Here is a 128086-nt window from a genome sequence, read left to right on the forward strand (position 1 = left end):
TGCTCACTACAAACACATAGCAGAGGGTGGTAGAAACAGCGAGTGCTGGTCCCATGGTCTCCAGGTGTTTCAGCAGTGAGAGGGAAAGGGAAGGAAATGCTGAGAGTCTATATCTGCAAACTTTCCACTGAAAAACCTGAATTCAAACACTCTTCACTATCTGAAGATTATTTCCCTTCTAAGGACTCCATTTGGTCCTCATCTGGACCTTACTTCTCAGGTGCTGATAACTCTGGCCTTACCACGTGAGGAAAGCATTCAACTCCCTCTCCCACCCCAGTTATATTATAAAACATCCTCAATGGGCTCCTCTGAAAAGCATCACTCTTATTCCTGGATCTCCCTTCACACCTTTCACTTCCATGGTTTTGATGTCCCCACTTCAGGAAACAAAACCACTATCCATTTATTTGCCCAAGCCCGAGATTTAGAAACATTCTTTGGTTTCCCTCTTTCTTTCCATTACCTCTACATTCAATCCATCAGTAACCCAGCGCCCCTATACACATCCCCCTGCTCTACACCTACATCATTTCTCACCTGTGCTGCTGTGATAGTCCCCACCTCTACCCTTCCCCTCTATAATCCCTTCCCTGGATACTACCAAGACAAGTTTTTTTTAATTTTTTTAGTAAATGAAATTGTATCACTCCTTTGCTTAAAACCCCCAAAGGCTTCTAAATGCCTCACATGGACCTACATGATCTAACCCCTGCCTACCCCTCTGTCCTCATCCTGGATCCCTCTCCCTCATCCCATCATGCTGGCCTTCTTTTATTCCCACAATGCCACTCTTCTCTTCCAGAGACTGCCTGTTCACTCAACGCAGAGCATGCTCTGCCTCCAGCTCATCACATGGCTGTCTCCTCCTGCCATTCAGGCCACCTCCCAGAGGCTCCCCTCTCTGAGTGGAGGCAACAGAGCATTATGGTCAACAGCACAGACCCTGGAGCCACACCGCTTGGATTTAATTTTTTTAGTTTTGTATTGATTTTAGAGAGAGAAACATTGAATTGTTGTTCCATTTATTTATGCATTCATTGGTTGATTCTTGTATGTACCTTGACTAGGGATCAAACCTACAACATTGGCCTATCAAAACATGCTTCAACAAAACTAGCTACCTGGCCAAGGCAGCCTATATATTCTTTTTCAAAAAAATATATTTTATTGATTATGCTATCACAGTTCTAACTTTTCCTCCTTTGTCCCCCTCCACCCAGCAGCCCCATTCACTCAAGCAATCACCACACCTTTGTTCATGTCCATGGGTCATGCAGATAAGTTCTTTGGCTACTCCATTTCCTATCCTGTACTTTACATCCCTGTGGCTATTCTGTAATTACCAACTTGTACTTATTCATCCTCTCACCTCTTCACCCATCCCCCCCACCCCACACCTGCTTCCCATCTGGCAACCATCAAAACACTCTCTGTATCCATGATTCTGCCTCTGTTCTTCTTGTTTGCTTAGTTTGTTTTTTTAGATGCAATTGTTGATAGATATGTATCTATTGCCATTTTGTTGTTCATGGTTTTGATCTTCTTCTTTTTCTTAAGTGAGTCCCTTTAACATTTTATATAATAATGGTTTGGTGATAATGAACTCCTTTAGTTTTTCCTTGTCTGGGAAGCTCTTTATCTGCCCTTCTATTCTAAATGATAGCTCTGCTGGGTAGAGCAATCTTGGCTGTATGTAGGTCCCTCCTTCTCATGACTTTGAATATTTCTTGCCAATCCCTTCTAGCCTGCAGTTTCTTCCAAGAAGTCAGCTGACAGTCATATGGGAACTCCCCTGTAGATAAATAACTCCTTTTCTCTTGCTCCTTTCAAGGTTCTCTCTTTATCTTTAACCTTTAGCCTTTTAATTATGATGCGTCTTTTGTGGATCTCTTTGCATCCATCTTGTTTGGGACTCTCTGTGTTTGCTGGACTTGCATGTCTATTTCCTTCACCAAATTAGGGAATTTTTCTTTCATTATTTTTTCAAATAGATTTCCAATTCCTTGCTCTTCCTCTTCTCCTTCTGGCACCCTTATGATGCAAATGTTGTAATGCTTGAAGTTGTCCCAGAGGCTGCTTACACTATCCTTGGTGTTTTGTTTTTTTTTTATTCTTTTTACTTCTTGTTGTTCTGGTTGGTTGTTTTTGTTTCCTTATGTTCCATATCATTGATTTGATTCTCAGCTTCATCCACTCTACCGTTTTTTCCCTGTAAATGGTTTTTTAATTTCAATTAGTGTATCCTTCATTTCTGACTGGATCTTTTTTGTGCTGTTGAAGTCCTCATTAAGTTCCTTGAGCACCCTTATAAATAGCGTTTTGAACTATGCATCTGATATATTGCTATCTCCATTATGTTTAGTCCTTTTTCTGGAGTTTTGATCGGCTCTTTCATTTGGGCCATGTTTCTTCGTCTCCTCATTTTGGCAGTCTTCCTGTGTTTGTGTCTATGTATTAGGGAGAGCTGCTTTGACTCCGTGTCTTGATAGTGTGGCCTAATGTAGTAGGTGTCCTGTAGGGTCCAGTGGTACAGCCTCCCCCATCACCCAAGCTGGGTACTCTAGGTGTGTCCTTTGTGTGGGCTGAGTACACCCTCCTCTTGTAGTTGAGCCTTGATTGCTGTTGACAAGTCAAGGGGAGGGATTTACCCAGGCTAGTCAGCTGTAGGACTGGCTGTGACAACTGACCACCAACCTCTACCCTCTGTGGAGGATCAGCTGTGCAGGGGCAGGGTGTCAGTGCTCTGAAGTGGTCTGTAACTGTCCACTGGGTGTGCAGGCTATGGGGTTGCCCAGATGGTATAGACCAAGGTCAATCCCAACCTGTGTTTTTCCCAGGGCCACCCTGCATGAGCTATAAAGCAATCTGAGATGGCTTCTACTTGTACTGGACTAGGAGATTCCCAGGCAAAGCCAAGCTGTGAATCTAGCCATTAGTTCCAGGCCTGGGGCCACTTAGCAAGAGGTACGGGGGCAGGGGGGTAGAGCAGAGGCCTGGGGCTTACTAAGGTGGGTTGTTCTTCCTTTGATAGCATTTAGGAACTTGTGAAGCATGAGCCAAGACCAGCCATTCACATACTTTGGGTGGGATGGAGTCTTAGGGGATATCCAGAGTGGGGGCAAACATTGTTAGCCAGGTTGATGGAGCCTCAGATATGGCATCCGCCTGCCAGCTCTGTGGCTCTGTGATGGAAGGGCTCAGAAAAGGGACAATGGCCTCTGCCCACCTTTCTGTCTGGGAGAAAGCTGTTCCCCAGCTCTCCCCTTGATGCCAGATACTTCAGTTCCACCCTGTATGCCACTGGTGCCTTTTAAGCTGCTACCCCAGTACTGGAATTCAGAGGGAGGGAGTCTGAGTAAGTTCATGTGTGTGTGTTCTTTAAGGACAACTACTTGGGACTCTAGAAGCTTATTCTACTGACTCAATCCCCACTGGTTTTTGCAGCCAGAAGTGATGGGGACTTATCTTCCTGACACTGGAATCCTAGGTTGGGCAGCCTGGTGTAGGGCTGGGACTCCTCACTCCTGAGACATCCCTCCCAAATTTCTTTAATAAATTTTTATTTTATTTTATTTTTTTAAAAAAGATTTTTATTTAGCCCTAGCTGGTGTAGCTCAGTTGATTGAGCATGGGCCTGCAAACCAAAGGTCACTGGTTTGACTCCCAGTCAGGGCACATGCCTAGTTTGTGGGCCAGCTCCCAGTAAGGGTCGCGTGAAAGGCAAACACACATTGCTGTTTCTCTACCTCTCTTTCTCGCTCCCTTGCCCTCTCTAAAAATAAATAAATAAAATATTTTTTAAAAATATTTTATTTATTTACTTTTAGACAGAGGGGAAGGGAGGGAGAAAGAAAGGGAGAGAAACATTGTGTGGTTGTCTCTCATGCATCTCCCTATTGGGAGCCTGGCCTGCAACCCAGGCATGTGCCCTGAGTGGGAATCAAACGAGCGACCCTTTGGTTCATAGGCCGATGCTCAATCCACTGAGCCACACCAGCCAGGGCTGTCCCAAATTTTTACACACGACACATGGATATGGGACCAGCCCATTCTGTGTCTCCACCCCTCCTACCAGTCTGGATAGATGTGGTTTCTTTAATTCCGTAGTTGTCAGACTTCCATTCAACTCAATTTCTGACAGTTCTGAGTGATGGTTGTTTGATATTTTAGTTGTAATTTTGATGTGGTTGTGTGAAGAGGCAAGCTGTGTTTACTTTTGCCACCACCTTGACCAGAAGTCCCCTTTTCTTTCTTAAAAGTGCTCTGCTCCTACTTCCAGGAGAGTTCTACTGAAAACCTTCCTGAGAATTCCTTTTAAATCCTACAGTAAATAATTCTCAAGAGTTCTGTTTCTTTCTTCCAGCCTTCAGGATGACATGCCTCTCCCTTTATTTTTAGAAAAATTTTAGAATCCCTATATTTTTAATATTATTACCATTATTTCACACATACAGAACTGTATAAAATATAATATAGTGAATACCTGTGGACCACCCCCCCACTCACAACTTTTATTTTTTCCTCCCTTATCCTGAAAAGCAGTACCATCTCTCAGATTCTGTACTGATGAACTTGTAGACAAAAATGTGGCTTGTTTTTGGCTCCACTCTCTATCCATTGGGATGATGGCTGCATGCCTTCTCTAGGTTCAACACTACTTCCGCTAACTCAGCAGAACCTCTTGTCGTCTGCCTTACCCTGCATCCAGATTCTCCACTTTTACTCTTCAAGCCTTATGCTTCTTCCTCCTGCACTGCTTCACTGCTTTCTACACAATTCTCCTCTTATGATTTCAGCTTGTTTATGGTTTTAATCGCCTCGTGGCTTTTGCTCATTCCATGCTTTCATATTTTCCTGGATTTTGTGCCACCTTTTCCTCTGATGACTCAGGTTATCTTACAGTCAAGTTTCCCAAGAATAAAGATCCAATTTGTTTATCAGTCACCATTAAGTGAGGTATCTCTGCTGGGCAGAGCTCTTCTCAAGCTACCTCATAGGTCTCTGGCTATGGGTCAGCTACTCATTCCTAGATTGATCATCTATGGACTAGATAATGGGTTCTGTGTCAGTCAGCTATTACTGTGGAACAACAACAACAACAACAACAAAACCCTACAAAGCCTTAGTGACATATAAATATTTCTCAAGAGTTCTGAGCACTTTTTTCACTCATACATGTATGGGTTGGTTAGAGGTCCACAACACAGGTTGGGATCTGATCTGGGCCTTTCCCTTGTATCTCTCACCTTCCTTTTACCAGTGGGCTAACTTGGGCATGGTCCTTCCATGGCAGTAATAGGGCACAAGATGTCAAGTAGCAATACACAATGCCCCTTAAGGCCTAGTCTTAGAACTGGGATATTGTTGCTTCTGCCATGTTCCATTGTGCCCTTATGGTTGGAGGTACAGTCTACCTCTAGTGTGAGAGACAAAACAAAATGTCATAGTAAAGGGCATGAAGGATTGAAGAACTGAAGCAAATAGTTCAATTTTTACCACAAGATCACATGGTCATATAGTCAAAAGCTATAAAGCTAATAAGAATGGCAAACCATCATTACAGACCCCCACAAAGGAAGTTGCAGGAATGATGATAATCTAAGGCTTCTCAGAGAGAGGCAAGGTAACAAGTGAAAAGTTGTTTTTGCAACACTTACAAGTATTCTCTACCAGGATTTAAAATATGCCTCTGCCCTGGTTGGTGTGGCTCAGTGGGTTGAGTGCCAGCCTATGAACCAAAGATCGCAAGTTCAATTCCCATTCGGGGCACATGCCTGGATTGTGAGCCAGGTCCCCAGTTGGGGGTGTGCAAAAGGCAACCGGTTGATGTATCTCATATACCGATGTTTCTCTTTGTCTCCCTCTCTTTCTCCCTCCCTTCCCATCTCTCTAAAAATAAATAAATAAAATCTTTAAAATATGCCTTCTAAAACACATGAGAATGTAAAAAAAAAAAACTCATGATAAGAGACAGAAAATTTAATGAAATGAGACATCAGAAACAATATGGAGCCCTGGCCACTGTGGAGCCCTGGCCAGTGTTGTTAGAACATCATCCTGCACAGGGAAAGGCGGCAGATTCAATTCTTGGTCAGGGCGGTTTCTCTCTCACATCTCTCTCTCTCTCTCTCTCTCTCTCTCTCTCTCTCTCTCTCTCTCTCACTCCCCCCCCCCCCAATCTTTACTATTTCTCTAAAAGCAATGAAGAAATGTCTTTGGGTAAGGATTAAAAAAAAAACATGGAGCTCCTACCTGGGGCTACTGCACAGATCACGTGGAGCAGAGCCCAGCTGCTCAGGATAATTACAGATGTGCAGCTCACCATCTTTGCCAACATGCTGGGAGTGTTTCTCTTCCTGCTTGTCTTCCTCATCTGTCACTACCTGGTCATCAACAGCCCCAAGAAGCAGGAATGAAAGTGGCAATTTCTCCACCCCAGGGTTCCAGGACATAGCCTGAGGCAAAATGGAGGGTGTGAGGGGCCTTCACACTTCACTTCATCCCTTCTACCCATCAAACGTATAAAACAACTACACCTAGATTTAAAAAAAAAAAACAAACTTATTTCCTCAGAGTCTTCCTTAACCTTTAGGAACAAGAAGCTGCCACCAAGTAGGGCCCTATATAGGAGCTGCTTTCTTTTCTACTCCCTCTCCCAGATATAAAAAGACAGATTTTTAGTGGACCCCCAAAATGGAATTTTTTTTAGAACACATTAAACAATCCAACAAAAACAAACAAAATATCACTTATTACAATAGCTGTCTGAAAATCAGAGGCAGATAGCTGGGAGAGGTTCGACAAGGTTTTTTTTTCCAGGTATCCTCTGATTCACAAATGAGACAGAGGAACAGCTCCTCTCTCTCTTATAAATAGTAAAAATTCTTCTAAGGTTCTGGTATTCATTTTAAGGGGTATGCATTCCCCATTCTCCATGTCTCTGTACTGTAATGGCTTGAGTGCGCTGCTTGGACAGGCTGCAGCAGAGGCCGCTGGCTGGATACCACTTTCTGTGTGTCACTGTCATCGCATGCCTTCTGAAGTCCTGCAGCACTTCCTGCCGCCCTCACCTCTTCCGTGGTACTACCACATCCTATGTGGGCCTTCACTCTCCTTTGTGCTCCCAAGACCCATATCTGGGCTTCATCTGTACCACTTGGAATCCCCGCAGTCTCCAGAGAAAGGCCTTGTCCACTGCAAGGGCTTAATGAATTAATCTGTTTCAAAATAAACTCTATGTTGTAGTTAACAAAACACAATTCAAACTGGTTCTCATAATCAAAACTTTCCAAGACTTCAGGCATAGCTGAATCTGCACGTTCAATTCATGTCATCAAGACTTAGTGTCTTTCCATCCTTTGATTGTTCTTTCTTCTGGATCGACTTCACTTTCCAATAGGCAATATGCTACCAGCAAATTCAGGCTTGCAACAAAAACAGAACTTCTCTTACCTCAGATTGCCAACAACGAAAACCAGAAAGTGACTCTCAGGGGGGTGGCTTGGATCATGCGGCCATTGCTGAGGCAAACACTGTGGCCAGAGGATGGAATGCTCTATTAATCAGGCTTTACTAGAGAGCCCACACTGAGAGACAGGTGGTGACTTCAATAGGAGGAGGGTTTGATAAACAAATATGGAGAAGAAATGAAAGAACAATGAATATCTACTACCATCTTCTTAGTTTCTTTCCAGGAAACCTCCCTGTAGGACTAACAGAAATGATGACTCCACCATACATCTGCTTAGTACACCCTAGTTTACAAAGTACAATACTTCTCACATTGTCTTATTTAATCCTCACAACAAGCCCATAAGCCAAGTGCCCCACTATATCCTTGATATAGATGTGGCAACTGAGACTTAGAGAACTTAGTGAGGCCTTCAACAGCATAAAAAAGATCCAGTCAGAAATGAAGGATACACTAATTGAAATAAAAAACCATTTACAGGGAAACAACAGCAGAATGGATGAAGCTGAGAATCAAATCAATGATATGGAACATAAGGAAGCAAAAACAACCAACCAGAACAACAAGAAGTAAAAAGAATAAAAAAAAAAAAAAAAAAAAAAACACCAAGGATAGTGTAAGCAGCCTCTGGGACAACTTCAAGCATTACAACATTTGCATCATAAGGGTGCCAGAAGGAGAAGAGGAAGAGCAAGGAATTGGAAATCTATTTGAAAAAATAATGAAAGAAAAATTCCCTAATTTGGTGAAGGAAATAGACATGCAAGTCCAGCAAACACAGAGAGTCCCAAACAAGATGGATGCAAAGAGATCCACAAAAGACGCATCATAATTAAAAGGCTAAAGGTTAAAGATAAAGAGAGAACCTTGAAAGGAGCAAGAGAAAAGGAGTTATTTATCTACAGGGGAGTTCCCATATGACTGTCAGCTGACTTCTTGGAAGAAACTGCAGGCTAGAAGGGATTGGCAAGAAATATTCAAAGTCATGAGAAGGAGGGACCTACATACAGCCAAGATTGCTCTACCCAGCAGAGCTATCATTTAGAATAGAAGGGCAGATAAAGAGCTTCCCAGACAAGGAAAAACTAAAGGAGTTCATTATCACCAAACCATTATTATATAAAATGTTAAAGGGACTCACTTAAGAAAAAGAAGAAGATCAAAACCATGAACAACAAAATGGCAATAGATACATATCTATCAACAATTGCATCTAAAAAAACAAACTAAGCAAACAAGAAGAACAGAGGCAGAATCATGGATACAGAGAGTGTTTTGATGGTTGCCAGATGGGAGGCAGGTGTGGGGTGGGGGGGATGGGTGAAGAGGCGAGAGGATTAAGAAGTACAAATAGGTAGTTATAGAATAACCATGGGGATGTAAAGTATAGTGCAGGAAATGGAGTAGCCAAAGAACTTATCTGCATGACCCATGGACATGAACAAAGGTGTGGTGATTGCCTGAGTGAATGGGGCTGCTGGGTAGAGGGGGGCAAAGGGGGAAAAATTGGGACAACTGTAGTAGCATAATCAATAAAATAAAATTTTTTAAAAAATTAAGAGGCTTGATTAAGTCACAAAACAGGTAAGCAGCCACCAGATAGGCTGAGGAGAGTGTGTGCAGAAAAAAGAGGAAGAACACAGTGACCCATGGCAACTTCCTCTGTGTCAAGCTCCCCAACCTTTTCCACCACATCCTCCTCTTCATCTCACGGACAACAAGCAGCCCCTCCACCTCCACCTCCTCTTTGCCTGTGTCTCCTGCGTATCTCCCTCATCATCATCGATCTTGCCAGTCTGGTTTCTGCCACACCTCTTTCCCGACCTTTGCTCCTTGCTCCAGGCTTGTTTTCCTGTCCACCTAGCCTGAGGCTCACTTTCACTCACTGCCTGTCACCATGTGCACAGGGAAGTGTGCCCGCTTTGTGGGGCTCACCCTCATCTCCCTCTCCCTGATCTGCATCTTGGCCAACACCCTTCTGCTGGTGCCTAATGGGGAGACCACTTGGACCAACGTCGACAACCTCAGCTTGCAAGTCTGGCTCATGGCTGGCTTCATCGGCGGGGGACTGATGGTGAGAAGGGTAGCAAGGGAGCATAGGCCAGAGGGCTGGGCACCACTGTAGGTGGTTCTGAACAACAGGGAGAGGGAGAGAGGGAAAAGGACAGCTGCCTGGGAAGGGGTGGTGTGGTGCAGTGGAGACCTGCAGTCCCCTGAATCTGCTTCTGAACACTGATCACTGTGTGGACATGCTGGAAGGGCCCCAGAGTCCTGAGCTGAATGTCTAAGGGGAACAACAAGGAAGGGAGTCTCACTGCTCTAAGCAGCTTCCCTCCTGGGAAGGGAGAATGTCCTACCTGCCCCTCTCCATCCCCATGGCTGAGCAGATGCTGGGAACACCTCCATACAAGGGGTGAGGAAACAGAACAGCTGATTGTGTGGGAGGTTATCAGGGCAAGATAAGAATGAGTGTGGAGGGTGGGTGTTTCCACAATGTCTGGAGCCAGGGAGCAGTCACGGATCAGTGATTCTACTTCCCAGCTTGGTGTCACCCTCTCCAGCCTCCCTTCACTCTCAGCGCACATTTTTGGATGCTCCCCCCAGTGTGCAGAGCTAAAAAATAAACTCAAACCTAGGTCAGAATAGTGGAGAAGGTGCTCCCATGTCTTCCTGGCGACTAGAATCTATCAGGAAAAGTGGGAGACCCAGAGGCACCAATTACCTGGACTTCCTAACTCCATCCTCCACCTGCCTCTCCATTTAGAGAAGCTTATGGAAGGTCAAGCTTAAGATCTTCATGGAATGAAGACAAAAGATCTACCCAGCACAGTTCCACACTTCTCAGGAGAGCTGACTGATAAAATTCTCTGAAAGAGGTCTCCCCTTCATCTCTTTCATAGGTCCTGCCTCCTCTCCTTTATCCAACAATCTCCTCTTATCCTCTGGGATCTTTTCTCCTACTCTCTTCCCACATGGATTCATAGCTATTGGACTCTACTCCATCCCTCCAACCTCAACTCTCCCTGATTGTCATGCTCATCCCAGGTCTACACACTCACCTAATGTCACATCATGCCTTTCTCCAGCCTAAACCACCCCCACCTCCCCACAATCTAACCAGGCTGCTTCAGGGAGATCCCTGAAGATGTCCTCTCGGCATGCTCATTCCCAGCTGCCTTCCTCCCGTCTCCATGCCATGAGTCACTCTTGAGAAGGCTTTTTTCAAATCTATTCACGTGGTTTGAGGTATGCCACAGGGACCCAGACGAATTTCCTGCTTTCCCTGAAGCTGGTGTTCCTGCTGGGGAGACACACAATACCAAAGAAACAAGAATGGCAGCCTCATTACATTAGGTACATTACATTTCCCTGGCTGTTGTGTGTTGGTGCCTAGACCAGTGCCTTGTACTTAAGAGGCACTTGAACAAAGTAAATAAATGATCAAGATGATTTCATATGGAAGTAGGTATCATTGATAAAACAAAGCAGTGACCTGGCTGGGGAGCTCAGTTGGTTAGAGCATCCTCCCAATACGCCAAGGTTGTGGGTTGAATCCCTAGTCAGGGCACATACAAAAATCAACCAATGAATGTATATATAAGTGGAATAACAAATCAATGTTTCTTTCTTTTCCTCTCTGTCTCTAAAAGCAATAAATAAGAAAAATAAAAAATAATTGAAAAAGTAGGGTGCTGTCATTCAAAGCTGCTAGGGCAAGGTTGGGGGCCACTTATTACAGTGTTCTCAAGGAAGTCCTCAATGAGGCAATGTCTGAACTGAGACCCCCACACACCCCCCCAGGAAAAAAGCATCAGCATTGCAGACAAGGTGACTGATCAATACAAAGCCTAAGGCAGGAAGAGGCTTGCATATCAGAGGACCACATGGTGTTAGTGCAGCTGAGGTTTAATGAGATGAGATCTTGGGTAGGTAGAGGCCAGAGCATGTACACTCTTGAAAGCCACAGGAGAAATGTGACTTTTTAAATAAGTACAACAAGCTATTGAATGACTTGTTACTTTTCTCATGAACTTTTGAAACTTGTTTTTGAACTTTTTAAAAATTTAAACATGTTTTAATATATTTACTGATTATGGTATTACAGTTGTCCCATTTCCCCCCCTTCACTCAACTCCATCCTGCCCACCCCCTCCCTCCCACATTCCCCCCTATAGTTCATGTCCATGGGTCATACTTATAAGTTCTTTGGCTTCTACATTTCCTATACTATTCTTAGCCTCCCCCTGTCTATTTTCTACCTACCATTTAGGCTACTTATTCTCTGTACCTTTCCCCCCTCTCTCCCCCTCCTACTCCCCTATTGATAACCCTTCATGTGATCTCCATTTCTGTGGTTCTGTTCCTGTTCTAGTTGTTTGCTTAGTTTGCTCTTGTTTTTGTTTTAGGGTGTGGTTGTTAATAACTGTGAGTTTGCTGTCATTTTTACTGTTCATATTTTTTATCTTCTTTTTCTTAGATAAATCCCTTTAACATTTCATATAATAAGGGCTTGGTGATGATGAACTCCTTTCACTTGACCTTATCTGAGAAGCACTTTATCTGCCCTTCCATTCTAAATGATAGCTTTGCTGGATACAGTAATCTTGGATGTAGGTCCTTGCCTTTCATGACTTGGAATATTTCTTGCCAGCCCCTTCTTGCCTGCAAGTTTTCTTTTGAGAAATCAGCTGACAGTCTTATGGGAAGTCCTTTGTAGGTAACTGTGTCCTTTTCTCTTGCTGCTTCTAAGATTCGCTCCTTCTCTTTAATCTTGGCTAATGTAATTATGATGTGCCTTGGTGTGTTCCTCCTTGGGTCCAGCTTCTTTGGGACTCTCTGAGCTTCCTGGACTTCCTGGAAGTCTATTTCCTTTTCCAGATTAGGGAAGTTCTGCTTCATTATTTGTTCAAATAAGTTTTCAATTGTTTGTTCTTTCTCTTCTCCTTCTGGCACTCCTATAATTCGGATGTTGGAACATTTCAAGATGTCCTGGAGATTCCTAAGCCTCTCCTCATTTTTCTGCATTCTTGCTTCTTCATTCTTTTCTGGTTGGAGGTTTCTTTCTTCCTTCTGGTCCACACCGTTGATCTGAGTCCCAGTTTCCTTCCCATCACTATTGGTTCCCTGTACATTTTCCTTTGTTTCTCTTAGCGTAGCCTTCATTTTTTCATCTAATTTGTGACCAAATTCAACCAATTCTGTGAGCATCCTGATTACCAGTGTTTTGAACTGTGCATCTGATAGGTTAGCTATCTCTTTGTTGCTTAGTTGTATTTTTTCTGGAACTTTGATCTGTTCTTTCATTTGGGTCATTTTTTTTTTGTCTTGGTGCACCTGTTACATAAAGGGGCAGAGCCTTAGGTGTTCACTGGGGCGGGGTAATGCTGGTCGCTGCACTGTGACATTGTGCGTGGGGTGGGGCCGAGAGGGAAGAATGGTGCCTGCTCCACTCTCTGCCGGACTGCAGTCACTCCCCCCATTACCCACAATCAAATTGGGCCTTTCTGGTGCTGCTTCCTGAGTGGGTGGCTTGTGCACACTCTAGGCCCCTGTGGGTCTCTCCAACGAGCTCTTCTGTGAGGCTGGGAATTTCTCCTGCTGCCACCTCAACCCCCATGGGTGTTTTCAAGCAGAGGTTTGAGGCTTTATTTCCCTGCACTGGAGCCCTGGGTTGTGTGGTCTGTTTCGCTCTCACCGTTCCTCCCAGTTTATCTATGCGCGAATGTGGGGCCTCGGGGTCTGCTAGCTATTGCACTGCCTGCCCCATTCCACAATCCGCCACCTCACTGGGTCCTCCAGCCGCCACCTTGCAGCGAGTCCTCTCCACCCCGGCTGCCGTCTCCACCCCACCTACCGGTCTGGATGAATGTTTGTTCTTTATCTCCTTGGTTGTCAGACTTCCATACAGTTTGATTTTCTGTCAGTTCTGGTTGTTCTTGTTTTAAAATTGTTGTTGTCCGTCTTTCGGTTGTGTGAGGAGGCGCAGTGTGTCTACCTACGCCTCCATCTTGGCCAGAAGCCTGTTTTTGAACTTTTATTTAAGTCATACAGATCATAAATGCCCAGATCCTTAGTGTACAGCTCAGTGAATTTTTACAAAGTGAACATACCCACATACTCAATACTCAGACCAAAATACAGGTCATTACCAGAATCCCAGATGTGCTTCCCACCAGATACCACCTGCCGCTAACAAGAGTCCCAACTCTCCTGGTTTCTACCCCATAGATTAGGATTGCCTGTTTGGTACTTTATATAAATGAAATCATACAGTACAGGCGTGTTTGTGTCTGGCTTCTTGGATTCAACATTATGTTTGCTAGGTTCATCTGTATTATTACATGTAGTCCATCATGTGAATATACCACAGTTTAAACACTCTACTGTTGATGGACATTTGGATAGTTCCCAACTTGGGTTTATTGCAAATAATGCTGCTATAAACATTCCTGTAGTCGTCCTTAGGTGAATAAATGTTTGCATTTCTGTTGGATGTATACTTAGGAGTAAAACTGCTGGTTCTTAAGGTGTGCAAATATTCGGTGCTACTAGATATTACCAGTTTCCTGAAGCTCTCATACTAAATCTATTTCCATTAGCAAAATATGAGAATTCCAATTGCTCAATACCCCTTTGGATTTAAAAAGATCCCTCCAGTAGCTATGTGGGGAATCGATAGTAGGTGGTCAACAGTGTATTCAGAAAGACCAGATGGAGGTCACTGCAGTTGTCCAGGAGAAATGATAATGGCTTGAACTAGGCCAGTGGTCAGACAGATGGAGAAAAGTAAGCAGATTTGAGCTATAAACTCAGTGTTTCCTCCTGCATTTACAATTACCCATCTCTTTTCATTAAATGAGTTTATAGAGAGGGAAACAGAGAAGCTCAGATAACAAAAAGAAAGAAACACTTTGACTGAAAAAAACAAAACCCTGAAATAGGTAGTTCATTCAAAATTGGTAAATCCAAAAGGCAGTCTAGGTGTCTTTGGATCTAGGAGCTTCCCAGTAAGTGAACTAACCAGAGAAGCAAAGCCAGAGGGTGAGAACTCGCCCCAGACCTGCCATGAAACGTGGAGGGGAGAGTATCTGCTGAAAAGTCTGTTCAACTCTCCAGGTGTTTCTGTGAGACTGCTGTGGGTGATATAACCGAACTAAAACTTTCAGCCCCTCCCCTGGAGAAAAACAAAATGCTGCTTTGCGTGTTGTGGGTCAGAAAAGGTGCACAGGGAGGCAAAGATCAAGACAGCTGTGGAATTCCAGAGATGGGAAGGTAGGCAAAGAACTTGGCATAGTGCAACAAAGATAAGGCTGGAGCCAAGGTGAGGAGCCTCGAATGCCTTGCCAGAGTTGAGTTTTGATGGACTACTCTTTGAGGAAATTCTAAAGGATGTGAACATACAAAAGACTATTTGAAAGTTAAATTTAATATGGGTGGTGGCATGTAGGATGGAATGTAGGGTGGCCTGGGGCAAGAGATACTACAGGAATCTAGTAGGGAGTCTGAAAACATCATCCTCATGGGAGGTGACTAGGGATTGACTGCAAAAGAAAAATAAAGAACTGACAGATTCAAGAGCCACTGAAGAAAAAGCCAAGAGGACTTGAGGTCTGGCTGGGTATAAAGGATTCAAGTTTTCCAGGCTGGGTGAATATCTAGGAGGATATCTCCAGTGATGGAGACCAGAAAGTCAAAGGGAGATGATTTGGGGGAATAAATTGTGAGGGCAGGATGAGGCTGGCTGAATTTGAGCAAAAACCAAGACATTCAAGTGAACATATCCTTCGGGCAGTTAGATTTGAATCTGGAGGCGTGACTTAGGAGATGGCTATTGGCAGAGGGAGAAGCTGATGCCCTGGAGGGCATGGCTCTGTGAAGAAAGAAAGACAAAGAGGACCAGGTCTGTGTCTTGGGGATTCTCACACTTCCCACCAGAGCCTCCACCAACATGCTCCTCCACCCTCCACCATGACCCCAGACATTCCAACACCACTATTCCTTCCTGCTGCTGAGGGAATAGCTATTGAGCATGAACTCTGAGTTAGTCTTGACATCAAGTCAACCTGTTATTTTGTTAAATCGTGGGATCAGCCCTGGGAGGTAGGTCATGCAGACCCATTTTACAGAGGACAAAACAGACCCTGAGAGATGAATCGCTTCATGGACTGTGCAGTACACAGGGGTTGACATTAAACCCAGGCCTCCTGACTCCCATTCAGCTGGGCACCTGACATGTATCAAGATTTATTGGGAATACAATATTAGGCCCTACCCTCCTGGAGGCTACAATCCTGTCAGAGATAAGTGGGCACAAAAACTATGATTAATCGAGAAAGGGCTCCAGGAGACATACTCGTAAGGTCTTCCTACAGCCTCACAGGCAGGTTCCAGGAGGAGGTAAGCACTGAGGCAAATAAGGTCTTGAGGATCTGGAGGAAATGCCGTCACACTGATTCTTGTTCCACAGGTACTGTGTCCGGGAATTGCAGCCGTTCGGGCGGGGGGCAAGGGCTGTTGCGGTGCAGGCTGCTGTGGAAATCGCTGCAGGGTAAGATCCAAATTAAGACGGCATTCAGGAATGGTCTTTGAACAGAACTGTGAAGAGCCAACCTAAAGCCACGGCTCCCTCTTCCCAGCTAACCTAGCTCCTCTGCAGAATCCTAGGATCCACCTCTGCCCCTCCACCCCCGTGTCCCCCACCCCCACCGCGTCCTGCCCCGCCAATCTCGGGCCTCAGTGGGCCTGACCAGAGGGGACTACAAGCCCCATGAACCTCTGCAGCCCCTGGCTCTCAGGGTTATCCTAACTCCAAGCAGCGGGGTTTGACGGGGAGTGTGTCTTAGCGTGACTAGAGGGAGTGGTAGTGGGGGGAAGAGGGGAGGCGCGGCCGGCGGGCCCACGAAAGGGAAATGGCGACCCTACTCGCCTCTCCTTCCACTCTGCGTCCAGATGCTGCGCTCGGTCTTCTCCTCTGTGTTCGGGGTGCTTGGTGCCATCTACTGTCTCTCAGTATCGGGAACCGGGCTCCAAATTGGGCCCAAATGCTTAATGGACGACAACGAATGGAACTACCCCTTCCAGGATACCGGGTAAGGCTTGGCCTGTTTGCGCGCCCTCCCCATCCATTCTGTGCCTCTCCAGACGCGGACGGGAAACCTGGGCGGGACTCGCCTTCGCGAGATCTTCCTCCACGTGGTCCAAACGAGTCGTTTGCAAATCCCTCTCGGCGCGTGCAAGGGATGGGGAACAGGGAGGGGGGCTCTCCGAGGTGACCTCTGTCTCTCACGTGACCTTATTTGGCCCACAGAGGTTCTTACTTGCTCAACTATACGCAGTGGAGTTTGTGCAAGGAACCGCCTAATGTGGTCACCTGGCATGTGACGCTCTTCTCGCTGCTGGTGGCCGCCTCGTGCCTGGAGCTCCTGCTGTGTGGGATACAGGTGGTGAACGCGACCATTGGTGTCATCTGTGGCGACTGCAGGAAGAAGGAGGTGGGACAGAGTGCGGAGGAGCTTTAGAGGGAAACTACTTGCTCCCTGGCTGCATTCTCACGTTCTCTTTTCCGCAGGGCGCCCCTCGCTGAGGCTCCACTGACCCCCCTGCTCACTGATGGACGCCCACCTGAACGCCCGCCCAGGAATAAACTGTTTTGAGCTCTCCTGAGCGTCTCAGATTGTGCCCTATACCAGGAGCGTCCCAAGGCCTCCAGACACGTTGGGGCTTGGGGCTCTCTTGTGTGGGACCCCTGCACCCCGCTTATTTTCTTAGCAAATAGTTATTGAGCTATTGGCATACGCTGGAAATAAAAGGTTAGTAAGACAGGCAGCTTCTGTGTTTTCAAATAATTTAAAATTCTGGGGTGGAAGATGGGCAATTTTAAGAGGCAAAAGATCAATTGGTGATAAACAGTATTTTTTTAATTTTATTTATTTACTTTTAGAGAGAGGGAGAGAAATATCAATGTGTGGTTGACTCCCACATGGCCCCCCCTGGGGACCTGGTCAGCGACCCAGGCATGTGCCCTGATTGGGAATTGAACTGGCAACCCTTTCATTCACAGCCCACACTCACTCCAATGTGCTACACCAGCCAGGGCGATGAACAGTTTTTAAAAACACGTTGATAATGGGGTAGATATTGACTGGTGGAGGGTCTTTTTTAAATAAGATAAATCCGAGAAAGTGAAATTGGAGCTGACATCTGGTGATGGACTAACCATCTGGATAGCTGAGGGATTCCAGGCACAGAACAGCAAGGACAAAGATCCTAAACGGGAATCAGTATATAGAAAAGCCAGTGTTTGAGTTTTGTACCGTTTGGGGGGGGGGGGTGGAGGGGGACAACTATGGAAAAGACATATTAACCAATTAAGCTCTAGGAAAATGAAGCCTGAAGGTGCTGTCACATGTCACCTCTTACCCTATTTTTCGGACTATATGACCCACCGGACCATAAGACGTACCTAGGTTTTAGAGGAAAATAGGAAAAAAAAATTTGAAGCAAAAAATGTTGTCCTGCTGCTGCCTCCTGTGACCCTGCTCCATCCCCGCCAACATCCCCCCACCCCCACCCCTGCAAGCCAGGTAAGCTACATTCGGACTATAAGACGCATTCCCATTTCCCAAATTGGGGGGAGTGCGTCTTATAGTCCGAAAAATACGGTAATTTTTTAGCAGTTCTTTAATCTGACTGAGGTCACTGGTGGTTCGGAAGAGAAACAACCGAGGCTTTTAATGGGGATGGGGTGACTGCAAACGCCCTCAGAAAGCCATGCTGACGTCCTTAACTTGTACGCAAAATTGTGTTTAAGAGCGCTTTTCTGTACTGTTTCGTAACTTTGGGTGGCTGCCATGGACTCCTGAGCAGAAACCTGAATTTCAGCCTGGCGCAAGGCTAGGTTAGGAGGAAGACTAGGAGACACAGTTTCCTGCCCCTAAAACGCGTGAGACCAAAGCCAAGACAGAGAAGCTTCAGTAGCGGGTGGTGGGATAAGCCAGAGTGGCGCCGGGCAGAAGGCAGCGAAGGTGTCAGGGCGGACAGCGAAAAAACGCACGTCATTAACTGCGGTGTCATCGCGGAGGCCTCTAGGCAGCTCGATCTTGATCTGCAAGACGCATTTGCCTTTGGGACACAGCTCACTCCAGTTTCCAAAGTCTCCCCAGACCAGGCCCTTCCAGCTCCGCGCCATCCGAGCAGCGGAAACGCGCGTTATTTGCAGCCATGCTGTCCCCAGGGGTCATGGGTGCCTCCGCGAGAAAGGAGGAAGCCACGATGAAGTCGCCTTTGGGACGCCACAGGGGCTCGCTCCATGCGCCCCACCTACGAGGGAAAGGGAGACGCACTGGCTCTGCGGGCGCCCCTTACCCTCCTCCCTCCCGACCCAGCCCGTGGGACTACCAGCCAGGCGCTACACAACCCCGATGGGTTGGGTCTAATAACCTGACATCCACCGAGGTGCGGATGGGAGGTCTACCATCTCCTCCCAGGTCTAAAGGGCCCCACAGCTCTGGAGGAGACTGCCGGCTGGGACAGGGGTGTTTGTAACAGAGGATAAGGACACACCCCCACCCCAGGGGATCATTGGCCCCTGCCCCCCCCCCACCTTCCAGACTGGGACTCCACCACTAAGTGTTGCTCCGCTTTCCCACGGGTGCAGTGAAGCCTGATCCCATTCATTCCTGTGTAGTTGCCAGGAATGCCTTGTGGTAGGAGTGGCGGGGGCTCCACCTAGGGAGGGAGAAAAGGGGTAAAGACGAGTCAGAAGACTACCAAACGATTCTATTTTTTAAATAAATAAACATTGAATACATTCTTTTTCATTTATAACTGAATGAAATTAGTTGGTTTTTTAAAAAAATAAACTTGGTGAGCCCTGGCAGGATAGCTGAGTTGGTTAGAGTCTTCCCGATATGCCAAAGCTGCATGTTGATCCCCTTTCAGGGCACATTCAAGAAGCAACCAACGAATGAACAGTAAGTGGAACGACAAATCAGTGTCTCCCTCTCTTAGTCTTCCCTTCCCTCCTTCACTCTCCCTCCCTCCCTGCATCTCCTTCCCTTTCCCTCATTCCCTTTCTCCTTTTAAAATTAGTAAATAAAAATAAAATAAACTTGGGAGGCCAAAGCCTCTACCTTGTGGAGCTGAATGCCTTTAATAAACATCTAAAATATTAAGTAACTCATTTAAGAATGGGCCCTGGCTGATGTGGCTCAGGGGATTGAGCACTGCCCTGAGAACCAAAGGGTCCCGGGTTGATTCCCAGTCAGAGCACTTGCCTGGGTTGCGGGGCAGGCCCCCAGTGGTGGGCGCATGAGAGGCAACCACATTGACGTTTCTCTCCCTCTCTTTCTCCCTCCCTTCCCCTTTGTCTAAAAATAAATAAAATCTTTGTTTTAAAAAGAAGAAAACTACCACTCTCTTTTCTGGGGTCTCGTCCATCTCTGCCTTCTTGAGACCTAAGTCTGAGCCCTTATCTTGATCAAGAGCCCTCTGGTGAAGAATCCATCAAGACACATCTCGTGCCAGGCCTAGTCACCCCTGGGGCCCCTGTTGGTCACCTAGATGACTTGAGTGTAGCTGGTGGAACTGTCTGCTTGGTCACGTCCGCAGCATGTCGCCCACTGCAGCAGCAGCTTGGCGCCCTCACCTGGCTCCATGCTGCAGCCTCTGTCAGCCGTAGCCCCTTACGCAGGTTTATAGCACCTCTGCCCCTTCAAGGGTTCCGATTACAGAAGAGCCACTAGGATTAAGTGACACCATAAATGAAGCTGCTCCCAGAACCCAGAAGACCCGACTCTCTGCTCAGGGAGATGTAGGCTCCCGGCACCAGAGGAGGAGGGGCACCAGGGGCTGACAGATTGGAATAACCACCACCTACTGAACATTTACTTATGGGCCACAAATTGTGACTAGCATTGTGCGATCCCGTTCTATTTAATCCTTACAAATTTAGGAGGTGGGAATTACCCTTCCTACTTTGCAGATTAGGGAGCTGGGGTTTGGAGATGGCAAGCAATTTATCTAAGGTCGCAGTCAGCAAGCTGGGAAACATTCCAACACTGGGAAATGGGGAGCCCAAGGCTAGGGGTGGAAGTGGAGGCTCCAGAATCCCAATGGACAGGATTGGTCTGAGGCAAACTCAAGGACCTCCAAGGTGCGAGGGAGCATCAGAGTGAGATAGGGCAAGAATCCATGAACTGTGGGGGCCAGGGTCTCCTTAGAAATTGCGGTCCTGACTCCTTGAGAATCTGGGGTACTCCTCCTCATCCCAGAAGAAAATATGCACAGAGCCAGGAACAATTCTAAGAAGTTTAGGTACAGGTTACTAAGAACAGGCGATGGTGTTTGTTTTTATTGCATCCTGTATCATTTCCCTGAATGTTTCCCCTCCCACGGCCATGAGGTAGACTTCTAATTTGCAAAAACCAAAACCAAACAAAAAAGTTGGCTCAAATTTGTCATGGGGACCACCATCCCTGATCTGCCTGCCCCTCATACACATTCCTTTGTTTACTCAACATATATTTACTTAGCAATAATGTGTTTATGCCTAGGCAATATTCTAAGTGCTGTGAACAGAGCTGCAACCAAGAAAAACAAGGCCCCTGCCACCAGAGTTCACGATCCAGGGGGGGATCAAGCTGTAAACTCTCCAATGAACCCTGAGCTGCAGGAAGGCACTTTTTTGCCTTCTTTTTTTTAATTTTTTTTACTTTTTTGTCTTCTTGAGGCCTAATTGGGGCCTGGCATGTGGGAGTCGTTAATAAAAGTTGGTTTGATAAATAATTGAGGACCAACCTGGAGTTTAAAAAATTAAACCACAAAAGATGGAAGACCATAAAGCCCAAAGTATATAATCGAGATGTCATGCATCCAGATCAAGACGAGGTCCTCTGGGATACGCTAGAGAATTTAGAAATGGGTGTTCCCTGGATCCCAGGTGCCCCATGCTTGAACTTAATGGGTAAGATTTATGGAGCAATTGCGGTAAGCTTTTCCATTTAGTGTTTGCACATACATTGTCATTTAATCCTCACAAAGTACCTATTATTATCCTCAATTTACAGTGGAAAGAACTCAAGCCCAGAGTTAATGTAGGACCCACACCATTGCTCAGTGGGAGTACTGGTTTTCACCCCAGCCTCCCTTCTCAATATCTAAGCTGCCTCTTACTGCAACCTGGTCCTGCATGAAGGAAAACAGAGAGGTGTCATTGCCACCAAATTTCCCAAACCCTCTTAATTTGGTTTCTCATCCTTGGGATGTCGCCCTCTGGGGCAAAGGGCAAAGGGGAGGGGGCCTTAGATTAATTATTAACCTTTGCCCCTCAGTGCACTTCGGGCTTCTCTTCCTTCTCGGAGGCGGAGGAAGTAGGACTGGGTAGGAGCACGTGAGGGGGTGGTGGTCCCAGGCAGCTATGGGGGTCGCGCTGCCTCCACAGGTCCCCCGGCGCTGGTTCCGCCATACAATTCCTCTTGCCATCTTCACGCTGCTACTTTTTTATCTCTGTGCTCGGAGCCTACGTGAGTGGCCTCTTCCCCCACCTCCCCGGGGAGGAAGCCAGAAATCCCGGTCCTTGGGACCTAAGCTCCCTCTTCGAGCCCTCACCGCTCCGCCGTGTCTCTCCCTAGGTGCCCTCTCGGGCTGCCGATTCGGGACACTGTCCTGCATCGTCGAGGGACCGCCGCCTTTACAGGTATGCTCAGGGCAGGGCTGGGACCGGGAGTTCCAAATAGGACCCTGAACAAGGGGAACTGCAGTCAGCCTGACTTTGGTGAAAAGTAGCTCCTCCTTCCAGTACCCTCTCTCCCGACAGAAGCTCAGAGTGTGGCAGGAGGGACACCAGCTACACCTAAGGAATAATTTCTTCAGAGCCGGAGTGGGCTGCTTGGCGAAGGAGGCCCAACAGTCTAGGGGTTCTACTCCCTCCCCCCAATATCCACTCTCCCAGGTGCGGCAAAAGTCGGGATCCCTGGAGGCCACGGAGCGAGAAGAGCCTCAGTGTCTGGGCCCCCAGGGGATGCTGGGCCGCATAATGAGGCCGTTCCGCGCTAGTCTGAACCCCGAAGGGGACGTGGAGTTGTCGCAGTACCTGGCGGGATGGAGGGAGTTAATCAAGTGAGTGGTCCCCCTTCCCCAAAACCAGCCCCCGCCTCCAGGGGCTCCATCGCCCTCTAACCATTCCACTCTTCCCACCACCCAAACTCAGGTTCCTAACTCCCTTCGGCTCCATCTTCGCCTTCGCCACAAGCGAGGCCTTCACCAAAGTAACAGCCCTGGAGGCTCGGGTGCACGGCCCGGAAGCCGCGCACTACACGTCGCTGGCGGCCATGGCGGCGTGGGAGCGGCGGGCGGGACTGCTGGAGCGGCCCGGGATCGGCCCTGCAGACTCGGCCAGCTTCCCCGGCTCACGAACGACGCTCCTGCTGCACCGTGCGCTACGCTGGTCCCAGCTCTGCCTCCACCGGGTGGCGACCGGCACGCTCGGAGGCCCGGGTGCGGGCGAGCAGTGCAGCGACGCCTACAACGCAGTGCTGGCCCCGCACCACCCCTGGCTGGTGCGTCAGGCCGTCCGCCTCGCATTCCTCTCCTTCCCCGGGCGTAGCCACCTGCTGGAGGTGGCTTGTCCGGGAACCAGAGAGGCGGCGGCGCGCGCCGCCGTGGTCCGCGCCGCGGGCACCCTGGAGGACGTCTACAACCGGACCCAGTGCTTGCTGGCCGAGGCCGGCCTGCTCCAGCTAGCGTAAGGCCCGCGGCGGCCGCGACCCGCTAGGCGGAGAGCGCCCGGGGGCGGGGTCTGCGCTTTCATCGCCCGGCTCCCGGCCAGGGGGGCGGGACCTGACAGCCGCCTCTTCGGTGACGTCACTCGCTTGAAGGCGCAGCGCGGGGGCGGGGTGGGGCGGGTTAGCTCCTCCTTCTATCTGTAGTCCCCAGAAGAAAGGAGGAGCTGTGGGGAATAAAAAGAATTCTCTGGTGGCGTGCATTAAGGGCGTTTTCTGTGATGCCAGCAGGCGCTTAAGGACATAGAAATAAGTGGTTGTGGGAAGATGTGTCATCCCTGTTCCCGGCAGCCGAGAGACTCACTCTCCCCGTGGCTATCTCAGCCACTTCTATGGCTTCCCTTGCCAACTACATGCCAAGTCTCCAGCTCAGGCCTGTCTCCTGAGCTCCAGCCCCATAAAGCCAAATATATCCTGGACACCTCCACAGACACCGCAAATGCAACACGTCCAACTGGGATCCAATCGCATCTCTTATTGTGTTCTTTGTCTCTATGAATAAATGGCACCCTCTTCTGTCAACCACCGAAGTCCAAAACCAGCGCATCATGCCTCACACCAAGCAGAAGCTCAGCTCAGTAATGTATCTTTATTAAATTACTTTTTGGCCGCTCCTACGATAGTGAACATGAAAGAGCTTAGCCATTTCATACACTGATAACTCCCAAATTATAACTCCAACCACTTTCCCCTGGACTCCAGAATCCTATCTATACACCTCCTCATTCGACATCTCCCCTTGGATTCCAGCTAGAGATAGCAAACTCAACATGCCCAAAACTTCTAATACCCTCTCCTCCCAAAGTCCTCCCTTTGTCTTTGCTGAGTAAATGACAATTCCATTCTTCCAGGTCCTCATGCCAAAACCTTGTAGTCATCTTGACTTTTTGTTTCTCTTTCATCGCACCCACGTCCAATCCGTCAGAATCTGACCATTTCCCACTATCTCTACTGCTACCACACTTGTAACGCCAACTTTATCACCTAGACAATTGCAAGAGCCTCCTAATTGTCTCTCAGTCCCATGCTTTGCCTCCCTATGGTGTATGTTCAATAGAACACCTAAAATGATTCTTTAAAATGTAGTTTACATTATGTCACTTCCCTGCTCAAAACCTTCCAACAGCTTCCTATTGCACTCAGATGAAAAACATTTTTATTTAAGCAGGAAATTTTCTGGATCATGTTTTCAGTTGAGAATGATGAAAAGCTTCATATGCGACCTACCTGATCTGACTCTGCACTAGCCAAATTGACCTTCCTCAATATTCATTAAACAAGTCAGATTTGATTCTGCCTCAGAACTTTTGCACCTGCTCTCCCCTCTGTCCATAATGCTTCTCCCGCCCCCAAATAAACAAATGACTTCCCTCCTTGTTAGCTTCTGGTCTTTATTCAAATGTCCCCTCACTGAGACCTTTCCTGATTATTCTTTCTAACATGTCAACACGCACACACACACACACATTCCCTATCTCCCTTCCTTGCTTTATTGTTCTTTTTATACAGTTCACTATTGTAACTATTTGTTTTGTTGTCTCACCCAATATATGTAAGTTCCACGGGGCTAGAAGTTTCTATTTTGTTTCCTGATGTACCTCAAATGCCTCAAACAGTGCTTGGTATCTAGTAGACAGTAGTTTCTGGTACAATGAATGTATGAACACTAAAAACAGTTCAGATGGCTGGAGCCAAGAGAATCAAAAAGAAAAGAGGGTTGCACAACACTGTAAATGTACTTGGTGTTACTAGATTGTATACCAAAAATGGTTAAATGCTAAATTTTATGTTATGCTATTTACATTTTACTGCAATAAAAATTTACAAAGTAAAAAGGAGGCTTGATTCTGGTCACAATGGACAGGAGCAAGTTCACAAAGGGCCTTATAAACCATTTTACAGAGATGGGATTTTATCTCAAGCATAAATTTTAAGCAGAGTATTGTGTGGATTATAGGCTCAGTTCAAAAAATCAGCTCCAGCTGGAGTACGTAGGAAGAGTATGGCAGACTCACAGCAGAACCACTCCACAAAATAACAGCAAAGTACACGTTCTTCTTAACTACCCCTGTGACATTCTCCAGGACTGACCATATGTCAGGCCATGATGAAGTCCCAATAAATTTAACAAGGCTGAAATCACTAAAATATTCTGCAACTAAAAAAAATGAAATCAGAAATCAATAACAAATGGGATTTTGGAAATTCACAAGTATGTGGACATTAAATAACACACTCCTAAACAAGCAATGTGTCAAAAGAGAATTCAGGGAAAATATTTTGAGATTAGTGAAAATGAAAACAACACATATTAAAACTTATGATGCAGCCTAAGCAGTGTTCAGAGGAAAAATTTTTAGTGGAAATGCTTATATTAAAATTTTTGAAAAGAGCCCTGGCTGGTGTGGTTCAGAGGACTGAGTGCTGGCCTATGAACCAAAGGGTCTCCAGTTTGAATCCCAGTCAGGGCACATGCCTGGGTTGCAGGGTCCCCATTGGGGGGCATGCAAGAGGCAACTGCACATTGATGTTTCTCTCCCTCTTTCTCCCTCCATTCCCCTCTCTCTGAAAATAAATAAATACAATCTTTAAAGAAAATAAAAATTTTGAAAAGATATTTCAAATCAATAGCTTAACCTTCCACCATAAGAAACTAGAAAAAGAAAAGCAAATCAAACCTAAAGATAAACAGAGGGAAGAAGACAATAAACAATAGAGTGGAAATAAATGAAACAGAAAATAGACAATCAACTAATACAAAATTTCACTCTTTGAAAAGACCACAAAATTGACAAACCTTTAGCTAGACTGACCAAGAAAAAAGATGGAAGACAAATTATTGAAATCAAGAATGAAAGGGGACATTAGTGTGACTCTTACAGAAATAAAAGGGATTATAAGGGAATACTATAAACAACTGTACGCTAGTAAATTAGATAACCTAAAAGAAATGAACAAATTTGTAGAAAGACATAAAACACTAAAACTGACTCAAGAATAAATAGACAATCTGACAAGACCTATAACAAAGAGGTCGAGTTAGTAATTAAAAAAAAAAAAAAGTCCCACAAAGGAAAGCCCAGGACCAGAGATTTTCACCAATAAACTCTACTAAATGTTCTTTAAATTAATGCCAATCCTTCACAAACTCTCATAAAAATAGAAGAGGAGGGAACATTCCCCTACTTATTCTCCAAGGCCAGTATTACCCTCATACCAAAGATACTTTTTTAAAAAAAACTACAGACCAATATATTGATATATTGTATGAATACAGATGCAAAACGTCTTCAACAAAATATTAGCAAACCATATATAAAAAGTATTACACACATGTTTGCCTTGGCCAGGTAGCTCAGTTGGTTAGAGCATCCTCTTGATCCCCAGTGAGGACACATACAAGAAACAACTAATGAGCCCTGACTGGTGTGACTCAGTGTGTTGGGCCTTGTCCTGCACACCAAAAGGTTGCTTGTATGATTCCCAGTCAGGGGACATGCCTGGGTTGCAGGCCAGGTGCCTGATTGAGGGTATGTGAGAGGCAACGGATCAATGTTTCTCTCACACATCAATGTTTCTCTTTCTCCCTCCCTTCCCTTCTCTCTAAAAATAACTAAGTAAAATATTTTTTTAAAAATTAGCTGGCTGGTATGGCTCAGTAGATTGAGCACTGGCCTGCAGACCAAAAGGTTGCCAGTTCGATTCCCAGTCAGGGCACATGCAGGGCCAGGTCCCCCGTTGGGGGTGAGCAAGATGCAGCCAATAGATATTTCTCTCACACATCAATGTTTCTCTCCCTCTCTTTCTCCCTCCTGTCCCCTCTCTCTAAAAATAAATAAATAAAATATTTTTTAAAGAATCAACTACTGAATGCATAAACAAGTGAAACAATAAATTGATTTCTCTCCCTCCCTTCTCTCTCTCTAAAAAAAGTCAATAAATTAAAAAGTCAATATAAAAAACAACTCTTACAAACTCAACAGAAGATAACCCAATTTTATTTTTTTTTAATTTTATTCATTTACTTTTGAGAGAGAGGGAAAGAAAGGGAGAGAAACATCAAGTGTGAGAGATACATCGATTGCCTCTCGCATGCCCTCAACCAGAGACTAGGCCTGCAACCCAGGCATATGCCCTGACTGGGAATAGAACCAGCAACCTTTTGATTTGAAGGTGGGCACACAGTCAACTGAGCCACACCTGCCAGGGAGAGATAACCGAATTTTAAAATGGGCAAAGGACTTCCATTGACATTTCTCCAAGGAAGATATACAAGATATACATAGGGACAATTAGCATATGAAAATAGGATCAACAACACTAATCATTAGGGAAATGCCAAAAACAAACAAACAAAATAAACAAACCGACAACATACCAATTCACACCCTCCAGAACGGCTAAAGTAAAAATACACAATAATGCCCTGACCAGTGTGGCTCATTTGGGCATCCTCCTTAAACTGAAATGTTGCCAGTTGGATTCCTGGTCAGTGCACATGCCTGGGTTGTGGGCCAGGTTCCCAGTTGGGAGCAAGTGAGTGGCAACGGATAGATGTTTCTCCCGCACATAGATGTTTCTCTCGGTTTTTCTACCCCCACTCTAAAAATAAATAAATAACATCTTTAATGAAGAAAAAAATACACAATAACAATTAGTGAGGATACGGAGAAGTTGGAATCCTCATGCATGGCTGGTGGGGTTGTAAAATGGGACAGCTGCTGTGGAAAACAGTTGCCAGTTCCTCAAATGTTAAACAGTTACTATATGACCCACCAATTCCACTCCTGGGACAGTATATACTCCTAGATATACACCTCAGAGAAATTAAAACAGTATGCACACCGTAAGTCAGAGGCTCAAACCCGTCTTGAAGACTTTTTGAATTGCAACTCGGATCAAATATAGCAGTACTGCACAATCCAGTAGGAAACAGTGCTTGCAGACTATTTGGGGGGTATTGTCGTTTGCTTATTTGCCTGCCATGCTGCCATCAAGCTCTCACTGTCGCAAAAGAAACTTCTTTACAACCTTGGCCTAGCTTCGCCTCCTGAAGGCCTCGGAGCACTACTAAAGGGAGTGACAGAGCGCTTTACGACAGTTGCTTTGTGGCAGTACCGGAGGAGAAAGATGGCGGCCACCTTAGTAGCTGCTAGAGGAGTGGGCCCAGCCCCAGCGTGGGGGCCCGAGGCCCTTACCCCCGACTGGGAAAACGGAGAAGTTTCCACAGGGGTGAGGAAGGACTCTGGGTTCGGGAGATGTGCACAAGTCTTAGTGCGATGAAAGGATAGGCCTGAGTGCGCTGGGATAACTGGGGCGGGGGCGGGCGGAAGGTGGTCTGTGCTGTTCTGGAGGCATGGGAGAGGTACCCTGAGGCTGCCGCGTGGTAATTTCGTGATTGGATGTGGAAGATAGGCGGAAGCGTGAAATTTTGGAATCTTGTGGGATAGCAGGCTTGAGGCTGGGATGGACTCGGGGGTCTGAGGATTGGAATTCTAGTATTTTGCGGGGTTTTGAGGCCCTTCTGAGATTTGACAATGGGTCAGTGGTGCATGACTTTCGTACCCTAGGGACTGAATAGAGGGATCATTGAGATTTATGTATGTTGGAGAATGTGTACAGGCCCAGACTCACCCCTTTCTCCTTTTTCCCAGACCACTATCATGGCCGTGCAATTTGACGGGGGCGTGGTTCTGGGGGCCGATTCCAGAACGACCACCGGGTGAGCTCAGGACACACTTGTGAAAGGTCTTCCCGTCTTTCTCTTCCTTCCCTGCCTGCCAAGCCCATCCCTACTCTGGACAGACAGCTGTGGCAGGGAGGTTTCTTCCCTCTCTGGAGATAAAGATTTGTGCCAGACTCTACGACTTCTCTGTTCCCCTCACCCTTAGGTGAAATTTTTGTGAAACTCAATTCTCCAGCCTGCTTCAGTTTGGATGAGAACTAATAGCAAATAGAGGAATTCATATTCCTGAGCCCTGAGAGAGTAGATAGTAATGGAGTGGAGGTGGGAGACAAGAAGGATCCTTTCCCTCACTATTCTGCCATTGTTACTGTTCTGCCAGGTCCTACATCGCCAATCGAGTGACTGACAAGCTGACCCCTATTCATGATCGTATTTTCTGCTGCCGCTCAGGCTCCGCAGCTGATACCCAAGCTGTAGCTGATGCTGTTACCTATCAGCTTGGTTTCCACAGGTGCTTGTGGGCTGGGGAGAAACGAGTATCTGAAGGGAGTTGGGACCTGAGGAGCCAAATGGTCTGACTCCCAGATCCTGACACTGCCTTCTCTTTTACTCCCTTCATCCTCTAGTATTGAGCTGAATGAGCCTCCGCTGGTACACACGGCAGCCAGCCTCTTCAAGGAGATGTGTTACCGATACCGGGAAGACCTGATGGCAGGAATCATCATTGCGGGCTGGGACCCCCAAGAAGGAGGGCAGGTCAGATATTCCCCACGGCCAGAGCACTGGAGCCATGCCTTTGATTCTCTCCCCACCCCATCCATTTTCTCTGTCCAGCCTCCACGTCACTGTTAACTTTTCCCAGATCAGTCCCACAATGGAGAGGTGAATGTACATGTGTTGTGGGGAGGGTACAATTGATGACTCCTTGTCCTCCCTCCACCTGGCAGGTGTACTCAGTGCCGATGGGGGGTATGATGGTAAGACAGTCCTTTGCCATTGGAGGCTCCGGGAGTTCCTATATTTATGGCTATGTTGATGCTACCTACCGGGAAGGCATGGCCAAAGAGGAGTGTCTGCAATTCACTGCTAATGGTGAGAACTTGGGTTTCTGGGCCTGAGCCTCGACTCCCACACCCAAGGCATGCCATTTTCATCATTCTTTGCAGTGATCCCAGCATCTGACTCTGACCCACAACTGTCTTTTATCCACAGCTCTCGCTTTGGCCATGGAGAGGGATGGCTCCAGTGGAGGGGTGATCCGCCTGGCATCCATAGAAGAATCGGGGGTAGAGCGGCAAGTACTTTTGGGAGACCAGATTCCCAAATTCACCATTGCCACTTTACCACCTCCCTGAATCCTGGGATTCTGAGATACAATAAGAAACATCCCATACTGACGCAAAATTCAATAAACAGTTTGTGAAAGAGAGCCTGTGTGCTTTGGGTTCTTTTTTCAACATCAAGCCCAAACTAGTCTGGCCAATTTTGTACAGGGCATTGAAGAGGAACCTTTACAAGGGTGGTTTTCAAACCTCTTTCTTTAGGCCACCATCCCCCACATTGCCTTTCCTCTGCTATATATCTAGGTCCTTGTGACACCAGAGCCTGCTTGATATGGGAACTACCAACAAATGACCCTCTCCATACCCTTGTTCAAGCCGGAGGTAGAACTCAGAATTCTGACTAAAAGTGAGGTCACCTCCCCTTAGCCTGCCTCCTCTCTGTCATTATGGGTGGCTACTGGCTCTAAGGCCAGAAGGACTCCAGATTTCTGACTCAGGCTCATGGCCCCCTCTGTCCATACTCATCTCTGTCATCTCATTGTTAGGAGCAGCAGTGTGACTTCCTTGGCTTTTGGGAGAGAGATGGGCATTGTTTACAGTTGGAGTTTAAGATGGACATTGTGTGGGAGAGGGCAGCCACTGGGAGTTCTGTGGGCCAGTTCCTGAGCCACCATTCCTGTGCAGGGTGTAATGATAACTCAGTCTTTAGCCTCTGGGATGGGAGGAGGAGAGTGGACTCTGGCCCCTCCAAGGCTGTCCCCACTCAAGTCAGAGACCTAAGAGAACTCAGTGGTGTTCATTGACAGTAACCAACATTCTTAGCCTTGCCTCAGTCTTTTCTCCCCAATATGAATCAGGGAACTGTGTAAGTCACACTTGAAAACTGTTGTTCTAGAATATAACCTTGCCCAATAGGATTTTGGAGGTGGCGGCGGGTGGGGCCCTGATTAAGTAAAGAAGTGCAGAGAAGGATCTCGGTCCCCAAACACAAACCTCAAACTTAAAATAGGCAATAGAGAGCTTAGATTTTCCTGCGAAACCTGTTCTCCTGGTTCTCCCTATCTCAGGGCATCTTGGAGTCCTCTCTTTCTCTTGTGCTCCACATTCAGTCTAACAGTAAGTCCTGAAAACTCTTCAAAAATGCACCTAGAATACACCTGCCTCTCAGCACCTCCACGGCACTCTCTTGAGCTAGCCACCATCATCTCTTGCCTGGAAGATGGCAACTCCCTCTGCTACACGGCCTTACTGCTTCTATACATGATCTTCTACAATCTTTCCACACACAGCAACCAAAGTGATCTTTCCATGGAAGTGAAATCATGTTTAACATTCTGCTTAACATTCTTTGGTGTCTTCCCATTCTGTCTAGAGTAATATTTTAGCCCCTTACCAGGGCCTAGAAGACCCAGCAGTTCCCCTCAATCTTGACACTCCAGTCACTGGCTTTTTTTCCTAGAACCTAAGAAGTTTTGTACTTAATACTTGCTCATTTTGTTTGTTGCCTGGAGCTGCTCTTCCCTGATTAAAAAAATTATTTTTTAGAGCAATTAAGTCCACAACCAAGTTGCCCAGAAGGCACAGAGATTTCCCATATACCTTCTTGCGCTCACGTTCACAGCCTCTCCCACTATCAGCACCCCGCACCAGAACTGTACGCTTGTTTCCATCAGTGAACTGGCACTGACATCATTCAGCTCAGCTCTGAATGGCACCTCATCAGAAAGGCCTGCCCTGACCACCTGAAATTTGAGAAACACCACCCCCTCCACCCGGCTCTCATATTACCCTGTTCAGTTTTCTTCATAGCCGCAGCTATTACTCTCGTATTATACTTATTTGTTTATTGTCTATCTCTACTAGAAAGTAAAGTCAGTGAGAAGAGAGAATTCTTTCTGCTTGGTTCACTGGTGTATCCTCAGTGCCTGGTAGAGAGTGGACACCTGATACGCATTGAATGAATGTGACAACCCTATCTGCTGTCCTGCTTAGCCCTCAGCCTCTCCAAACTGTTCCCACCACACTCAACTCTGAAGCTTGATTTCAGCGCACTTTCCACTAGTCACGACTGGGCTCTGCATTAGATCAGCTGCATCACATTCACCACGCGTGTGTCCACACTCCGAATGCTGCACTTCCCACCTCAGCCCCGTAACCAAGCCTAGTGCCTTGGCCCCATCTACTCTCTCACCCCAACACACATGCACGTACAAACAGCACTTGGCAACTCTGAATATATTTAATGAGAAGATCATGAGGCACTTGGGGGAACCAGAGTCTGGGATCACTAAGAAGTAGGGGGAAGGGAGGTTGCCAAGGCTTCCCAGAAGTTCAGCCCCTGGTTGTCCCGTTTAAATGGTGGAGTCATTGGCTGATGCTATGTCATGCAGCTGGTGGCGGAAGGAGAGTCGGGCTTTCCTGCTGAAGTAAGCACCAGACCCTAGGGAGGGTACCCCTCCCTCAGTCCCTCCCTCAGTCATAATGGGGGCCATAACTGGGCTGGGATCTGGATCTGGAGGGGCAGCTGGATCCAGACCTAAAAGGGAGATTGGAAAAAGAAGAGTTGTGAGTCTGGGTCTGCCTTTCCTCTCCCTAACACTCCCACCCCCGGTGAGGAGGAAAGAGGCCCGGGAAGACATCTGGAGGTGATGGGAGAGTCTTGGTGGCCTCAGCAGGGAGAGAAAAGGGGTATGGTGACAGAGCAGGGCTGGCTTCACTGGCCTGCGACCTGTGCAGTAGCAAAGGGCCCCACACTCAGAAGAGCCCCCATGCTGGGTGTACTGCTCGGCTGTCATCATCTTGAAATTCTTTTTTTTAAATAAGATTTTTAAAAAGATGTTATTTATTTTCTTTCAGAGAGAGGGAAGGGAGGGAGAAAGACAGGGAGAGAAACATCCATCGGTTGCCTCTTACACACCCCCATCAGGGACCTGGCCTGCAACCCAGGCATGTGCCCTGACTGGGAATTGAACTGGTGACCCTTCGGGGTCACAGGCCGGTGCTCAATCCACTGAGCCACACCAGCCAGAGCATCAGCCAGGGCATCATCTTGAAATTCTTAATCATTTTTTGCTATGGGGTTCCACTTCTTCATTTTGTATTGGGCCCTGCGAAGTATTTAGCCAGCTCTATGGGGAAGTGACAGACCCACCTCCCATCCAGGGAGTCAGGCTATCCTTTTCCCTTCACTGGTGTAAGAATTTACCTTTCTCCCAGTGCAGTTTACGTTTGCCTGACAGCCCCCCTTTTTCCTCAGTCTCCCCCATACCTGCTCTTCTTTCGGTCACTCGCTGTCTCCGGCACTGACACCATGGGAAACACCATGCCCTCTTGAGACCCATCTCAACAGTGGAGGAGACCAGGGTGCTGGGAATGGCCAGGAGGGCCTCAGGAGAAGGGGTGTGGTTTCCAAGCCCCCCCACTGTGGGCAAAACTACCACTTAGCCTCAGACCGCCTGGTGATTATAGGCGCCAGGAGATGGAAGGGGGAGAAGAGGGTGGAGGGATACTACTCTCAAACACCTATCCTTTTGTGCCCTCTTAATTTGGGGGCACTCTTTTCAGTCCGCAGGCTGGTGCTCAATCCACTGAGCCACACCAGCCAGGGCTGGGGGCACTCTCGAACCTCATGGAATGGCTGGCAGGGCAGAGACAGACACAGAGGTGCTGGGACAGACAGGTACAGTGAAAATTCGCTACAGCAACGCCGGACTTGGTGGCAGCCTACCACTGCTGGGGGTTCATTCGTATTTTCAAAGGAGAGTTTAGAATTCCCAAGATGTAAAATTTTGAGGAGTAGTTTATTTTTTTTAGAAGAAGAAACTTTACTAGTCAGGGAAATATTATGTTCTCACTAAATGGCCTGCCGGCTAGCTCTTGTCTCCTTCTATGAAGATAATTGTAATTGATTAATTACCTTGTGCCAGGCAGATTCCAGGGACTTGTACATGGTATCTCATCTCATTTCATCATGGCAATGATCCTTTGAGGCAAGTGCTATTACTATCCTAATTTCACAGATGAGGAATCAGAGGCCCTGAGAGATTAGGTAACTTGCCCAGAGTCACACAGGCAGTTATCAGCAGGGCAGGAACTCACACGCATTCCCAACAATCTGACCCCAGAGTCCACTCTGCCACCACACTGAGCTTCCCCAGCATGTCCCAGCCAGGCACTGGTGCCCTCAGCCAGGTCTGGGGAGGTGGCCAGAGCCTGCCTGGGCTGGGAGCCTCAGGTCCAGAGCACCCTCACCAAGGACTGTAGATGCCCTCTAGGAGAGCTGTGCGCTACCATTCCCTGAGGGTGCACTGATGTGCGGGAGAAAGTTGGGAAGCACTGCCGACTACACTGCCTTAGACAGAAATGTTGTTGTTTTTTAAGATTTTATTTATTTTCAGAGAGAGGGGAAAGGAGGGAGAAAGACAGGGAGAGGAACATCAATGTGTGGTTGCCTCTGGTTCATCCCCAACTGGGGACCTGGCCCGAAACCCAGGCATGTGCCCTGACAGGGAATTGAACTGATCACCTTTTGGTTCACCGGCCAGCGCTCAGTCCACTAAGCCATGCCAGTAAAAATTTACATATAATTTAATGCATGCATCCTAGTGTACAGTTCTATGAGTTTTGACAAGTGTATACATCCATGTGATCACCACCCTAATCAAGATATAGGACGTTTCCATCACCAAGTCCCCATTCGTGCCCCTTCACAGTCAATCTCTTCCCCACCCCCTGCCACAGGCAACTACCGATCGGATTTCCAGCACTCTAGATTGATTTTCCCTGTTTCAGAACTTAATATAAATGGAACCATATAGTATTACTCTTTTGTGTCTGGCTTCTTTCAGTATAATGGTTTTTAAATTCACCCATGTTGTGTATATTAACAGGTTTTTTTTGTACTAACAGCTTTATAAAGAGATAATTATCACATCATAAAATTCACACTTTTAACCTTCTGTCCAACATCTTTACAAGGCTGTGGAGGCAGCAGCTGCTCTGGAGCTTCCCTATAGCGCTAAAGAGGACAAGAAGAAGAAAGATACCTGAAAGTCAGCCAAGAAGGACAAAGACCCAGTGAACAAATCTGGGGACAAGGCCAAAAAGAAGTGGTCCAAAGGCAAAGCTGGGGACAAGCTCAATAACCTAGTCTTATTTAACAAAGCAGCATATGGCAAACTCTGTAAGGAATTTCCCAACTATTAACATAAGCTTATAAGCCCAGCTGTTATCTCAGAAACTGAAGATCCATGGTTCCTTGGCCATGGCAGCCCTTCAGGAGCTCCTTAGTAAACGGCTTATTCAACCAGTTTCAAAGCACAGAGCTCAAGTAATTTATACCAGAAACCCCAAGGGGGGAGGCCCCAGCTGCTGATGCAGATGCATGAACAGCACATCCCACCAGTTGTACATTTTGAAAAATAAAACTTTATTAAATAAAAAAATCACCATTTTAAAGTATATAATTCAACTGTTTTTACTGTATTCACAGAGCTGTGCGACCATCACAACCAATTCATAACATTTTCAGACCCTCAAAAGAAAGTCTGTACCCATTAGCAGTCCCTCCCTTGTCCTCCTCTGCTACTGGCAACCACTGATCTACTTCCTGTCTCTATGGATTTACTTATTCTGGACATCTCATGTAAATGGAATCACAGATAATGTGGTCCTTTGTGTCTGGCTTCTTTAACTTAGCATGTTTTCAAGGCTCATCCACATTTCAGCGTATCAGTACATCATTCTTTTTCATGGCTGAATAATATTCTATTGTTGAGCTTAAACTATATTTTGTGTATCTATTCATCAGTCGATAGACATTTGGGTGTTTCTACTTTTTGGCTAATTGAATAATGCTACTATGGACATTCCTGCACAAGTCTTTGCATTGACATGTTTTCAATTCTCTTGGGTATGCGCCTAGAAGTGGAATTACTGAGCCATATGATAACTCTATGCTTTACATTTTAAGGAACTGTTTTCCAAGGTAACTGCACCATTTTATATTTTATTCACTTTTACTGCTGGGTAATATAACCTATATACCATAAATTAATCAAAATCAAAAGCTTCTGCTCTTCAAAAAGCACCATTATTTTAAAACGACAAACCACATTCTGGAAGAAAATATTTGCAATACATATATCTGATAAAGGATTTGTATCCAAATATATATAAAGACCCCTTACAATTCAATAAGACAAATAACATGGTTTTTAAAAACTTAGCAAAAAGATTTGAACACTTTACAAAAGATCTATAAATGGCCAAATAAGCACATGAAACATACTCAACATCATCAAGAATCAGTGAAATACAAATAAAACTACAGTGATGGACGGTTTTACTTATTAGAATGGCTAGCGCTGTAAAGATCAGATGACAGTAGCAAATGTTGGCCGTTCGCGGAGCAACTGAAAATGAAAGATGAAATAACTGTTTTGGAACAGTTTGGCAGTTTGTTACAAAGATAAAGCACAGTTACTATATGACCCAGCAACTCCAATCCTAGCTATTTACTCCAGAGAAATGAAAACATATAACCACACAAAGACTTATACAGGAATGTTAGAAGAGTTTCATATTCACAATAGACAAAAACTAGAAACAGCCCAAATATCCATCCAAAGAAGAGAGAAAGAAATATGCTTTACTTCTTTTTTTTTTTTTTTTTTTTTTTGAAATATATTGCCCTTTACAACCTGAAAATGTTCCCGTTTCCCTCTAGACTGAGTTTCAGGACAGCGGGTTCCGTGACTGTCTTGTTCAGTACAGCTCTCTTCAGGTCTGGCACGGAGCAAGCGCGCAGTGCATGGTGAATGAATGAAAGAATGTAAGCGTGCGTGCGTTCATGAATTTATGGCCACCATCCCTCCGAACTTTCACCATTCCTTCCACCTAAAAACGCTGGCCACAGCAAGCCCAGTGTGGTTCACCGCCTGCTCTGGAAGGAAGCACCCGCGGGTCCCCGCCACAGAGGTGCGTCTCGATAGGGGCCGGAAAGGGCCCGGGACTGCGCCAAGGCGGGGTAAAGTGCGCAGCGTCGAGCGCCCACAGGGAGGCAGCAGGGCACAACTGGACCGATGGCGCGGGACCGACAGACAAACTGGCTGACGGCCCCCGCCGGACCTCGCGGAGCTGGCTGCGCGATCGCGCAGACCCACCACGGAGAAGGAGACCCCTGGGGCAAGAGCGGCGCGCCTGGCGGCCGAGCCCGCGGGACTGAGGGCGGCGGGGGCGGGCCAGAACGGACGAGAATCCCGCGGAGGGGAGGCGGGGGCCGTCCCGCCCCCGAGGGCAGGACTTCAGCGCTGCTCCGCCCCGGTTCGCTGGGGTGTGGGCTCCAGCTCCAGCTCTGCTGCGATCCCTCTGCAGGCTACCCAGCGCAGAAGCTGGCTCGGGCTGCTAGGGTGAGGGGACCAGGAAGGGGGCGCCGCGCAGGACCCGGGCCCAGGAAGTCGGGCGGGGTCTGGAAGGAGCCAGGGCTGCGGGGCCTCCTGACTCAGCTGCAAGCTCTGATTTGGGGTTTTCCTCCCAGGCGGGGAGCGCGTAACTTCCTCTTTTCCGCATGGACCACCTTTCCCAGCAGGCCTGGCCTAGTTTGAGTCCCGGTTGTTCCCAGCCCCTTGCTATCCCGGGCCCCTTTTCCTGGGCTTCTGCTCTGCCCCAGTTCAGAGACATCCGGACTGGCTGGGTGTTCCTGGCTGCGTGCCCCTGATTAGGGGACGAGAGGCGGGGTTCAGGGGTTCTGGATGAAGGAGCGAGGTAGGGGATGGAGGTTAGAGGCGGGTTGGCGGGGCGTTGCAGATGCTGGGGCCGTAATCCGAGAGAAATTGGGAGTTATCAGGAGCTAGGTCGGTGGGTAAGAGGGGGAACTGAGGGCAGTGGAGAAGCGTGGGGGTGGGATAGAGAGCAGACAGAGTTCTGCAGGGCAGATCGTTTCTCTGAGGCATTCCCATATTCCTAGGATGACGGCTAACCCACAGAGCCTCTTCCTTTCTGGGGGCGACCTGGACTCCAGCCAGTTACAGATGGAGCCAGATGAGGTGGACACTCTGAGAGAGGGAGAGGACCCAGGTACGCGGGGAGGATGACCCTCAGGGAGAGGAGGAGGAGGGGTCCCAGACCTCCTGGAGTCTACACTCTTTCACTTTCTTTCCTTCTAGCTGACCGAATGCACCCCTTCCTGGCCATCTATGACCTTCAGCCTCTGAAAATGCACCCGTTGGTGTTTGCTCCTGGGGTTCCTGTGACAGCCCAGGTGGTGGGCACTGAAAGATATACCAGTGGATCCAAGGTAGCTGGGCTGGCACCAAGGGGCAGGCGTTAAGGGAGGACTGGCTAGAGTTGGGGGCTGTGACCCAACCAGGGAACATCCATTCAGTTCCTCAAACCCCCAGGTGGGAACCTGCACTCTGTATTCCGTCCGCTTGACTCATGGTGACTTTACCTGGACAACCAAGAAAAAGTTTCGTCATTTCCAGGAGCTACATCGGGACCTCCTGAGACACAAAGTCTTGATGAGCTTGCTCCCTCTGGCTCGGTGAGGGAGAACCAGATTGCTTCCTGTGAAGGGCAGGTGCAGCTCACCCTTTGGTAGCAAGAGTTGTTACTGCCCCAGCCCCCATCAGGTCTTTCTGCCTGTCTCACCCCCGGACCCCAACCTTGCCTCCCCAAGGTACTTTCCTCCCACAGCTCTGGCCACTGGGCTCCTGCCTCTGATCCCGGTTACCAGGAAACGTTCCCTGCTTAGCTCTCTCTGTCCATGGTTCTGTGCCAGTATCCTAGCCAGGCTGGATGCCCAAAATGCCCTTGGTAGCCTCCCCCATTTCTTGTCTCTGTTCTTAGCATAGGGGGCCTTCCTTCTTCCAGCCTCCAGGTCTCCTCCCTTTCTCCAAGGCCCCATCTCCAGTGCTTCAGGAATCCAGGCCCTGAGCTGCCCAGCTCTTTCTTGACCCTCAACCCGTCCTTTCCACAGCTTTGCCATTCCCTATTCTCCGGCCCGAGAGGCAGCGGACAGAGAGATGCCCTCTCTACCCCGAGCAGGTCCTGAGGGCTCCACCAGACATGCATCCAGCAAACAGGTGCGACCAGACACCTATTGGGAAGGCATTGGTGTGCAAATCGTTCTGGTCCTATCTGTCTCTGTCTCCTATTTCTACTTCAGAAATACTTGGAGAATTACCTCAACCGTCTCCTGACCATGTCTTTCTACCGCAACTACCGCGCCATGGTGAGATTCAGGGGCTGGATGCCCAGGTATTCTTAGATGGGGCAGGATAATCAGACCCCAAGGAGCAGAGGACTGGGGTCGGTCGGGTCTGAGGGGCTGAAAGCCAGAGTCTGTTGTCTGAGCCTTTGTTTTCTTCTGCAGACAGAGTTCCTGGAAGTCAGTCAGCTGTCCTTTATCCCAGACCTTGGATCCAAAGGACTGTAAGTGTCTGACACTCCTCACCTAGCTACCTGTAAACTACCGAATCTCTCCCTGCTGGAGAAGGGGGAGTACAGTGAAGAGTGGGCTAGGGGGTCTGGATTCCCCATCCAGCATCTGTTCCTGATTTTTCCCACAGGGAAGGGGTGATCCGGAAGCGCTCTGGTGGCCACCGTGTTCCTGGCCTTACCTGCTGTGGCCGAGACCAAGTTTGCTATCGCTGGTCCAAGAGGTGAGGCCTGGAGTGGGGCAGCTGGGCCTTGAGTGGTGATGGAAGGAGATCCCAAGGGCAGGGAGGAACAGATGGAGACCTTCTGCTCCAGGTGGCTGGTGGTAAAGGACTCCTTCCTGCTGTACATGTGCCCCGAGACTGGTGCCATCTCCTTTGTTCAGCTCTTTGACCCTGGCTTTGAGGTGCAGGTGGGGAAAAGAAGCACAGAGACACGGTACGGCGTCCGGATTGACACCTCCCACAGGTAAGACCTCCCTTGTGTGGACAGACACCTGGCAAATAAATTGCCAGCCCCAGGCCCTGAGGGGAGGTTCGTGGAAGAACCCATGGAAGGAGGGAAGGCATTTCCATGATTTAGCCATGATTTTGAATTGGCCATGATTTGGAACCGGGGTGCTGTTCTTGCCAGGTGCTTGGGATTGTTCTTAGAATCCGAGCCCAGAGAAAGGGGGCTGAGTAGAAGCATGGGGGAGGGACCCTTGATGGAAAAGAAATGCATTCCATTCATTCATTTATTCATTTAACAAACCTGAGTGCCTGCCACAACACTAGGTGAGAAGAGCCTGGCTGTGAAGAAGACAGTTACATACCCTGTCCCTATGGAGTCGTGATGTAGGGACTAAGGGAGGAAGTGGGGAGGAGGTGATAGCTAAAGTGGGGAGGTTTCTGGGCCAGGCCAGAGGTACCAAATGTGAGGCCTGTGGTTCATTTCATCATGCCTGTCTAGGTCGCTGATTCTCAAGTGCAGCAGCTACCGGCAGGCAAGGTGGTGGGGCCAGGAAATCACTGAGCTGGCCCAGGGCCCAGGCAGAGATTTCCTGCAGCTGCACCGGCATGACAGCTATGCTCCGCCCCGGCCTGGGACTTTGGCACGGTGGTAAGACACTGACGTCCCTTCTGAGCTTGTCTGTGGCCTTCTCGACCCCCTTGGTGTTTACTGAGTCCTTGATCCTCTTTTATCTCCTTTGAGCTCGATAACCTTCCCCTTTGATTTCTCCAATCTCACTGATCCCCTGGCCTCTTTCACCACACTGTTCTCTCTGATTCTTCTCTGATGTTTCTCACCCTCAAACTTGATAATCTTCTCTGATTCCTGAACAATCTGACCTCCTGTGATCTTTTGAACCCCCTTTTACCACACTGACCAGACTTTGTGTCCTCTATGATCTCCTCAAATCTCTCCAATTTGTTTGTTTCATTTAATAAGCATTTCCTAAGCATGACTCTATGCCATATCCAGTGGCAGGAATAAGACACAGTCCAGTAAATGATTCAGTCACGAAACAATGGGAGCGCGCCATGCTGCTGGTAGATACAGGTGCAAGCACAGAGGAGCAGCATCTGCCCCGTTGTGGGAATGTCAGGACTGGGCTTCCAGAGGGCAAGATAAAGAAAATGGAAAAGGGCGCGTCCATGCAGAGAAGCTAGAAATAGCCTGGTGTGTTTGGGAACCACAGGTCCGACTGTTGTTGCAGAGTGAGGAGTGGCCAGTGAAGAGTCTGGGAGTCAGCAGCGCCTGATCTGTCCCCTCATAGGAAGCTGAGGAGGTTGACCTTTATGATAGGCAGGGGGAGTCATGGAAGGTGATGTTGAGATGTTTTTAACATAGGAATAGTAATAGTTAATATGTACTTAAAGAGCACTTACCATGTGCCAGGAACTATTCTTAGTGTTTTATGTGTATTAACTTATTGAATCTTCCCAACAACACTACAAGGCAGGTATAGTTATCCGCATTTTACAGATGAGGAAACGGAGGCAAGGAGAAGTTAAGTCACTTGCCCAGGGTCACACACCTTGTAAACAGTGGAACCAGGATTCAAACCCAGGTAGTCTGGGTTAAGACCCTGCTCTTAACCATCATCCTAGAAGGTTATTAAAAAGTCAAACAACATGGAAACAAAGTCGTACTCATTGCACAATCCTTTATTCCCTTTATCCCCAGCCCTTACTTCTTCCCTGTAGTCCCTCCCAACAATCCGTTTTCTCACCTCAGGAGTAACCCTGGCAACAGTTGGAAATTTATCCTCCCAGATTTTTTCCAGCCTATATGTTACTTTTTGTTTTAACGTCAATGAGGTCCTGTGCTCTCTTCTGTGGAATATTTTTTCACTTAATACATGTATTAGAGATTAGGCATTTAAGTTAGTTCCCATTTTTTTACTTTTTTTCCCCATTTTTCACTCTTGTTTTTTTTAAGATTTTATTTATTTATTTTCAGAGAGAGGGGAAGGGAGAAAGAAAGAGAGGGAGGAAAACATCGATGTGCGAGAGAAACATTAATTGGCTGCCTCACATGCCCCCAGCTGGAGCCCTGGCCCACAACCCAGGCATGTGCCCTGACTGGGAATCGAACCCTCGATCTTGCAGTTCACAGGCCTGCACTCAACCCACTGAACACACCAGCCAGGGCCCATTTTTCACTCTTATAAACAATGCGGAAATGAACATAATCTTTGCCTAAGCATTTAATAGGACATATTCCTAGAAGTGGAATTACTTTGTGTATTTAATGGTATTAAAGGGTATGTACATTTAATATTCCGATTGATACTGCCAAATTGTCATCTGAAAGGGTCATAGACAATGTACCCATAGTCTATGAGAATACCCACTTCCTAATATGCTAACATTGAATGTTACCAATGATTTTAATTTTTGACAATCTAGTCAATTAAAGTTATTTAATTTTATATCAATTTTTTGTTTACTAGTGAAATTGAACCTCTTTCCTTATGATTGACCATTTTAATTTCCTCTTTGAACTGTAAGTTCTTATTCTTTGTTCACTTTCCAGTTGGTTTATATGATGTGTTGGAAGTCTTTATATGTGATGTATTAATCTTCCCAATCTTTAGTCCTTTTCTTAGTTTGTTGTCTTTTCTAATTTTTAATTTTATTTAGCTCATACTAGCAAATTTACCCCACTTTGATACATTTTATACCATCTGACTTCTCTGGTCACTCTTGAGCTTTGACCCTGCTGTCACCTGTGACCCATGACTATCCTCTGGTCTTCACTCTCCAGAGCTTTCTGACTTCTGACTTCCCTGACCTCCTTGGCTTGGCCTCCCCCCAGGTTTGTGAATGGGGCAGGCTACTTTGCTGCTGTGGCAGATGCCATCCTGCGAGCTCAGGAGGAGATTTTCATCACAGACTGGTGGTAAGTGGGGGGAAAGCCCAAGCAAGAAGGGGTGGGAAGGGCCTATGGCACATCAACTTATGGGTTACAGGTGGGAGTCAAGAGGGAGGAGTGGCTGGTTGTCTGGGGCTTAGCTTACCCTCCTCACCCCCCGAATCCCAGGTTGAGTCCTGAGATTTACCTGAAGCGTCCAGCCTATTCAGATGACTGGAGATTAGACATCATGCTCAAGAAGAAGGCGGTGAGGAGAGTGGTCAGGCTGGAAGGGAGGTGTGGCGGGGGTTGCCTGTGGGTAGAGGTTAGTTAGAAGAAACCAAATCATGGAGGAACATAGGAATCTGAGGCTTCAGGGGGAGGAAACATGCCCATCCTGGCTCAGTGTCCAGCAAAGTATCACCTCCTCCTCTTCCCTAAGGAGACACCTCCTTCTTTATGCTCCTTTTCTACCTGGTATGGACTTCCCTCTCAGTACCCATTGCACTTTATTGTGTTACCTGGGGGTGTAATGTCTATTTCTCACTGGATTGGTTAATATCACTAGTTCCAGGCCAAGGCACAGTGCCTGCCATGTTGGAGGCATCCATAAATGTTGATGGATGGGAGGAAAGATAAGGGGATGATGGAGAGTGGATAAGTGAAAGGATGGGTAGACGATGGAGAGGGAGATATGTGGAAGGATATGAGTTTAGAAAGGTGGACCAATAGGAGGGTGGGTGGGTAGTTGGATGAATGATAGGCGTAGGTAAGGGGATGAGTAAATGGGAAGACGGATGGATAGATAATGACAGGTAGGTGGGTAGATATGTGGATGGATGAGCGAGTGAGTGGATTGCTCACCCACTGCTAGGTGACAAAACACAAAGCAGGGTGTAAGTGGCAGAGCACCAAGAGTCTCCAGGCTGGGTGGAGGGACACCCAGGAATCCTGAGCAAGGGGAAGGGTTTGGCAAGGTGGAAATGGGCCGCTCTGAGAGGGGCATTAGGATCTGATACCCTGCCCACCACCAGGAGGAGGGTGTCCGTGTGTCCATACTGCTGTTTAAGGAAGTGGAGTTGGCCTTGAGCATCAACAGTGGCTATAGCAAGAGGGCACTGATGCTGCTGCACCCCAATATAAAGGTAACTCATGCCTCAGAGACCCCTCCTACACTACAGCCCTCCTCACCACACTTCCCCGTCCTCTTCATCCCCCCTTTCCTTAGACATATTATCCTTCTAGCTTTCCATTTTCCTACCAACATCGCCTCTTGTCTATCTCTCACCAAATCCCACCCTCATGAGCTCTTCCATGCCTGCTCCAGGTGATGCGCCACCCAGACCATGTGACACTGTGGGCCCATCATGAGAAGCTCCTGGTGGTGGACCAAGTAGTGGCCTTTTTGGGAGGGCTGGATCTTGCCTATGGCCGTTGGGATGACATGCACTACCGACTGACTGACCTTGGAGACTCCTCTGAATCAGCTGCCCCAGAGGTAACCCCCAAGGCCTTGCTGAACTCCCCCAAACTCAGCTAACTGAAATCCATAGCCCTTCACAGATCTCCCTTTCCCCTCCAGTCATTCCAAGCGCTGCCCACACTCAGTGGTCCTTGGCCCTCCTGGAACCACTTTGAAGATAAAATGACCCAGTCCCTTTCCCATTTCCACTAACCACGCTTCCCCGACACACCAATTTCTTTAGGAAGTGCAGCTGAAGGGAAGGGCTGGGAAATCAGACTGTTTCATTCTTACTGTCTGTGTCTCTGTCTCTCTGTCTCACACCCTTTCAGTGTTCCTATCTTCTCTTTGGCCCTGGCTCTCTATGGCCCCATGACCTCTCCTTGCCCACGGCTTGGGTGTGTTCCCCTCACAGCCTCCCACCCCGTGCTCAGACTCTCCAGCCATCCCAGACCACCCTCACAGCCAGTTCTTCTGGCTGGGCAAGGACTACAGCAATCTTAACACTAAGGACTGGGTGCAGCTGGACCGGCCTTTTGAGGGTGAGGATCCCCGAGGGCTGGGAGCACGGGGCAGAAGTCAGAGCTGGGACTGAGAAAGGGGCAAGCTGGGTCAAGGATAATGCAGTCTCCCCTCTGGTTAGCTCCTCCTCCCTGCCTCACATGTCCCCAAGAGGCCATCCCTGACCTCTCTTCTGACTCTTCTGGGACCCCCAGATTTCATTGACAGAAAGACCACACCCCGCATGCCGTGGCGGGATGTTGGGGTGGTTGTCCATGGCCCACCTGCCCGGGACCTGGCCCGACACTTCATCCAGCGCTGGAACTTCACCAAGGTGCTCACTCCCTCCTGCGCTGGTGCTCGAGGTTGGGAGGGAGCCAGTGGCAGCTTGCCACCTCACACTGACTCTGCTGGTCCTCCACCTCAGACTACCAAGGCCAAGTACAAGACACCCATGTACCCTTACCTGCTGCCCAAGTCCAGCAGCACTGCAAACCAGCTCCCCTTCACACTTCCAGGGGGGCAGTGCACCACTGTGCAGGTGAGACCCCAACTTCAGCCTGCCTCCACTGCTCTCTCCCTTTAGTCTACTCTCCCTGACCTTAGAGCCCTCCAGACTCCTGCCCTCCTGGGGTCAGGAGCCACATTGCATTTACTGTCCCCCCAGGTCTTGCGGTCAGTGGACCGCTGGTCAGCAGGGACTTCGGAGAACTCCATCCTCAATGCCTACCTGCACGCCATCAGAGAGAGCCAGCACTTCCTCTACATTGAGGTCTGACTGGGGGAGGAGGGAAGGAAATGGAGGAGATGTCCCAGGAGAGAGACTTAGAATGTCAGCGGGATCAGTGTTGTGGGCTGGGGTGGCTGGGCCTAGAGAGAGCAGAAGCCTGGGATGGGCACCGGGACTGCAGATGAGGATGGCAGCTGAGAGCTGAGGGCAGGGGCAGGGACCAAGCGCTGATGTCTCCCTTTGGTCCCTGCCCCAGAATCAGTTCTTCATTAGCTGCTCAGATGGACGGACGGTTCTGAACAAGGTGGGCGATGAGATTGTGGACAGAATCCTGAAGGCCCACAAGTAAGGTGGACTAGCAGGAGGTGGGAGATCGTGGGTGTCATTTAAGCCCACATGGGGGGTGGGGCTTTGGGGAGAAATCACACCTCTGACTACCCCTTCCCCAGACAGGGGCAGTGCTTCCGAGTCTACGTGCTTCTGCCCCTGCTCCCAGGTTTTGAGGGCGACATCTCCACAGGGGGTGGTAACTCCATCCAAGCCATTCTGCACTTCACTTACAGGTGACCTATGGGGTCTCCATGGCCCCATTCACCCATTCCTCCTTCCTGGTTTTATCCTGACCCCTTCCCACTAGACTTTTGAGGTCTACCTCTCTCCTGACATCCCCCGTCCCCTCCTCCAACCTTTGTTTCTCTCACCCATTCTTTTCCCTCAGGACCCTGTGTCGAGGGGAATATTCAATCCTACATCGCCTCAAAGCGGCCAGTGAGTTCTGGGGCCTGGGGGCTCAAGCCCTGGACTCCTGGGGAAGGGAGATCAGGGACCTGGAGACCCAGGTGAAGGGAAGGAGTCTCTCATGCCTGGGTGCTTCTGGGGCTACTGCCCTGAGACCACAGGTGGTCTGTCACTGGAGGGAGAAGTATTTAGACCAGGCCCTAAAGGACTTCTGAAGTGAGGAGGTGGATGGGACAGGGCTCCCTCTGCACTGTGGGGCACCTCTCACCTCACTCCCCCTCCCCATCTCTTACACTTCCAGTGGGTACAGCATGGCAGGACTATATGTCTATCTGTGGGCTCCGCACACACGGAGAGCTGGGTGAGCACCCAGTCTCAGAGCTCATCTATATCCACAGCAAGATGCTCATTGCAGATGACCGGACAGTCATCATTGGTCAGTGCTGGATCTGGGTCCCTGGCAGCAAGAGCGGGGTGGGAGAGGTGGAGCAGGACCCAGTCAGGGGCGATGGGATGAGGGGAGGTGACTGCCATTGAGGCCCAGTTGGGGAGGGAGGCCAAAGAAGGCGTGTTGCTCACAGGCACGTGCTCTGGTAGAGGTGATGGGGTGGAGGGGTCCCCTGGGCTCAGGCAGACACAATGTATTCTGTACCAACCCCAGGCTCTGCGAACATCAATGACCGGAGCCTTCTGGGAAAGCGGGACAGTGAGCTGGCCGTGCTGATTGAGGACACAGAGATGGAGCCATCCCTCATGGATGGCGTGGAATATCAGGCGGGCAGGTTTGCCTTGAGTTTGCGGAAGCACTGCTTCAGGTAGAGGCCTGGTTGGGTGCCAGATAGTGTGGCGGGAGGTGTAGGGGGGTCTGCCTAATAAGCAGGTGGGACAATTGCTTAGACGTAATACTGGATTTCTCAATAGGCAGACTACTCAAGTTTGAGGTGCCGGCAAAGTAGAGACACCCAGAAAATGAGAAAAAATACTTTTAAAATAATTTGGTATATTTTTTAAAGCATCACAGTAGTTGTGGAAGTAGAGACAAATGAAGGCTCTGCTGGACTCGTTGACACTACTTTATTGTTTAGCACGGCATCCATTTTGAATGACCTGGGTGGGCACAGCATTGCTTCCCTGGTATTCAGGCTCTCTAAGGATGCTAATCGGCCCTTCTTGGACCCCTTTCTCCTGTAGCGTGGTTCTCGGGGCAGATGCCCGACCAGATCTGGATCTCCGAGACCCTGTCTGTGATGACTTCTTTCAGTTGTGGCAAGATATAGCTGAGAGCAATGCTAATATCTATGAGCAGGTGGGTGTCGAGGGGAGTGGGCCGGAGGGCATTTCATGGATTATCCTGTTCAGGGTGGGATGGAGAGAAACCACACCACACCACCATCCTCAGAGGGGGCATGAGAGTCTGGGGTCATATCATAGGATTCAGTGGCTCAGGGGCGGTGTGCGGGGAGATGGTGTCAGGATGGGGGTGTTCAGCTCAGCTGGGCTTGGGGTCTTGGTAAAGTCTCCCCAAACCTTACTGGCTTCCATGCCTCCTCCCCACCAGATCTTCCGCTGCCTGCCATCCAATGCCATACGTTCTCTGCGGGCACTTCGGGAATACGTGGCCGTGGAGCCCCTAGCCATGGTCAGCCCTCCCTTGGCCCGGTCTGAGCTCACCCAGGTCCAGGGCCATCTAGTTCACTTTCCCCTCAAGTTCCTGGAGGATGAGTCTTTGTTGCCCCCGCTGGGTAGCAAGGAGGGCATGATACCCCTAGAAGTATGGACATAGCTGCACCTCCAGCCAGAAGAGGTCACCAGCTACTGGGCTCCAAGTCTGGCTCCCTGCCCCCTGACCTTGAGGACTGAGGGCAGCACCCTTTGAGACCTGTGGGAGGCAGCATCTCTGAAGGGGATGAGAGAAGTGACAGAGGACCCTTTTTTGAGAAGCAGCCAAAGAGGACACTCCCACCTCTGGGCTGGTGAGACAGGAGGAGGTCCCAGAGAAGTTCATCCTCCCTGCTGCCCAATTCAAACCACTGCTATAGCGGAGAAGTAAAACTCCTGCCAGGAAGCCTGGGGCAAGACTTCCCATCCTTCCCTTCCTCTGCCCCAGGGCCTCTCCCAGCCCATTGCTGCAAGGTGGGGGGAAGGATGAAGCCACTCCTGGCTTCAGCCCCCACAGTGAGGAGGGGTAGAGGGTGCACACTGACTCCCTCCACCAACCTGCTGACAGACACTAACTTTATATCGGTTTAATAATCATTTCATAAATAAACCAGTAGAAAACATCCATGCCTCTTCCTCAGTCAAACTGGGTACTTGTCTCAGCCCCCCCCCCCCCCCCCCCCCCCCCGCCGCCTACACATAGCACCAGGCTTCTTCATCTTCTTGCCACCTCATTCCTTTCTTCCTGCTGTCTCCATCTCCCTTGTACTTGTCTGTGGCTTTAGGAGCTCGATCACCTAGCTGCTGGGAGGAGAAGTTCACACAGTACTGCCCAGGTAGAAGGAAACTAGGACACCTGGAGAACAGGGGGCTGATGTTGCAGCTGCAGGTGAGGGCGGTGCACAGAGAAGATCCTGGAGGAGCTGCCTTCTGTTCCTCAAGTGACAGCACAGGGAGAGGCTCAGGGAAGGCCCTTGTGAAGCAGCTAAGGGCATAGACTTAAGGTCAGGAAGAACAGGGCCCAAATGCTGGAGTTATCACTTATAGCCAAGGTGCCTTGTCAAGTCATATCACTTCTGGGCCTCAGTGATCCCAACTGGGAAATGGGAATGATACTTACATAACTGGCTTGCTGTAAGATTCAGTTGTTGCCGTAAATATTTACTGAGCACCTGCAATTTGCCAGACACTGTTCTAGACTCATGGGAGTGAGTACAACCAAGTCCCCACCCTCATGGGGCCTCTTAGGCACCTATGTCCTGAAGCCTCACTGTCCAGTACAACAGCCACTGGCCACATTTGGCTATTTATATTTAAATTAATTAAAACTATAATTAAAGGTTTAGTTTATCATTTGTACTAGCCACATTTGAATTCAAGTGTTCACTTGTTGCTAATGGCTAGCATATTGGACCGTGCAGGTAGAAATCGATCATTTCCATCCCTACACAAAGTTCTCTTGGATGGTGCTGCTCCAGAGGGGGGAAGAGAGAAAATAAAGGGGACAGGAGGGTATATAGCGCACACCAGATTGAGAAGGGTTATCTCCCAGGGTGGGTGGAGGAAAATGGTAACAGACGGGTATACAGAGAGCACTTCAAGTGAATCAGTGACTTATTTCTTAATCTGAGTGGTGGGTATATGAGCTTTTATTATGTAAAAACATATCTTTTTATATATCTGAAATATTTTGCAGGTAGAAAAAGTTTAGTACAGGTCCTGACTCTTGCCCTTCATTCCCCCAAGCCTCATTCCACAGTCTCGAATTGACCACAGGGGAGTAGAGTGAGGAGTTTAGGAAGCCTTCCTGGAAGAGGGGTATGCTGGTAGATGATGTGGAGAGAGGAAATGCTGTTGTCTTGTTACCATCCTTTCAAGCCCAGTCCTCCCTTCCTCTGAAGAAGCCATTTCCATACATGAAATCCCCCCTCCCACGTTTAGCGGTCCCCTGGTACTAATTGGCATTCTGCTAATTAGCCTCATTGTTAGCACTAAGTGCCTCTTTCCCTAGGGTACTATTACCTCATTAACTGTGGAGTGGGGTGGAGGCAGCGCTGCTGGGGCTGGGCCAGGGGCTGGGGCTTGGTGGGCTTCTGTTTCACACTGTCCGTCTGTCTTCTCCTCCCTCCACACATCAGTCCTGGAGTTTCTTAAATTGAGGCCACCCAGTGCAGGGAAAAGAGTAGTGGGCTTGGAATTGGAAGAGTTGGCTCTAGACCAGCGATTTTCAACCTTTTTTATCTCATGGCACATATAAACTAATTACTAAAATTCTGCAGCACACCAAAAAAAAAAATTTTTGGCATTCTGAAAAAAAAAAAAAGGTATAATTTTGATCTCATTCACCCAGACAGCTATTGTGTTGGCTGTTGTCATTTTTTTTATTTGACAGTCTAAGGGTTTTCCCTTAGTGCCCCTGACTAAATAATCAGGTATTGCATGTTGTAAAACTTCTTGTGGCACACCGGTTGAAAATCGCAGCTCTAGACCCAGGTTGAAGAAAGTGAATTCAGCCTCCCAAGGTGGATGGGAGGCACCAAGGGTGACTGGGCCTGCGTAAAATGTTCATTCTTTGCCCAGGGGTACTACAATTTGTCTTATTTTTAATATATTAACTTTTCTTCATGTCTGATCTCTCAAGTTTTTATTAAGGACACATGCACACACACAAAGTGGCAAAAGTAGGTTAATAATAATAATACAATAATAAATAAATAAATAATGCTCCTTGGGTGGGTAGCTCAGTTGGTTTGAGTGTCGTCTCAACATGCCAAGGTTGTGGGTTTGATCCCCGGCCAGGACATATGCAGAAGTCAAGCAATGAATGCGTGAATGGGTGGAACACCAAATCGATGTTTTTTCCCTCTCTTTCATCAATAAAAATAAATAATACAAGAATATGCCCTGGCTGGTGTGGCCCAGTGGATTGAGTGCTGGCCTGTGAACCAAAGGGTCATTAGTTTGATTCCCAGTGAGGGCACACGCCTGGGTTGCAGGCCAGGCCCCCAGTAGGGGGCACGTGAGAGGCAACCACACATTGATGTTTCTCTCCCTCTCTTTCTCCCTCTTTTCCCCTCTGCCTAAAAATAAATAAATAAAATATTTTTAAAAAAGGACAAGAATAAACTCTGTGTTTCATATACTCACAACTGTAAACCCACATTTGCCAACCCCTGTATATATAAAAGTAGAGAATTAAGATAATGAAGCCTCACATATCTGCAAATCCGTACTCCAGCTTTGGTAATTATCAGCAGGGGGCCAATCTTGTTTTCCTCTCCCCGAGATTAACTGCCTCTTGAGGTTTGGATGGCCATTTATCCATCCACTGTGATCTTCATTTGCTCATTCAACGATTCTGTCTCTCTTAATTGAACACTGCCTCTGAGTCAGGCATTAGTAAGTTTATTGAGGACATAGTATATGCCAAGTGCTTTTCATACCTAATTTTATTTTATACTACCCTCCCTGTTACTGTCTCTATTTTATCTCTATTTTACAGATGATAGACTTGAGCCTTATAAAAATGTAATGACTTGCCAAAGCACTACCTTCAAATTCTTTGTTTTTCCCTACTATCCCATGGTCTTGACCTTGAATTGCCATATATCACAGTACCTACCGAGACAACAGAGGCCTTCATGCCTTCAATCACTTATGTGTTACGGAACCACTAGTAGGGGCCAGGCCCTGTGCAGAACACAACTGACATAATTCCTGTCTTTAAGGAGATTCAATAGACATCTACAACTCTGAGTTAAGTGTTACCATGAGTTTTAAGCCAGGCAAAAACAGAAGAGTCAAAGATTGATTCACTCAATCTTAGTGAATCAAGGAAGGCTTCATGGAGAAGGTTTAGGACAAAACATGTAGGGCATGTAGGACAAAACAAGTAGAACAAAACAAAGGGTAGGGGGCATGCTTAGAATATTCCAGGGAGAATAAACAGAAGTGCAAAGGCTAGAGGAGGGTCTGCTGAGTTCTGAGAACTAATTTTAGTATGGCTAGACTACGTGGGGTTCAATGATGGAATACTGAAAAAGAAGGCAGGAGAAGCAGGCAGAATCTTGAAGCATCTTTGATGTCACACTTTAGACCCTACTCAAAAGACAGTAGGGAGACAGTGAAGGGTCTTAAATAGGAGAGTGATACCAGATTTGAGTTTTAGAAAAATCACTATGGGTATGGAGAATTGATCTAAGGGGGTTGGACAGGGAGACTGAGTAGGAGGCTGATAAGAATAATGGAGGTGAGTAGGGATTGTGGCTTGGACAAAGACAATGGCAAGGTAAATAGGCAGGCAGGGGAGCAAGACTGGATGTGCATCTGAAAGTACTAAGGAGAAGGATCCAGAAGGGAGGGTGTTAGCCCCTTTCCAAGGACTTTTCATTCAAACTCTCCTAATTGATGTTTTCATTAAGGCTGGTGGTGGGGTCTTGCAGAGATAGTATTTTTTTTGGAAGTGATCTTGAGGATCAGCCTTCACCCTCAACATCACAGTGAAAGAAAGGCCCAGAGAAGCAAAGCAACTTGCTCGAGGTCACACAGCATGTCAGTGGCAGAACATGACTCCTTACCTTCATCTGGCATTACCTGGCCTCCAGGGAGGCTAATGGCTGGGGGTGCTATGCCAACATGGCTAGACCTAAGGTGACCCAAGCAAGATGTGAAGGGGTTAGACAGATTCCTTCTCCTCTCCACCTCTTCCTGCCACCCTTTCCCCAACATGTGGCTCCAGTGATCAGTCAAGGAATAATTGTTGAAACAATTCCTTTGTGCAGCACAAGCGGTTTCAGAGATTAAGGTCTTTGGTAGGAGTATCTATCTGGAGATCTAAGATTCCCTCCTCAACACTCACCTCTCCAGCTACGGAAGGGGTTAAAGGGCATTCCTGAGGCAGTGAGTCCCACCCACTGCACTCCCCAACTCCTTTGTGGCTTCTCCAGCCAAGTTCTCACTGAGAGGCCCCTCCTTCAGCGGCTCCACTGTTGCCATGGCAATTAGGTGGGTGGACAGCCCGTCCTATCTAGAGGCCACCCAACCCTCGCGTGGGGAGTTACCATAACAACCCCCCCTAGTAATAGAGGGGGTTGGGTTCCTCCTCCTTCTTCTGCAAATAGAGAGGTGGGTGGTTTGATTGGCAGCTGGGCACACGAAAGAGGAGGTAAAGGGAAGGAAAGGCGTCAAAGGAAAGCTAAGAAGAAATGGGGGGAGAAAGAGTATAAAATAGGGGAAGGGAAGGAAACGCATGTGCGCACGCGCAACAGCTGGTGGGCGCGCTCCACGGCCTCCTCGGCCGACGCCCACTTCTTTCGAGCCAGGCTCGCGCGGTCGCTCAGTCCTCACGCGCGCCTTTCTTTATCTCTTTTGCGCTTGCGCGCAGGTGCCGGTGCCTAGGGGGAGGGGGAACCCAACGCGTTCGCGTCACGTTCTCTCGTCTACCCTCCCGGCGCGCCGCCACTCTGCGCCTGCGCAGGAGAGTCGGGAGGCTCGGGTTGCAGGCTCCCGGGCTATAGCTGCTGTCAGCCCGTGGGTCGGTCTTCCTGCCGGCCCTCCCCCTCCCCCGTGGTGTCCGCCCCTAGGATCCCCCGATGGGGGAGAAGTGGCGACGGCGGCAGCGGAATAGCCGAGCAGGAGCGTGAGCGGCCCCGGGGCCCCATTCCCCGCGGAGGCCATGGGCGACCCAGCCCCCGCCCGCAGCCTAGACGACATCGACCTGTCCGCCCTGCGGGTGAGCGCGCCGCCCCCAGCTTCGCCCTGGTTCTTGTTCTCGCCGCAGGGGAGCGGGTTGGCTGCACGCCTCATGTGCTCCCCGGGGCCCCCTCGAGCAGCCCGCCGGGTCCCTCGGCGACCCCCGCCCCTTCCCTGGGTGCCCACCGCGGCTGGGCCCTTGCCTTCTGCTATTCTCTTTCCACTTGCTGCAGATTCTGGGAGCCAGTTCAGTCCCCACCCTTGGGTGCCCCGCCCCCACACTTCCCTGCCACCTCTACCTTTGGCTAAGGTTCCGGACCCCCTTCTCCAAGATGTTTGATGGTCACCCTCTAGTTCCCCTAAACCTAAGTCCATCACCTGCAGAATCTTTATTATGGTGCCCCCGTCCCCCCACTCCCTTGTCCTTACTTAGGTCTTTTTCCTCCCCCTCCTTTCTCTTGTTTCCAGAATTTTGACTTTGCAACTGTCTTGACAAGCTTCCCCCTCATCAACCTTTCTCCTTCTCGGCTACCCCTGAATTGCATCTCTACCTGATCGGAATTTCAGCCTCCCATCTCCACCCCACACCTTCTTCCGTCGCCCTCATCCCCCTGTTCAGCGCTCCCTAGCCCTTCTCTTGTGTTTCAAGTGCAGCAGTCCAGAGCCAGGCATTTCCGGTCTCAGGGTCCCTGAATATTATATTACCAACTCTGCAGCAGTGTGGGGCTGGGAGGAAAGACAAGTGCACTGGGGGAGGAGGGAAAGCATTTATTCTCTTCAGAAACTCGAGCATGGGCTGGGAAGAGGATGTTTATGTATGCACACACACAAAACACATGTGTATGTGGTCAGTCAGGAGGTGCGGAAAACCTGCTGGAGGGTGGGGGAGGTAATGGAGATCTCTTACCGAAGGGGCTAATTAGAAAAGGGATAAGATGAAACTACTGCGGCAGGAATTTCTTCGAAATACCTATTTATTGTTCCTCTTGGGGCGCTTGCATGCCCTCATTTGGGAGCTTTCAGCAGCTTTCATGTGCTTTTCTTCAGGAAGGAGCTCTGACTTAAGGGGTAGTTTAGTGATTTCAAGGTGAACACTCCAGACTGTCACCCAAGTGGTGTTTTGTCCTGTGTCCTTCCGGTTTTTCAACAGGCCTAGATGGAGAGCAGGATTTCCCATCTCTGGGTTAGCTTCTCCTGAGGCCCCGCATAAATTGTCTTCTGGCTTTGGAGTTAGCCAGGGAACGTGGCCAGTATCAGGAAAAGGCGGTCAGCCACACAGGTGCCCCGGATATGCCTGGAGGGGAGAGGGGAATTGAAGAGAGCAGAGTCATGTTGTTAATTGGGTTTCTCTAGGTGACACAGTTTTTCTCGCCATTCAGGTCATAATTTGTTCGGTGCAGTGTTGGGCTAGGAGACCTGACTTGTTGAAGATAAGGTTGCTGAGAAGGGAGACTGAGTATTGAATTACTGTGTGTGTGTCTGTGTGTGTTGGTGGGGAGAGCGTGGAAAGGCTTTCAGAGGGAGATTCGTAAGGTCAGTTTAAACTTCGATTTCCAAGTGAAGCCATTGGAGTTTAAGATGGTAATTCAGGCTCCCCTTGACGTGCTCCTCTCTAGGATGAACCCCCACCTTTCCTTCCCACCGTGGTTGTTAAGTAACTGGCTACAGGTTCTGTGGCTGTGGTGATTGTAACACAAGGAAAAAGGGGTGCGACCAAACCATGACCTTTGATTTAAACCTTGTGGGACTCTGCTTGGGCTTCTGTTTCCCTTCAGCCTCCTCTGCTAGTTTGGCCTGGATCCTTAGCCTGGGATTTCCAGCAATTCTGCAAACACCCTTTGACCTTGGTTGTGGTATTTCCCTTCTGGACTTCTCTGTTTGAAGCAATATTAGCCTCCTTCCTCAGTTGCCTCCTGTCTCCTACTCCCGAGAGGCCGCAGACCTGCTCCCTAGCGCTTGTCTTTCGTGCTTCAGGCTTCTTAAGAAAACATTCTTCCCCGCGGCACCCCCCCCCCCCAAGTACCACCCCAGTACTCCAGGGCTTGAGGGAAAGTTTTGCTTTCTTTGAAATGGGGCTGGAGAGGGCTTGCTTCCGCTTTGCTGCTGACCTTTTCTTAGTGCCCGGCCACTCTGCTCCACCCCAGAGAGCTGCTGTGGCATTGTGCAGCAGCTAGCTCAGTCATCTCGTGTTCTATTCCTGTCTGTTTTCCAGTGAGAAATTGGTGACCTGGAGAATTAACAGCAAAGACGTTTCCCTTTACACCATCTTGTGTTGGGGGTCTGGTGCAGGGGATGGGAGGGGAATATATAAAGCATTTATTAGCTGGTCTTGAAGAGCCCAAATTGTCGTTCTCCTCTTGTTTCAAGATAAGGCTTGATTTTCAACTGGTGATGAGAGCAATAGTCTGCTATTAGGGAAGATTGAATTGCACTAATCTCTTAGTCGTGTGTGGGGAGGCCACTTTGTGACCACAGGCATACTTGACCTCTTCGAGGCTTCATTTCACCGTCAGCATAGCAGAATGGGGTTGCATTCCTGAGTTCAAGCCCTGGCTTTCTCACTGTAACTTTGGCCTTGCTCCTCCTCCTTTCCTTACTTGCTACAGATTTTGCAAAGAGCCTTACCCTCTCGAAGGCTCCGTTTTCTCATCTGTATAAGTGAGGCTAGTATAGTACTGAGCTCGGAGTTGCTGAGGGTTAATGAAATACTGTATGCTAAGTACTTAGTCCAGTTTCTGGCACACAGTGACCATATGCTAGTCCTTATTGTTGTTAATTGTTATCAAATGGCAATCAGAGAAGCCTTCTAGGACAACCGTATCTAAAATAGCACAACCTCCCCTGCATAATATTTACATAAAATTTTATGTAGCATTCCCTTAGTCTGCTTTATTTTACTTCATAGTATTTATCACTAGCTGACATATATATTTATTTTCATCAACCCTGACTGAAATGTAAGTTCAGTGAAAGTTCCATGACCGTCTTATCCATTTTTACATCCCCAGTGCCTATAGCAGTGTTTTGCACTTAATGGGGGCTCAAGCATTTGTTGAATAAATACATGTTATAAGTGAGAGCTCTTAGCACAATGCTTGCTTAGAGAAAGCATCAACAAATGACACACTTGTTAGGCTTCCTCTTGCTCTTTTATGTACACACAATTAAGAATATTTCTTTTCTGAGTTGTTTTTGGAATCAGACCTTGTCTGGTGGTAAACAGAGTTCTGGAAGCCTCCTTCTGAGCAGTGCCCTTCAAGTAAAGTTAGGCTCATTCAAGAGAAAATTTGGGCCTCTTGTTTGAAACCTCCTCTGTGTCCAGGCTTGGTTATATTCCAGAAGAACCTTCTGACTTGGAACTCTTGGCTTCTCACAAAGGACAAGTATCAGTGGAAGTGGACGGGACAAGGAGGGAGCAGACCCGAGGCTGGCCTCTTTCCTTTGCATTGCTCCCTTTGGTTGACCCACTTCGTAAATCAAACAGCTTCTCTTTACTGTCCAACCAGCTCGAAGTTTTAGACTGCAGTGTCCTTGAAACTGTGCAGCTATGTGCAGTGTTGTTGTATGGAAATAATACCATGGAGCACAGTCAAGAGGGACTTGTTGCTGGGTAGAAGTGCTGACAGAGATGTTCTTTTTCCAATGATTTTGTGTTGTTGTGTCTGTTCTTTAGAGAAGTCTCTTCCTTTTCCTTGTTTCTTCATGAGGCTGTGGAGCCTTGGAAAGTTGGCAGTTCTGGGCACGGATTTCTAGGCTGCTGAGCAATGCAGGACGGCTACTGTGTTCTGATGTGCTGGCTGTCGAAATGTTGATGACAGATGCCTCAGGCAGGGAAATGGGAAGACTGACCTCCTACAGCAGAAGTAATGGCACTAAATAGTGACTTTTTTCTTAGAAGACTGCAAATGAGGAGTGGTGCTGTTCGGGGAGCTCATGGCATTTGGAGTGAAGGGCAATGCTGCTTTGGCAAAATGATGGAAGGAAGGTTGCAAAGAGTTTTGCTGGAGCTAGGTGTTCAGCCATTCCCCAAGTGAGAGAAGAGACACCACCATCCTTTGTGCTGTGGGACAGGACAGATTGCCATAGCCCTTAGTGAGGAAAAAATGAGGTTTTGACAGTTAGGATAACAGTAAGAGGGTTAGCAGGAGAGCCAGCTGGTTCACCCCCACAAGCCTGCCTCAGCAGCTCAGTTAACACTATGCTGCATAGAGTCCTGATTTCCAACCCGGCCTCCTCCATTCCTTGCAGCTTTGGACTGTGCCTAAGACAGGGTAACTCAGATTGCATGTGTAGAGTGTCCTCACTTCTCATCTTGGGGACAAGATGGCAGAAAGTGTGCAACCACTCTTCACAAGCATAGGTCTGTAAATAAGGAATGTGGTAACCTCTCAACCCAGAACCATAAAACAGTTCCAGGACTGGAGAGCATCTTCAGGAGCCATCTGAGAGTCTTGTCTGACAAATCATTCTGTGTCCAAAGTTGTGCCAGAGAAAATTAATTAACATCCTTTCCTGCATCAGTCAGTCACCAATCATTGTCAGTCTGCAGTATTGAGAATCAGGTTCTAGGTACTATGGGAAGGATGTATGTAATATTGTGCTTAGTACTATACTAAACTATTGAACCAGAGCTCTGGGAGCATTCACTTAAGACATGCCTTGCCCTGGCTGGTGTAGCTCAGTGGGTTGAGTGAGGGCCTGCAAACCAAAGGGTCACTGTTTGGATTCCCAAGCAACCACACATTAATGTTTCTCTCCCCTCTTTCTCCCTCCCTTCCCCTGTCTCTAAAAATAAATAAAATCTTAAGAAAGAAAGAAAGAAAGAAAGAAAGAAAGAAAGAAAGAAAGACAGACCTGACTGGTGTGGCTCAATTTGTTGGGCTTCATTCTGAAAAGCAAAAGCAAAAGGTTGCTGGTTTGATTCCTGGTCAGGGCACATGCCTGGGTTGTGGGTTCGGTCCCCAGTCTGGGCACATGGGAGACACAACCAATCAATGTTTCTCTCCCTGTCTTTCTCCCTTCCTCTCTCTCTAAAAAAAAATAAATAAAATCTTTTTTTTTTTTTTAAAGAAATACCTTTGCAGGTGCAGGCTACCGTTTTCTGAACTGTTAATTCTTTCCTCAATATTTAAGCACCTTGGAAGTAAGGAATTTCTTGTCAAACCTGATTGCCATGAATTATACTCATTTTCTGTTATCCTGTGGCCACTCATTTTGAAATCTGATATGCAGTCTTTTTCTTCCCCCAGCAACCACTTTATACCCCCAACTCCTTCAGTCTTTTCCTTCCTAAGTTGAAGAACTAGAACAAAAAGTAATCAGGTTAGTAAGTCAACTCTCAAAGCATTTCTTGCATGCCCACAGAACATAGGAAGATACAAAGTCATTAACTTGGGAGAAGACTTGGACCCTGTGCACAGCCCACCTTCATTGTCTCCTCTCTCCTGTTATTCCTGCCTCTCCCCTTCCAACCAGCCTGTTCTTGACTTGAGTCTGGGATTCTCCCATCTACAGGAAGCTCCTCCAGAGAGTAATTGAAAAGGTACTTGAGGTTCTTTATAAGGGTAGGGGATGGTAGAGGGAGGAGAGAAGAAAGGGATGGAATTATAGTGTCTCGGGAATTCCTGGAGATTTTGTCTAGTGGCCAGATAGCCTGAGGATGTGCTTGCTAACTGTCGGAAGGATTTCCTATTCCGTCTGAGGAAGCATCTAGACCTAGGCACAGAGGATACAGTGACGAACAAAACAGCCATGGTTTTCCTACAGTGTAGCAGTAGGGAGAGACTTTATTAAAGTAATCGTGTATAATACATACATAATTGCAAACCATGCTAAGACTGTAACAGAAAACTTTAGTATGATGTGAACTCATATAACAAAAACTGTTTTTACTTTTTAAAGACAAAAATATTTGGTCGATTGATTGAGAGAGAAGTAAATCACATATCAGGAAACCAAGCTGGCACTGCCATAGAAAGGGTAGACAGAGGTGAATCTAAACAGCAGGTAGAGGTTGGTGATGACCAGAATTGGGAGGGTGACCAAATGCTCCACCCTGGAATGGGGCCATTCTTAGGGTGGAACATTTGGTCAAAAACCAAGGGCTTGGGGCCCAAGGATAGCATGGAATTTCCAAAAGGATGTCTTCTGAGCCTTACCATGGGAGGAAAAATAAAGTTTGTGTCCAAGGGCAAGGGTATATGTATATGGAAGGGGTGTATGACTCATATGACCCTTATTTTTATTTAGTGGAGGGAGAATCCCTGAGTTTGGGGTCTGTGGACTCACGTACTGCTCTGAAGAAGGTAGATAGATGTGCTTGTTGTCTAGAGAGTGCCTATGAAGAAGAGCATATCACTAGGTTTTTATTTTAAAACATTAAAAAAATTTTTTTAAAGATTTTTATTTATTTTTAGAGAGGGGGAGAGGGGGAGACAGAAAGGGAGAGAAACATCAATGTGTGGTTGACTCTCACGCGCCCCCTACTGGGGACCTGACCTGCAACCCAGGTATGTGCCCGGACTGGGAACCGAACCTGCGACCCTTTGGTTCACAGGCCTGTGCTCAATCCACTGAGCTACACCCGCTAGGGAGATTTTAAAACATTTTTTAAAAATTATTTATTTATTTTCAGAGAGAGGGGAAGGGAGGGAGAAAGAGAGGGAGAGAAACATCCATTGGTTCTTTGTACCCCCAACTGAGGACCTGGCCTGCAACCCAGGTATGTGCCCTAACTGGGAATCAAACTGGCAACCTTTGGTTTCATTGGCTGGCACTCAATCCACTGAGCCACACCGGCCAGGGCTAGATTTTTTAAAAATAAAAAGTGTATATATTTAGGGTATACAACATGATGTTTTGATACACATAGTGAAATGATTACTGCAGTCAAGGTCATTAACATTCATCTCCTCACATAGTTACCTTTGACTGTGTGTATCACCAGTTGTCATTAATCTGAGTGGTAGCTAGGTTGGAAGGTAGGTAAATCTCACAGAAGTAACTACAAGTAGGCCCAGTTGTTGTAGTCTGTGGGAAGTGAATTCTTCCTAACATCAGATAGGTAATGTATATAAATAAATGAGACTCTCAGTTTACACTGTGTGCAGGTAAGGGGTGAGTGGGGAGTGTAGGTGGAGTGTTACTGATTTTGCATGTTTGAAATGAAACAGAGTTGGGGAAGCCACAGCCTTGGAGGAGCCAGGCTCCAGGAGCACCTTCAGTATCAGGGAGGTGGCAGCACAGAAGACAGTGGGACAGGCTATGAGAAATGTTTGGTGGCACAGCCTGTGGGAGGAGCCTTAGTGGCTGGAGAGAGACAAATGGAGGAAACGGACTCTTTGCCAAAGAAAAATGGTGGTGGCTGGTAAGGGAGGAGGTGAGAAGACCCTTGACAGAGGAGGTAGTTCAGAACTCAAACTCATCTGGGAAGTGCAGGCCCCCACAGCAGGAGGGTCTTACAGGGCTGGAGGTGACAGGTGAAGTGCAGAGCTTCTGCAGTCACAACCAGAACCCCCTCCACTCAGAGTCTGTGGCTGAGTCAGGCATGTGGCAGGGAGTGCACCCTGCCTTCCCTTTAGGATGAGAAGGCCTCCTTAAAGAAGGCCTGTCACTGATTGGTCTTCTGAAGGATAATGGAAAATCCCTCACAGCTTGTCCTATCAGGAACCATTTGAGGCTGCCATCTGAGGGGCTTGCCGTGCTCAATGGCTCCCGGAACCACAGGTTTGGAGGAGTTTTCTCTGAACAGCAGTCCTGCAGGGACAGGTTGAGGATCAGTAGGGGCTGAGTGAAGAAAATTCCACCTCCTTCAAGAGTCACCTCAACCTCTGCTTTTTCCACGAAGCCTCCCCGACTATGCCAGCCCTCACTGTTCGTGTTCTCCACCTTCTCACAGACCTTACAATTTAGCATTTGGTTATGTATTTCCTCATATCAAATAATATTTTATGGTCTTGTTTTTCCTATCACCTCTTTACGTATAAGAACAAAGATCTGTGTTTTCCATTGATCCCTCACAAGTGCCTCCAAAAATGCCGAGCACATAGTAGGGGTTCAGTAATTACTTGCTTGGAAAGAGATGTGGACCTAAATATTCCCGTGACTTGTCCTTCCCTACAAGATTCAGTCCAAAGCGTGCCGTGTGCACGCTGGGCACTGTGCAGTGGAAGACAATACACGTACTTACCAGTGTTTCTCAGTTCGGGCGGCACTGCCTTCAGAGGGTGTTTGGAAATGTTAGGGAGGGAGGTTTAATTATCACTGTGTCTTGGAAGACTAATAGCATTTAGTATTTGGGGGGCCAGGGATATTAACCACGCTGCAGTGTCTGGACAGCACATTAAAAATGGTTGGGTTTTTTTCACCCAAATTTCCAATAATGCCTCTTGTGAACTTGTTACAGACAAGGGAAAGGTCAGGTGAAGGACTGGACAGATTTCTTCCATAAAGTCGGAAAGAAGTTCCTTAGTCATCTTTCACTACCTTCTGGGTGGGGAGAGGAATGTAGGCTTTAAATTACTTTTGTGCGTGGCATCTATCTCATCTAACAGCTTTTATTTGTCAGCGCACCTAAGGAGGTAAAGTGGGCCTGTTCTACGCCAGACTGCAAGAGAGATTTTCCTGTTCTCTTTACCACCCTCCCACTCTTTCTTTCAAGGCACATTTGTAAGAAAGTGGCTGAAGCCTGTAGTACTTGGTTTTTCATTCTCAGTGGCTCAGGAAAGAGTCTTCAAGAAAACAGTCAGATGGGCACCGCAGAGCCTAGCAGCGTGAGGCAGAGACAGGTGTGAGCTCACAGTGAGGGGGCCGGCGCCTTTGTCTCTCTTCTCTGGTCCTTCATCCTATGATGGTCACCTTGAAGACAGAGCTCTCATGAGTTAGTGTCATCACTCAGATTTCAGGGGAATAACCAGAGGGTAGAAGACAACTTGCCTCATGGGTTCCTTGGAGAAGAACACCTTTGGGGGTGGCAGAGTGGCTGGGAGTAGATAAGTTGGTGGGGACAAGTTGCTGAAGCCGTCCATTCACTGCTCGCTATCTCCTGGCTAATTAGGAGAGCAGAACCTGATGGGCTCTTGATCTTCGTCTAGCTGAGGTTTGGAGAAGCTGGAGAAAGTCCCTCTGTAAGCATAACAAGGTCACTTTACAGCATGGATACTACTACCTCGTAGTCTGTGGTGTTGAGGGGACAGGCCGCATGTGGCCCAGAAGTTTGTCAGTCTGTCTGTCCCTTTAGACCTGTAGTAAGCCCTTCGTTTCTCTTCCTTCAGTTCAGAACGAAGATTGCTCTGATACAAGTCATTTGCATTTTAATGTGTATTTGTTTCAGAAGGGGTTTTGAGGACTGGAGTGGGAATAATAATGAACACTTACTAGCAGTAGGCTCTCTCCTTCTGTAATCTCATTATCTCTCACAATAACTCTGAGTTAGGTGATGTTATCCTCACTTTCAAGAAGAAGAAATCAAGGCTAAATAACTTGTCTAAGGTTGTACAGCCAGTAAGTGGCAGAGCCCAGGTTCAGACTCCAGAACCTGAGCTGGTCACCCCTGTGCTGCTGGTGGCCTGCTCCCAGGGGTCACCATACAGGTACAGGTCTGCGTTGAGGGAAGGACGGTGTGTAGCCGACATCCAGGGCTGTCTCTGGGCCACACTGGAAGAAGAAGAGCTGTCTTGGGCCACATATTAAATACATTGCGACACATAATCACAAAATAAGCTTATAATGTTTTAGGTAAATTTACGTTTTTGTGTTGGGCCGCAGGTTGGACACCTCTGCCTAGACTGTGTGCTTTGAGCAATATTGTTTACTCTCCTTTCATTGTAAATGTGTGACCTGTGGCAAACAGGCTCTGTGGGCTTAGGCACGCCACACCACCCATGTTGATTCTGTGGTATTTGGAGACTTGGAATGAGGCTTGTTTCACGGATTGGAGACAGCCTGTGTGAGAAATAGTTTTGGCCTTCCAAGAGCCCGTGCTCTAGGTCTGTGTTTTGGTAGAAGACAGGCTTTATTCATATACACGGGACATTTTCTGAGAGGAGGGAGTATGTGGCTTTAGCCTGAGCCATTGCGGGCTGCTGGAGGGTTGGCGTTGGTGGGCACGTGCTGGGGCCTGTGTCCCGCACTGAGAGAGATTTCTGGGTGTTGGACTGCCTGGCAGAGCACTGTGATGACAGGAAAAGAAAGACATGTAAGAGAATTCAGATTTACACTGGAGGAGAGAGAGTTATATGATTCAGAAGAAGGCCTGTTCTTCAGAAGGATGAGGAAAAAGTTGTCTCACCCTTCTTTAAAAAAAAAAGAAATCATTTTTATTATGGTTAAATATACACAACATAACATTTACCATTTTAACCATTTTTAAGTGTCCAATTCAGTGACATTCCATACACTCACACTGTTGTGCAGCCGTCACCACCATCCATCTCCAGAACTTTTCATCACCCCAAACAAGCTGTACTCCTCACACACAGCCTCTCCATTCTCCCCTCCTCCAGCCCTTGGCAACCACCATTCCACGTCTCCTCCCGTTTGTGTGTGCAGGGTTGAGCAGAGGGCCTGACATAACAGGTGCTTAATATTTGTTGAGTCAGGCGACGTGACCTCAGAAGTCCATGTGTCATCAGCCAACCCAGAATACTCCCCACCCCTCCTGGCTCCATTGCAAGGTGAAGGCCTCTGAGAGGGATTTTAGATGAAATGGCTACATGGAATCACGGGAGGATTAAGCAGTGGGAAGAAGTTAAGGGTTTGTCTTCCTTATTCAGCTCCTTTGCCATCTCCCATCTGTGACTTGCTTTCTGGTTCTGTTGTGCTACATTTGTCATCTTGCTTATTGTCAGCTCTTCTCATCCTGGCGGTCTGGTGGGTAGGTAGTAGAGGAAGTTGGAAAGAAGGTCATTTAGAAGATGAAGGTAACAAAAATGTAGTAGCATTTCTGCGTTTGTGCGTGAGGGCTATATGTGTTCACAGGACTTCTCCCTGGTAGTAGAGGAGAATCACCGTTAGGTGACTACCTAGGTGCTGGTCGAGTGTCTCTGTCCTTCCTGTGTTCTACCTTGCCCATGGTACATCTCTGGCTGGAAGCTTTATTAAACAAACACATATTCATGTATTGTTGGGAACCATTCTAGGTTGCAAAAAAAGCTCACCTGTAGGTAACATCAAGTAAAGGCAGAGTAGGTCTTTAGTATCAAGCAGTGAGGGCTTGGATGCTTCTCTACTGTGGGACGATGGGTCATGGGAAAGGCCTAAATTCTTATGTGTGGAAGGAGGCGGTTAACTGCTAAAGACGTTTTGGGGAACCACGGGTAGGTAGCCTTTTAGGCTCTTTGATGTTCCCGTCTGACCTTCAAGCCTGCACATTTTAGAGCTGGGTCAGGCTCCATATCCCTCTGTAGTGTCCAGACGCAAAGCATGACCTAGAATTGGGTTAGATTTCTTTTTTTTTAAATATATTTTATTGATTATGCTATTAAAATTGTCCCATTTTCCCCCATTTATTCCCCTCCACCTCCCTCCCACCAGCATTCCCCTGCCCCTTGGTTCATGCCCATGGGTCGGTCATATAAGTTCTTTGGTTTCTCCATTTCCCACACTATTTTTAACCTCTCCCTGCTTATTTTGTATCTACCATTTGTGCTTCCTGTTCCCTGCACCTTTTTCCCCATACTCTTCCCTCCTCCTCCCCGCTGATAACCCTCCATGCCATCTCCATTTCTCTGGTTCTGTTCCTGTTCTAGTGGTTTGCTTAGTTTGTTTTTGTTTTTGTTTTTAGGTTCGGTTGTTGATAGTTGTGAGTTTGTTGTCATTTTACTGTTCATATTTTTTATCTTTTTCTTATATAAATCCCTTTAACATTTCATATAATAAGGGCTTGGTGATGATGAACTCCTTTAACGTGACCTTATCTGGGAAGCACTTTATCTGCCCTTCCATTCTAAATGAAAGCTTTGCTGGATAGAGCAATCTTGGATATAGGTCCTTGCCTTTCATGACTTGGAATACTTCTTTCCAGCCCCTTCTTGCCTGCAAGTTTTCTTTTGAGAAATCAACTGATAGCCTGATGGAAACCCCTTTGTAGGTAACTGTGTCCTTTTCTCTTGCTGCTTTTAAGATTCTCTCCTTCTCTTTAACCTCAGGTAATGTAATTATGATGTGCCTTGTTGTGTGCTTCCTTGGGTCCAGCTTCTTTGGGACTCTCTGAGCTTCCTGGACTTCCTGGAAGTCTATTTCCTTTGCCAGATGAGGGAAGTTCTCCTTCATTATTTGTTCAAATAAGTTTTCAATTTTTTGTTCTTCCTCTTCTCCTTCTGGCACCCCTATGATTTGGGTGTTGGAACATTTAAAGTTGTCCTGGAGGTTCTAAGCCTCTCCTTATTTTTTTGAATTCTTGTTTCTTTATTATGTTCCTGTTGAACGTTTACTTCTTCCTTCTGTTAGATTTCTTAGACCAATTCATTGGCCTGCCTGGCCTCCTCACTTTCCTTTGTCCACACCATTTACAGTTGTTTCATTGACCTTCATGGGGAAAGAGGAAAAAAGGAAGGAGTGACAGACTTGGCTCTCAAGTCCCCCACCAACCGAGGAAGGCGGGAGAACCCCATGTTGTAGAGAGGCCTGTCTTACAGGTCAAAATCCAGGCCACAGTGGCCTTGAGCTGGTAGGATGGGGGTGGCAACTTAGGGCCCCCCGATCAGGGCTGTCCCTAGATCACCACTTCTTGTGTTGGATCCGAAGGTCTGAGGGACAGTTGAAGGACTCGTAGTGTTTTTTCCTGACTCTTATGCACCACAAAGGAGGCTACACATATTTGGCGTTCTCTTCTCCAGGTCTGCCCAGTACTGCATGGCCCTTTACACCACAATCCCTCTCACTGCAAACTAAAGCCTACTTTTCTCTTAGATTGAACCTGAAAATCTTTGAGTGCCTACTATGTGGGACACTATGTTCACAACACTGACTTAAACATCTGAACATCAAGACGTGTGATTTGTCATGTAGTATACGTAAGGAAGGTGCACTTACGGGGGGTGGTTACGTGTGTGAATGGGGGTTGATTGTATTCCTTGGACTGAGCCTGTTTTACCAAGCTCTGGTGTTCAAAGTTTGAATGAATGAATGCTCCCCTTCCTCACTCCTAGAAACACTGCGCTCCCTAGGTGTTATCCTACAGTATGGCATTATGCAATGGCTGCGTGTGGTTATTATCACCAGTAGTAATAAAAGTAAAAAGTGACTTAAGTGCCTGTGTTTAAAACAGAGTATCCACGGGCCATCTTACATTCATTCATTCATTCATTCATTCATTCATTTATAGAATTTATTGGTTGACATTGGTTCACAAAACCATACAGGTTTTAAGTGTACAACTCAATAAAACATCATCTGCACACTGCATCATGTGCCCATTGCCCCACACGAAGTCTCTTTCCGTCCCCATTCCCCCGTACTTTGCCCGCCTCTGCCTTCCTCCCCAGTCCATTTTCCCTCTGTCACCACAGTGTTGTCTATTTCCACGCGTGTTTTTTTTTAAATCATTACCTGAGGATATGCTTATTGATTTTAGAGAGAGGGAAAGGGAGAGAGAGAAACATCGATGTGAGAAACGTCAATCAGTTGCCTCTCATATGCACCCTGACTGGGGACCAAACCTGCAACCTGGACCTGTGCCCTGATCAGAAATCAAACCCGAGACCTTTCGATGTAGGGAATGATGCTCTGGGCAACTGAGCCACACTGGTCAGGGCTATGTGTTACTTGTGTATATATGTTTTTGCTTAATCCCTTTACCTTCTTTCATCCAGTTCCCCAGGCCCCCTCCCTTCTGATAGCTGTCAGGTCTGTTACATGTGTCCATGCCTCTATTTTGTTCATTAGGTTCCACGTATAAGTGAAATGATTCATCTTACATTTTTAAGGTGCCAGCAGTAGGTCAGGGTCTCAGAGCTAGTTAGGTCTGACTTCCACTCAGCTGTATTGCGCAGTCCCCCCCAGAAACAAAGGGCTCCCGTGTATTTGGTCAGCCTGGGGTCCAAGGTGCATTCTGTGCAGATGCGGTGTGCACGGAGTAATGAACGCCCGCTACTTTCCAGGTCCCCTCCGCTGGCCGCCTGCCTTCCTCAGGCTGGGAAAAATTGAGTCTTCAGAGAGCTCCCAGCTGGAGGCCTACTGACTGGAGGGGCTGTTGGAGCTTAGGCAATGTGATACATGGAGTGAGTGTGGCATTGGGACCTGGGAGACCTGGTTCTAGTTTCAGTCCCATCTCTAGTTTACAGGATGAGTGTCATTTCTCCAGGACTTGGTTTCCTCATTTGCAAAAGGGGAGGATGAGGACAATGGCTCTTCACAGGCTCAATCAGAATCACCTGGGTAGCTTTTTAACCTACATATATACCCAGGCCTTGCCCCTGGAGGTGATTCAGTCATTCAGGGTGGGGCCCTGGTGTTTGTGTTGTCCCAGGTGATCTGATGCAGATTTCCTTCCAGAACTACTGGACCAGATGATCCCTAATGTTTTTCTAGACCCAGGAGTTCACTTCTGTCTTCTTTCCTCCCTCCTTTCCTGAAAATCTTTGAGTGCCTACTATGTGGGACACTCTATTCGCAACACTGACTTAAATATCTGAATATCAGATGTGTGATTTGCCATGTAGTATATGTAAGGAAGTTGCACTTATGGGGTGTGAAGCTGAGCAAAGGAGGAGCTGAGAAAAATGACATCGGAGGAGAAGGCTGGTCAGGGTTGGGTAACTGAGGATGATGTCTGGGATGATGTCTGAGCTGGTCTGGGGAACACAGTACCTACTGTGTGAAGATCTCACTGTGGTGGTAAACTTGGGGTATGGGACTGGGCTCTGGGAAGGACACAAGAAAAAGGGAAGGTTCAGGCCCTGGCTGGGTAGCTTAGTTGGTTAGAGTGTTATCCTGATACACCAGGGTTTTGGGTTTCTGGTTTGATGTCCAGTCCAGGCACATCAAAGAATCAACCAATGAATGCATAAATAAGTGGAACAACAAGTCGATGCTTTGCTTTGCTTCTCTTCTCTTTTGTTCTCTTCTCTCTCTCTTCCCTTTTCCTCTCATTAAAAATCAAATTTTAAAAAAGGGGAAGTTTCAGAAAAAAGGTCTAAAAGACTGTTTGAAATATGAACTTCAGAATATGTGCACTCTAGAGACCGTTTCCTGAGTCTCCTCGTGCCAAGTGGAGAGGAGTCAGACCGGGTGAGGATTGGTGTGGGAAGAAAGAGACTTTTTACTTTAGTCTTAAAGGTAGGGAGGGGCCAGAAGGATAGGACCTTCCCATCATCACTCACCCCCAAAAGCATAGCCCTTGGAGACAGGCTTTAATTCAAATCCCAGTTCTTTCATTTAATGTGTGACCTCTGATAAGGTCCTTCCTACCCCCATGCCTCATTTTCATCATTTGTCAAGTAAGGATAACAAGACCCACCTAACACGGCTGTTGTGAGGGTTAAATAAAAGTGTGGGTCTGGTAATTGCTCATTAGATAGGTGGTAGCTGCCTGATTTCTTTTATGAAAGAAAGTGCCCAGAAAGGGTGTCTCCTGGGGTTCTGTTAATACTCCTCTCCTCCTGTGTTTTGTTTGGGAAAGAGAAAACCACCCAGTCTATTGAGTTCTATCTTAATGGCTGTGGGTGGGTGAGTCACTGAGCCCCTAGATGTGGGCATAGAATTTCATGAGTCTGGCTTTCCTTTCTCTGCCCCAGAGTCTTCCAACATCTGAGTCTTCCAGCTTCACTGGAAGAAAGAGCAACTTCAAAATCTAATACCTGAACTTGAAACTCCTGTTTGTCCTGCCCCCTGAGTCAGGAATTCCAGCAGCAGCTAGGCAATCACTCTGGCCCTGCTTACCCTTACCCTTTTGTGTGGAGGCTCTCTGGGCCCACCCAGAGGAAGCACGGAGCCTCAGGGGAAAAGCCTGGGCCTCACCCTTGGGAACATTCTGATGTGTTTTCTCCCTCCCTCTCTCTCTCTCTCTCTCTCTTAAAGATCTTATTTATTTTTAGAAAGAGGGGAAGGGAGGGAGAAAGAGAGGGAGAGAAACATCAGTGTGTGCTGACCCCCACATCCCCCCCACCGGGGACTGGCCCCAACCCAGTCACATACCCTGACCTGGGAATTGTACCCGGCAGCCCCCTGGCTTAAAGCCCACACTCAATCCACTGAGCCACAGCACCCAGGGCCCGGATGTGTTCTGATGTGAGAGGACATTCACTTTGTCAAAAGGCAGAAGGCACAGATTCCTGGGTGAATGGCTAGGGCCTCTGGGCTCCTCTCAAGGCCTTGCCTGGAGATTTAAGATTCTTTCCTGCCTCAGAAATTTGGGCCTTCCCTCCTTCCTGACCTTTGCTTGCTTAACTGTTGTCCTTTTGGTCCCAGCTTAAATATCACTTTCCCAGCAGGCCTTTCCTGGTTCCCTCTCCCATTTTGACCTCCCTTTAATCTTTCTGGTGTTCTGTGTTTGCTTCTGCATAGTCTGTCCTAGTTGGATTGTGTAATTGTGTCATCATGCTCTTAATTTCTGCTTCCTGGGAACTCCGTGAAGGAAGGGACCATTTCTGTGTTGTCCATTGCCACAGTCCTAGTGTCTAGCAGGCATTTGCTATTTGAACGGGTGTACTGGGTCCTAGAGTTGATGTGAATGCAGGCAGGGAGGGTTTCTTAGAGAAAGGAGAGATGGACCTGGTGAAAAGTTGGCTGAGCATATTTACTCCATCCTGCTGGTCAGGAAGTTCCTCCTGTTTCGCCTACATCCTTGGGCTATAATTTATTCCGAGTTTTTCCTTGGTGGGGACAGAGAATATCTGGTCTGTACCCTTTGGAGACTAACCCTGGTCTTCCTTTCTAAGTCTGTGATTCTGACAACTCTTCCTCCTCCTCACTGCTAACCCCATCCTTTACCTGCTTTTCTGCCAAATGACTCATCTTTGTGCTCTCTACCCTTCCTTCCAGGTTCCCTTTTCACAGTCCTCTTGTCTTCCATCGCATTCTCTCCTAAGTTCTCTCTCATGGTGACTGGTTGGTCTCCCATCTGGAATTAGAAGCAATACAGGGGTAACACATGTCACGGGTTTCCTTGGTCGCAAAGCTTCCCCAGTCTCTTGCCTTGGATTTCTGGACACCTGACAGGAGGAGGTTGGCAATGAGGTATAATGATTTGTTTGTGCTACAATTAAAAACCAGCAGTAAGGAGCCATATTATTATCCAGCCCCTGATTATTGTTGTCCTCCTCCGTGAACTTGGTGTCTGCCAGCCTGAACGAGCTTGATGTCTTCCCCCCTTCCCTGCCTGCCTCTTCCTGCTTCCATACTCTGCCTTTTCTTGCTCATCCTAGTGTCGCTTCCCAGGGACTCCCCTCCTCCCTGCCCCTTTCAGCCCTGCCTCCAAGCCATAGCTCTTTTTCTCTCCCTCCTCTTTCACCCACCCTCCTCTCAATTCCACTTTTTCATCTCGTTTCTTTTCTCCCAAACTGCCACCTCTTCACTCTAAATCCCAGTGACACCACTGGGCTTATTAGTAAATCCCCCCTTTTTTTAAACATGTGAATGTCTTTTTTTTAAATTGGGGTAACATTGGCTAATAACATTATGTAAGTTTCAGGTGGTGTGGTATATGACCTTATAACTTGACATCTATATATACTATAGCACGCTCACCACCAAAATTCTAGTTTCCAGTTGGCAACGTATACTGGACCCCCTTTACCCATTTTGCCCTCCTCCCAACTACCCTTCCCGTTGAGTACCACCAAAATCTGTTGTCTGTATCTCTGAGTTTGTTTTTAGTTTATTTGCTTGTTTGTTTCCTTTTTGTCTTGTATTCCACATATGAGTGAAAACGTACAGTTTTTGTCTTTTTTCTCTTTATTTCATTTAGCATAACCTCAAGATCTATCCGTGTTGTTGTAAATGGCAATATTTTATCCTTTTTATGGCCGAGCAGCATTTCATTGTAGATGTGCCACGTCTGTATCCATTCATCACTGATGGACATTTAGGTTTGGCACAGTTTCTCCTTGCTCTGTGGGAGGCAGTCTCTTCATAATGACTATGCAAATTTGTAGCACTTTATGGATTTCAAACTGTTTGACATCCATGAATTCTTGTGAGATGGGATTGGGTAGATCAGGAAAAGAAACTCTGAGAGTTTAAGTAATTTGCTGATTCACCTAAATTACATGAAAGAATTAGAACCACTGTCCAGGCCTTCTGATTCTTAAAGTATAAACACTGACCGTTCCCTATCATTCCCTTTTACTACACTCCTGGCTTGCTTTCTGCTCAAAAAAGAAAAAAAAAAATCTGTCCTTGAGTTATCCTCTTACAATGTTGACCCTTCCTATCAGTTTTCCTCAGAGGTAGGATCACCTTCTGTCCTTCTCACCGAACCCACCCTCTACCCACTGCTTTCTCCTTTCCAGAATAATTAACTCCTTTCTCCTCCAGGAAGCCTTCCCTTTATCTGTTCTTGCCAGGTTGCTTCCTACAGTCTTAGGGTCCTTATTCATGTTCCCATTTGGGTTTTGCCAACTATATAAGAATTCCCAGCTTTAAGAAGGTCCACTTTCTAATGATACATATTTACCAAGTGTATAAATTATGGGGTGCTGATTCACATGGCAAAAAAGAAGATTCACTTTTATTTCATTTTATTTATGTATTCACTCATTTTTATTGAATTTATTGGGTGGCACTGGTTAACAAAATTATACAGGTTTTAGGTGCACAATTCCACAACAAAAAGTATTCATTTTTAGTAACTGCTTTAAGTACATTGCTTTAAAGTGACTACTCATGGAGTATTTTGAAAGAATGAAAGTAAACCCAAAACTAGTCTTAGAAACCATTGTATTAAGGAGAGGGAAAGGTTTTTCTAGATAACACCAGGTTTCTTATGTCTGTATATGTTCATTCAGCTGACAGGTATTGAATGTGGCCCTGGCCACCAAGAACTTAGTCTAGCAGAAGAGACAATTAATCAATCAATCGAAAACTGCCATGAAAGGGGGAGTACAGAGGACTACGAGAGCGCATAGTCAGGGAAACTTCCTGGAGGAGGTGATGTCTACATTGAGGCCTGGAAGGGTGGGCGTCGGACACTCAGGGAAAGAGGGAAGTGGTGTGTTTGGAAGAGTAAGCAGCATGTGCCAGGACCCGGAAGTGAGAGAGGGCATGGCACGGGAGAACTGAAAGAAACCCAGTAGAGTGTAGTGCTCTTGCCCCTCTGCCTCGTCCCCAACCTGGCAAGAAAGAAAATGACCCCGGGATGGGAACTGGCAAAGCTCCAGGTAAACTGTCCCTGGGATAATCAGCTTTCAAGCAGTCAGATATGAGCCTGTGGAAGAACCTCTGGCCCACAGATGCAAATGGAATCTAGTGGACAAAGCTGGGGGGCGGGGGTGGATCGTGGGAAGCCTCCTCAGATTTGCCATCAGGCTTGAGTTCTAGCTTCACCTCGACATACTGAATACATTTAACGTCTCAGAGCCTTGGCTTTCTCTTCTGTGAGATGGAGTAAAAATTTCTACCTGGCCTCCCTACACTACAGGTGTGAAGTGCCAATGAGATAATGACTGTGAAGGCACCTCGTAGATAGATTGTAAGGTGCTGGGCAACTGGGTGATGGCAGCAGTGGCAGCAGCCATGAGGTGGCGAAACTGATTCTGCTGGCTGCAGAAAGATCAAATTGCTCCGATAGCTTATAAGGTTGTAAAAGTAAAAGCCTTAAAAAGCTGAGACTTGGAAGTGAGTATTGGAGAGGAGAAGGGAAGGAAGGTACTACCTCCGCTGCCTACAAGACTTGGCAGGATCTTCCAGCTCTGGGCAGGGGATGGCTAGAATGGCCTCCAGCAGTCCTCAGACCTGAGAGCAGGGGTCACTCTCCTAGGCCTGCAGTTCTCGATTTCCCCTTAGAAGGCTCTGGAGGCAGGCGGACCTTCAGAAGCAAGCTGTTTATCTTTTAGGCTTTGTGGTTTATTTTTAAATTTCTGACTGTGATGATATTTATTTTTTCCTTTTCCCTTTCCCCACTTCTCCGTCTCAGCATCAGGAAGAGACCATCTGTCTCCTGCCTTGCCTGTGGCCATTTTAGAACCAGCGCAAGGCTGCTTGAATTCTGGTCCATCTTCTCTTTCCCTCCCTCCCCCTTTGCCTGACTTTCTCTCCTTTGCACTCTTCAAAAATCTCTCTTCTCTAGCTCCCTCCATGTGTCATCTCCCCACGTGCTGTGGGCATCTGCAGCCCTAAAGACCCCTGGTCTGGGTAAAGCACTGCCAGCCCCAGGTCCCTGACCCTGGGCGTGGGGGCGTGGAGGGGAGCTGCTCCCACCCTCCTTGCTGAGGCAATGTCCCCTCTGCTCTGACTGGTTTCTAATTAGAATGGTATTCATGTTCACGTATGTCTCATGTCTGAACTTGATTTTGCCTCTGCGTGTATCTGCAAGTGTGTGTGTTCATGTTCACGTGTGTGTCCTGGCATAGAGGCTCAGGAGGGGTGACTTAAAAACTACTGTTCCCGGAGCCCACTTGATATCCTCCCCTCCCTCACTCCATTCCCATAAACACACTTCAGACACGTATCACAGTCAATAGACAAAGAAAGGACGAGCACTTCACATTGTGGAACCAGAATAAAAGGGTCCGATTCAGGTCTACAGTGTGAGAGGTAGGATTAGCCCGGAGCACAGTGGAGAGTCGGCTGTGCGGAGTGATGGAAGTGGGAGAAGGAGCTTTCTGAAGGCTCTTTCTGAAGTCCAGTTAATTATTGGACGTGACGGGCAATGGGGGATTTATGAAGGTTTTAGTCTTCCTTTCGCTCTCTCTCCCAGCTTGTTGGCTCAGTGGAGAGCTGCTCTGATGATTCTCTCCTCCCTCGATGTCCTTTCTCACCACAGGAGTGTCTCATCTGTTTCATGCTTTGGCTTTGGGCCTGCTTTCCACACTGAGCCCTGTGGGGTGGAAATGGGGGTGATTGACACACTTCCCCTGGTTGTCTTAGGGGTAGACAGACACTGACTCAGGCCTTGGAGGACCACACCCTATTGAGAAAGGCGGGCCTCTGGACAAGTTGGGTCTTTGGTGCTGTGTCTGGTTTCTCTGCTCGGGTGGGAAGGAAGAGGTGACACAATGAAACTTTTCCTGCCACTTCCCTACCCCCAGTCCACACATCCACTCCCATTTTTTCCCTCTCACACACACATACTTTCTTTCTCACGCACCTTCCTGTATTTTTTTTTATCATGTACATACATGCACATATATCCTGTAGCTACTCGTAGCTAATTGAAGGGTGTCTAAGTCTCCCCCACGCACCAGAATACTCCCTGGACTTCCTGTCTCTGCCAGTACAGGGGAGGGCCTGTGCCCCTTGGGACTTGAACTGTTGGAGCAGCCCTGTCTCTGCCCCTCTCCTCACAAGCCCTTAGCCCCTCCCCTGGTGGTGGCTGCAGAATATCTCCTGTAGAAGGGGCTTATGGTTAGTAACCTGCTAGGTGGTGGGACTAAGGGATAGGGTTTAAAACTACATTTGCATAGCTGTCGCTGTTTTAGCACTTAGATTATTGGGGTTTTGGGTGTGGCTTTGCAGCTGCTGATGAGCTTCTGAGAGGTGGAAGGCCCCTTCCCCCAGGCTGTGCCTTGGTCCCCGACTGCTACCACACTGCCTTTGCCACCCTCTTCCTCTTCGTGTGGGCCTTCTGGGTCACAGAAAGAGCTCAGGAAAACAGGCCTATTGTTTTCTTCTGGCCTCTCAGCCCAGCCCAGTCTCAATACCAGATAAATAGAGGCTCCACAGGCCTTGGCAGCCCTGCTATCAAGGGTAAGAGAGTTGTTTGTCTGGGGTCTCCCTTATACCAGCTCTGGGTTCCCCCTGTAGACCACAAGTTCCCATTCTCTTTCCCGAGCGGCCCAGCCATTCTCTTTCCCCCTCCCAGTCTGTTTGTCTCTGTCGCAGGTGTCTCTTAGTCGGTCATCTTCTGTGGAGTCCTGGTGTCCTTCGCGGTAGGAGTGGGCCTGGCTTGTCTCCTGTGGTAGGAAACTGGTCTGTGGCCCCTCCCCCAGCCCCTGTCCTTACACTCCAGAGCAGCCCACCTCCTGGCGCTGCTTCCCTGTTGGGGATAGGATGGCCCCTTGCCTGGGTGTAACAGTGGCACTGGTTATGGCAGCAGGGCCTGCCAGGACGTATTTTGTGAATAATCATTGCTGGGCCTGAAGCGCAGGAGAGACCAGTCCTTCCCTCGTCTCTTTCCCAAGGACTTGTAGCCCTTCCCCAGGCTTTATGGTTCTAATTCTTTCTGCCATTCTAGGAGCCTCCTAATATCTCTTGGAATTCTTAATGGATGGACCCTTTGAGCTCTGAAATTCTGTAATTGTAAGACTCAACACAAGAGCAGGGGATACATTTTCCTCTCTTAGCTGCTTCTTCAGTTACCTCACAAGTAGTCTTACCTCGTATGTTAGAGCACATCACTCTTCTTAACTTGTTAATTTTCTGTATTGACCTCTGACTCAGAAGCTCCTAGAAGGTAGAGCCAGGGTTTAAGAAGGCATTCTTGGACAGGCACTTAAAAAAGATGTCAGCTAATATGAATAATAAATAGCAGTTTGCTTCTGTTAAAGCACTTCCAAAAAAAAACAAACAAACAAACAAAAAAACCCTTACCCCTCAGGATTTCATCTACATGCAAAGAAGACGCTGCGTGAAATTACGAATTACGTTCTCATGCACAACTTGCCCCATTTGGAGATGGCAATCCGAAGTACCCTGGGAGGAGGTACATTGTTGGAGGAGGTACTGGTAGCGGACCAGGACTGAGGCCAGGGTTCTAGTCTGGCAGCTCTGGGCCACTTCCAAGAAATGTGACCCAAACCTAAGGTGCTTGCCTCCTTTTGCCCTTCTGTCTCCCACCCCTTTCATCCTGGGTTTCACTAGACTCTGGATCTCTCGGGCACATTTCTGGATAGTCACATGCTAATTGTGAGGGAGTAAATGGGGTTTCTTCCTTCTTTCTTTCCCTTGTCCCACAACCTTCTGTTACTACTTCCTCATCCTTGAGCTTCAGGTAGTATCTACCCCCCCACCCCCACCCCGGTGCCCTGCCTGCCGCTACCCCATCCCAGCCTCTGAACTGGACTGATTTGGTAGTCCTGAAACAATTGATACATAAACTCCTTTGCATTTTCTCTTGGGAAATAGGCACAATTTTCATTTCTCACCTAATCGCAGTCTGTCCTACTACTGCATTAAAATGACTTGTTGGTTTCAGGGAAGGGAGAGGAAAATGTCAGTTGGCACTAGGCCCCAGCCATCAGACTAGCTGCCTTGCTGTTCGTCCGAGCCATGCTCGCCATTTCCCTGTAGTTCTTCCTTCTGATAGGAGCTGTGAGAGGGATCCAGTGAGCCCCTTGAAGGTCAGCAGAGCAAGGAAGAAAGAGCCCAAGGCCAGTTTGGGCCCAGTTCTTTCCTGGCCAGTCCTGGTGAACACAGCCCTTGATGAAGGTATAAACTGGCATTTTCGTGGGAGGGTCAAGACACTATCAAGCGCTTAGCATGTTCTGGGGAGACTCTGAAGCATAAGGTAGTGCCTTCCAGAAGTCCTTGGGCTACAGCCGAAGGGAATTTAAGACAGAGAAGAGTCTAAAGGGACAGCTTGTCCCTTTCTGCCCCCTTGCCCATCCTCAGGCTGTCTCCTCTTTACCCACCCAGCTTGGTACCTCTTTTTTCCCTCTGCCTCTTTGACCTCAACTTCTCCAAGAAAGCTTTCCTCAACCAGATCCATCTCTACCTTGTTCTGTCTGGCATTTAAATGTTAAAGCAACAAGCATCTGAGTACCTCACGCACACTCAGAAACATACTTGGTGCTGTGAGGAAAACAAGAAGAGGTGACAGGCCCTTTCCTGCATCATGCAAGGGTAACATCCTGGATGAGCTGTTGCTGTGTTTGTGACAGGTTTAAATGAGTGTGAAACCTGGTCCCTTGTATTACGCATTACACATGGAGTCACATCTACCTGGAGCTTTTTTGCAGTTAACGTCATTGCTGTCTATTCATATCTGAATGTGTATGTTGTGAATCATGAACGACATTATACAGTGTAAAGCACAGTGCCGTGTAACATATTGCTGACTGGTTTTGACCTACATGGGGGCGGTTCTGTCAATTGTCTCAGAGCCCCACCCTTCAATCATTGACTCCAACACTTTCATGATGCCTCCCGCAGCCTCCACATCAGCAGAGTGCTTTATAAAGTTTTCCTGTTCCTAAAATGTGGAGGGAAAGAAATGCTGAGTAACATCAGCTCTAGGGAGTGAAAGAAAGCAGCCACAGGCCATTACTCCACATGCTTACTGTGCAACAAAAGTAGTTTATGTGCGGTACAGATTTCAAGCTACACACATAGTGGAACTTCTGTTGTTTTTCATTCAGGCACCCACATCAGCACAAGTTTGCGTAACTCATGCTGTGTAGTAGTACCCAGGTACCACCTGGCTCCTGTGCTTACCTGGTTCCTGTCCTTAAAGAGCTTCTGTTCTACTTGGGGAGTTGAGACATAATCATGTGAAAAGTTCAGCAGTGGTGCTACGGCCTGGCTTGTTTGGTTGCAAGGAACCCGCTCGGGCTATGTCAGATCAAGGGGAGATTGCAGCGCAGGCTCCGGAGCCCGGCTGCGAGCTTTCAGGTCCTGGCTCTGCCACGCAGTGAGCGGTTTGACTTTGGACAAGTTACTTTTTCTTCACTGAGCCTCAGTTTCCTCATCTGTAAAGTGAGACTAATGATAGTATCGATGTCATGGACTTTTGTGGGGATTAAAGTAATTGGTATGTGTAAAGCTCTTAGAACAGTGCTGGCTGTCAGTGCCCATTTTTATCTACTTGAAGGTCCAGAATCTCATTGGCATTGAGCACAAGAACTGCGGCAGAGCCAGTTCCTTGGAGTGGGAACTGCGGGGTAGTTCTGGATACACAGTAACATCAGGGAACAGCCAGAACAAATCCGTCAGTCTCTCTCCTGCGTCCATCTCCCTCCACTGTGCTTTGTTCTCAGCTTTCTGTTACCTGAGGTAATAGTGGCCTCTCCAGCCCTGACTCTCTGTACTCCTGACATCTTCCCTCTGGGTTTTAGTTGGAAGCCCTGAGGAGGAATCCTTTTTTTAGTCTTGGATTGGCTACCCTTGGGTCAGGAACCCTTTTCTTAGACTCATGAGCTCTGACCGGGGCAACAAAGGGACCAAACGGTTGGAAACATGGTCCCTTAGACAACAGGAACTGTGAGCAGGGCAACACAGGCACTAGAGTCAAACTTTCGAGGTCACACCTTAGCTCCATCACTTCCTGGCTATGTGTAACTCTGGATAAGTCATTTAATTGCTCCAAACTTTCTTCACCTGTGAAATGAATATACATCAGCGCCTACCTCAGCATTTGTTACGAGATTATACTCTAAAGTGCTCAGCAGTACCAGAAAACAAATGCTCAGAAATTGCTACCTATTGATGATTAAGGGATACGGGAAGGGTGGGCAATGAGAGCTATCTCTAAGGTAGTCTGGGAGAGCTCATAAGATAACGAGGAGGATGGGACAGATGATACCATTCATCGCTCAGAGGAGGGTAATACTGAAATTGCGTTTAGTTCCCAGCTTAGATATGTTGTCCTGAGTGAGCCTTCCCCTAATTCCTCAGACTTGGTCAAGCTTGTTCTCTTAGCACCCGGTACTTCTTCATAGCATGGAAGGTGTACCACAGTTATAACTCAACACTTAATTGTTGAGTTGTTTGATGCCTGCCTCCCCCATCAGATGTAAGCACTATTATGACCGGTACTGCCCCATTTTATTCACCATATGTCCGAGCCTCGCACAGCTCCTAGCACAGAGTAAGGATACATAGGTTGGCAGCTTCATGGAGTTGTGAACTTGAGCTTTTAGACTCAGAGAGTTAGAACTGGAAAGTTTTCCTGTGTTGTTGGGAGATTCAGAGACTTGCCCCCAAAGACTCAGTCTGTTCACAGCAGAGCCAAGAGTGGAAACCAAGTTGCCTCACTCTTCATCATAAAAATGGTTGTATTTCATCATTTTCTGTGTTTGTCTCAGGACTTCTTCATTTGTGTTATTAGCGAGAAGCACTCTGAGAACTTCCTTCATGTTAGCGGCGTAGCTTTCTTGAGTGGAAACTGTCATTAATCAAGAATAATTTATAGACTACTATGGGGGAGTGTTCTTGTGATTATTATTTTTTTATTGAGGTATAATATTTTTTATTGATTGATGTTAGAGGAAGAGAGAGAGAGAAACAGCAATTTGCTGTTCTACTTATTTATGCATTCATTGTTTGATTCTTGCCATGTGCCTTGACCAGGGACCGAACCTGCAACCTTGGCATATCGGGATGACACGCTAACCAACTGAACTACCTGGCCAGGCTTACTGAGGTGTAACTGGCACGCGGCATTATATTAGGTTCAGGCGCACAACACAATGACTTGACACGTATGGGAAGTGATCACCACACTAAGTTCAGTTAACAGCCATCACCATACATACAGAATTTTTATTTTCTTGTGATAACCCTTAAGATTTACTCTCAGCAATTTTCAAATATGCCGTAGAGTAGTATCAACTATAGTCGCCATGTTGTATACTATTACATCCCTATGGCTTATTTTGTAACTGGAAATTTGTCCCTTTTAACTACCTTCAGGATTATTATTTTTAATAACAGCTTCATTGATATATGCTTCATTCACATTCCTCCAAATTCAGCCTTTTAAAGTATTTTAGCAGTCTTATAACCAAGAATTTATAGAAAAAGCACATCGATACTGGTAGGAAGGACAGAGATACAAAGAGGGCTGGCCCCACTCCAAGGGCAGCGGCTAAGATTCCGGAGGGATATCGCAGCTGCAAAAGTTCCCCCTGAGGAGCAGGGGGTCTCAACCCCACGCTGGGCTCCCCGGCCCGGAGCACCAAAGCCAGAAAGAGGTGCCCACAAAACATCTGGCTTTGAGAATTAGCTGGGATTCTGTCTACTGGGGAGAGAGATAGCAGTCTGCTAAAGACACAGACGCCCTCCTAAAGGGCCAGTGCACAAAATCTTGATCATAGACACTCACCAAGGTTACCTGCGGAGGGAGGGCAGAGCAGACTGGAGTCTTGTGAGGAAAGAGTGGGGTTTATGGCTCTGGGAAGAGAGCTGAGGGGACAGCTGCCAGGATCTCTGTGCCATTCTCCCGCACCACAGACACCATCTTTCTTAGATGAAACACTCCCCTCTGTATGTCATCAGCTTGGGGAAATGTAATAGCTCCATCCTCTGGACTCCCAGTCACCCACCCTTGTGGAGCTCATGCACTACTGAGGAATCGGCTGCTTGGGCCAGAGTGTAGAGGTCTGGGCAGAATCAGAGGGTGTCAATGACTGAGTGGTGTAGCTTTGGGGTGGGGGCCATTCTCCCCACTTTTCAGTGAACCTGACTTGTGACTACCCCTCGCTGGAGATCCTCTAGCCTCACTTTCCAGGTTCCAGGTGGCCCCAGGTGGCCCCCTGTTCTCAACTGCTAGTGGCCCTGCTCTGCCAAGGTCTGGAGAGAATCTGGGACAGACCAAGTGGTGTGCCACTGGGGCAGGGGCCACTCCCACCTTCCCCCAAGCCTGACTTACACCTCCCCACCATGGAAGAGCCATTAGCCCCACCCTCTTGACTTCTGGCAGAATCTTGGATAGACCGAGTTGTGTGGCTCTAGGATGAAGGGACCCTTTTCTCCTCAGATGACGACCAGTGCAGAGCCCTCCCTTCACATGGCCAAATGCTGATCTGTTTAGACCTGAAAAACTCTGCTGGCCTCATCCTGATGACCCCCTAAGACCCCACCGCACCACAAAGGTCTGATGGCATTGGGCAGGGGGCAGCTGGACTTGGTATACCCTGGGACATGTGCTGAGTGGCCTCAGACCCAGCACTGACACTGGATTTGAACCTGCATCAATCTAGTGAATACCCCTCACCCTTACCTGGTGACTCGCTGAGAATCTACTTCATGCAACTTGAGTACCGCCAGAGGCTCCTTCAGTGACTGAGCATATCAGGCAGCCAGCAGGCAGAGGCAGGCAGAGATGGATCTTGAGGTCTCTTGGGGCTTTTGCTGACTTGCCTCTGGGCCTGGTGCTGGTAAAAGCTGGCCTTGGTGCATAGCTTGGTTCTTCCTGCACACGCCCAGTCCCAGCAGAGGCAGCCACAAACTGTGAATCACTATGTAGCTTCAATCAGGTTGCCCAGGGCCAGTCACAGACAGAATCTGACATTGGTCTGTACCAGAGTCCCTCCCAAGAGACCCCAGAACCAACACACCCAGTGACCAGTTTCAGACATTAGGAGAGCAGGATCAGTACGTTTCACAAGTGGCATATCCAAAGGGAGATCTTGGCAGGCACCAGACCCTGATGAGGCGAGTTCCGCTTTGTGTAGTCAGCACCTGCGCAGCAGCTCACAGGCTATAATTGGGGTTGAGCCTCAGAGTCAGCCAGTGTGATGGTCGGTCCCACACACAAATGGGGCAATAGCAATCCAGACTCAATTACAACAGCAGAGCCCACATAACCCACACAAAGGACATTCCTGGAGCACCCAGATCAGGTGATCAAGGAGACTGCGCCACTGGGTACCACAGGACGCCCACTACATAAGGCCACCCTACCAAGATTGGGAATCAGAGCAGAGCTTCCTAATACATAGAAACAAACACAAAGAGGCAGTTAAAATGGGGAGAGAAATAAACATGCCCCAAATTAAAGAATAGGAGAAGTCTCCAGAAAAAGAGCTCAATGAAGTAGAGGCAAGCAATTTACCATATACTGTGTTCAAACACAGAGTTACAAGGTTGCTCAAGGAACTTAGTGAGAACTTCAACAAAGAGATAGCAAACATGAAAAACAACAGAGAACCCATAAAAGGAACAAGTCACAAATGCGGAATATAACATCTGAAATGAAGATTACACTAGAAGGAATAAAACAATAGGCTGGATGAAGCAGAGGATTGAATCAACAATTTGGAAGACCAGGGTAGCAGAAAACACCTAATTGGAGCAGCAAAATGAAAAAAAATTTTTAAAAAACCAGGGTACCCCTGCCCAGGTAGTTCAGTTGGTTAGAGCATCGTCCTGATATGCCAAGGTTGTGGGTATGATCCCTGGTCAGGGCACATAAAAAGAAACAACAAATTAAGTACATAAAGAGGTGGAACAACAAATCGATGTTTCTCTCTTTCTCTAAAATCAGTAAATTAAAAAATGTTTTTAATGAAAAATTAGGATCATTTAAGGGACCTTTGGGACAACATGAAGTGTAACAACATCCACATCATAGGGACAAGCGAGAAAGCAAGGGATCAAGAACCTATTTGAAAAAATAGTGACTGAAAAATTCTCTAACCTGATGAAGGAAAAAGTCATACAAGTCCAGGAAGCACAGAGAGTCCCAAACAAGGTGAACCCAAAGAGGCCCATCATAATTAAAGTGGCAAAGATTAAAGACAAAGAGAGAATCTTAAAAGCAGCAAGAGAAAGACAAGTACCTATGAGGGAGTTCCCTTAAGACTGTCAGCTGGTTTCTCAATGAAAACATTTCAGGCCAGATGGGATTGGCATGACATATTCAAAGTAGTGAAAAGCAAGGACCTACAACCAAGACTACTTTGCCTAGCCAGGCTTTCATTTTAAAATTGAAGGAGAAATAAAGAGCTTCTTAGTAAAGGAATAGTTAAAGGAGTGTGCTACCACCAAACCAGTAGTACAAAAAATGTTAAAGGGTTTTCTTTAAAAAGAAGCAGCAGGAGAGAGGAGGAGGAAAAATAGGATATAATGGCAATAAGTACGTACCTATCAGTAATTATCTTATATTTTTTAAAGATTTTATTTTTAGAGAGCGAGGAAGGGAGGGAGAAACAGAGGGAGAGAAACATCAGTGTGTGGTTGCCTCTCATGTGACCCCCACTGGGAACCTGGCCTGCAATCCAGGCATGTGCTCTGATTGGGAATCGAATTGGCGACCCTTTGGTTCACAGGCTGGTGCTCAATCCACTGAGCCACACCAGCCAGGGCTCAGTAATCATTTTAAATGTAAATAACTTAATTCCTCCAATGAAAAGACATAGGGTAGCTGAATTGATAGAAAATAAGACCTATTATATGCTGTCTACAGGAGACCCACCTCAGAGTAAAAGATACACATAGACTTAAAGGGATGTAAAAATATATTTTATGCAAGTAGAAACGAAGAAAAGGCTGGAATAGTAATACTTAGATCTGACAAAATAGACTTTAAAACAAAGGCTATAGTAAGAGGCAAAGAAGGATACTACATAATGATAAAGGGAGCAATTTGATAAGAGGATATAACCCTTGTAAACATTTATACACCCAATATAGGAGAACCTAAATACACAATACAAAGTAAATCTTGATGGACATAAAGGAAGAGATTGACAGTAATACATAGTTGGGGTTTTTCTTTTTAAGATTTTACTTATTTTTAGAGAGGAGGAAGGGAGGGAAACATCGATGTGTGGTTGCCTCTTGTGTGCCCCCAACTGGGGACCTGGCCCACAACCCAGGCATGTGCCCTGACTGGGAATCAAACTAGTGACCCTTTGGTTTGCAGGCCAGTGCTCAATCCACTGAGTCACACCAGCCAGGGCCATAGTTGGGAATTTTAACACCCCATCAACATCAATGGATAGATCTTTCAGACAGAAAATCAACAAGGAAACAGTAGCCTTGAATGATATACTAAATCAGATTTAATTGATATCCTCAGAGCATTTCACCCCAAAGTTGCAGAATATACACTCTTTTCAAGTGCACATGGAACATTTTCTAGACTACATATTAGGATACAAAACAAGTCTCAGTAAATTTAAGAGGATTGAAATCATATTAAGCATCTTCTCTGATCATAATGATATGAAACTAGAGCTCAGTTACAAGAAAAAACTGAAAAATACAGACATGGGAGCTAAATTACATGTTACCAAACAACGAATGGGTTAACAGTGAGATCAAGGAAGAAACCACAAAATACCATGAAACAGCCCTAGCCAGGTAGTTTGGTTGGTTAGAGCATCGTCCCAATATGCCAAGGTCGTGGATTTGGTCCTTGGTCAGGGCACATACAAGAATCAACCAATGAGTGCATAAATAAGTGGAACAACAAATCAGTGTTTCTCTCTCTCCCTTTTCCTGCCTTTCTCTCCATCTTCTCCCCTCCTCTCTCCCTGGCCTCCTAAAAAGAAAAAATCTTTTATATATATATACACACACATACATATACATACATATATATACACACACATACACACACACACACCTTGAAACAAATGAAAATGAGAACACAACAACCCAAAATCTATGGGACACAGCAAAAACAGTCCTAAGAGAAATTCATAGCATTACCTCAAGAAACAAGAAATATCTCAAATAAAAAATCTAACTTTACACTTAAAGAAACTAGAAAAAGAACAACAAAGATAGCCTAAAGTGAGTAGGAGACAGGAAATAATAAGGATGAGAACAGAAATAAATGAAATAGAGTTTAAAAAAAAATACAAAAGAGCAATGAAACCAAGAACTGGTTCTTTGAAAAGATAAGCAAGATTGACAAACCTCTAACCAGACTCATCAAGAAAAAAGAGAGGCTTTAAATAAATAAAACCAAATGAAAGAGAAGTTGCAACTGACTCCACAGAAATACAAGGAATTGTAAGAAAATATTATGAACAACTATATGCCAACAGATTGGACAATCTGGATGAAATGGATAAATTCTTAGAAACATGTAATCTCCCAAAAATGAATCAGGAAGAATCAGAAAATCTGAATAGACAGATTACAACTAATGAAATTGAAGCAGTAATCAAAAAACTCCCAATAAACAAAAGTCTGGGACAGGATGGCTTCACAGGTGAATTTTACTGAATGTTCAAAGAAGTACTAATACTTACCCTTCTCAAACTGTTGCAGAAGATTCAAGATGAGTGAAGACTCCCAAGCTGATTTTATGAGACCAGCATTGTCCTAATTTCAGAACCAGAGAAGGACACTACAAAGAAAATTACAGACCAATATCCCTGATGAACATAAATACTAAAATCCTTATCAAAATATTAGCAAACTGGATCCAGCAATACATTAAAAAGATCATGCACCATGACCAAGTGGGCTTTATTCCAGCAATGCAAGATTGATACAATATCCTCAAGTCGCTAAATGTGATACACCACATAAACAAAATGAAGGGTAAAAACCACACGATCATATCAATAGATGCAGAAAAAGCATTTGATAAAGTCCAGCACATACTTATGATAAAAACCCAGCCAAGTTGGAATAGAGGGAACATACCTCAACATAAAAATTCCATGTATGACAGACCTACAGCCAACATCATACTCAATGGGGAAAAACTAAATGTGTTTCCCTTAAGGTCATAAACAAGACAGGGATGTCTGCTTTCACCACTCTTACTCAACATAGTACTGCAAGTCCTAGTCACAGCAATCGGACAAGAAGAAGAAATAAATGAGTTGCATTTTATACACCAATAATGAATTATCAGAAGTGGAAGCTAAGAAAACAATCCCACTTACAACTAACATTTTTAAAAAACCCTTGGAATAAATTTAACCAAGGATGTACTTGGGAAATTATAAGACACTAAAGGAAGAAGAAAATACAAATAAGTAGAACCATATGCCATGTTCATGGATAGGAAGAATTAACATCATTAACATGTCCATATTATCTGCCCTGGCTCAGTGGATTGAGCGCTGGCCTGCAAATCGAAGGGTTGCCGGTTTGATTCCCAGTCAGGGCACGTGCCTGGGTTGCGGGCCAGGTCCCCAGTTGGGGGCACACGAAAGGCAACCACACATTGATGTTTCTCTCCCTCTCTTTCTCCCTCCTTCCCTCTCTCTCTGAAAGTAAATAAGTAAAGTCTTTTGAAAATAATAAAATGTCCACATTATCCAAAGCAATCTATAGACTTACTGTAATTCCTATCAAGATACCAATTGCATGTTTCACAGAACTAGAACAAATATTCCAAACATTCATATGATACTGCAGAAGACCCTGAATATCCAAAGCAATCTTGAGAAAGAACAAAAAAGTTGGAGGAATCACACTACCTGATATTAAACTATACTACAAGTCCATAGTAATCAAAACAGGATGGTACTGGCATAAAAACAGGCATATAGATATCAGTGGAACAGAATAGAGAGCTTAGAAATAAACCCACATCTTTATGATCCATTAATATTTGACAAAGGAGGGAAGAACAAACATTGGGTAAAGATGGCCTATTCAATAAATGGTGTTGGGAAAATTGGACAGATATGTGCAAAGAAATGAAATTAGACCACCTTCTTATACCAAGCACAAGAATGAACTCAAAATGGATTAAAGACTTAAATGTAACACTCAAAACCATAAAAATTATAGACAAAAACATTGGCAGTAAAATCTGGGACATTTCTCATTGCATTATTTTTTCTGATGTATCTCTCTGACAAGGGAAACAAAAGGGAAAAAAATAAACAAATGGAACTACATCAAACTGAAAGGTTTTTGCACAGCAAAGGAAAGCATTAACAAAATGAAAAGGCAACCCACTGAATGGAAGATGATATTTGCCAAGGATACATCTGATAAGAGGTTCATATTCAAAATTTATAAAGAACTTATACAACAGTTCTACATCAGAAAAACAAAGAATCTAATTTTTAAAATGGGCAAACAGCTTGAATAGACACTTCTCCAAAGAGGACATACAGATGGTGTGTGTATATATATATATGAAAAGATGCTCAATGCCACTGATCATCAGAGAAATGCAAATTAAACCACAATGAGGTATCATCTCGCACCCGTCAGAATGGCTGTCAGCAATATATCAACAAACGAGTGTTGGTGAGGATGTGGAGAAAAGGGAACGCTCATGTACTCTGTGTGTGAATGCAGATTGGTTCACCCACTGTGGGAGACCGTATGGAGTTTCCTCAAAAAATTAAAAATGGATCTGCCTTATGACCCAGGAATTCCACTTCTGGGAATATATCCGAAGAAACCCAAAACACTGATTTGAAAGAATATAGGCACCCCTTTGTTCATTGCAGTGTTATTTACAATAGCCAAGATTTGGAAGCAGCCCAAGTGTCCATCAGTAGATGAGTAGATAAAAAAAGCTGTGGCCCCGGCAGGGTGACTCTGTTGGTTAGAGCATCAAACCCATTGCAGTTTCAGTCCCTGTCAGGGCACTGGGTTGCAGGTTCAGTCCCCAGTCGGGGCATGTAAGAGCATCGGCCAATTGATGTTTCTCTTGCATCGATGTCTCTCAAATCAGTGAGCATATCCTCTTGTGAGGATTTAAAAAAAAAAAAAGCTGAGGTATGTTTACACTATAGAATAATATTTGGCCATAAAAACACCACACACACCCAAGGAAATCTTACCCTTTGCGACAGCATGGATCACCTGGAGAGTATTCTGCTAAGTGTAGTAAGCCAGTCAGAGAAAGACAAGTACCACATGATTTCACTTATATGTGGAATCTAATGAACAACAACAACAAAAACAAATAGAAGCAGACTCATAGATACAGTGACAGCTGTTAGAGGGGAGGGAGTGTGGCGCTGGGTGAAAAAGCTGAAGGGATTAAACAAAAAACTCACAGACACAGACAGCAGTATGGTGATTACCAGAGGGAAAGGGGGTCTGAGGGAAGGTAGAGGATGGTAAAGGAGGGATAAGTGGTGATGGAAGGAGACTTGACTTGGGGTGGTGAGTACACAATATAATTTACAGGTGATGTGTTACAAAATTGTGCATGTGAGCCTACGTAATTTTATTAACCAGTGTCACCCAATCACGTCAATAAAATTTTTTTAAATAATAAAATATTTCAAAGTGATTTTGTGTATTTATAGACGTGCCATCGCCACTAATATCAGCACATTTTCATCAACCCCAAGTAAAACCCAGTATGCACTAGCAGTAACTACCTATTCCCACCTCCATTCAGCCCCGGAAGCCACTAATCTATTTTCCGTCTTTGTGGATTTGCCTGTTACGGGCATTACGCATAAATGGAGCCATGCAGTATGGCCTTTTTTTGACTGGCTTCAATTTAACATGATGTTTTCAAGGTTCATTTATGTTGTGTGTATCATTACTTCATACTTTTTTATTGCCAAACAATTTGCCATTGTATGGATATACCACATTTATTCATTCATCATCTAAGTTGTCTCTATTTCAATAATGCCACTGTGGACACCTCATGTCCATAATTTCCTGTGGACCTACACTATTTTCAGTTCTCTTGGGTACCTACTTAGGAGTAGAATTGCTGGGTCGTGTGTAACCCTTATGTTTTGAGGACTGCCAAACTCCCCCAAAGTGGCTTTATCACTTTATATTCCCACCAACAATGTCTGAAGGTTCCAAGTTCTTCACATCCTTACCAATGCTTGTTATTGTCCATCCTTTTGATTATAACTATTTTAGTGGGTATAAAGTATTATGTTGTGGTTTTGTTTTGCGTTCCTCTAGTAACTAATGATGTTGGATATCTTTTCATGTGCTTATTGGCCGCTGTATATATTCTTTGAAGAAATGTCTATTCAGATTCTCTGCCCATTTTTTAATTGGGTTATCTTTTTATCATTGTTTTATTATTGATGAGTTTTTTTCTGTCTGAATACAAGTCTTTTATCAGATGTAAGTCCCTTATCTAGATAAAAGTCCCTTATCTAATACACAGTTTGCAAATGTTTTCTCCCATTCTGTTGGTTGTCTTTTCATTTTCTTGATGGTGTCCTTTAAAATACAAAAGTTTTCATTTTGATGAAGTCCAATTCATCTTTTTTCTTTTGTTGCTTCTGGTTTTGGTGTCATGTGTAAGAAACCTTCTAGTCCAAGGTCGTGAAGATTTATTTCTGTGTTTTCTTTAAGACTTATGGTTTAAGCTCTTACATTTTTAGGTCTGTGATCCATTTTGAGTTACTTTTTTGTGTATGATATGAAGTAGGCGTCCAAGTTCATTCTTTTGCATGTGGATATTCAGTTTTCCCAGCACCATTTGTTGAAAAGACTACTGGATGGTCTTAGTAGCACTTTTGTCAAAAATTAATTGACCACAGCCCTGGCTGGTGTGGCTTAGTGGATTGAGCACCAGCCTGTGAACCAGGGGGCCGCCAGTTTGATTCCCAGTCGGGGCCCATGCCTGGGTGGCAGGCCAGGTCCCCAGTTGGGGCCATGGGGGAGGCAGCCACATATGTTTTTCTCCTGCTCTTTCTCCCTCCCTTCCCCCAAAATAAATAAATAAAATCTTTTAAAAAATTAATTGACCACAAATTTAGGCATTTATTTTTGAATTATCAATTCTGGTCCATTCACCTGTATGTCATCATTATGTTAGTCGTGATTCCTGTAACTCAGGTACGTTTCGAAATTGGGAAGCGTGAGTCTTTTGTTGTTCTGTTTCAAGATTATTGGTCTCTTCTGGGTCCCTTTCATTTCTCTCTGATGTTTAAGATGGGCTTGTCATTTCTGCAAAAAAGCCAGCTGAGATGTTGATGAAGTGCATTGAATATGTAGATCTTAACAAAATTAAGTGGTCCATAAACATGGGGTATCGCTCTGTTTACTTAGGTCTTTACTTTGTTTCAACGATGCTTTTCAGTTTCCAGTCTAATACTTTTTTTGGTTAAATTTATTCTTTTTGATGCTCTTGTACATGGAGTTGTTTTCTTAATTTTATTTTTGGATTTTTTATTGTAATATATTGAAATGCACTTGTATCCTGTAACCTGCTGAACTCTTTGATTAGAATAGGCTTTTAGTGGGTTTCTTAGAATTTTCTACATACAAGATTATGTCATCTGCATGTAGAGGTGGTTTTACTTCTTTTTCAGTCCAGATGCCTTTTTTTTCTTGCCTAAGAGGCAAGAGTAAACAACGTTGTCTTGTTCTTAGGTTATTTTTTAAAAATATATCCATTTGGTCCAATTCTTGAGAAACTCAAACTCACAGTGGAGATGAAATTAATACATGAAATTTGAGGTTGAAATTCATGGGTGGGATAGCTTGTAGTGGGCTAGAGTAGCGAAGGAAGACTTCCCAGAAAGAAAAAAAACCCTTGTGATTTGGGTTGGCTGACAGGAGAGAGGTCGTTTTTAGGCATTGCCTGCATACTTGAACATAGAAAAAATGGGGGTAAACGTAGAGGTGCTGTAGAGCTATTTGGAAAGAGTGGAGTGGTTGATAATCCACAGTGACGCTGGTCCTCCGACTACAGCCTAGTCTGCGTGACTTGAGTCAGATCTCTGGATAGTCCCGTACCTTCCACTCACCTGTTAGTAACTCCCTAGTATAGTGTTTCTCAAGTGGGTCCCCGCCATCTTCATTAGAATCACCCAGGGGAAATATACAGATTCCTGCTCCTCACCCCAAACCTGTGGTGATAAATTAGAATCTCTGGAGGTGGGTTCTAGGAGTCTGAATCCCAGATGACTCTTACATATCATGAAGTTTGAGAAACACTACCCTAAAGAACCCTGTGTAGCATCCATTCCCAAGTTTTTCCGCCTAATTCAGGCCCCCAACTCTCCTTAGCAGATGATTTTCCTCCAACATAATTATTAAAGTCAAAGTCATTCGATATTTATGAAGTTTCCTCATCTTCCTCCCTCTTTACCTTAAGAGCAGTATCTCTTCTATCTTTTCCTGACCTTCTCTCTCTCTCCTCTCCTTAGTTATTCATATCCTTATCCTTTCCTACCTCCCAGCCGCAGGCTGGACAAGAAGCCGGCTACTGAGAGCAAAGAGTTTGAGCACCAAGAGGAGGAGCTGGAGAAGGCCGATAGCAGCATTGTTATGGAGCTGTGTCCATGTGCAGGGGGCGAGCCAGGGCTGTTTGGTGGCTTCCCAGGAGCAGGGCACTTCCTGTTCAGGTGCCTCTTCTAGATCATCACCGAAGAGGGTGACCAAGTGCAGACAGTGCTATTTGAAAGGGCCCACATTTGAGGCCAGATCAGTGCATAAATCGTATTTGAACTGTTACGCATTTCTGGGCATTCTAAATCACTGGGAGTGTGTATAAGAAAAATAGGTACTGCTGTATTTTATCACTATGTAAACCAGTGGAGGATACTGTTTACATGCTGTGGAATGTACATGTACATGCATACACACACATATGTGTCATAAAAAAAATCAATGCATCAAGCATCATCAGTCTCCTCTCTTTCTGGCTCCTTCCCACAAGCATGAGAGATCTTCCCTATTTAAAAATCCCTTTTGTCTGGCCCTTCTTCCTCCTCTAGCCATCATCTGATTTCCCCCTTTCCTCTCAAAGTTAGCCTTGTCCGGCAAGGGTGCTGCCTGCACAGCCTTCACTTCCTCATTACTCTGTCTCTTCCTTCTGTTCTCAAAACTGCAGTTCCCGCAGAGGTTCCTGGCGGTTTCCTAGGCGTTCAGGCCAGTGCTGTTTTTCTCTGTCCTCTCAGATTGTCTCCTCCTCTGGTGGCTGTTCTGCTGTCCAGTGTGGAGCATGTGGCCATTCCTCAGAGGCTGGCCTTGGCTCTTTTATTTTTCTCCCTGTGCACTCTCCCTGGACATCTCTTTTTTTTTTTTTTTTTAAGATTTTTATTTATTTATTTTTAGAGAGAGGGAAGGGAGGGAGAAAGAGAGGGAAACATCAGTGTGTGAGAGAAACACCAGCCAGTTGCCTCTCGCACGCCCCCAACTGGGGACCAGGCCCCAACCCAGGCATGTGCCCTGACTGGGAATCAAACTTGCGACCTTTCACTTTGCAGGACGAAACCCAACCAACTGAGCTACACCAGTCAGGTGGACCTCTTGTCTCCTGTCCCCAACTCTCCCGCTGCTGACTGCCCTCTAAATGTCTACTTCCAGACCTCTGTTTCTAACTGTCTGATAGACATTTACCTTTTCTTTTTTTTTTAGATTTTATTTATTTATTTTTAGAGAGAGGGGAAGGGAAGGACAAAGAGAGGAACAGAAACATCAATGTGTGGTTACCTCTCATGTACCCCCTACTGGGGACCCGGCCTGCACCCCAGGCATGTGCCCTGACTGGGAATTGAGCTGGCGACCCTTTGGTTCGCAGGCCGGCACTCAGTCCACGGAGCCCCACCAGCCAGGGCCGATAGACATTTACTTCTGTGCGTCCCCTAATATCTCAAACTCAAGATCCAAACCCAAATTGCTGTCCCTTGGCATGTCACGGCCTTCCCCACTCTTAAATTCCTATCACCTATTGAAACCTTAGCCTCCAAAGCCCAGCTGAGATACCAGTTCCTCTGGGGAGCCTGCCTGAGATTTCCAACCTGAATTTGGTTCTGGCCTCTGAAATCATGAAACAGACTTTTTTTTTTTTTTTTTTTTACCCAATTTAATTCCCTCGTAGTTTGTGGAAGTGTTTGAGGAAGATGAGGTCCCAAACAGTTAAATACCTGCTTAGGGACACACAGCTAATGCTAAAGTTCACCCTAAAAAATCACTCTCCAGTCCTCTTTCCACTATACCAAGTGGTTTCTAATGCCTTGAGTGCTCTTGTCGCTCCTGTGGCACATAGCAGCACACCGCCATGTGCACACGGGGTACTGGAAAAGTTAGAAGGTCCTTGAAGGGCCTTCCATGTTCTCACATAACACTGAGCTCCTCGTTGTGCCTGATGGAGGAGTCATCACTCAGTTAGTGCTCAGTAAATATTTAATGGATGAATGAAAGGAGAGAAAGTTGCCTGAGAGATTTTCCCTGATTAGGGCCTAGCCCAGTGCAGGGTAGGTGCAGACACTCAGAAAATATTTATTGGTAGGCCGGTGACTGGCGCCTCTACCTATCGGGTTCAGGGGTTTGGACTCTTAAGCAGTGGGGAGCCACGCTGGCTCTGGGCAGAAGGGTGAGACTGGGAAAGCACCCTGTGGGGAGGGTTCAATCTGGCAGCGCCAGCAGAGGCAGAGTGGTGAGGCAGGAGCTTCAGGACAGAAAAGAGAAGGGATTGGCCTGGGTGGCAGCTTTAGGAATTGAGAGGAAGGGACAAATGGACATTTGAAGGGAGAAAGGACAGGGTGACTGAAGTGGAGGAGGAGGAGTAGGTGCGTAGAGGGTGGCACAGAGGTGGGGTTTTTGGTGTGGAAAATGCTGTTGCTCTTGAGAAGGGTAAGGAGCTCGCTCGCCCCTGTGGAGGGGGTTCTGTGGAGGATAGGATGGTAGGTCCGTATCTGCTCGGTCACATTCGCGCTCTCAGCCTAATTCTCAGAATAACCCTTTCCAAGCTCGTGTGGTTATCCTCGCTTGTGGGTCAGAAAACCGGCTGGAAACCATTAAATCAGTATCTGAACCCAGTTCTTTCATTCCTCAGTGCCTCCCAAACTTGTAGGGAGGGGACAGAGTTGGAGCTAAGATTATAAAATTAAATCTGTTTGTGCTGATTTGAGGTGATGATGGTATATCATTGTGACTCTTAACAGGCCCATCATATTTTAGGTTAGGAGTGTCTAGAAAATCATGACCATATGTCCTTTTTCCTTGTTTCCATCCACCTAGAAAGAACTAAATCAGACACAAAAAAGGACTAGCCAGCAGTCAGAGTTAAGAGGTCCCAAAATGGACAAGCCCTTCCGAGGGGAGATTTTTAGGGAACTGGGTTCCCTTTCTGTAAGTCTAGATTTGCAGATGGTCAGAACACCTTCTTCCAGGTGCCTTGCATCTCTCAGGTTCAGAGCCACACTCTCATTGGCCCCACACTGCAGTGACAGTATCTTCCTTTCCTGCGGGGCCTGCTCTTTCCTTAGACCTGTTCAAGGTTGTTTGCTTTTAAAGTAACTTCAGCTGGAGCTAAATAATTGAACATAGAACCACAAAATTCTCGGGCTGGTCAGTCCAGACCCCTTCAGACCATGTAGAAGGAATCTGCTTCTCCTGCTTTCGGGTCTTCCCTGGAGCAGGTTTGGGATGTTCCTTCAGGCCACTCTGGGCGAGGCTCTGGGCCAGGTGGGTGCTGGACAGTGGTAAACAAGGAGGACCTCCCTTTCTTTGGGGAATTTACAGACAAATAAGTACAGAGTTGCAGTGCATGGTAGCATGTACTGTGACAGGGGAAGTGCATTTCCAACCCTCCGTTCCCCTCTCTGAGAAAATGGACAGAGACACTGTACAGTGAGGATGTTCTCAGAAAAGCCTGCGGCTGGTCTCTCCCTGGTCTCCAGCTTGCCCAAGTTATGTTCCATGTTCTTGCTTCAGTGGGCGCAGGATGAAGGATTCTTTTGATTTGTTTGGGTTTATTTTGTTTTGTTTTAAAGATTGTATTACTTCTAGAGAGAGGGGAGGGGAGGGAGAAAGAGAGAGAGAGAGCAAGCAGTGTGCCAGAGATACATGGATCAGTTGCCTCTCACACGGCCCACAACCCAGGCATATGCCCCGACCGGGTATTGAACTGGCGACCTTTCGGTTTGCAGGCTGGCACTCAGTCCACTGAGCCACACCATCCAGGGCTTGTTTTGTTTTTTTTTAGAAATCCTATATTGGTTTGCAAAGTCGGGGAGAAGGGAGTTTTAGATTATTTTTAGGGTTATCGGCACAGAGGCCCAAGCACTGCCTGGAGAGTTTGTTTCCTAAGTGGCAGCCTTGCTTGTGCCTGCCCTCTCACCCTGCAGGTGGCGGAGGGTCTGCCCAGCCTGCAGGAGCACAGGAGCCAGGCTCGCTCTCAGCTTGCAGCCCCACTTTCCAGCCTCTCTCTCGCTCAAAAAAGAAGTCCTGCCAGGAGGCTGTGGGCGACTCCAGGCAGCTGCACTACTCAGCCAGGCTGCCTGCTCTTGGCCCAGCAGGCGATGAGCCTCTTTAGAGGCTTTGTCTGAGCTCTTTGGGGCCCTCTCCTCCTGGCACTGCTTGGCTCAGGAAAGCAGGAACTGAAAGTTCTTCCTTCTCATCTGCCCCTCCCAGTGGCCCTCTCACTGTCACCTGCCCTCCCTCCCCACCTAGAGGTCCTCCCTACCCCCCACAAAGGCCACAGACACTGGCTCTGAAGCCCTCAGTCTTGGGAGGACTGGAAAGGGGGAAAATGACAAAAGGGTGGTGGCTCTCCAATTCCAGCTCCCTGCTGGCTTCCCTCATCCCTGCTCTTAAAAGGTTCGTAACTAAGTAACTGTTACTGCACACGCTCTGTGCCAGGCACCATCCTAAGCACTTTATGAGCGTTGCCTCATTTAAAGTTGACACCAACCCCAGAGGTGGCCTCTCAGCCACCCCATTTTGCTGATAGGTTTCAGGCTCTCAGAGTTTGAAATCAGGAGCACATCTTTGAAAAGCCAGCTGGGGGCTCTGGCTTCTGTTTCCTCTCTTCTCCTTGGGACTTTTCCCATAGAACACAAACTCTAAACCAATCCAGGAAAAGGGTAGCTGGCCCTCAGTGTTCCCTCCTGCAGGCCCCGCCTAATATACTAGTCTTCACTCTCCTCTCCTGACTGAACCCCTTCTCCCCTTGCCCCCTGACTACATAATCGCTTTCTGAAGTCCTGACACCTTACTCTTTCTCTCCCTCTCCCCTCTCCCCCAGGACCCTGCTGGAATCTTTGAGCTGGTGGAGGTGGTTGGCAATGGAACCTACGGACAGGTGTACAAGGTGAGACTCTAATGGTGTGGGAGCATGACTATCTTGTATAGGGCCCTCTCAGGAGGGGTGGAAGAAGTGTACTCCAGGTCAGGAAACAGGCGGGGTTGTGGGAGATTGTAGAGGCTGGGGGCTCTGGGAAGGAGGAGCGAGAAAGGAGAGGAGAATAGAAGTACTGAGGGCAGGGAGCAGCAAGAAGTGGGGTGTTTTTGCTGGCCTCTGCCTGAGTTTAGAACTAGTCCTGGTGTGGCAGGAGCAGGCCTGGAGTTGAATGGGGTGTGAGAAAGAGACAGGTGAAGGCAGAGGGAATGGTATGGGGACATATGTATCAGAACTCACCCGGGAGTTTAGAGTAGAGCTCAGACCAAAGGTGCATGTTTGGCTTCTCCCAAGACAACAGAGAAGTCCAGGGCTTGGAGTGGGTGGAATCTGATGAGTGACCTTCTGCAGAGGGGAAGTGGTTTTCTTGAGCCCCCACAGCTGGCCTGCAGCAGGCCTTCTGCTTTTGAGGCTGCCTTTCTCCCACAGAAGGGGTATTTCCTCAGCCACTGACTGTAGCTTTTAGCCTGGCCAGCTCAGCCCTCTTACTGGCCTGATCACTGGTCACACTTCAATGGGGGGAGGTGGCCACAGCGGAGATGTTCAAGGTGGATGCTGCCCCAGAGCTGGAGGCCCCCAGAACACACACCGGCTTCTTCGTCTCCAGACACGATGCTGGACCTTTCACAAATCTCTGTGTCTCAGGGGCCTGTTTCTTGGGTCACTGGGACCACCTGCCTTTCTTTTAACCTTCCATGTAAGCTTTGGGAAACAGGCATCCCCTCCCCCCATTTCCCATCTCTTGCCTGGTTGTTGCTATGGAAATCACAGCTCTGTGTTCTACTGCTTTTCTGGGCTTGGGGTCTCGAATGACTGCTGAGGATAAAAATAATCCATGGCCTGGCAGTACCCATGTTCATCCTCACGAGGGGCTGCTTTCCCTCACCCTGCTCTTCCCCCAGGGAGCCCGGACTTTCCTGTCTGAGTCCCAGACGGCTTCTGCTAGGAATTTCCGGAGTGGGAGGAGGGCTGCACTATGGAAGTTCCTTCCCATTAGCCCTGGTGATGGGGCCATTGACATGTGTTAATCGGCCCTTCTGTGTTTCCCCAAGTTCCTGAAACCCTCAGCTCTATCTTAATTCTTGCCTGTCAACAACATAAAAAACTGGCAGGAGTTGGTCGGGCATCCTGGGAACAGCCTCCTATCCAGAGGGGGCTGGTTGAGGAAGCAGCTTGCCCTGCAGAGAAGATGGAGAGAGAGGCTCAGGCCCTCCCGCCCCAGCTCCCTCCAGCTCCATCTGAAGATGGAGAAGGTATCTCTCACTCCATGCTCTAACTTTCAGACTGTAGCAAGTCCAAGCCAGAGAGGCTGGAACAGAACATAGTGTCTGTCACTCGTCTCTCCTGAGTATTTTAGGGGAGCAGACCCTTCATCTTTATCAAGCACAGAGCTTGGAAATTCATTCTTGGTAGTTTTTCTGGAGCCCACAGTTACTCCTATGACCAGGTCCCTAAACTGAGGTGTCTAGCCACCATGAGAGACATTTTCTAAGACAAAAAACAGCCAAAAGGTGTAGCTTCTTCCAGAATCCAGCCCTCCTTGAGTGTGGACCCAGATCCATCTATGCCTGTCTCTGTCTGCAGGGTCGGCACGTCAAGACTGGGCAGCTGGCTGCCATCAAGGTCATGGATGTCACGGAGGTAGGGAGCAGCTTGGGGCAGAGGGAGGGTTGGAGCATGAGAAAGGGGCTCACCGCCTCCCACTCGCCTAGGACGAGGAAGAAGAGATCAAACAGGAGATCAACATGTTGAAAAAATACTCTCACCACCGCAACATTGCCACCTACTATGGGGCCTTCATCAAGAAGAGCCCCCCTGGAAATGACGACCAGCTCTGGGTGAGAAGTGTCCTCTGGCCTGTTCCCCCGCCCTCTCCCCCTTGCCCTGTCTGTCTCCAGGCTGCTTGTTTGGAAGTCTGCGTCAGTGCCCGGAGTCTCCTTGCCAGCCCTCTCTTCAGTCCCGCAGCCTCTCCTGTGTATGGACTGAGGGACCTCCTGACCCACACAGTCCCCAACACTTTGCAGCCTCTTGTTCTCTGGGCGTTTTGGTGGCAGGGGTTCTGGGGTTTGCCCCCATCTTTGCCCTAACCAGTACCTTACCCTGTGTCCAGCAGGCACTTCACAGGTAGCAAGCAATGTAATCCTAGCAAGAGCTGGAAGAGACCACAGGGAGGTTAGTTCGTGAGTTCTCCTGCACTGGCACAGCTCCTAGGAAAGGAACAGACCAAAATATCTGTGGTAGGCGACAGACAGCTTGGACCCCTCCTGGCAGTGTACAAGCCCTTCTGCATGATTGTCCTAGCCAGAGCTTACTGTAGCACTTTTGGCCTCCCTCAGATTCCCACCTGGCTCGGAACATTCCTAGTTCCTTCACCCTCCCTACCTGGGCACTGGTGCCAGCTGACTCCTCAGCCTTGTCCTCTCTAGTATTCACCCAGCCAGTCCCAAGGACAGAGCAGCAAGGAAGCTGGCCATGGCTGGGCTGGGCTGGGCTGGGGCTGGGGAGGGGGGTGGTGCCAGGGGTTGGATCTCATGCCACGTCTCCCCTGGCAGCAGTTGGCAAATGAGTACTTCCTGAGCACCTTCTGTGTACCCTGCACAGATAAGTATAAATCATGGTCCCTGCTTTCAGTGTACTTCAGTCTTTTTGAAGGTACATAGACATATGCACGGACACACACACAAATACATTTCATACACACAAAGAAAGGTGAGTGATGTGTCAGGTAGGTTTACCTGCCAACTATGTAGGCAAGTGAGAGATGCTTGAGGGCTAGTGACCAGGCGCCCCCTTCTGGGCCTGTTGGACATTGTCCTCCCATCATGCTAGTCTCAGAAGTGGGACATATGCAAATGATTTCTTGCATATGCAAATATACATATCTTCCTACCTTTTCTGTGTTGTGTGTGGCTTTTAGAAAAGATACCGTGAAAACATTTGGACAGATGTGCTGGTCTCCAGGGGAACTTCCCTTTTGGCACCTGCCTCTGGTTCTCCGTGGTTCTTCCCCAGAGCTGCTGCGGGGAGCTCTCCTCATCTCCCTGCTGTGGCCTTGCCTCTGGGGAGTTTCTCCCAAGTGCCACCAGGGTCCCTCCCGCAGCTCTCTGGTGGACCTCATGCACTGCTGTGTCTAGCAGACCAGCAGCACTGCGAATTCTGGCCCCTTTCTTGCCTCAGGATGAGAGGTTGGCAAACTTTTTCTGTGAAGGGCCAGATAGTAAATATTTGGGGCTTTTGTGGGTCCTACTGTCTGTCACAGCTGCTCAGCTCAGCCGTGGTATGATGAAAGCACAATATGTAAATGAGTGGGCATCACTGTGTCCCCCAAAGCCTGTATTTAGGATGCTCCAATTTACATGTCACATGGTTCTTTACTTTTTGTCAGCCATTTAAAAACATAAAAACTATGTTTAGCTCATTGGCCATAGTTTGCCGACCTTGCTCCAGAGCAGTAGTTCTTGACCATTTTGGGGTTGTGGGTCCCAAAGAGGATCTGATGAGAACGTTGGACCCCTCCCCACGGAAAATGCACATACCCCCCTCATTATGTCTATAGTGTCAGGGATTCCTTGGGTTCCTACCCTGGACACAGACCGTCCCCAGGCCCACCTTCCCTGTCTTTTCCAGCTGTGTTCCCTTCCCCCTTTTCTCCTAGTCTCAGGAGGTCCTCTGGCCTTTCTGAGGGGGTCACATGGCCCCTCCTTTCCAGCGTATACCAGTTGTGGCCCCAAGGCCTCTGGTTCTCCTCTAGAGGGCCGGCAGGGGAAAGAGGGCTTACCTAACTTCTGCTTTCCCTTTCGGTGCTCCCTGGGACCATAGCTGGTAATGGAGTTCTGTGGTGCTGGTTCCGTGACTGACCTGGTAAAGAATACAAAAGGGAACGCCCTGAAGGAGGACTGTATTGCCTACATCTGCAGGGAGATTCTGCGGGTGAGTGCCAGGCCCCTCCCCTGCCTCCTGCTCCTGGGCCAGCCCCGCTGGTGCTTCTCCCTGGCATGGACCCTCCCTGCACTGAGGAGGAAATGGAACGGTGCCCTCTTTAAGGGGCAGATGGCCCGATCTGGTTGGGGGCCAGAGTCCTAATGTTGGGGACTCTCAAACTGTTGGAGGAGACAGGTACCTCTGTTTCCAAGTTCTGCTACTTCCCCGCTTGCAGCCACACCTGCTGGGAAGTCGCGAGAGCCACCACGCTGAGGGAGCTCTCTAGAAAAGCTCAGCCTGTCCTTGGGAACATGTGGAGAGGGCCAGCTCCTATTGCCCAGCCCACCCAGACTGATGACTTCCCCTCCCCTTATTTCAGTCAGTCCAAGTCTTTGTTCTTTCCCACTCCCTCCAGCACCAAGGCTAATTTCCCCCACTCTCCTGCCCCAGGGTCTGGCCCATCTCCACGCCCACAAAGTGATTCACCGAGACATCAAGGGGCAGAACGTGCTGCTGACAGAGAATGCCGAGGTCAAGCTAGGTGCGCTGATTCCTTCTGTGCAGATGGGTCCACTCACCTCCAGGACACAGAGAGGCCCCTTTTCCCTCTGGTGGTTGAAGTCCAACAACCTGTAGGCTGGGAGGCTTGCTTTCCTGTCTCCTCCCCTGGGGATGCCCTGCCTCCTGCTGAAAATCGCAGTTTTTCCTCTCCTACCCATTGTGTCCCGGGTGCTGTGCAGGTCCCTCTAGGGAGATGGGATATTTTGATCTGGTATGTTATCCTGTGGTCCTTTCACCTTGGTTTTCTTCCCAAGGTGCAGGAAGACTAGGTCAGGCTCTTCAGGGTGTTGATGGGCTAGAAGAGGTTCTGGGGAGTGTCTGGGTTAGCTGCCTTGCTGGGTCCCACGCACATGCTGGCTCCAAGATGAAGGGAGCAGGTGACGCCGTTATGAGCCCTCCCTCCCTGTCTTCTCAGTGGATTTTGGGGTGAGTGCTCAGTTGGACCGCACTGTGGGCAGGCGAAACACTTTCATTGGGACCCCCTACTGGATGGCACCGGAAGTCATCGCCTGTGATGAGAACCCTGATGCCACCTATGATTACAGGGTACGGAGCAGACAGTATGGAACATGGAGGCAGCCAACGGCAGGAAATGAGATGGGGCGATGGGCAGATCGAAAATATTGGGGACTCAAGCAGTTTGGGGAACCAAGTGAAGGTCTAATGATGTGTTCACTGTGAGGGGTTGGCTGTGTGGGGAGCGTTTTGTGGCAGGTCAAGGATGGAGTACTGACTGAGTTGGAGGACTCGCAGGTTAGTGGAGAGGGGCTCTCAGGAAGGAGTGTGGGCCAGGAAGTGGTCCTGAAGGGACCAGGGATAGCAATGGAAGACAGTTGTCAGGAGCATTCACCTGTGCCTTCTCTCCCCTCTGCAGAGTGACATTTGGTCTCTAGGAATCACAGCCATCGAGATGGCAGAGGGAGCCCCCCGTAAGTGCGGAGTATGGAAGAGAAGGGAGGGCCCAGAAGGTGGCCGTAGGGCAGAGGCAGGCCATGGGAGGTCGTGGTGAGAAGGGCTCCTTTAGTCTCCCAGCACGGCAAAGGGACTGATTGGGTCTCTTCTGTGTCCCAGCTCTCTGTGACATGCATCCCATGCGAGCCCTCTTCCTCATCCCTCGGAACCCGCCACCCAGGCTCAAGTCCAAGAAGTGGTAGGTCTAGGAAGGTCTCTGGACAAGGCCACCCCCATGATAGCCCCCTGTGTTCAGGCTTGGGTCTGTGCTGTAGGAGAGGTGCTGGGCGGGGCTGGTACTGCAGTACAGCAGCCAGAGCATTAGGGGGCGCTGGTGTTGGGCTATGAAGAAGACAGGAGGGATGTCAAGGTGGCTTTTTGATGAATGGCCTCCCCTTTTCCTCCTGTGACACCCCCTTCCGAGGGGGCCCTTCTAGTGTGAGCCATTGTTTCCAGGTCTAAGAAGTTCATCGACTTCATTGATACATGTCTCATCAAGACTTACCTGAGCCGCCCACCAACGGAGCAGCTGCTGAAGTTTCCCTTCATCCGAGACCAGCCCACGGAGCGGCAGGTCCGCATCCAGCTCAAGGACCACATCGACAGATCTCGGAAAAAGCGAGGCGAGAAAGGTCAGTGGGGGAGCAGGGCGGTGGGGGGGTCTCAGGACACACTTCCGCCTCTGCTCTTTACCATCCCTGGCTCCTCCTGGCTCCCATTCGGGCTCCCCTCCCAGACCCCAGTTTTCCCTATCTGAAGAGATCTCCTTTCTCAAACGTCCAACCCCAGAGCGCCTTTTCTTCTAGCACCAATCCAAATCAGCCTTCCACATGACTGTGGCCCTTTTGCATCCTTACATAAGCTTCCTGTTGGGCACATTCATTTGTGAGTGCACGCACATTCAAGCACATCCCACCCATGATGGGGTTTAATCTCCATGTCTGTCCAGGCCCAAACCTGAGACCCACCATCATTCCATTGCTCCAAAGAGGTGGGCAGGGACCCAGGTGCGTGGCCATCCAGACAGACCTTATTGGTTGTCCCCATCTAAGGTCTCCCTAGCCCAGGGTGGGGTCTGGGGCACTGAGTGAAGAAACAGCAGTGATCTCCCCCCTGCAGAGGAGACAGAATATGAGTACAGCGGCAGCGAAGAGGAAGACGACAGCCATGGAGAGGAAGGAGAGCCAAGGTGGGCTATTGGCGGGTGGAGTTTGGGGGCCATCACTTTCCATCTGAGGGGGCATCAGTGGTTCTTGGCTTGGGGACTCTAAGGCTGGGAATGGTGGGCTAGAGACTCATAAAACAATCTCTGAGTGCTGAGAAGAGATGGAGTAAATGGGCAAGAGTTGGGGAAAGCGTGACTCAGGGCTGCAGGGTGGGATATCACTGAAGGACCGGGCCCAAGACTGGACAGGGGAGAGAGCAGTTTTCCCGGTCACCAGGGAGTGACCAGAGGCACTCTCTGGTCCAGGTAAAGCACCCACTCAGGTGGCTTCCCAGGCATGAGAGTGGGAAATGACTGGGTTCTGACCCCAACCTTCATTGTGCCACCCTGACCCAGCTCCATCATGAATGTGCCCGGCGAGTCCACACTACGCCGGGAATTTCTCCGGCTCCAGCAAGAGAATAAGAGTAACTCAGAGGCTTTAAAGCAGCAGCAGCAGCAGCTGCAGCAGCAGCAGCAGCGAGATCCTGAGGCACACATCAAACACCTCCTGCACCAGCGGCAGCGCCGCATTGAGGAGCAGAAGGAAGAGCGCCGACGTGTTGAGGAGGTGGGGTGTCAGAAGGGCCTGGGCCAGGCCCAATGAGCAACCTGTCCTGGTCCCATCCCTGGTTCCATTAGGGCAGTGGGGAGAAGAGGGAGCAAGCCAGGGTTTCCTAACCCCTTTTGTTTGGTTTGTATAGAAAGGGTATGTCCTCCGTTAGAAGGCGCACTGCCTGCTTGGCCGCCCTGTATGGATGGGTGTGCTCTCAGCGTGCCATTAGAACAGTACCACTTTTGAAAAGCCATACTGGTTCCCCATGGACAGGACTGTCCCTGTCCTTGTTTATACATACTTCCTCTGCGGTTTATCTGGCTCCACTTACTTCCATGTACCTCTGCCTCCAAACACCTCCGGCCCCCGGGCTTCTTACTGTCAAGCAGTTGTTTGGTCTGCATATAAAAAAGAGGCTTCTGAAGACCCTCCTCTCAGCCCTGGCCGGGTGGCTTAGTTGGTCGGATTGTCATCCCCTACATAAAAAGGTTGTGGGTTCGATTCCTGGTCAGGGCACAGACCTAGGATGTGGGTTCAATTCCCAGTCAGGGCCCATGTGGGAAGCAACAAATCGATGTTTCTCACATCAATGTTTATCTCCCTTTCTAAAATGAATAAACATTTTTTAAAAAGAGACCCTTTTAATATTTTGGACTTACATTTACGGGAAAGTATAGTCTTGTCAGCTGGACTAATGGGACGTAGGTGGGAGAAATTCATTTTAATAGAGAATCTTATTTTTAAATATCTGCAGCTTTTTAAAAAAGATTTTACTCATCCATTTTTAGAGAGAGGGGATGGGAGAGAGAAAGAGAGGGAGATAAACATCAATGTGTGGCTGCCTCTCACGTGCCCCCCCACCAGGGACCTGGCTACAACCCAGGCATGCGCCCTAACTGGGAATCAAACCAGCGACCCTTTGGTTTGCAGGCCAGCACCCAATCCACTGAGCCACACCAGCCAGTGCACTGCAGTTTTCTTTTTAACGTCATAGGAACCAGTTTAAAAGATATTTGTATCTGTGTGCATATATATTTAAATGTATTTCTTTATTTTGCAGGGGAGCATGGTGGGAAAGGCAAGGTATAGGTTTATTTTAAAAATGCCTTAAGTGGTCCTGACTGGTGTGGCTCAGTGGGTTGGGTGTCATCCCAGAAACTGAAAGGTGGCCGTTTCCATTCCCGGTCAGAGCACACGCCTGGGTTTTGTCTGAAAACGTGCGAAAGGCAACCGATCGATGTTTCTCTTGCACATCAATGTTTCCCTTCCTCTCTTCTCCCTTCCTTCCCCTTGCTCTAAAAATAAATAAATCTTTTTTTTTAATGTCCTTGGGTGAGGATAAAAACATTTTTTGAGTGGGTTATAAACATTCATAACTTTATTTTAGGATGAAAAAAAATTTTTTAAATGCTTTTAAAATGCAAATGCCTTAAGTGCCCTGTCCTGGTGTCTCAGTTGGTTGAAGCGTCATCCTATGCAACAAAAAGTTGCGGGTTTGATTCCCAGTCAGGGTGTGTGTACAGGAGGCAACCAGTCATTGTTTCTCCCTCTCTGTCTCTTCTTTCTTCTCTCTCTAATATCAGTAAACATGTCCTCAAGTGAGGATTAAAATATATGTATGTGAATACACACACACACACACACACACATGCATTAAATGATGAATTTTTTGTTGAAACACATGATTTCAAAGTTCACAGGGAGCTAACTTAACAAAAAAGTAATAGAAGCATCTACAGCGTCTGTGTACTGCTCCCCAAAGCAGGCTGTAGTCTTTGTTGAACAAAAAATAATCTGCAAGGAAACCTGCTTGCTACCAGAGAACGCAGTGCAGATTTCTTTTAGTAAATATGTTTTCAGGTAGTCGAGTGGCAGGAAACTGGGTCTCCCAGGGTGTTTCCTGAAGCAGGCCTGCCAGGTCCGCATTGTAGAGCATGGCACCGTGAAGTCCCCCAACTGTACTGGCCCTTTAGGGCTTTTTCTCTCTTATTTTTTTTACTGTTCCTTTCCCATTGTTTCTCTTACGGAACATGAAAGGCCCTTCTAAAGAACTTCCTTTTACTTTTGCTTCAGGTTAGATTTGTTGAAAAGTACTATCTTGTCAGTTGTACTGATTGGAGGTGGGTGGGAGAAATTCGTTTTAATAGAAATCTTTTCCTTTTTGGCCCGAGGGGCGGAGGGCGGCCTTTGGTCAGAAGGATTGTGAAAGTGCAACCCGAGATACCGACGTTTGTCCAGGAGCTGGCCAAGTGCCTCTTCGCTTGGTTGCTCTTCTGTGCATGGGCACCTGCTGCCCTCTTGTGGCCAAAGGCTATGGTTACAGCCCACTATTTGGATTTACAGACAGAGGTTGAGAGGCCAAGAGTATTATTGTAGGGTTTGTTGTCGACTCTGTTTTTTGGTGGGAGAATGGATAGCAAAAGGTATTATCCAGTTCGGCCCACTCAGGGCAGCCGCCAGCTGCTTAGTCCCTCTGATCCCAAGTCTATTGCTACCTTGGACAAGTAATTTTTTCCAAGCCAAATCCGTATGGGCTCCTGTGTAGGGTAGGTAGGTTTGTAGAAACAAGTTGAAGCCATTCTCTCTCACCATCATCCCTAGTGAGAAGGGTACCTGTCCTAACTGTCCTGTAAGGATTCCCTTTCCAGGAGATGTCTGGGAGTGGGCTGGGGTCCCTCCTTCCAAGGCTGTCTGAGTGTGCAGAGCAGCCCTTAAGACCACACCTCTCTTCACCCACAGCAACAGCGGCGGGAACGGGAGCAGCGGAAGCTGCAGGAGAAGGAGCAGCAACGGCGGCTGGAGGACATGCAGGCCCTGAGGCGGGAGGAGGAGAGGCGGCAAGCCGAGCGGGAGCAGGTACAGCGCCCCCAGCACACACCGCACACACCCCTTCCCTGCCCTGGCCTCCCTGCCCGCTCCTGCTGCCTGCCTCCCTGCTCCCCAGTACCCTGTCCTCCTTCTTTCCCTAACCCTAGATTCCTCCTATCTTTTCTAGCTTCACTCTTTCTCTCTGTTTTCTCCCACCCTTCAACCCCCAACCCTGGCTCCCTGCCCTCCTCCTGTCTCTGTGCCTTCATTCCCCATCTCTTGGCCCATCCCCAACTCCTCTCCCCTGCACCTTCTCTCATGGGCCCTCCACCCTGACTTCCTCCTCATTCCCTGCCCTCTTTGGGGTTCATCTCATCCCCGTCCTCTCTATTGCTCTTCCCTGCTGTCCTTCTCATCCTCCTCCCACTGATCCCTTCCTCCTCCTCCAACTCCTTCGCCGCCGCTGCCTTTTCCTCTTTCCCTGCCCTTTGCCTCCCACCCCACCCCCACCCCCCAGGAATATATTCGTCACAGGCTAGAGGAGGAGCAGCGGCAGCTCGAGATCCTTCAGCAACAGCTGCTCCAGGAACAGGCCCTACTGCTGGTAACGGGGTCCCCCAGCTTCCTCTGGGAAGATGCATATTCAGAGCTTCTCTGCGGAATGGGATGGAAACACTTCAGGGGAGGGGACTCACCCAGGCATCAAGGGAAGACATCTGTCTAGGCAGGAGAAAAGAAAGGGCATGCCGACTCTAACTTCCAGGGCTACACCTTGCTGAGCCCTCTCTTCCTACCCTTGGGCCCAGGAATACAAGCGGAAGCAGCTGGAGGAGCAGCGGCAGTCAGAGCGTCTGCAGAGGCAACTGCAGCAGGAGCATGCCTACCTCAAGTCTCTGCAGCAACAGCAGCAGCAGCAGCTTCAGAAGCAGCAGCAGCAGCAAGTTCTGCCTGGGGATAGGAAGCCCCTGTACCATTATGGTCGGGGCATTAACCCTGCTGACAAGCCAGCCTGGGCTCGAGAGGTACTCACTGCCTCTTTTGCTACCTAAGACGCCATCCTTCCAGTCCCACTGCCTGAGGCTGTACTGTAAGAAGCAGTCATTCCACACGGGAGGACACTGAGAAGGGGCAAGGGGTGTTGCACACAGTCGTGAGGGCTGGAGCGGTGGGGCACATAGGAACCTAAATTTTGAGAACAGAGAAACAAAAGCTGGCCTGCTTGGCACCCTTCGTATCACAGGTAGAAGAGAGAACAAGGATGAACAAGCAGCAGAACTCTCCCTTGGCCAAGACCAAGCCAGGTGGCACAGGGCCTGAGCCTCCCATGCCCCAGGCCTCCCCTGGACCCCCAGGACCACTTTCCCAAACTCCTCCTATGCAGAGGCCAGTGGAGCCCCAGGAGGGACCACACAAGGTGAGTCTCTTCCCATTCCTGTCTTAACACACAGACATAGGGAGCCTCGTCCAGCACAGGTACACACACATACACACATCCTTAGCCAGGGGTCACAGACCTCACGATACGTGGTCAGAGACATCACCTGCTTGCTGCTGTATGTCTCTTCCTACATTTTACCTATTCTCGGGCTCTAGGACCCTCTTTCATTCAAAGGGAGATTGGAAGCTGGAGGCTTTACTTGCCTCTTCCTCTCAGCCCAGGCCCCAGCTCACAAGTGGGGATGTGCACAGAGTGGGCAGCCCACCCTCCCTGGTCTCTCCCTGCAGAGCCTGGTGGCACACCGGGTCCCGCTGAAGCCATATGCAGCACCTGTACCCCGATCCCAGTCCCTGCAGGACCAGCCTACCCGAAACCTGGCTGCCTTCCCAGCTTCTCATGACCCCGACTCTGCTGCCCCCACACCCACTGCCACGCCCAGTCCCCGAGGAGCTGTCATCCGCCAAAATTCAGATCCCACCTCGGAAGGGCCTGGCCCCAGCCCCAGCCCGAACCCCCCAGCCTGGGTCCGGCAAGATAATGAGGCCCCACCCAAGGTAAGGCCAGCTCTGTGGGACCAAGAAAGCAGAGAAATATGGCTGACCCTTGAACAATGTGGAGGTTGGGGGTGCTGACTCCCTGCACACATATCTAAGTGTAACTTTTAACTGCCCCAAAACTTACTAACAGCGTGCTGTTGACCAGAAGCCTTACCAATAACATGGCCAGTTGGTTAGCACACATCTTGTATGTTATACGTATCCTATACTGTATAGTAAAGTATACTAGAGGGAAGAAAATGTTGCTAAGAATCATAAGGAAGAGGAAATACATTTATGGTACTGTACATGTTTCTTGAAACACATCCGTGTGTAAGTAGACCTATGCAGTTCAAACCCATGTTGTTCGAGGGCCAACTACAGCAAGAGAAGAAATGGAGGGCGAGTGGAGGTGCAGCATGGTGGAGGTGGGTTTGGGGTTGGAAGGGAAGAGAAAGGCTAGGCACCCACCATGACCCCCATCCTGAAGAGGTTACCCGTCTGGGGGCACATGAAGGGCTCATGGCGACCCCCGTGGTGAGTGTGGGAGTGGAAGAATGCGCAGGGTGTTTGGGAAGCACTAGGGGCAGACTACCTGGGTTGCAATCCCAGCTCTGCTATTCCTAACTTCATGACCCTGGACAAACTCATTAGCTTCCCTTAATGTAGCTTATCTCATAAAAGCCAGGAGAGCACCTTTCAGAGCCTTAGTGCAAACGCAATGTTTATGGTTTCCAGCATAGTGCTGGCACCAAGAACACTGACTCCTGTTTCTTCTCTCCTCAGGTGCCTCAGAGGACCTCATCTATCGCCACTGCCCTTAACACCAGTGGGGCCGGAGGGTCTCGGCCAGCCCAGGCTGTTCGTGCCAGGTAACACCTGGGTGAAGTCCGGTGGCAGGCTAAGGAGCAGGGCGGGGGCAGAGGGGAGTTTACCAGGTTACCCACTTAGGGGTGGGCAAGCCCAAACCCAGTCACCTCAGCCCCCTCCCTGCCCCCGTCCCCGGCACCCCTGTGCTCCATTCACAGACCTCGCAGCAACTCCGCCTGGCAAATCTATCTGCAAAGGAGGGCAGAGCGGGGGAGCCCCAAGCCTCCAGGGCCCCCTGCTCAGCCTCCTGGCCCGCCCAACGCCTGTAGGTAATGGAGTTGTCCCCCTGCTCACTCCCACCCTCACTTCTGCCACCTGCCTCCCCTGGTGATGGCTCCCTCTGCAGTGCGGCTCAGCCCCCCGGGGAGAGGAGCACTGTGTCTCCCTGACCCTGTCTCTGCTCTCCCACAGTAACCCCGACCTCAGAAGAAGCGACCCTGGCTGGGAGCGCTCCGACAGTGTCCTCCCTGGCTCTCATGGGCACCTCCCCCAGGCCGGCTCTCTGGAGCGGAACCGTGTGGGAGGTACGTGAGCTTTGCCTGGCGGCCTGCTGTGGGGCCAGGACACATTCTCCCGCAGGGTGGGCCCTGCTTTTGGCAGCTAGGGCCTGAGATACCCTCAGAGGTAGCACAGGGGCTGGACTGGGCTAGGCATGGACCTCTGGGGCTCAAGCCTGAGAGGTCAACCCAGGGTATGGAGGTTTTTTCCCCCCAAAAGATTTTCTTATTTTTTGAGAGGAAGAGGGAGGGAGAAAGAGGGAGAGAAACATCAGGGGCCTGGCCTACAACCCAAGAGCATGCCCTGACTTGGGAATCGAACCAGCAACCTTTTGGTTGGCGGGGTGATGCCCAACCCACCGAGCCACACCAGCCAGGGTGCAGGATGTGGGTTTGAAGTCATCCCCTGTCCAGGTGTCAGTGACCTGCCTTCTCTCACCACGCCATATCCAGCCTCTTCCAAACTGGACAGCTCCCCAGTGCTGTCCCCTGGGAACAAAGCCAAGCCTGATGACCACCGCTCACGGCCAGGCCGGCCCGCAGTAAGTCAGCAGGTGGCAGTTGTGGCCCTTCCTTCTCTGGTCCAGGACTTTGGGGCCAGCTCTGGAGTCTCAAGCCTGGGTGCCAGGGGTGGGGGCTTACTCTGCGTGAGAGGAGGGACTGCGGGATTCCAGATGTACTTCTTAGTTACTAACCTTTGTTAACCTCTCTCCTGCCTCTTCCTGGCTGCCCTTCTTCCCCTGTGGCCCCTCCCAGAGCTATAAGCGAGCCATTGGTGAGGTTAGTGAGAAGGGGCCTGCTTGCGGGAGCCCCTCCTGTGATCCTGCCCCTTCTCCTCAGGCATCCTTTGTACCGCTGCCCTCTCCCATCCCCTCCTCACGCAGCTGCTCCCCTGCAGGATTTTGTGTTGCTGAAGGAGCGGACACTGGATGAGGCCCCTCGGCCTCCCAAAAAGGCCATGGACTACTCATCATCCAGTGAGGAGGTGGAGAGCAGTGAGGATGACGACGAGGAAAGCAATGGCGAGCCATCAGAGGGCAGCAGAGACACCCCTGGGGCCCGGTATGGGGGCACTCCCACATTGGAGACACCCCAACAGAAGGGTTGCAGGTTGGGAGGAGGGGCCTCTGGGGCAAGTCTGAGGGAAGGTGGTTCCCCTTTCCTCAGAGTGGGGAGCCTTGGCAGTCAGTGCCAGTCAGTTCTCTCCCTTTCTCTAGAGTGCAGTATGGGGCTGGGTTCCCACCCCTCTCCCGCTGTCCTGTCACTAGGGGGCAGTCTCTTCCGGTGCTCCTCTGCTACCAGCCTTCCCCAAGTGCCAGGCGCAGGACAACTAACAGCAAAGCAAAGGCTGCTCAGTGAGGCTAAGTGCATCGTGTATTGAATAGAGACTGAAACTGCAAGAGCTAGGCCTCCTGCTCCTGTCTGCTCCTGTGGCACTTGGGTGGCAGGCAGGACCTAAAGGGCCTCATGACCTTCTTCTCTCCCACAGCAGTGATGGGGACACAGACAGCGTCAGCACCATGGTGGTCCATGACGTGGAGGAGATAGCTGGGACCCAGACCCCCTATGGGGGTGGTACCATGGTGGTCCAGCGTGTGAGTAGGCACCCCATTCTTTCCAGCACTTGCCATGATCCTCTTTGGCCCCAGTACTGGCCTCCTTCACTCTGTGTCTTTAGACTCCGGAAGAGGAGCGAAGCCTGCTGCACGCAGACAGCAACGGCTACACAAACCTGCCGGATGTGGTCCAGCCCAGCCACTCGCCCACTGAGAGCAGCAAAGGTCAAAGCCCCCCCTTGAAGGATGGAGGCAGTGATGTAAGTGGGTGCAGGCAGGCCCACGGGGATAGGGGAGGGTGTTGGCAGTGGGCAGGAGATCAGGGGGTTCCTGGGGGTACTGCACTGGGTGGGCAGAGCACCTGGGAGCCAGGATTCCCCAGGGAGGACCCTGGGGCCTAGGAACCATGGCTGGGGGTGGGCCACTGGCTGGGCCTCACGTGTCTGCCTGACTGCTGCCCCCACCCCCCACAGTACCAGTCTCGTGGGCTGGTGAAGGCCCCTGGCAAGAGCTCCTTCACGATGTTTGTGGACCTAGGCATCTACCAGCCCGGAGGCAGTGGGGACACCATACCCATCACAGGTGAGGAGGGAAGGACAGCTCTGCCATGAGGCCTGAAGAGGGGCAAAGGTAACGGTCTGGTGATGTGGCTTCACAAAGTTATCATCCTGCCCTTTGACCTGAGTACCTGCCCTGGCACAGGGGTAACAAGAGCTTCTGAGGCCACTCAGAATGCTCAGAGCTGCATAGGGATCTACGTGGTAGAACGAGGACTTTGCCAGGCCTCTTGGCTCTGTTTTGGCTCCTCAGGGCACCTCTTCCATTCTCTGTCCTTCCCTTCCCTTCTGAGCATTCCGAGGGGCTGAGACTGAGGGTGAGGGCAGGGTAAGGAGAGACAGGGCCAAGGAGCCCCAGCCCACCACACTGCCCCTCTCTCCTCCGCAGCCCTAGTGGGTGGAGAGGCCAGTCGGCTTGATCAGTATGATGTGCGGAAAGGCTCTGTGGTCAACGTGAACCCCACCAACACACGGGCCCACAGTGAAACCCCCGAGATTCGAAAGTACAAGAAGCGATTCAATTCAGAGATCCTCTGTGCAGCCCTCTGGGGTAAGCCACGGCTGGGAAGGAGAAGAGGAGCCTGGTGCGTCCCTGCACTCCTGATCCGGTGAGGGCCCGGCTCTGCCCTGACCTGCCCAAGGGCTCCTGTTGCAGGTGTCAACCTGCTGGTGGGCACGGAGAACGGGCTGATGTTGCTGGACCGAAGCGGGCAGGGCAAGGTGTATGGACTCATTGGGCGGCGGCGTTTCCAGCAGATGGATGTGCTGGAGGGACTCAACTTGCTCATCACCATCTCAGGTGTGTGCGTGGAGTACAGGGGCGGGGACCAGGCTGGGAAGAGGGGGCTCAGCTCCTTGGCTCTCTGACACCATCGTCAGTCTGGGCAGAGGGAAACCTTGGTCCAAGAGCGAGTAGGTGGGGCCACTTCTCTCAGCCCTTGTGGTATGCAGAAAAAGATGGAGGGGAGGCAGATTCTTGACCTTCATTAAGGAAGTGTGTGTGTGTGTGTGTGTGTGTGTGTGTCTCCTCGTCCCTCAGGGAAAAGGAACAAACTGCGGGTGTATTACCTGTCCTGGCTCCGGAACAAGATTCTGCACAATGACCCAGAAGTGGAGAAGAAGCAGGGCTGGACCACCGTGGGGGACATGGAGGGCTGCGGGCATTACCGTGTTGGTGAGGAGGGCACAACAGAGTGGCCAGGGCACATTTGTTCATGAAAAGAGAAAAATGGTGGCTTGGGCTCAAGGGTCCTGAAGCCAGAGACTTGGGTCCTGGCATTGGGGGTGTAATGACGGACCTGTGGGAGGAAGCTGGCAGCCCAAGGAGGGATGTCCCAGTGTCCCTCTTCTTTCCTGCCCCCAGTGAAATACGAACGTATTAAGTTCCTGGTCATCGCCCTGAAGAACTCCGTAGAGGTGTATGCCTGGGCCCCCAAACCCTACCACAAATTCATGGCCTTCAAGGTAATCCCAGCCTCAGCCCCCCGACCCTGTTGCAAGGTCTGACTCCTCCGCCTGTGTCCCCTGACCCCTTCTCTCCTCCACAGTCCTTTGCTGACCTGCCTCACCGCCCTCTGCTGGTAGACCTGACAGTAGAGGAGGGACAGCGGCTCAAGGTCATCTATGGCTCCAGCGCCGGCTTCCACGCAGTAGATGTCGACTCGGGGAACAGCTACGACATCTACATCCCTGTCCATGTAAGTGTGGCGGGGCCGTGGGTGGAAGTGGACCACCAGTCTGCGTTCCAGACTCAGGGAGTGCAGCCCGCTTTCTCCTCCCCAGATCCAGAGCCAGATCACTCCCCACGCCATCATCTTCCTCCCCAACACCGATGGCATGGAGATGCTGCTGTGCTACGAGGACGAGGGCGTGTACGTCAACACGTACGGGCGGATCATTAAGGACGTGGTGCTGCAGTGGGGAGAGATGCCCACCTCTGTGGGTGAGTGTGGTGCCGGTCCCAGCCGCAGGCCTCGTCTCCCCGGGCTGGCCTGGGAGTGGGCCTGGGCTGCAGCCCACTCACTGCCCCACGTCTGCCTTCTCCTGCAGCCTACATCTGCTCCAACCAGATAATGGGCTGGGGCGAGAAAGCCATTGAGATCCGCTCCGTGGAGACAGGCCACCTGGATGGGGTCTTCATGCACAAACGAGCTCAGAGGCTCAAGTTCCTGTGCGAGCGGAATGACAAGGTGGGTGCCCTGGCCCCTGGAAAAGTGCCAAGGCCCTGCATGGGGTTGGCTCCAAAACCCTCAGTCCCCACCAAGGAGGTGACAGTTGTGGAGCCTTTCTAATAGGGGGCCATTGGGGAACATAATACTCAGTTATGTCCTGTTCTCCCTTCCCCTTCAGTTTCCGGCAGCTGACCCTTTCCTGCCAGAGGTCTAGCAGCTGCCCTCTGCCCCAAGCATTTCTGCCCTTTAGGGGGATGGCGGTAACTCTGAGAAACGAAACTTTGTGGTTTCTCTCTCCCTCTCCCAATTAATTGAGCCCCACTTCCTTGGTGACTTCTTCTCTTTCTCACCCAGGTATTCTTTGCCTCAGTCCGCTCCGGAGGCAGCAGCCAAGTTTACTTTATGACCCTGAACCGCAACTGCATCATGAACTGGTGACAGACCCTGGGCTGGGGCTCTCCCACATGAACCCAGCTCTCTCCCCACAGCCAGACTTCCCAGGCCGCCCTGCTTCCCCCTCCTTGGGCTTTTGCTTTTACTGATTTGATTCACTGGAGCCTGCTGGGAACGTGACCTCCGACCCCTGATGCTTTTGTGATCACGTGACCACCCTCTTCCCCAACATGTTCTCTCCCCAAAACTGTGCCTGTCCCATCTTCTGGGGAGAGGCACAGCTTCCCCTTAACAGGAACTGAGTGGGCCTAGCCCCATCCCCCCTTTTCTCCACTAAAGAGGAGAGTGCTTGGGGCTTGGGCCCCATGCCCCACGCCCCACTGCTGCTGACTGGGCAGGGCCCTGGGCCCCTTTATTTGCACGTCAGGGGAGCCGGCTCCCCCCTTGAATGTACCAGACCCTGGGGGGGTGTCACTGGGCCCTAGGTTTTAGTGGGGGGTCACCAGCCACTCCAGGGGCAGGGACCATTTCCTCATTTTCTGAAAGCACTTTAATGATTCCCCTCCCCCCAAATCCCAGGGAATGGAAGGGGGACCCCGCCAGCCAAAACATCTCCCCCTTTACAACCTCCATCTCTTCTAGCCTCTGCCCTTCCCTGGTGGAGGGAGGGGGCAGGGAGCTCTCACCCTCCACACCCACTTGCTTGCATCTGTATATAATGTGAGCAGCAAGTAACCCTGTTCCCTCCCTGTCCCTACCTCTCCTCATTGTAGTGGCCTTGGACATCCCGTTTGTTAATAAAGACAATTCAACCAGCTCCCACCATTTCAGGGCCCGTTTTATTGTTTTCTGTCACAAGCCAGGGCAAGCAAGCAGAGTTGGGATGAAGGGGACAGGGTGGGGTAGAATCTACAATGAGTCTTGTGGGGAGGGAGGTGGGCAGTGCTGAGTCAAGGAAACCTAGAAGAAATGGCTGAGGGGGGACGGCCAGGGCCTCCTCAGCCTTAAACCTGTGGGCCTGTGGGGTACCTGCCCTGAGGGCACTTGGTCCCCTCCCAAAAAGAGACCTGGCTTCCTGGCTCCAGAATTCCTAAGTGCTGGCCCTGCGAAAGGGGTCCTTCCTGTGTGGCTATCCAGTAGACAAAGACAGGTCAGAAGCTTACAGGGCTACAGGGTCCCGTGGAGCTGGGGCCTGGTGAAACTGGGAGATCATCAAAGCTGAAGCTAGGATGGTCTTTGCTGTCCAGAGGATTGGCATCCACGAGCCTGCTCGAATAACCGTCTGCCCTCCTGATCCCTGCATAGTGACCAGCATACCCACTTGTGCGCACACGTGTGCTTATGAAGCACTGATTTATTATCAGCAGTGGTAAAGAGTCATAATATAGCAGTGGCAGAAACTTGTTTTTCAAAATCTATTTCCTTGAGGAAATGGATAGGAAGTTGAAGTCCGAGCGGCCACCGCCCAGGTCTACATACACGGCGGGTAGGGCAGTTCAGGCACTTGGTTGAAGTAGCCCCCGAGGAAGATGACGCTGGAGCCCACACTGAAGAGCACCAGAGCAGCCCAGAAGCAGATGTTGTCTAGGGCCTTCCCCATGCGCATCCAGTCGGACACCTCCTGGGGAGAGACAGGCACAGAGTCCCGACAGGCTGCAGCAGCCTGCAGCACGAGAGCTAGGGGGGCGGGGGGGGGGGTGGATCTCTGCAGCGCCCACCCCACCTCTGGCTCCTGCCCCACCTCTCCAGTGGCCTCCTGGTCTCGCGTGCTCTCTGCCACGAAGTTTACAGCATCCACACAGCAGCGGATCTCGGGGGCAGCGGCACCCAGGCTCTGGCAGAGGGCAGCTGCAGGAAGGGTGGCCAGTAGCCTCTGGATTATTAGGGGCCTCCTCCCACCCCCTAGCCCCCACCCACCCCCGCTGCAAGCGACCCCAATGGCCCACCCGGGCCACTCTGCTTACCGGTCCAGGGGCCCTGCCGGTACCTCTGCCCTTCAAACACGAGCTCGCTCCGCGGCTTTTTTAGTATCAGCTCCTCTGCGCGAAGCAATATTCCCACAGAGGATGCACGCCTCGGAGGCGAGGAGGCCCGGGGGGGCTCGGGGGGCACGCCTGAGCCCAAGAGGCGTGGCAGCAGCTCCAACAAGACCTAGGGGCAGGCTGGGGGTGGTAATCAGCTTGAAGTCCCGCCTCCCTGCCCCCCACCCCGCCACCGCTCGCCCTCCGCTTACGTGACGCAGCTGCGGGGACGTGGCATGAGTAGTGGGCGTCCGCAAAGACACGTTGAGCACGATGACGCAATTCATAACAATGAGCGTGGCGACCACCATAACAAAAATGAGGTACCTGGGGAGCCCGGAGTGCGTGACATCACAGCCTCCCCAGGCCCCGGGAGTCAGTTAGAGCCGAGGGTCCTTTGATCTCACAAACACACGCCTTCGCAGGAGGAGGAGTGAGGCCTCCCTCAGCTCAGGGGCTTCTTCTCTGCGGGGCTGTACGCGCGTGCCCTGGCCCTTCTCTCTCTCTCCCTCCCTCCCTCCCTCCCTCCCTCCCTCCCTCCCTCCTGCCGCCCGTGGCAGCCATGAAGTGGACCCCCAGCTCCCTGGAAACCCTGCTGTGGGTCTACCACTCCCGCAGTTCCACGGAGGTGAGGTGGTGCCATGGCCTGTCACCTCAAGACCCTCTGGAGCGGAGGTTCAGAGAGCTTAAGTCCCTGGAGCCGCGGGAGCCAAAGAAGCCGCCGGCCCCGAAGCCCGCCCTAGGGCTGATGCTAAGAGAAACCGTGCCCAGTGTCATTAACTTCGGAGCCACCTTGTTAGAGATGGGGCGCTGAGGGGCTGAGGAGGAACAGGGGAGGCGGATAGGGACCTCTGCAGCCCCCAACTAACCCCAGTACCCCCAATGAAGATCTCAGCCCTTTGGCTACAGCCGGAGGCGCGGCCACTAGAGAGCGACAACAGCAGCCCGGGCCCAGCCCCAAACAGGGCAGGGGGCTCGGCGAGCAGGCACTGCGGGCGCGAGCTTCTGGCTCCTGCTCCAGGGCGTGTGCCTGTGCCTATGTGGACCGGGTCTGCCAAGGGTCCGCCTCATTTCTGCAGCAATGTAGACGCCAGCTGGGCCTCAGAATCCCCGGGGAACCGGTGAGTTCAGGATGGGGAGGTGTTAGGGGCCAGAGGAGGCGCAGTTGGAGGCACTGAGCTGCCCTCCCCCTCAACAGATAGATACTCGGGAGACCTCAAAGTGGTGCGAGGACGGAGGACTAGAGAATCCACCGTAGCCCCAGCCCCACCCTGCGTTCAAATAAAGCCCAAGAGGGGATGAGACAGCCAAAGCTGCTCCCAGAGTCATTGGTTTTGGCCTCACTCACCCCGACCGCACCCTTCCTCGCTCCGCCCCGTGCTTTTTCGGCTCCGCCCTTGCCCTTCGCGCTAGCCACGCCCCCGCCTGGGCACTGATGGGTCCCCTGTTGCCCTCACCTGCCCAGCAGTGGCACGCTCAGAGACGTCTCTGGGGTTTTCTGGGCGATTAGGAACAAGAAGACGGTCTGGGCGAGTAGGACGTTGATGGATACGGTGCATTTCTGGCCACCAGCTGGAGGGAGCGCCCAGTAAGAGCAGATGCCCCTCTCCTCCCCCGAAACGAGCCTGGCTTTGGGGCTGGGGCGACTCCTTACCCTGCGCGGGCAGGAAGTAGGCGAGCAGCACCAGGCCTGAGATTAGCACACAGGGCACAATGATGTTAATGATGTAAAAGAGCGGCTTCCGGCGAATGATGAGCGTGTAGATGACGTCGGTGTCCCCTGGACCATCAGCGGAGCCACCGCCGTGGCGGCGGATCACCCCGGGGCAGAAGTCGATGGCCCACTCGCCGTTCTCTGCACGACAGGTGGCGCGGTCAGCCTGCTCTCAGGGTTGGGGCGCCCTGCTCTGAGGCTCCGCACCGGAGGGTGGGGGCCCAAAACCCCTGGCGGGGGAGAGTGTGGCAACTGTCTGGACCAGGGTGGGTGGGGCAGGTGGTCTGGACTGCTTGGGCCTTGGGCCTTCGGCATGAGGCAAATGGGGCACGCGCGGAAAGGGCTGTGCGCGGTGAGGTACTGAACGACCGCGAGGAAGTAGGACTAGTCCGGCAATCGAGAATAATTTCAGGAAAGGGGCAAATCAAAGCGCGGTTGTCAAAGTCAATCCCCAGCACTGACGGTCTGGGGCAGCCCCATTTTGCAAATCTTTTCTCTGGGCCCCGTCTAGAAGCGGGTTTTCGGAGCAGGAGAGGACCTCACCAGTATAGGCCTCAGTGTCGATATCGATCTTGCTGATGGTCTCGCCTTCATCATCCACCGCAAAGACGAACTCCACCTCTTCCGCATTGTACGTCTGAGAGCTGCGGAGCCCCCACCCCAGGAACTCAAATCCAAGTTTTAGCCTCAGGCCCTGCTCTGGAAGCTGGGATCTGTCTAGTAATAACGCCCCACCCCATTACTCAGATCACACCTAAGTATTTCCATCCCGGACTTCTAATTCCCTGGAGCAGCCCCAACCCCTTCTAGAGTCTGGCCCCTCCCCCAGCACAAAGCCCCGCCCCCACGTTAATATTGCCCTTATGGCCCGCCCCCTGCTCGCTTAATCCCGTAATGGCCCCGGGCCCCTGAGTGACACTGCCCACCGGAAAACCAGCGAGCAGTTCTGCCAGTCGAAGGGGAAGTAGGTGACTTCCACGGCGCAGGTGCTGCGGTAGATGGCGGGGGGCAACCAGCTCACTGAACCGCCCTCGTAGACCAGCACGTTGGCTTCGTGGGCCACGCCGAACTGGCCATCAATACTGTGGGCTCCCAGAAACTCAACGTTTGCGAGGTCCGCGGTCTCTGGCCCTTCATGCAACCCGCCCTCCCCCCACCCCGCCCCAACCAGGTCCAACCCAGCCCCCTCAGGCCTCAGCGTCCTTCCAGCCAGGCTTCCGCTCGCTCGGTCCTCACTTGTTTTCCAGCACAATCTCTGGTAACCATACGAGTTTTGCAGGGACCCGCAGGGTTTCTATGCCCCCAAAGTCGTTCTTGCTGTAGTTGAGTCGGTAATCCTGCCAATCCTAAAGGGTGGCGACAAAAGGACGTGTGCCCTGCAACTCCCACCTGGTGCCGGGGAGGAGTTTGGGAGAAAGGGGTCCCCTGGGCAAGACCTCACACTGTCCTCCAGATCTGACTCACGATTCCAATCCAGACGCTGGTGGTGAGGGTCTCCTCTTTCTCGTTCTGCGAATGGGAGATTAGGATGATTGGAGTGGATTCAGAGCCGGAAGTGAGCTTTAGGACAGAGCTCAGCTGTTGGGGCTGGAAATGGAATGTTAAGCTCAGAGACCCCTTGGAGTGCAAGTAAGGTATCTTACCAGTGAGATGAGGTTGGTCAGGGTGACCTTGAGTGTGATGGTGACAGTGTCCTCAGACCGTCTCACTGGCCTGTGTCCTGGGTCATAGTTGTCAAAAAGATGGTGATAAAGGCTCAACTCCTCATTCTTCCCCTCACCTCTGCCTGGGAGGTCAAACAGTGAAGTCACTAGAGATGAAGAGGCTAGGTGGTCTCTCCCTTCTATTCCCTCTGGGTCTGCGCAGGGCTCTGCCTCTCTGTGTCTGCCTCCGAGACTGTGTATTTTTCCATGTGCGTCTTCTTAGCACACATGGAATATTGTGTCTGGGGACCAAATGTTTCACCCCACTCTACATCTTGGTTTCTGTCTTGCTTCTTCAGGTTAGTATCTCTGTGTGTGTATCCAACCACCTTCCCTGACCCCTGTTCATACCAAGAAGCTGCAAGAGGAATAGGGCGCTGAGCAGAGCCACGGCCATCCCGCTGTCTGGTCCTCGGGGTTATTCTGAGCTTTGGCAGGCTTGGAGCTGGGCAGGCCAAGGCGTGTGAGTGAGGGGGAGGAGAGTGTTAGTTCCGGGCTGGGTTAGGGGACTGTCACCTAATCCTCTTACCACCCCTACTGCAGCCAGGAACATCTTGTCTGCTTCCAGAGACAGCTGTGTCACCCTGTGTTCCCTACCCCACCCCACCTAGGCATCCTTTCCCTTGTCTTTGGCAACCTCTCCCAGCCACAAATCTGATCTTCTCATGACTGGAGCAGGCTGGATTCAGGTGAACAGGTCCTTTAAGAGCACCCGGAACCACAAGCCTGGCAGCAGGGGGATGGGAGGCCCTGCTTTTGACATGCACTGGTGTCCTTTAAATAAGCTGCCCTGTGCAGGTGACATCCCTTGCCTCCCATACTCACCCTTGTGGAACATGCATTACCCACCCCCAGCCCAGGCGAGGTCACACAGTTGCAGTTTCCGCTGGCAGAGTTTGGCAGTGTCTATAAAGACCTGGTATTGAAGAGGTCACAGGGGATTAGTCTGCAGTGACAGACTCCAACTGGCAAACATAACCATGCTGAAATACAGGGCCTGCCTCCTCCTACAGCCCACTCTGGTGTCTGCCTACCCCAACCTCTCTGGGTGGGCACCTGCCAGACAAGCCAATTTCTCCTTGCCTCTAAGACCACATTTGTGACCAGTTTCTCTCTGCTGCCATCTCGTGGCCACATATGATAGTAATGTCTTCCCTACCCCAAACATATACACCTTTTTTTTTTTAAATTAAACTTATTGGAGTGACATTGGTTCATAGGGTCACACAGGTTTCAAGTGTACATTTCTGTGATAAATGATCTGTATATTGCATTGTGTGCCCACCACCCAAAGTCAAATCACCTTCTGTCACCATATAATTGGCCCCCTTCACCCTTTACTATCCCTCCACCCCCTTCCATCTGGTTACCACCTTGCTGTTGTGTCTGTGTGATCCTTTCAGTGTTTCTTATTGCTTTTAGAGAGAGGGGAAAGGAGAGAGAAACATCGATGTGAGAGAGAAGCACTGACCCCCCGCCCCCCACCACACGCACATGCCCCCACCAGGGATCACATGTGCCCAGACCAGGAATCAAACCGGCGATCTTTCACTTTTTGGGACATGCTCAACCAAATGAGCCACAGCAGTCAGGGCTGCTTACATATTTAGTTCCCAAAACACCCCGTCAGGATCCCATTCTCACTGCTACTAATAAAAATCCATTACATCCTCCCTGGCAAGATTGAAACTTGATGTCTTGCTTCCAGAAATGATTGTGTCAGGGGCCCTTTGAAAAAGCTTTCAACCTCATTGTCCAAAATGTCCTTAGTTTTACTCCATTCTCCAATGTATGGGCTAAATCCTCAATTTAATCACCTTCACTACATCATGAATAAATCTCTCTCTCTCTCTCTCTCACCAACCACATCATATGAGATACAGTAGCTCACTACTGTATCTGGACCAACAGCTTGATTGTGGAAGAGTAGTCTCGGGTGGAGGGGGGGTGAGTAAAAACCCTCATCCCTTGCTGCCCAAGCCCATGTGTTGCTGCTTGAAAGGGTCGTTAGGCCAGCACGTAGCACATTTGACCCAGAGCGCTTTGCTGTAGGGTCCTTGCTCAGACCAGTGAATCCCACTGGCATGTCTTGCAAAAGTAGTACCTCAGAAACCTTCCCCTAGGGAGCCACTAGGAGGGGCACTCCCCTCTCCCCTCTCCCCTACCCCACCCCTGGCTACAATCCTTCCCACTTGTGCTGGCAGAGAGCTAAGCCATCCTCCCACCACCACCCCTACCCCTACCCCTGTTTGCTCAGGATCACAATTGCCTGAGGGACTGAGACTTTCTTGCAAGTTGGTGGAGTCAGGCACCTAACTCATCAGACCTGAGGGGGGGGTGTTTTATTTTTAAAGATTTTACTTATTTACTTTTAGGGAGAGGAGAAGGGAGGGAGAAAGTGAGGGAGAGAAACATTGATCTGTGAGAAACACACGATCAGCCACCTCTCACACGCCCCCAACTGGAGACTGGCCTGCAACCCAGGCATGTGCCCTGACTGGGAATCAAACCTGCGACCCTTCAGTTCACTGGCCGGTGCTCAATCCCCTGAGCCACACCAGCCAGGGCATGGATTTTGCATTTTTATAATGAAAATTCCACAGTACCTTAGTAGGCTGTCTGACGATTTTGTTTCTGGGAATGCCTTGACTGCCAAGCTAGACCCAAAGATCTTAGCTCAACAGGAAGCCACTCCCTTCACCTACTGGCTCTTGGCTGGTAACTCAGAACAGCTGCAGCCGCTCCCATTGGCCAGGTCTGCCAAGCTTCTCTTTCTTAATCATTAGTGTCCTTGCAGTGGAAATATCCGCAAGCTGCTCTGAAGAGGGCCCCTTCTGCATGCAAGAAAAAGAGCCCCCCTTCTCTGTGTAGGAGGGATAGCAGACACTGATTGCTTGACTGTCTTCCTCACAGGAACTTAAGCTTTCTGATCACCGAGAGCTTGGTGGTTCACTGTGTTCGAGGCACGTAGCACACAGCCTAGTGCATAATAGGCACGCGAGAAAGATTCACTGAACAAATGAATAAGCGGAAGAATGAGCACCTTCAAATATACGGTGACAGAAGATGATTTGACTTTGGGTAGTAGGCCCACAATGCAATATACAGATCACGTATCATAGAAATATAAACTTGAAACTTATATAATCTTATTAACCAATGTCACCTCAATAAATTTAATTTTTTAAAAGATTTTATTTATTTATTTTTAGAGAGAGAGGAAGAGAAACATCAATGCGTGGTTGCCTCTCGAGTGCCCCCCAATGGGGACCTGGCCCGCAACCCAGGCATGTGACCTGACTGGGAATCAAACCAGCAACCCTTTGGTTCACAGGCTCACAGTCAATCCATTGAGCTACGCTAGCCAGGGCAATAAATTTAATTTTTTTTTTTAAATGAGTGCTTTATCTTCCCAGTACCCTTCCTTCTACTGAAAGCTGTTCTCCAACCATGCAACTCCAGAGGGTCTCCTAGTTAGTTGGAGACTCCCCACCTCTGGCTAGAGTTGATGGACCCAGGAAAGAACACGTGATCCAAGGCAGGTCAAAGAAAGCTCTTCTCTGTTTCTACCCTGCCTTTATCTCAAAGGTTAACTGCTTTGGTTAAATGTAAATCTTTCTAGACCAAAATCCAGCATATGTAAGTTTAGTGTGTGTGTGTGTGTGTGTGTGTGTGTGTACAAAAAGCATCAGACAATGTTTACTGTTCTGCAACTTTTTGTCAAGATTGGCCCATATCAGTACTTAAAGTTTTTCTCCTTCTTTTTAACTGCTGCACAGTGTTCACTTGTATGAATATGTCCGAGGTAATTTATCCGGTTCCCAGTGGATAGACATTTAAGGTGCTAACCTGCTGGGGTTTTGCAATTGCATACTATGCAACAGTGAACATATTTATGTATTTGCCTTTGGCATACTTTTGGAAATACATCCATAGGGTTAATTTCTAGTGGTGAAATTGCTAAGGAAAAGAGTTCATGCAGTTTTTAAAATTTTTTTTATTGATTGATTTTAGAGAGAGAGGAAGGGAGGGAGGAAGAGAAACATCGATTTGTTGTTCCACTTATTTTTGCATTCATTGGTTGATTCTTGTATGTGCCCTGACCAGGGATCGAACCCACAACCTTGGAGTGTCAGTATGATGCTCTAACCAACTGAGCTACCTGGCCAGGGCCATACATTTTTTTTTAAACTGTTGATGCCTTTTGCCAAATTGTCCTCCAATGAAATATGAGAATGCCTGTGTCCTCCTATCCTCCCCAGCAGAGAACATTACCAAACATTTTTCTGTTTTTTAAAAACCTTTATTTATTTTTCAATTACAGTTGACATTTAACATTAACTTATATTAGTTTCAGGTTTACGGCATAGCAGTTAGACATTTATATAACTTACGGGGTGATCCCCACAATAAGTCTAGTATTCACCTCACACCATGGCTGTTACAGTAGTGACCATATTCCCTAGCCGTACTTTACATCCCTGTGACTATTTTGTGACTACCAATTTGTACGTCTTAATCCCTTCACCTTTTTCACCCAGCCCCCCAAACCTCCTCTCATCTGGTAACCATCAGTTTGGTTTTTATTTTCTATGAGTCTGTTTTTGTTTTGTTTGTTCATTTATTCTGTTCCTTAGATTCCACATAGAAGTTAAATCATACGGTATTTGTCTTTGTCTGACTTATTTCACTCAGCACAATACCCTCTAGGTTCATTCACGTTGTCACAAATGGCAAGATCTCATTTTTCATGGCCAAGTAATATTCCATTGTGTATATGGACACATCTTTTTTATCTAGTTGTCTACTGATGGGCACTTAGGTTGCTTCTGTATCTTGGCTATTGCAAATAATGCTGTAATGAACATAGGGGTGCATATATCTTTTTGAATTGGTGTTTTAGATTTCTTTGGATAAATATCCAGAAGTGGAATTGCTGGGTCATAAGATATTACTAATTTTAATTTTTTAGGACTCTCCATACTGTTTTCCATAGCGGCTGCACCAGTCTGCATTCCCACCAAAAATGTACAAAGGTTCCCTTTTATTCCACATCCTTGCCTGTTGATTTATTGATGATAGCCATTCTGACAGGTGTGAGGTAATATCTTATTGTGGTTTTAATTTGCATTTTCTGATAATGAGTGATAGTGAGCATCTTTTCACATGTCTATTGGCCATTCCATCTAACATTATAAAATTTTACCAAACCAGCAGATGAAAACTCCTGTCTTATTTTGATTTACGTGTCTTGATTAAAGGAGGCTGAGCTTGTTTTTCAACAGATGTATTGGCCACATATACGTGTCTCTTTTTTTCTGAAAACTGCCTACTCATATCAATGGGACAAAACAATATTTGTTTCAAGATATGAGAATCTGCGATAGAATGAAGATAAAATAGTACATGGATGTAGAAAATAAGGCTTACTCAAATAAAGGCTTTTGGAACAACTAGAAAACCAATCATCAGAGAACCCATCTCCCTCCTTCCACTAGGGGGTTCAGGTATTTGGATGTAAAATAAAGCCAAAAAAGTCCTAGAGTAAAACAAGGATGGGTGTATTCATTATCTGGGAGGGAGGAAGGCCTTCCTCCCCTTCCCTGGAGTCCCAAACCAAAGACTATAAAAAAGAAGAAGAAATGCAGAAAACTTCCGTAGCGTCAAAAATATAAAACAAAATGCAGCAAAAGACAAATTGGGAGAAAGTGCATGCAAATACTGGCTTGTCTCCTCTATTAATACAGTGCTCATTTAAAAAACACTAAAAGCTGACAAGGTGGTGCAATCGCTTGGCTTGTTGGTTTCCTCTTCAAAACCCAAGTGTAGAGACGCAGCCCGCGTGAAAGCGCTGCTGGGAAACTCAGAGAAACCCCTGGGAAGAGGGATGGTGGGAGGTCCCGGTGTGGAAGGGAAACGGCAGGCCAGAGCAGAGGGAAGAGATGAAAATGGTAAAGAGTCATAATAAGTAATTTCAAAAAGAGGGGGGCAGAAATGAGAGCGAGACAGAGAGAGGAAGAAGGAGGCGGAGGAGGGAGAGGGAGAGGAAGAAGGGTGGGCAGGGGGAAGCAAGAGAAGGGAGGCAGCCCCGGGATCCCCTTAGGGATCCTCAGTGCAGCCAGGGAGTCCCGCCCACCCCCTACCCCTTGGGGTGAAGCGTCGCCCTTCCCAGGCTGCGATCTCCTTATCGCCTGCGGTAAAGAAGAATCGGGTCCCTGAGTTAGGGAGATCTGGAATGGACTTCTCACTTCAGAGCACAGGAAGACAACAAGATGAATGGGGAAAGAAGTCTCAATAGCAGCCAAGAGTAGACAGCACATTCAGGGAAAGGGACACCCCGGGCGTGGCTTCACAGTGGGAGACGGTGATGGAGACGAGGGGCCACTGGGGGGCCACCTCCAGGAAGCCGCTGATTCTGAAAGTCCGGGACATGTTTCCATGCAGCGGAAAATTGCTAAGAACGCCCAGCGCCTAAACCGCCACGGGGTCTCCTCCAACGAAAAGCAGCTATAAAATGATGCCTGTTAGATCCAGAGGACCTCACTCCTCCTACCCTCTTATTGATGCTTTTATGAATCTGTTTAAGACATTTTGTTAAATAGGTAAATAAGCTCTTTATTCTGAAAAGTCTACAGTATAATGTTTGTCTTTTCTCCAATGTCCATCAATTACAGGGAAAGAATGTAAACAGAATCTTCATAATTTTTTTTTAGTAGCGATCAACTATATGTAGCTCTTTCAATAGTTTCATCAATGTTTTGAATCTGCTGAGAGGAAATGGATTGTTAGTTTGTTTGCCTTATAATATATGGACATATATCTCAAATGTGTTAACACTATATTAAAATCAAACTCTATTAAAAACTCATAAGAAAGGTATATCTTGCACCAAATTGAATTAGGATATTTTCAAATAATTCTCAGTCTTATTGACTTTTAATACTCTTAGCTTAGGTACTACATATTCGAAAGTTGCTAAGAGAATAAATCTTAAAAAGGGCTTATCAGAAGAAAAATATTCTATACTGTGTATGGTGGGTGACATCACCAAGACTTGTTGGGGCGGTCACGTCACAACCTATATAAATATCAAGTCATACTGTACACCTGAAACGAACATGTGGTATGTCAACTACACCTCAAAAACAAAATTTAAAAATAGTGTTTATACTGTTAATATTAAAGGTAAGTGGAATTCAAATTTTTAAGAAAATAGGAGTATAAAATAGACAACCTCTTTGGAAAACAGGCAGTTTCTTACAGAGTTAAGCAGGCATCTCTCCCCTGACCTAGGAAATCTATTCCTAGGTATTTATCAAAGAGAATGGACAATATATGTCCACAAAAGTTTTACAGACAAGTCGGGTCACTGGTTACTTGGTGGGGAGGACTGACCGGGCAGGGAACTGATGGAAATGTGCTCTGTCTTGACAGGGGTGGTGATTACATGGACGGACACAGTTGTCAGAACTCCTGGAACTGCACGTGTAAGGGTTGTATATTTCTCTGTATAATTATTACTCAATTTTGAAAAGCTATTACTTAAAAAATTAAAGTAAGACACAATGATTAAATGCACAATGGAGGACTACGTATAGAACTTAAAGGCCATTTTAAGTAATTACAAAGAGTGTTTGCTTTTAGATGCCATGGATTACACTTCAATGGACTATATACATTTTTCTAAAGGATGACAGTTGTATAAAATAGAAAATAAATATAATTCCATTTCCCTTTCAGATACGCACTGTCACCTTTTTACTCCTCATACAATTGTGGGGACACACTTTGAACACAGGTAGTGTTTGCTGAAATTTTTTTGCTCATGTCAGCTGGTTTGATCTTTTTCTTGCCTTTCCACATTTTCCTTTTAAAAATTCCCTTGGTATTGTGATGAGTTTATTTTTTAAAAAACCCTTCCTTTCATATTTTTTGTTAGAATAGAACTATTTAACAAGAATATTTCTCCTGCCAACAACAAGTTAATAAGTTAATGATGGCAAATTGTTAGGCACTTGGTTTGCTGTTAATGATTCTA

At 48.4% G+C, this 128086-nt stretch overlaps 10 protein-coding genes across 26 annotated transcripts; 7 read left to right on the top strand and 3 right to left on the bottom strand.

Moving 5' to 3' along the window:
* Nucleotides 1–6242: 6242 nt before the first annotated feature.
* LOC112308739 (dolichyl-diphosphooligosaccharide--protein glycosyltransferase subunit 4-like) lies at nucleotides 6243–6419 on the top strand. The gene has a single exon (XM_024565036.2). The coding sequence runs from the start codon at nucleotides 6243–6245 to the stop codon at nucleotides 6417–6419; it is 177 nt and encodes a 58-aa protein (XP_024420804.2).
* A 2908-nt stretch (nucleotides 6420–9327) lies between these two features.
* On the top strand, nucleotides 9328–17299 carry TM4SF5 (transmembrane 4 L six family member 5). Its single transcript, XM_024565132.4, has 5 exons — nucleotides 9328–9548; nucleotides 15942–16022; nucleotides 16424–16563; nucleotides 16782–16965; nucleotides 17043–17299. Exons 1-5 carry the CDS (start codon nucleotides 9372–9374, stop codon nucleotides 17055–17057), a joined length of 597 nt encoding a protein of 198 aa, XP_024420900.2. The 5' UTR covers nucleotides 9328–9371; the 3' UTR covers nucleotides 17058–17299.
* Nucleotides 17300–17433: 134 nt separating this feature from the next.
* VMO1 (vitelline membrane outer layer 1 homolog) lies at nucleotides 17434–22338 on the bottom strand. The gene is given in 4 exon segments (XM_053911537.1): nucleotides 17434–18636; nucleotides 18638–18793; nucleotides 19077–19201; nucleotides 22082–22338. Coding segments are annotated over 4 exon segments (573 nt in total). The 5' UTR covers nucleotides 22145–22338; the 3' UTR covers nucleotides 17434–18407.
* Nucleotides 21866–25045, top strand: GLTPD2 (glycolipid transfer protein domain containing 2). 3 transcript variants are annotated; one of them, XM_053911534.2, is made up of 4 exons: nucleotides 21866–21996; nucleotides 22105–22169; nucleotides 22293–22591; nucleotides 22683–25045. In XM_053911534.2, exons 1-4 carry the CDS (start codon nucleotides 21891–21893, stop codon nucleotides 23218–23220), a joined length of 1008 nt encoding a protein of 335 aa, XP_053767509.1. In that variant the 5' UTR covers nucleotides 21866–21890; the 3' UTR covers nucleotides 23221–25045. The 3 variants fall into 3 exon arrangements, with proteins under 3 accessions (XP_053767509.1, XP_053767508.1, XP_053767510.1); XM_053911533.2 differs by having other exon boundaries at nucleotides 22290–22591; nucleotides 22683–25043; XM_053911535.1 differs by having other exon boundaries at nucleotides 22425–22591; nucleotides 22683–25041.
* A 3307-nt stretch (nucleotides 25046–28352) lies between these two features.
* On the top strand, nucleotides 28353–30368 carry PSMB6 (proteasome 20S subunit beta 6). 2 transcript variants are annotated; one of them, XM_024564812.3, is made up of 6 exons: nucleotides 28353–28485; nucleotides 28908–28975; nucleotides 29319–29450; nucleotides 29566–29695; nucleotides 29887–30031; nucleotides 30152–30368. In XM_024564812.3, exons 1-6 carry the CDS (start codon nucleotides 28384–28386, stop codon nucleotides 30292–30294), a joined length of 720 nt encoding a protein of 239 aa, XP_024420580.2. In that variant the 5' UTR covers nucleotides 28353–28383; the 3' UTR covers nucleotides 30295–30368. The 2 variants fall into 2 exon arrangements, with proteins under 2 accessions (XP_024420580.2, XP_053767513.1); XM_053911538.1 differs by having other exon boundaries at nucleotides 28359–28485; nucleotides 30132–30368.
* Nucleotides 30369–32573: 2205 nt separating this feature from the next.
* C9H17orf114 (chromosome 9 C17orf114 homolog) lies at nucleotides 32574–33563 on the bottom strand. Its single transcript, XM_045198986.2, has 2 exons — nucleotides 33491–33563; nucleotides 32574–32758 (listed from the first exon to the last, which is right to left on the bottom strand). Exons 1-2 carry the CDS (start codon nucleotides 33561–33563, stop codon nucleotides 32574–32576), a joined length of 258 nt encoding a protein of 85 aa, XP_045054921.2.
* Nucleotides 33564–37545: 3982 nt separating this feature from the next.
* PLD2 (phospholipase D2) lies at nucleotides 37546–48706 on the top strand. 2 transcript variants are annotated; one of them, XM_024564774.4, is made up of 25 exons: nucleotides 37546–37631; nucleotides 38189–38298; nucleotides 38388–38518; nucleotides 38622–38764; nucleotides 39200–39305; nucleotides 39389–39454; nucleotides 39596–39654; nucleotides 39792–39884; nucleotides 39976–40128; nucleotides 40612–40761; nucleotides 42964–43047; nucleotides 43189–43267; nucleotides 44034–44144; nucleotides 44327–44497; nucleotides 44877–45003; nucleotides 45178–45296; nucleotides 45390–45503; nucleotides 45630–45734; nucleotides 45949–46037; nucleotides 46142–46255; nucleotides 46411–46460; nucleotides 46732–46866; nucleotides 47092–47245; nucleotides 47622–47736; nucleotides 47989–48706. In XM_024564774.4, the coding sequence occupies exons 2-25, from the start codon at nucleotides 38190–38192 to the stop codon at nucleotides 48211–48213; spliced, it is 2802 nt and encodes a 933-aa protein (XP_024420542.1). In that variant the 5' UTR covers nucleotides 37546–37631; nucleotide 38189; the 3' UTR covers nucleotides 48214–48706. The 2 variants fall into 2 exon arrangements, with proteins under 2 accessions (XP_024420542.1, XP_045055202.1); XM_045199267.3 differs by lacking the exon at nucleotides 37546–37631 and adding an exon at nucleotides 37678–37986.
* Nucleotides 48707–53539: 4833 nt separating this feature from the next.
* MINK1 (misshapen like kinase 1) lies at nucleotides 53540–115427 on the top strand. 11 transcript variants are annotated; one of them, XM_045198873.3, is made up of 33 exons: nucleotides 53543–53820; nucleotides 96439–96504; nucleotides 98176–98232; nucleotides 98304–98429; nucleotides 100411–100521; nucleotides 100963–101053; nucleotides 101489–101619; nucleotides 101948–102002; nucleotides 102145–102223; nucleotides 102481–102656; nucleotides 103144–103213; nucleotides 103586–103799; nucleotides 106524–106640; nucleotides 107399–107614; nucleotides 107833–108006; nucleotides 108318–108584; nucleotides 109353–109438; nucleotides 109595–109705; nucleotides 109848–109960; nucleotides 110348–110475; nucleotides 110690–110713; nucleotides 110832–110995; nucleotides 111426–111528; nucleotides 111612–111749; nucleotides 111963–112071; nucleotides 112435–112596; nucleotides 112702–112845; nucleotides 113086–113220; nucleotides 113410–113510; nucleotides 113594–113743; nucleotides 113829–113988; nucleotides 114096–114235; nucleotides 114572–115427. In XM_045198873.3, exons 1-33 carry the CDS (start codon nucleotides 53764–53766, stop codon nucleotides 114653–114655), a joined length of 4059 nt encoding a protein of 1352 aa, XP_045054808.2. In that variant the 5' UTR covers nucleotides 53543–53763; the 3' UTR covers nucleotides 114656–115427. The 11 variants fall into 11 exon arrangements, with proteins under 11 accessions (XP_024420382.2, XP_024420386.2, XP_024420385.2 ...); XM_045198872.3 differs by having other exon boundaries at nucleotides 53544–53820; nucleotides 111423–111528; XM_024564612.4 differs by having other exon boundaries at nucleotides 53544–53820; nucleotides 110387–110475; nucleotides 111423–111528.
* Nucleotides 115428–115515: 88 nt separating this feature from the next.
* Nucleotides 115516–120493, bottom strand: CHRNE (cholinergic receptor nicotinic epsilon subunit). Of its 3 annotated transcripts, none has more exons than XM_053910398.1 (12): nucleotides 120400–120493; nucleotides 119989–120131; nucleotides 119810–119854; nucleotides 119582–119691; nucleotides 119272–119334; nucleotides 118889–118989; nucleotides 118286–118486; nucleotides 118089–118203; nucleotides 116844–116958; nucleotides 116575–116761; nucleotides 116352–116458; nucleotides 115516–116231 (listed from the first exon to the last, which is right to left on the bottom strand). In XM_053910398.1, the coding sequence occupies exons 1-12, from the start codon at nucleotides 120443–120445 to the stop codon at nucleotides 116082–116084; spliced, it is 1383 nt and encodes a 460-aa protein (XP_053766373.1). In that variant the 5' UTR covers nucleotides 120446–120493; the 3' UTR covers nucleotides 115516–116081. The 3 variants fall into 3 exon arrangements, with proteins under 3 accessions (XP_053766373.1, XP_053766372.1, XP_053766374.1); XM_053910397.1 differs by having other exon boundaries at nucleotides 119272–119427; XM_053910399.1 differs by lacking the exon at nucleotides 119272–119334.
* C9H17orf107 (chromosome 9 C17orf107 homolog) lies at nucleotides 117190–117809 on the top strand. Its single transcript, XM_024564620.3, is given in 4 exon segments — nucleotides 117190–117440; nucleotides 117527–117593; nucleotides 117595–117685; nucleotides 117687–117809. Coding segments are annotated over 4 exon segments (528 nt in total). The 5' UTR covers nucleotides 117190–117193.
* Nucleotides 120494–128086: the final 7593 nt, after the last annotated feature.

This window comes from Desmodus rotundus, chromosome 9 (assembly GCF_022682495.2).
Source record: "Desmodus rotundus isolate HL8 chromosome 9, HLdesRot8A.1, whole genome shotgun sequence".
In the NCBI taxonomy this organism is placed as follows: Eukaryota; Metazoa; Chordata; class Mammalia; order Chiroptera; family Phyllostomidae; genus Desmodus; species Desmodus rotundus.

Bases quoted from the DNA above. Each gene is read 5' to 3' on its own strand.
- LOC112308739 (XM_024565036.2), top strand. From the start codon at position 6,243: ATGGAGCTCCTACCTGGGGCTACTGCACAGATCACGTGGAGCAGAGCC.
- TM4SF5 (XM_024565132.4), top strand. From the start codon at position 9,372: ATGTGCACAGGGAAGTGTGCCCGCTTTGTGGGGCTCACCCTCATCTCC. The intron at 9,549-15,941 runs GTGAGAAGGGTA...CTTGTTCCACAG, and splicing joins TCATCGGCGGGGGACTGATG to GTACTGTGTCCGGGAATTGC. The intron at 16,023-16,423 runs GTAAGATCCAAA...CTCTGCGTCCAG, and splicing joins GCTGTGGAAATCGCTGCAGG to ATGCTGCGCTCGGTCTTCTC.
- GLTPD2 (XM_053911533.2), top strand. From the start codon at position 21,891: ATGGGGGTCGCGCTGCCTCCACAGGTCCCCCGGCGCTGGTTCCGCCAT. The intron at 22,170-22,289 runs GTATGCTCAGGG...CTCTCCCGACAG, and splicing joins AGGGACCGCCGCCTTTACAG to AAGCTCAGAGTGTGGCAGGA. The intron at 22,592-22,682 runs GTGAGTGGTCCC...ACCCAAACTCAG, and splicing joins GGATGGAGGGAGTTAATCAA to GTTCCTAACTCCCTTCGGCT.
- PSMB6 (XM_024564812.3), top strand. From the start codon at position 28,384: ATGGCGGCCACCTTAGTAGCTGCTAGAGGAGTGGGCCCAGCCCCAGCG. The intron at 29,451-29,565 runs GTGCTTGTGGGC...TTCATCCTCTAG, and splicing joins TATCAGCTTGGTTTCCACAG to TATTGAGCTGAATGAGCCTC. The intron at 29,696-29,886 runs GTCAGATATTCC...TCCACCTGGCAG, and splicing joins ACCCCCAAGAAGGAGGGCAG to GTGTACTCAGTGCCGATGGG.
- C9H17orf114 (XM_045198986.2), bottom strand. From the start codon at position 33,563: ATGGGTCTCAAGAGGGCATGGTGTTTCCCATGGTGTCAGTGCCGGAGA. The intron at 32,759-33,490 runs GTATGGGGGAGA...TCTCCCTTTTAG, and splicing joins AGTGACCGAAAGAAGAGCAG to GTCTGGATCCAGCTGCCCCT.
- PLD2 (XM_024564774.4), top strand. From the start codon at position 38,190: ATGACGGCTAACCCACAGAGCCTCTTCCTTTCTGGGGGCGACCTGGAC. The intron at 38,299-38,387 runs GTACGCGGGGAG...CTTTCCTTCTAG, and splicing joins GAGAGAGGGAGAGGACCCAG to CTGACCGAATGCACCCCTTC. The intron at 44,145-44,326 runs GTAACTCATGCC...TGCCTGCTCCAG, and splicing joins TGCTGCACCCCAATATAAAG to GTGATGCGCCACCCAGACCA.
- MINK1 (XM_045198872.3), top strand. From the start codon at position 53,764: ATGGGCGACCCAGCCCCCGCCCGCAGCCTAGACGACATCGACCTGTCC. The intron at 111,529-111,611 runs GTGAGTAGGCAC...CTGTGTCTTTAG, and splicing joins GTACCATGGTGGTCCAGCGT to ACTCCGGAAGAGGAGCGAAG. The intron at 113,744-113,828 runs GTAAGTGTGGCG...TCTCCTCCCCAG, and splicing joins ACATCTACATCCCTGTCCAT to ATCCAGAGCCAGATCACTCC.
- CHRNE (XM_053910397.1), bottom strand. From the start codon at position 120,445: ATGGCCGTGGCTCTGCTCAGCGCCCTATTCCTCTTGCAGCTTCTTG. The intron at 119,428-119,581 runs GTGAGGACCGAG...GGGAGCCCACAG, and splicing joins GAGATTGTGCTGGAAAACAA to TATTGATGGCCAGTTCGGCG. The intron at 118,487-118,888 runs GTGAGGTCCTCT...CCTGTCGTGCAG, and splicing joins CGACACTGAGGCCTATACTG to AGAACGGCGAGTGGGCCATC.